We start from the raw sequence: 144,179 nt of genomic DNA, 5'->3' as shown, positions 1-144,179 counted from the left end.
AGATCTACCTAATAACCTAATAAATACCTAATAAAATGTTTTTGTGGTTTTAAAAGAGAGCAGCTGTATAAGCAATGTAAAAGGACATTGTTTGCGCTGTAAAAAGGCCCCAAGCTTGATAATTAGAGATGTGATGTGTCATCAAGAGCACTGTTACAGACCTGAAATGGACATGAGTCACTAATACGTTGCTAGTGTTCCCATTTATAAGTGAAAGCTTACCTAATTTCCTGTTTGCGCAGTCTAGCAACCCCATTCATACTTGATGTAATTACAGGCTCATCTCTGAGTGACACCACCCCCGATCAGGCCTGTCACAGGACCGCCCCCCTCGAGCCTCACGACCCTCCGCTGCTCTTTGACCTGGAGGCCGACCCCTCGGAGAACTACAACCTGGCCACGCCCGAACACCCCGAGCTGGAGGCCGTGCTGCAGCAGATCCAGCGTGTGAAGGCCGAGTTTGAGGAGGGCATGGTGTTTGGCGAGGCCCAGATAGCAAAAGGGACTGACCCAACACTGGAGCCCTGCTGCACACCGCAGTGCACCCCCAAACCAGCCTGCTGCACCTGCGGCTAGAGAAAATGCGGGCAAGGTACTGACACCAGACCTGAGACACAACAACAAGATGGAACTGAAAGATTGCGGGCTCTCTTAATCAACTACATGGAATAGCCTACAGAAAGAGCTGAAGCTTAAGAATGTGTTTCCTCTCAATGAGTTCAAGGCAGTCGTTAAGGCTATGGAAACAAACTCAATTGGGAACTCTCATTGCTTTGAATAAGCTCTTATCTAGCTTCTGACTGCACTTATTTGTTTCTTTTGCTCTCTTCTCCGCTCTATCATGCTCGCTGATACTTATGTTGGTTATATGATTTTATGCTTTAGTTATGGTTTTGTATTGTCTAACTTTTTTTTATATTGTCTAATTGCCTTCTTGGCCAGGCCTCCCTTGGAAAAGAGATCTTTTGAATCTCAATTGGACTATCCTGGTAATAAATAAAAATGAACAAAAATAACACTAATTTCTCACTTGTGTTCCTAAACTGTGTGCACATCCTGGCTCAGAGACAACACCAACCACAAAAAAAGTAGGTACAAGTCCTGCAGCAGCTTTGAGGAGAATTGTTAACCCCAAGGCGGTCCCTACTATACCTTGGGTTAACCTCGGATTGCAGAAATTCGGCAGAAGTCAGTGGTTGACCGATAAAAGATGTATCAGCAGATTTTGAACTAAAAGAGAAGAGCTCGTTAAGTCTTACGATGACACATATGAAAAGACATACAAGAACATGACATGTCTGAACAGACGTACAAGAACAAAAAGACACAACAACTGACGTCAAGCATATATTTTATTCATACTGTAAGACCAAATCCATGACAAGGCAGTGTGAATAAATTTGTCTTTTTTTTCTCTTTTTTTTTTTTACAAGTCCTTATTTTTGAAGATACAAGATAGATAGTTCATCATCACATACTGAAGTGTTTTTTGTTATACAGTGAAGAATTTCAGTTTTTAAGTTACACCATTATGGATTATACAGGTTAAGAGAACTCTGGGAGCTGGTGTGTGTCTAACAGGAGAGGAGGGGTTTAAAAGTTTGGAAAATGCTGAGGACCTTTGTGCTTGCAAGGACACAAAGCTAAGGGATACAGTGCTGTATACGGAATATACACTATTGACGAGACGCAAGAGGCCTCCTTATGAAAGTAGACTGTACAAGTCCCGCTGTAGGCCTTGCTTTCTATGCAGCTCTAACACAGGGGTCTACTGCATTGGAGCTCTAACATGGGGGTCTACTGCAGAGGAGCTGGCAATGTTGCCTGGAGAATATTACAGTCATGTCACTCGCCTGGAAAAGACATGTTTGCAGTAATTACTGGGCATATAGAAAATGGTGCTCACACAGTTTTATGTTTCACAGAGTGAAAGACAGACACAAGACAACATAAATCTGCATAAACAAAATCGGCTAGAAATAGGAAAACAAAATGTCCTGTACAATACATTTTTTACAATCTTCCCACTGTGGCCTTTTGGGCCGATTATAGAACTGGCCTTTCTGTCTGTTTTTTACATATTTGTTTTCATAGCACGCTAAATATGAATGACACAGTGTAAGTGTTGACATTCTATTGGATTTACAATTATCTAGTCCACAATACATTAAGTTATGTGCTTCAAAACACTCCTTTTTTCTAATAGTCTTGTCAAAAACTTCCACTGGATAGTATTGCATTCCATTTAAACATATAAACATTATGCAGATACAAGACTGTGATATGCATTTCAATTAAATCTTCTTTCTATTTATGGACTTTGTTGTAACAGAAAGCACTGATTCTCGCATCTGCTCAAACTCAAACTATACGTATTTAACAAGGCTATTGAGTAACAATAAGTATAAGTACTCTCCAAATGAAAAACAGTACATGTGGAGATCTTTCACAGGGCAAACACGCATCAAACCAACCCAAACGCAAAAGCTGCCATGAGTTTATTGAAAGAAACAAAGAAATAAAAAGGATTCACTGCACAGTGTGAGACCATTGTTAGGAAATGCAGCAATGGCAACTCTCCATCAATGTTAAGTGTTTACCTCTCTTGTTTAGCTCTTGTGTGATCACATGACATTTCACGTGCTGTACGTTCAGTATTGAGACAGCGGTGAAATCCATTTAGCACAGTATTGCCCATCGTTCAACATTCTTATACTTCAATAAAAAAACGTTTTTATGTCATGTTTTGGTGTTTGCTACATTCTAAAACAATAATAAAAAACGATTTAAAAAAAACAAATATCATGAAGAAATTATTACTGACAAGATTGAATTCAGCGCATTCTTAAATAGTTTTCTAACCCACATAGGTTTTTGAACACAAATTGAATTCAACATGGGAACCTGCAACTGCTTTTCAAATAAATCTACTTATTCCACCCCCTACTCTTTTATTCTGTCGTGGTGGATTTAAGAAGAAGCGACTTTAAGAGAAAAAGGCACAGTATTTACTGTAACTCAAATGTAGGACTGCACATTGCACGCGGAGAAGGCGTTCCCTGCTTACCAAGACGGAGATTTGCGTATTTTCTTGGACTACGGTATAAGACACATCTTTGCCAAATTAACCTCCTGCTTGCCTCCTGGAAATGGCACACTTCGCCTGGCCTGACCCAAGGCCAAAGTGAGCAGGAAAGGACATGCCCACGGACCGCACTTTTATCTGGTATAAAACAGCCGTTTTCACAGGAGCAGCTATTTCCCAGGGGCACAGACCGATCACGTGGTGTCAGCGTAGGAGACGGGCGGGGATCCTGCTTTGGACACCATCATTTCCCTATGCAATCATAAGCAGTAATAGCTGCTAGTGCTGGCATTGGGTCGTGTTTGGCACACAGATGGGTTTTCCATTGTGTCCCAGGTTATCACGAGAATAGGCTAAACGCCTAGAAAGAAGGCTCAGCGATTAAATTTTGCTTGTACCAGTAGCAGATAGCTAGGCAAAATGATAAGAAAGCAAACAGAATATTTTCACATGGCATCATTCAATGTTGTTCCACTGCAACAGAATTGATTTGTCCATATTAAAGAATATTCTCTAGATATTTCGTGAAAATAGGCCTGACACAATGAAGCAATATTGTATTTGTGATTGTGACACAACATGATAAATGGCCTCTCCCTGTCTCTGTCTCTGACACACACACACACACACACACAGTTCTTCTCAGAGTGACCACTTATCCACAAACAGGTGACCTTACAGCAACACTGTTCAACAGTCAGTAAAGTTATGGCTTAGTGTGTAGGACATTGCTCCAGCAATTGTTTTTGTTCAATAAAAGATACATATTTTTAAATAAAAATGTAACTGTTGCGTATCATTCTGCAATGCAATCAAGTCAAAGCTTCTGCCACGTTCTCCCACACAGTTAACAGGGGACTATGTTAGCTTAGTCAGGTGGTGTGTATGTACAGTAGCTTTGCGTGACACATCTGTACATTCTCACAATTAGCAGCAGCCGAGTGGTATACCATCATGCCCGTGATAACAACCTCATTAGAATCAACAGGAATGGTCATTAGGAAAAGCACAATGTAGTTGCTCTCCCCAAGAATAGTCCCCTTGAATGGCTGTATTCAGTATACCTCTGCCTCTTTCCTTGCCCCCTTTTTTGGACTGCGACCACTATGTCCTGAGAGGACATTCCAGTAAATTCAGACATCCACCCTCAGGTTTGGGCAGATAGAGCTCGACTGACACCAACCTCTGTCTTTCATCTGTGATGATCACGGTGTATGCTACGTCCACAGTAATGAGCAGCCCCTAGTTCTACTGTCTATACATACAGTATATATTTACATAGGTGTAGCATATAACCACTGCCCAACCACAAAGTAATAGTGTTTCTACCCACTTCCTAAAGCAACTGCACATATTTACACTATTTTATTCAGAAACTTGACGTACATTTTCTGGTTTCCACTCTGGTCATTTGATCTAGCCACTATCTGCACACACAACAAACTTCACTTGAATTTCAGTGTCAGTATAAATCCAATTAGTATTTCCTTTACACATTCGTATGTACAGACTCTGAAGTTTTGTTCGTCTGCTACAGATACAAAAAAATATATATTCCCAACCCATAAACCATACTATTCAACAGATCTTTTTGTTCAGTTTAATGTTTTCTTTTTTAGTTTTTGCTTGTTTTAACCTTGCATGTTTGTGTGCTATGCCATTGAAGCCATGCATGAATTTAGAATTTTTTTGAAGTTGTTTAACTGAAGTTGTTCTAATAATTTGTCAAGATTTGTCCGTTTGAGAAACAGTCCCTCAACCTGCTTGTGTTTCACGATGTGTTGTAGAAAAAAAGAAGTAGAGCAAATTCTGCCAGAGGGGTTCAAGATCCGGAGGAAAAACATCATCAGTTCAGATTGCAGCTACCCAGCGCCCCCTGGTGGACTCTTTGAAAAACGCACAGCATCAGTAGTGGATGTTTCAGCAGGGCTGATCTCTCCTACTCCAGGTAAATGTCTTCTGTGGGGCAGGCATACTCCAGGTGCTCCTGGTAGTACTCCTGGAATGCTCGTCTGGAGGGGGAGAGAAACAGATATGCAGAAATTAACAGGATCTGGTTTTGTGAGAAAATGAACTCAGATTTCTACAGTGTAGCCCAATGAGTAAAAGCCAGAATGTAGACATCTAGAAGGGTGTACATTGTAGGGACTACAACTTCCACATTCCCACAGGAAAATTCTGCGACGTCCACCACGAATGACGTCTAACTTGGTTCAGCCAATCCCGTAATGGCGGGAGCAATAAACGGTCCCGTATAAGAGCAAGACACGTTCTTGGGATCTCTCTTCTGCTTCTTCTGCCTCTTCTGCTTCTTCTCTTCGACGCACCCTTTTTGGCCATTCGCTTCAGCTCATCTGCTCCGAGACTCGGACAGAGGCTGAATGCTGTACAGCGCACTACCAGGCCTACGGACACACCCAGTTACCTCGCGGTAACTTCGTGGCCTATAGCGAGTGGAAACTGGTGTACGCGGAACGCTACATCAGTTTACTCCTGCAAAGCTCACCATCGAACAACAGCAACGAACTTTTCCACCCGGAAAGGGGACCAACGAACATCCTTCCAGCAACCGAGCGGACCAGACAACAACGCGCGGCTAAGACGCCCCAGCCTGCGCATCTCTCCAGGACACACATTCACAGCACCATCGCGGCTCCTACAAGGACAGCACGTCTTTTGGATCCAATGCGTATGGACTCAGTAAGAGAGCAAACATTCAGGCATAGCCAGTGTTTAGTTTAGTCTTAACTGTTTTTGTGAATCTGTGTTTCAATATTTACCATCCAACCATTGTAATGTGTTTGGTTAGCTACATATATATATACGTGAATTGATTCGCCGTCTTTTGCGCATATATAGAGTAGAACTACGCAAGTAGTCCCTTCTCACAGCTAACTCTAACTCATTACCACACCCAGAACTCTAGCTTACTCAAGCTAGCTACTCGCACTTTTACCTTTCCTTTGTTCAAGCGACACGCGCGCTTGCGCCCGCCACACACGCATACCCACTTCCCGTTAGTTTATCTGTTCTGTGTTTTACGTTTGTTTAATAAATATATTTTATAAAAAAAAAGTTATAAAAAATATATTTTATTAAACCCCGGTCTCCGTTTTGGAATCACATAGACATGAGAGCCGAGTTGAAGCAGTCTTTCGAAGAACTTCCGACCTTCAGGTTATCGGTATGTTTAATCATTAATATTGGTTATTTTAATTATTAATTAAAATACTAAATTTGTGGTTAGATATTTCTGATAATAGTAATTTTATGAGACTGATTACTTTTTGCAGTTATACTGCTACACAACGTTTAACTGGCGCCCTGGTTTCGTAGAGAGTAAAATCCCTGCGTTATTTGGCGGCCCGTGCGAGGACCCTACATAATTTGGAGTCCCGTGCGAGGACCCCTACAACATCTAGGTTGAGAGATGTTTTGTCATGAATGGAAAATATAGCTGAGGTTTCACCTAGATATAGCTTATGTGGTAGTTGGCTAGAAAACTCAAATTTCAAATAAATGTTTCACAACAAAATTGTTCACTGGGAGTTGTTTTATATAATTAAATTTTTCAACTGGCAGCCACCAGGAGAGGAGGGGACTTTCTCCTTTCTCATCTGTCCCATGGACAGCCCTGTGCCAAAGTCCCCCAGGATAATCGCTCAGGGATTTAATCCACCATTCACAAACTGTCACAGATTAATCTGCAATAGACTGACAAATGGTACAATGTGGCACATGACCGTCAGCCTTCGAGCCGTCTAATCCAAACAAAGATGAACAGCTGAACAAGATGCATGGAGCGAGGACAGAGTGGACAGATCACGTGCGCTAAGCTAAGCTGATTATCTGTGCTAAGAGGTCAGAAGGGTCCTTGCTCATGAGGCCATTAATAAACAGCAGGCTTCCCTCTTTCACTGATGTGGATTTGCAGAACTCAATTATTATTTTCTTTTCTTTTCCAATTTCTTTGTCTTCGCTCAACCAACCAATCGCATTGATGATGTCATGAACACATACAGTAACTCATGAATGTTCAGAGACAAAGGATAAAATAAAAGATGAAAAGACACAACTCCAAAACAGAGTAAAATAACAAAGTTAAAATAACAAATTTACAACAAATTCAGGATCATAATATACAGATAAGATATGAACTCAATGTGTTGCACCAATGTTAGTTTTAACAATTCAAAAACATATCTATTGTTCAGTCTGTTTGAATAGCAAAACAACTCATAATGTTTACATGTTCTTAAACTGTCAGAATATAGCATGCCTTCTATCATTCTGACACTAATTCAGTGTCTATGAGTGGCACTAATTATTGCACTGTTAATGAAGCAGTGATGAGCAGACTGGCCCTCATACGGATGACAGTAAGATTCATACGCTCTGTTCTGCTAATGGCCTGTAACTGAGTCATCCAGACCGGCGGTGTAAATGAGACTTTGGCGCCTTGAATAATTTAAACCCGATACACTCCAGCCTCCGCTTAATGGGGGTGAGGTCGAGCTCGTTATGGATTTCACCCTGTTTAAACCTGGGCTTCCTGGGAAAACTGCGGCTGTATGGGGAATGGACAAGAGCCTACCCCACACACTCCGCCACGCGACGCATGGATTCCTGGGACACGAACACGTGACAGGCGAAGCGGTTCAACATGGGGTGCTTGGTGATGAACCCGAAGTAGCTGGAACACAGAAGAGACACAATAGATACTGCTTCCTTTCCTCAATCGTATGTATTGGAGAACAAGGGGATGTTTTATGATCTAATGTAGAGTTTTCTTTTATAATAAATACAGGAATGGAGATGTTCTTCTATGGATCTATGAGGAACTGCTTTTATATGATATAGTAATACAGATTTAATCGGACAGATCTCTGAGACTGCAGCATTGTCATGGTTCAAATGCTTTAGATTTCAATGTGTTGGCACAGACACCACGTTCATTCCTTTTCATTCATAAATATGAGAATCTCAAAGCCCTTTACAACTGACTAAATCCTTTGCCAGCGGTGAAATCTCCCTCATATCTCTGTATAAATTGTTGAAGGAAAGCTGCTTCAGCATGGCTGAAATCCGTTAGTTCCATCTCGTGGTGAGGTCACATTCTCAAAAGAAGAGTGACCCACAAACAGAAATATCAAGCAATGAACAAACAAAGAGCTCAGAAAAGCACTTCTTGTCCTACATTTTCTGCATGCGAATTCAAAACCAAATTGTCTGGACAATCTAACAAAAGCATTTGCCCATTCTTAGCATTAGCGGTTAGCGGTTAGTGGAGAGGCTTGTGGGTGTATGGGTTGTTCTCTGTGACGTTACCAGTTGTTCTTGGGGTGGCATCCGCAGAAGGAGATGTTCTTCATCTGGAAGAAGTGACTGCACCTGTCGAACTGAACAGAGAGGTGCACAGTGAGCATGTGCGGAGGCTGGTCCGCAGCGTAGTGTAATGTCAGGGAAGGCTGTGGGGTCGATTCCGCTGGGGGCACTGTTCAGCAAGGTAGTTAACCTGAGTGACTTCAGTCAAATATCCAGCTGTATAAAAGCACTGTATGGAAGAGCTCACCTCCAGAAGTGTAGCTGCGCAGTGTGTGTGTGCTAATTGCCTAAATGTAAACGGATGGAGGTTTAACTTCATTATCTCAAACTGCACTCAGTCTCAGCAGGAAGCTTGAGAGCCAGGGAGATAAAAGAGTGAAATCTGCCGGACATCTTTGAGCCTGGGCCACTCTAAACCCTTACCCAGCAGCCCCCTCTCCCTCTGCACTAGCCTCAGATGCCCACGCGGTCCTCACCTCATCCACCGACCCGAACTCGTCATCCAGGCTCATGACCAGCTTCACCCCCTGCATGCTGATCTCCAGCTCACAGATCGCCGGGGGCCGCAGGTGGACCGTCTGTTTCCGGGCAACTGCGATCTAAGGATTCAAACACTAACGGTTATAACACGTACAACAGAGGCACCAACGGATACAACACCTACAACACAGTCAGGCACCAACTGTAACAGCTAACTGCCTGTGGAATAAGTTGGCCAATCAGTGACTCATACAGGCCAATCTGTGGCCCAGTTAGTTGGGAATTAAGACGTACCATTTCTTTACTATGCTTTATATTTTATGGAGAAGCCTTCATGTCCCCGCTTTTATCAACTGATTAGCTTTTGCTATGCTTTACCAAGGGTGAGGTGCAACTACTATAGTTGTTAGAAGCTAGTCCAAGCCCTTGTAGCATCCAAAGTCCCATCAGCACGTAGTAATAATATCATAATCAGGTTTTTCCTGCATAGAAAAATGTTGACCATTCGTGTGACTGCAAGGGCTAGCCCAATGACAGGGAGCACCAATGACCCATTTCATTTCATTCTGTGCTGCTCATAATGTGAGATTGATGCTCCCCCTGCTGGTCAGCTTGTGCTTAGCATCACTGAATGTACAGGACAGCAGACTGTCAGTTTAATACAGAAGGGCGTGGTCGTACCTTCTGCATGGCTGCACACAGGATGCCATTGCCCTGGTGATAGGGCACCTCCACGGAGCCCAGGAACTGTGCGTTGAAGCTCTCCATCCAGGCCGTGTTCCTCTTCGTTCCTGCAATACCACAGTCATCCTCACTGTACCACAGTATACAAGCCTCATCTTAACAGATTTGGATAGCTGTACCAGTAATACAGTTCTGTGGTCTAGGAGCTTAAACCTCCTGAGGTATAACCCCAGTTAAACACATGGCAATTGACTCATACAGTCTATCAATCTATCAAAATCATAACCAAGATCAGAAACAATTGAATCCTACTGATGCCAAGAATCAAGTCATTATTAAATTATAAGTATGTAGAGTAATCTCTATGTTAAATTATCCCTTAACACACATGACAGCAAATAACCCATGAACCTAATGGCGTCACCCTCATCGAATGTAATCTTATTACAAACTCATAACGGTGCTCATGTTACCATAAGTCTGTGTGAACTATCACAGCCAACTAGAAGTACAGTATGTCTGGCATATGATAGACATTAAAGGTACAGTAGGTAACATTTTTGGGTTAAGACCACTGTAAATCCCTTCCTATCATTGAAAAAGGCTCACTGACACACTGACTAATTGCGCATTCACAGAATAGGGGGTGGGATAAATAGTGTTGTGGTTTGAGGGTGTTTGTTGCTGCAATTTCTCTCTTGACCGTTAGAACCATTACCAATTGTACCTTTAAGGTGAGCAGCAGAATTAGCCCACTCACCTGCAAGCTCCTTGACCTGCCCCACCACCTCGTGGGCGTAGTACGCGGGGAAGATGCCCCTCTCGCCCGTGCGCATGTTGTAGCCTCGATACCAGTAGTCATCCTCCTCCTCCTCCACGAACAGCGGGTCGTCCACGTCCAGCTCCAGCTCATCCGCATGCCGCGGGATGAACCTGGAGGGAGGCAGAGAGGAAAGGGTTAAGAGCATGATCTTAAACTGATTTTTATTTATTTATCCTTTATTTATACAGGGATAGACCAACTGAGACATCGGTCTCTTATGTTACAACTGTGCCTTGTTTACATGGCCAAAAATAAAAACAGTAACAATACCAATATGCAAATTGATGAATGGAAAATCTGAAAATCAAATAACCCAAAGAACAGAGGATATGACCAGTAGCGCAGGTAATATTAATGTGGGTGGTTATGTTCTCCTTTACAACCAGACCCGCTTGATTGTAACTGTATACTTTCTATTCAACAGTATTGATGTACCATGAAGTTTAAAACACAAAGGTATGCCAAGCACATGTAGGGGACACTGGAAAAAGTGAGCTTTTTGTAGGTCTACCCGACTAATTTTAAATCGCCCCATATCCTGGGTCCAGGACAAAGCGCCCCAGTTGCCCACCCCCCCACCCCCCAAAAAAAGCTGCGGCCCTGGGTCAACACATTGAAAAAACCCATCTGGTTGATTATGCTGTAGGCCTACTTTCTCTTTTTTCTTTGGTATTGTAACATAAATGAAAGGAACTGGTGGAGTGGGTGCAACGTTTAATTTCAAGTTTTAAACAGTATTTATCTCTCAACCATTTCCAACATGCAGAATTCATTTTACGGTCTATTTGAAAGACAGATTGGCGGATGCGTGCGGATGCTTCGATTTATTAATTTATTCGATGTTTCTGGAGCGCAGTTTGTGTGATTTGGGTCGGCTGCATAATGGAGACGGCGTGTGGCGGTCGGGCTTGTGAAGCAGCCGCACCGGCTCATTACACGGCTCTCCAGTCCATCCGCAGCAGAAATAACGGAGAAATCCTCGCCTCGAGGAGCTTCTGAATCGCTGACTAACGAGCTCACTTATTACACCTTGGTTCCTCCGTTCGCCACGGTATCCGGAGGAGGCTTCCCCAACCCCGGTGCCCAGACAAACGAGAGGCGAGCGTTGGGCATTAATCACAGCCGGGGAACGAAGGCGGCAGGTGGCGCGGGTCTCCGTTTCCCAGCAGTCCCTCGGCTGCCTACCCTAGCAACCGCGCTGTCGCCACGACACCTGCTGCCTCGGTGACGCTGTGACATCAGACAATGCTGCATCAGCAAAGCTAATGTTGTAGCCCGAACGAGTAAAACACAACCAGATCGTGGAATAGGCTCCTACTAGTAAACAAAACAAAATCACAAAGGATATTAGAAAATGAATGGGCCATGAACACATTTAAATATTTACTTCATACTTAATTTAAATGGAAATGCCAATTTAAAGTAATTTAATTGGATGTTCAGGGTGTGTGCTTGTTCGTGCATGTGACAGAATTTCTTCTGGAGGAATACAACACCGTGTTTCCATAAGAAAGCCAATCAGCTTTTCACTTAGCTGCTGTAAGTGGAAAATGCAGTCACGGGCATTGCTCCAAAACATCCTGCATGTGCTCAGTTGAGTCCAGATCTACTGACGGAGGAGGCCATGATGTATAAATTATGCATGAATGCCATCATACCGTCTGCTGCTTGCTTGTTTTGCCTTGCTTTTCAAATTAACACACAGCCATCACAACCTTGGAGCATGCACATATACCCACTGTTTAAGATGTATTTCCCTTTGCGTTTCATGCTACATCACCTTAGACACCAAAAAAACAAACAGCCATTTGAACTGCATTGGACTGTATAAGATCACTCACGCTCCCATACAATCACCCAATTTCAACCTTCTAGCCACCAAATTCTATCTACCTTTGAAAACTAATTTAACATTGAATTTTCAGTGGCGAGTTTGTTATTCCTTAAGTGCCTTTCTAACTGTATTTCGAGGGTGAAAAAGTAGCCCGCATCTCTGCCCTTTGGTGGAAGATGTCGAGCCCTCTTGAGGTTGAGAGAGGCGTGGCTAATGTGATTCTGCTTCAAAGAGAGTCAGAGTTCTGCCGCAAAGGAGCAATGGAGGATAAGCAGCTTTTGTTTCCCTGTGGGCATTGCAGCACATCCACATCAATTACAGTTCGCGCTATGCAAGCCTTTCCCTTCCTGGACTGTATATGCGCTGGGGTGAGTATCGCAGCTGGACTACCAATATGGCTCTTCACTTCTGTGAACACCCAATCTTAGCCAAAACCCACAAATTGTATTCCTCTTGCACCGAAAAGTCACATTGTATGATCTGGCTCAAGATGTTATTAAAAGTTGTGCTTGTCATTAAAATTGAGGCCAGGTTGGGCAGATTGGGACACTAATATTTTATACTACTTTTTTTCATGTTGGACCCAAAGTAAAAAGAGCACTGAAGTCTGAAGTAATCGAGGAATACAGCAGCGAATACGTTTACTTGAAAGTATACACTAAGGATATTAAGATAAAGATGTTCACTTTTGATAAAATAAACATTTAAAAATCTTTTAGTTTTTCCATTTAAAATGTAATAATGCCGTTATTATTGTTGATGAACAATTGTATCTAAAATTTCCTAAAAAGAAAGGGAAGGTGTTAAATCAATCCTTATTCCTCACAAATGTAATGAGTATGAAAATGACTAACGCACCAAAACAGTATGAATATGCAAGTGAGAGTAAGTCGGTACTTAGTGCATGGGAAACAGCCTCAGGTCAGTTTCATAACCTCTCATTATGTCCCCTTTACATCGTATTCAAGAGATATTATTTTCACTGTGAGATGTCCTCTGTGACAAGCAGGCTTTACACATTATCTGTGATTCTATCTCAAGGCTTCCTCCAGTTAATCACTCAGGCTGATGTCATCAGACCCTGCTCCTAAAGTCTGCGTCACCTCACATCTCTAAAACAGGACTAAGCAAACAGCAGTACACAGCAGTCCAGAAAAAAGGAACCTTTATGGAACCTTGTATGGTAGGTCACAGACTATTTTTGCCTAACAAAAAAAACCCTTGAATGTGGTTTATTTATGTATTCCACAGGGAGCATGTGTAATTTTAACACCACTTTCACTGAAATACGATCGCACCAGTTCCACCAGCATCACACCAGAAAATTTCCATCTGCAGTCCCCTGGCAGGTCCCTGGGCGACACAGATGAGCCCTTTGGAACCCTTTCTCCTGGAGTGTAGTGGAAAGACCTGGACTGAGCGACCCGCAGAGCTACTCACCTGAACACGGCCCTGTGCGTCTGCTCTCTCTCCTCGCCGTTGATTGTACAGGAGAAAAGGCCGAATGACTCGGTGCCTGTGTGATACACAACACTGCATTATACCCAGCAGAGAATGAGGCACGATCACATGATCTAACTGTGTGAAATGAGTCTCTAAATGTAAATTAATATGTTGTTATGTACCAATTTGTTATTTACAAATTTGCCAGTGAGAGAAACTGACTCAGGTCCAATCAAAACACTCCCTGCACCTTAATTTGTACTTTAATTAATAATACTTTTTTTAAAACAATTTAAATCTGAAATCATTTATTTACTCTATTTCTTTCAGAGACCAGCCCTTGATGCCAAGCTTTCCAATCAACATATAACTTAGCATCTGCCAAAAAAACAACAAATCTTGTTAGTACTGTTGCCAGATTAAAGAATACTATAAATCCAACAAAGTTTTGCCACAAAATACTAAAAAGCATCACTGAGCCAGTGAATTTATTTTTAACTGACCCAATATCAGAGCCTGGGTTTTCATGTCACTTTTATTTTATGAAGAAAATCTTCAGTTTTATGAAACTGATGCCATTATGGAGGCTATTGTTCAGTAACACCTAGCCCCCCAGCTGCGATTTCTTAATCTCTTCTCACGTAATACTATCTGTGTATGCATACGGACAGAAAGTGACAGATCCCTGCTACTTGAATTAATGTCACAGTGTAATTGAATTTGAATCCATTAGTTTCAGAATTAACTGAAATGATCCCTGTATTTTACATAGAATGACATCTTCTGGAAGCATGTATGACCTTATACAAAGAATAAATGAGAACACAAGCCAATGCGACATGCAATTAAAAAAGGGTATTTGTCTCCTGATAAGAATAGTCTTATCTCTGAAATGGGAAAACACCAAGAGGATTGATTGAGGAAAGAGTCACCCTTATGATTGTAATTCCAAGCCAAATCATTGTTTGAACAATGCTTTGATAGATTCTAATAGGACATAATGAATTGTGACAAATTATCATGGGAGAGAAGAGAATAAAGAGCAATTCCTAAAAATCAAATGAGATCCCTCTGGACCGGTGCTTACTGGAAGAACGGGAGGCGCTGTTGACGAAAACATTGAGGAACTTCTTGGAGAAGGGGGCATCAGCCTCGGGAGAGGAGTCTTCGGAGGAGCTGAGGAGCTCATCCTCCGGCCTCTCCTCTTCCCGCCCGAACTCGTCGTCCAGGTTGTCCTCGTCACCCGCGGAGATCTCGCTGTCCTCGCTCAGGACGGACGTGCAGCGCTTCAGGCTCACCAGCTCCAGCGTGGTGTTCTCGTCCACCACCAGGGTGTACTTCACCGAGTCGTAGGCCAGCGACTCGTCCAGCTGCCGGGCCCTCAGAGCGTCGGTGGGCGGGAGCTCCTCCACGCTTTCGTCGACGGGAGGACAGCTGTCCAGGTATTCCTCGCCGAAGGGGTAGAGGGAGTCTTCCTCGTTTTCGGTGGAGTAGGTCAGGCTGAAGCAGCGGTTGGTCTGGGCGGTGGGGATGTCCAGGGTCAGGCTGTTCTTGATCTCCTTGATGCGGTCCATCTGGCTCACCTCCTCCTTCTGCTCGCGCCCGTCATCTTTGTCGCTCGCGACGCTCTCGCTGGGACACGGCGACTCTATTCTGCTCCTTTCCATGGAGAGATCATTGTTAGGCTCCGCCTCTTCCTGCCGCAGGTTTTTCGATTCTGTGACACGAGTTTGGCTTGAGTCCACTTCAGAGGTTACTTGGTTCACTATCCTGGGGTTGTATCGATCCATGAAGGCTGGGCTGATTGAGTCATTGGTGGGGTTACTGAGGTACAGACGGGGGCTTATTCTGGGGTTAATTTCTAGTATGTCTGCTTCTGAGCCAGAGGTCATCCTACTGTCTGTGGCAGCGGGGGCCTCCATGCCGTCTGCACTCGTTCTCACACCTGGATCGTGAGTCTCTTCTGAGCTTTCGACCTGGACAGTGCCCTCTGCTGCGTCACCTTTCACTCTCTCTGAGTGAGTCTCCAAGGACTCATTAAAGTCGTCCGTCTCCAGGTCCGATGATGGGGAAATAGTGTCAGCGATGGAGTGAGACCTTTTGAAGCAGTCCTCTGGGCAGCTGATTGGGTATGAGCCCTCTGAGATCATCTTGTTAACCAGATTGCTGAGGAGCCAGGGGGAGTCAGAGTTCTCACTAAGTTCGTCCTCTGACTCGGAGTCCGAGTCGCACTCGCTGTCATCGACAGTAGACATGAGTTTGGGGCCCACGGGCAGGTAGAAAGATCTCTTGAAGCTCTCGAGACTGTGGTCAGGCTCAATCTGTAGGACCAGCGGCCGGGAGAGGCCTTCCTCGCAGTGGACGGCGGGCGGCAGCGTTTCGTCTGGGTCGACAGCATGCTCGTGCTCACGGGCGATGTCGTCGATATCCTGCAGACCATGCCGAGCCTGGCCGTCATCAAAGTGTGGCACGACCTCTGGTTCTGAAGGGGCTGTGGGCGAAGCAGCTTCTTTGACGGGGTCCGAATGGCCGAGAAGCAGGGCGGCCTTGACAGCGACTATCCCACTGTCCAGCTCCAACTCCAACTCCGGCTCCTGGTCAGAGGTCGGGGAGCTAGCCTCCTCGATGGAGTTGGTCAGGTGAGAGGAGCGGCCACTGCTGCTGTCATCGCTGGTGAGGTCCAGCTCTGTCTCTGAGATGGATGAGATCATGTGACTGACCAAGGGCCCGCCACAGGCGAAGGCTGCCTCCAGCTCTCCCTCAATGTCCGAGTCTGAACCCGGTGAGCTGAGGTCATCGCTGTTCAGGTCGGACCCCGCGTACGCCCGACGGTCTTTCCTGTTCATGTCTGCAATGCCAGGGTCGGAGGAAGGAGAGTTTGTGTCGTGGGATGCAGCAGATGCAGCGTCTTGAAGTCCTGCTTGACTGTCACTGCGGGCAGCCCCTGAGTCAGCGTCCGATCGGCTGGAGGACGACACGTAGCTGGAGAAGGAAGGAGGCTCAAACGGCTCAATGGATGGGAACTCCACATAGGATAAACCCTCAGCACCTTTACAGGGCGGGTCGTAGCCTTCTTTGCACATGATGTCAAATTCTTGGTCGAACTCCTCCTCGTCGGACAGAGGGGTGCCACCGTCCCCGCCCACCGGAGCCGTGGAGAGGCAGTTGCTTGTGCCGTCGTCAAGTTCGGGGTCGGCGGTGGATTCTGAGGTGACGGTGTATGTGTCGTTTGCCTGTCCGGAGGGGCACCTTTTAGCAGAGTCACTGTTCAGGTCATGGTCAACCTCTGTGTCGGAGCCCTGTGCTTCCTCTTCAGCCGAGACGGTTTCAGTTGGTCCGATGCGGTCAGTGCGGGGTTCTGCACCAGGATCTGGCCCGCTGGAGGCTTTGTGTTGACCAAAAGACCCTGCCAAAGAGAGAGACAATTTAGAAGATGCCTAGCAAACAGAGAAGAAGGAATGCTGTGGAGATGGTGGTGGACATGCTGTAGTATGGTCATGATACATTCTTCCTGGGTATGCTCAGACAATTTTTTTACCGTATTCTGGCTTTTCCCGTCTGTTGCCCTCAAGGTCGTACAGGAGGGGTTTGAGGGGTGACCGAGTGTGACCGGGGTCCCCGGGCTGTTTTGGGGGAGTACCTTTGCTTTGGGACTCGGGGGCTGGAGCAGTAGCACATTGGCCATTGGTGTGGTCAGCATCTTCAAGGCAAGAATGGGCTGGGGACAATCGTCCTACAGTAACACAAAAAGCCTGAGGTGATGCGGTGCCAGACAATTATGGTGTAATAAAGAACGGTGGCCTCATTTGACAATAGCTTCTTTGTGTTTATGACTGACTGATTCCAGATGGGATTTTTCATTTATTTTCTACACCCAAAATCACAAGTCATACCCAAAATCTATAATCTATAACAGTATCTCTAAAGTAAGAGGTAATGCCTATGAAACTAAAAGGAAATTAATGCCATAATCTCCATTAGGATGCACAGTAATCATATTTTCCAGTTATATTATTGGTCAAAAGACTAGGATGAGAGCCATTTTTATTCATTATGTATGATAAATTCAGGGAACAAAACAGCTAATATGCATTAAAATGTGTCACTGACTATAAAAGACAGTGCTTTAGCCTGCATGCTAATCAATGCAATTCACAGGCACTGGACACTAGGGCTCTGTGGCAGAGGTGTCGGACATTAACATGCATAGCATTATCCATCCCTTAGTGCCAGACAAATTAAAACAGATGATGATAAAAAGAGCTTTCCAGAAGTGATTTCTATTGTACCTTGAGGGGCGGGGTTGCGTACAGAATCCTGCCAGCTGGCCTTGCGGGGAGATAAACTGCTGTTGTTGTTCAAGGAGTCCTGGGGGAGGGAGGGAGAGAGTGAGAGAGAGAGAGGAAGTGAAAGGGAGGGAGAGATAGACCCTGCTTCAAATAACTGGTAGCTGGTTCACCAGCTAGTTGACCAGCTCATATCCAGCTATTCCATTTTCAAACTGGTGAGGCTTGCAGGGGAGTCTTCAGTGTCACTGAACAGCGCTGCGGAAAGCACTGTTTGGCACTTCCTGCTTTTGAGCAAAGGACTCATTTGTCTCCCAGAAGAATATTATGACCATTTCCAGGGCACAGCAGGGAGCGAGAGCGAGGGGGTGAGCGGTGGTCACCTGGGAGACGGCGGCAGTTAGGTTCAGGGTGGTCGGCCGGCTCTTCTGCAGAGTGCCCAACGCTGGAGATGAAGACGGCGAGACGGAGGTAGAGGGAGGGGACTCTGCGTCCTCCACATCATCCTCTTCATTGTCGTCCTCATCGTCATCGTCGATCATCTCAAACTCCTGGAAGTCATCTTGGAAGGAGCAGACAGGGTGATGGACGTCATTTTTCTCCAGGATGAGGCAATCCTGCAGATTATGAGTGAGCAAGAGATAGAGAAAGAGAGAGAGAGATCTTTTGTTATTAACTGCTTCAGTTGTCCAGATGCAAAAAAACACATCTCAGAATAAGAGGGAAACAGAAGGTGGCTGATAGATAGAAGATATTATCATCGAGGTCAACCTTTATATTAGGGAGACCCATCTCAGAATGAAATCTTATTAAAGAGCTAATGTCATATAAGATTGACTTGTCTCAATAACTGTCAGGTGGAGGAGCAACCCTATATCTAACAGCACCATTAAGGAAAAAACAATTGATGTAAATTTGGACCACACATAGTAATAATGTTGACAATGTTGACACAACAGGGAATCATAAGATGGCCTAACACTCGGCTCTCTGGAATGTTCTGTGACTCAGGAACAGTACATCCACCCGTGCCCCACCAGTCGGGATTGATAGCCCAGCCGTCACAGGCTCCCATCAAGTCAGGAACATTAATCCAAATTTATAAAGCAATCCCCCGCCTGAGAGTAAGCCTGAAAGACGTTTTACCTGGATTTCCCAAGATTAACTAAACGGATGAATTCAGGCTGTATAGCAGGCAAACTTACACCGAATCGAAATTGACTAAACTCCTGCATCTGCAGAATTTGTTTGAAAAAAAATATGATTGACCTGAATTATTGCACGGTCCCAGTACACCTTTGTTTCAACATGAAAGACCAGGCAGCTCACACAGTACTGACAAAGACTGCATTAGGTACACACATCCAGAGATGTGAACAAGCGTGCATTTGAAAAAACACATCTCCCACCATCAAAGGCTTGCAGGACTCGGGAGGCTGTCAAACTGGCAATCGGCTCCTGTGGCATATGAAAGCAATCTATTTTCATTCGGTTGACATCTTGTTTTTTCTCACTCGCAGCCTGTAAAGTGACACGCACTAAAGCCTGGAATTGGCTGGAGTATTGCAACATGCCCGCCGGCTAGTCTTCGCATTGTCTGCCGTGGCGAGCCCTTTCCTTAAAGCGGTTCAGTGGCCCGTTTCATTGGATTAGTCTTTACTCTGGATTCAGGCGGCGCAAGTCAAATGACTTCATCTCTGGTTGCTTCTCAGCTTCTCAGTGAAAGAGATTTTTTTCCTCCTTTGCTCCTGAGAGAGCCTCAAAACAGCAAGGTGTTCAAATCAAAGTTAAGGGTCAGGAATGGGGCAGATATATTGATTATGGGCATATTGTGGCATACACTGTGCTGGTGTTAATGGTTTTATTAACCTTCTGAGTCATCACCCTGGAAGGTGGGATAATTTTCCTCTTAAAATGTACCTTATTGAAAAGAACTCAGTCCCTCAATGTTTGACTGATAATCATCCAGTTAACTCAATTCCAGTCCACCAGTCCACTATCATCACAACATAAAAAAACATATATTTTCATAGAGGGCAACGTTTTATATTGGGGAGGACCTGTCATATAGTATCAAGCTGTCTCAAGCATGGCTGTATGTAACAGAACCATTAGGGAAAAACAATAAATGTAAATTTGGACTGTACATAATAATGTTGCCAAAAGTAACTGAGTTGGTAAAACATTAATAATGATTGTTGTTTGTAAAAGCAGTTGGTTAATGCAGCCTATACAAAAACAGTTTCATTGAAGTGTGGAATACACCATAACACTGTATACCCTTTGTGGCGATAGCATAGCCGTGAAACAGTAACCTTGCTTTGATAGATTGATATGTGTGGAACAGGAGGTGGAACCCAAACCTTCAAAGACTTGAAATCTGTTTGCTATTATCATCATCTGATTATGTGTGGGTGGTGCAATGCAGAGCACATTAGTTTGTTATTTGACAGCTACTGTACTTGAGAATACACAGACAGGAAGAAGACACATTAGAACCACATCCTGATAAAAAAGCAGGACTTCCTATGTGCTGAATCAAACTCCAAGCACATTAATATTTTACACTAAGCTCTGTACAGTAAGTCAATGAATGAGTTATACATTATGAAAGGAAGGGAGAGAACATGAGAACAAGTGACAGGGAGAGAAAGAAAGAGAGAGAGATAGAGAAAGAGCGAGAGAACGCAAGTGAGAGAAGAATGATCAGAGAGTGAGGGAAGCAGAAATGTTGGGTTTCTCTGAATATCAGGGAAACAAAGATGGAGAGAAAACTCAATTATCTGGAAAGTTCCATGACTCATATCCACGTCACCTTTTCCTCACCAACTGAGATGAATGCCTGTCACAGACACCGATCATGTCAAGCACATACATCCCGAGTTGTAATTACACTCATAGCACCTCACCTGAATACAGAATGATCAGGATAGAAGGGGATTTCACAGAATCTCAGGCAAGCGCAAGACAGGCTGAGATAAACTCAAGCTCTATCACACTGGAAAAGATTAATGCTGTTTCTGGAAGGCACTGATGAATTTATACATGGCAATCCTTACAAATGTGTATCCTGACCAAAAAAAGATGTTGTTGTTGTTGCTGTTGTTGTTGTCATGAATTACATTTCATCCTCGCAGTCAAGAGATGGAGAGGGAAAAAGAGAAGATGGAGGAGATGTGCTTCACGCTGTAACAGCACACTGACGTCATCGACATTGTTTTGAGCGCATCGCCCAGAAATGATGTCGGGATTTAATTTCCTGTGGCACAGCAGGTCCAGCAGCTGAGCATGATGGGTATTCATTTTGAGGTACATCTGGTGACCAGTTTAACAAGCAGCACTCATCTCCAGCAAAGGGGCCATTTTAGTTTGGATCAGAACACCTGCTGTTACTCTCTACCTGCTACACATCCACACTGCGTTTCCATTCTATCCTACTGCTAAATGGACACCTTCATTACCAATGCTTCTGGGTTTGCGCCTATGTGGTTGTGTGTGTGCCTGTGTGTGTGTGTGTGTGTTGGAGGTGGGGGGAGGGTTTTTTGATTGACGGGACCATTACAACCACTATTCAGGAACAGCAGCCCTCCAGTGCCATAACCCCCCAGCTTCACCAGGCCCTGAGGGTGCGGAGGGGGGTAAGGGAGGACGGGCAAGGCAACAAGGCTGTAACCAGCTGCCACACTGGGACCAGCATGCAAAGGAAGAACTGCGGTGTTCACATGGGGCCTAACATTTTTCCTGTAAGTTGCTACACTTTATTTTTTTTGGTTTTCTCAATTACATTTTTTAAGTTTGCATGGAAGTTCAATTAGCTGGGCCTGCTGTTCCTGTTAAGACACTGTTTAACTGTAGCTGGCACACCCCCAGGGCAATGCACAACCGGTTCTATCATTGCCCAGGGATATTGTAGGAGGGCTTCACTCATTGCACCTCATTGCACTACAGGTCGATCAATTAATTTACATTTTGCTTGCAATCCTCCCCCCCTCCCTGCCCATGGCACCAACAGAGACACACGTGCATACACTATATGTTATAATTTTTATATATTTTTTTTTAATAACTATTATTAATAGAAGTATAAGGAGTAGGCATTGTTGTACCTATGCCTCCGGTTTTGGATAAGGAGACAGCATTATCCATCATAGCCGCACAAAGACCCAGACAGGCCCCATTATCTCTTAATTAGATCACGGAGCAAACCAGGCTGCTACCTGGCGAGACCACTGGCAGATGGTTGGGTGTCAGACCCCCCACTAACCGGCAGGCAGCAGAGGTTAGTTGATTCATTTAACCCTTTGAAGAGGAGGGGGGGTTTTATGTTTTTTAAATTATTATTATTGTTCAAAGTCAGTGTTCTAGAACTCAATTGTATTGAATTGACATCAGCATTAGAATGACATCAGAATCAGAGCACTCTAAGCACAAACAGCATTTGTGACCTTACACCTTAAAGGGTAAAGGAAGTCAGACATCAAGGTGCACCAATGCACGTTACAGTATTCCTGTTTCCTACATTTCAGAACAAAGAACTCAGAAATGATATTTGCAGCTATCTAAATACCATATTGTGGTTCAGTTTCTTCCTGATGTGTTTTTTTTTTGTGTGACTCTTTGCCACTACATGCTGGCTTTCAACTGTTTGGATATAAAATAAAACACTTTCACTTTCCAACAGTGTGGAACCCTGCCTATTATTTCTCAGTGAAAGTTTCTTCAGTGTTATGCCATTAATGGCGTATCGTACAGAGCTGCCAACATTAGCAAGTACAATTTATCGCTCGACAAAGTTTGAAATGAGCAACCACTGAATAGTATTGTCAGTGAATGACCAAATGTAATACTTGCCTGCATTTGTTATTCAAATGTAATTTGCAATTCAACAGCTCATTAATTGTTGATTTGAGTTCCCACATGAACTTTTCCTATTCACTAAAGTATGCAATGGAGATGGATGTGAACATTGTACAGTAAAAACAACTTCATAAACAATGTACTCAACAATGTTGAAACCATTTGCAGAATGCTAGCCACCTAAACACTCAAACTAGATTTCGTTCCAGTTTGAGAGTTTGTTATGTGTTATGTTGATTTTGCAGTCAGTTGCTTGGTTTGTTTGTTATGTGTTATGCTGATTTTGCAGTCAGTTGCTTGGTTTGTTATGTGTTATGCTGATTTTGCGGTGGTGAGTTGCTTGGTTTGTTTGTTATGTGTTATGCTGATTTTGCGGTGGTGAGTTGCTTGGTTTGTTTGTTATGTGTTATGCTGATTTTGCGGTGGTGAGTTGCTGGGTTTGTTTGTTATGTGTTATGCTGATTTTGCAGTGGTGGGTAGCTGGGTTTGTTTGTTATGTGGTTGCTGCTTGGTTTCAGAATGAGCACACACAGAGGCTCAGGAGACAGATGTAAGAATAGATGCGTTTGTCTTTTCTGTTTTTGTCTGCATCTACTAAAGCGATTCCAGACCCAGTTTGCCAGCCTGAGACATTTTTGTGAGTTTTACAAAACAGTTCCCAACTACTGCTCAGTAGTGCGTTTCTCACACCAACAGCAGATAACGCTGTCACAAAAATTCAGACAAAATAAACAGGTCATAGAAAACTGAAAGAACATGTGAAATGTCATACAAGCTTTCTCCATGTGTCCTTGTGCAACTGCAAGGTCCGTTACTTTAGCCATGTGCCACCGCGGCTCCAAGCGCACTGTACTTCTAAACAGAATGCATCCTAAGCAAAACAATTAACACAAAAAAATAAAACATTTGTTTCAGGACTTGAGAACTGCATCCTGGAGACAGCTGAGATTAGTCAAGCAACACAAGGCTGCCCTGCCTTCACCCTGACAACAAGTAAAAAAAAATTAAAAACTTGGCAGGTATGCAAGCTGCCATTGATTACTAAAGGAATGGGTGTGTAGGAAGTGCCACCCACAAATCAGGGGAAAGTAATCAATTCAGTGGAGGCTCCTACAGCAACAAGGATATGTATATTTAGTGGTATTTTTTACACCAAATCCATATGAACTGAAATCCCAGATACAAAGCCAGCCGACTCCTCCAGGAAGGAGACTGAGGCCACACCTCTTTTCCCCTTGGTGATTGACACAATGACTCATTACTGCAGAGAAGAGACTTCATATTATAGGAGAATCAGATTCTTTACAATAACACATAAAATGTGTGCCTGCATAGACTGTGTATATGAAATTCCATTATCCAATTCCACTATTTGATTTATTATCACGGTCAAGAAAATCACATGCCATAGGAACCAAATAACAGCTTGAGACAGTTAAACCAAAAAGGAAATTCAGACACAACACTTTTGTGTGCGTCTGTATGGGTGCAGTGTGCCTGCGCATGTGTGTGAGCATGTGTGTGCGTGTGTTTATGTGTGTGTGCATGTGTCTGTCTCTGAGCACATGATGTGTCTGTGCACTTTATCTCCTGAGACTGCCCTCCGCTGTAGTCCATTCATCTCCGAGCCTCCTGACACAATCAGCAGCTGAGTAATGGCCACACGCAGGGCGATTAATCACACACCACGCGGCCCAGATCACCCCCCAGCCAGACACCGGGCTCCAACACCGCAGAGGTGAGCCTCATTCTCACGCCAGCGTTGAAATATGCCCACATACGATCATACGATCATCTCATCTCGATCACTATTCTGTGATCTCTTCTTCTTCATTTTCTAAAGGAGTCTGCTGCTATAGGGACAGCCATTCAGAACAGCCACTGGAGCATATTGGAGAGCATGCATTTACCTGAATATAAATGTCAGCTTACATGTTCACAGAGTTCATTTGTTTAATGGAAGGCTGAATCCTTCCTCAATCTCATCTGTACAAATGCAATGAAATTAAACATATCACAAACACACAGGCATGGTGCTTTAGGAGGAAATGAGAAAAATTGGAAAACGCAGAGATGAAACCCACTCAGGAAGGAAGTAAAGGTGCAAATGTGAAGGACAACAGTGTTGTATTTGCTGCTGGCATAAGCACAGAATGTCTTTTTTCTCTCAGCTCGACTTGAGCAACCATAAACTGCACGGAAACTATGTTTATATTTGCTATAGCTGGACTGAGATTTAAATACAATAGTACTTCTTGGGGAAAGAAAACAAGCAGTTGGGTCAGGCAGGTTGTCTTTCAACATGGTGGATGGTAAATGGTAAATGAGTCATGGTCACATGGTCACATGATCTGTGACGTGTATTAAGAACGAAGAATTAGCACCATGAAATAATACAATAAATAATGTTCCTGCTTCACACTGCTACACCAAAACCAGCCTCTTATTTAGTGTCAAAATTCCAGGTAGGTAGTGAGTGAGTAAGTTAAAGCTGTCACTCTGCAATTTAACCACATATTCATTGCCTTATTTTAAAAACCAATATACTTGAGTAAAGAGCCAAAATAACAAATACTGCGCTGTGCTGTATAACCGCAATCTGGTAAGTCCAATGTGGTTTAGCTTACTGTAGATATATGGAGGAGGTAGGGAAACAAAGAGCAGTTTTAGCAGAGATGAAGAGATTAAAGATGTGACAAACGAGGGCTTAGCAGATTTTGTAAGAAAAAGAACCCCCCTGATACTGACTCCCTGGAGCCCTCAAAGACCCAGAATGAAATCTGCTTCTGCCAAAAAATCAGAGGAAGGGGGTCGTGCATCAAAGAGTCAGTAAATGTTTGCCTTAAAGCCGAAGGTTTAAAAAATATAATCATTCTTTTTTCACACAAGGTTGTGTGGAAGGATGCTAGGCCTCACAGGTTTTGTTTGCTGTATTTATCGTGAGACGAAGAATAATGAATTAATGTTTTCCGATTTAGCGCTGCATTAATGGAAACCTCTGGTGCCTCTGCCGCAGCTGAGCAGTAGACCACACACAACCGTGACATCACTCCTCCTGGGGCACACCATCGCCTGTACGTCACCTTCCTGCCATAGTAACCACTCACGCCCAAGCCCATTTCTCAGTAGACACCTGATACTTGTTTTGTCTCATTTGAACTAGAATGTGAAAGTGGATTGTCAAGTGTTTTACTGTGTCATTTGTATTACATCATCCACAAACATAATGCTTTAGGCATGTACTGTATACTATGAGCCATATCTTTGTACATATTTTGATTAGGGAAGCGTTATTCAATCATTTTGATTGGCTAAAAACATGGACAAATGAAAACATATCCATCCATGCACTATCTAAGCTGCTTTTTGCAGGTCAGGGTCATGGTGGGCTGGAGCCTATCCCAGAATGCATTGGGCGAAAGGCAGGAATACACTGTGGACAGGCTGCCAATCCATCGCAGGGCATACACACCAAGAAGATACAGAAAAAAAACAAACAAACGTGCACATCAAACATCTCAGACAGGTGTCAAAGACAGACTGAATGAGAAGGGCTTCATAACTTCACAACCTCACAAGATTTTGACTGTTGTATTCCAAAAACAGGACTGCAAAAGCAAATTCACATAAACAGTCATTTAAAAATCCGTCCCATACCTCCGGGTCTTCCGCTCTACCCAGACCATGGTGAAAGGGACCAAAAAGCCTACACCACTGCTCAGTGCAGGCCTACAGCCGTTCCTATGATGACTGCTGTGCTGCAGTAAAACCATGAGGCTCTTTCACACTGTGGATACCGGGAGCTGTGAACATAGGGCAGCGCTTTCCAAGTACCTTCCTGGAGAGCTGGGAATGGGTGCCAGCTGAAAGGGAGGATTTAGCTCTTATTCCACGCTGGGGAGTAATTGCTTAACTGAAGCAGTTGCTGGGATTAGAAATCTGGATCTGGAATTAGTCACCAGCCAGGGAGGGCAACAGGATGTCATCTGGCCAGTAGCTGCTGAACTGAAAATTATTTGGATTTATATCACTTGATTCTTATACAATTCTTATTTTCATACATGTCACTATTAATTGAGTATTGTGGAATAAAAGCAATAATGATTGAAAATGATATGAATATAACACAGTCGGTGCTACTTTGCTATAACACAGCTATAAAATGGCTGTGGTGATTTCGAACATTAACAGTGCTTACATACTGAATAGCAATGTGCAATATCAGAAAAAGAAGAGCTACAGTAATAATGTATTTAAAAGTTGGAAAGAAAAGTGTGGATTTACATTGTGCTTTCATTATTATGAGTGAGCTAATTGCATTGCCAGAGGGACTGCACTCCATGGGATTATGCTCAGGATGTGGAAAAAATAGCCACTTTGCCTTTATTCCCTAGAGGCAGCGAGTGAAATGTGAGTGTGGCAAAAGACCTGGAAAAATCCAGTGAGTGATTGAAATGGCTGAAACAATGACATCATTTTCTACTGACGATGAGCCACCACCACCTCACATGCTTTTCTGAATGCAGTTCACCGCATGAAGTTAACATGACGCTGTAGTCTGGTGGAAATGGTCTTACGGCTCGGACACAGAAGATAATTCACATTACAGGATCTATGGTCATCAGCAGCATCCATTAGCAAAACATTAGCGCCAATACACTTTCAATGGGACGGTGTCCAGCAGAGCAATAAGGATAAAGACATTCAGCTGTAAGGAGCCTTAACCTTAACCCTTTGGGACAGGGGTGCCCAATCATGTGCCATGGAGGGCCAATGGCATGGTATTGCATGGTTTTCATTCCAACCAATCACTATACCTGCTGAATTCACTAATTACCACACCTCCAACCAGAGAGGAGGGAACAAATTAGTCAAATCAGCTGGTGTAGTGATTGGTTGGAATGAAAACCTGCTTAACCTTGGCCCTCCATGGCACATAATTGGGCACCCCTGCTTTAAAGTGTAAGATCCCAAATATGTGATTAGAATGTTCTTACTTAAACATTCACTGCTGATGATTGAAAGCAATAGAACACTCACTTAGAATTTTGAAAAAAAATCCTACTCTTCAAAGGGTTAAATCCTTGTATCTTCTACGATTGTCCTTCATACTCTTCCCTCACTAAATATCCTCCCATATTTGTCTTGGCAAAAGAGAAGATGCATCCTGAAGATGCTATTTTTAGAGAGAGAGCTTCCCTGCCCTGGAGGAGCTTTCCATCTTGGAACGCGTGCACTGACTGCAAACAGACGTTATGTGGCACTTGTACTAAGCCCCGGCCTCTGGCTGTCCTTTGTGTAGTCTGAGGCAAAACTAGCTTCTCCCATTTCATCAATTCATTTGTCAAATAACAAGGTACAAAGACCTCGGTTTATACAGCAGAAATGCATCTGATCATTCAAATGAGGTCAAACAGGCAGAAGATACAGTGTCCATGTTTTAGCTTTGAGTCGTGCAAAGGGCTCACTCCGGTCTCGTGTCTGTGGTCGCAAAACCCAGGAGAAGAGAGAGCGTATCTGTGCACATCAAGGCTAATATCATCTGACCAAGATCCAGTGCCATGACGCATCATATCACTGCACTAATGCCCACTTCTCACTCACGTGTCCTGACACTGACCATGACATTTACATTTAACAAAGCCGGCTGTCCAGATACAATGTGACATATATGTGTTGCAGGAATCCTGTACCGCAGCGAGATATGTACTGTACACTAGCTGCACAAAGCCCTGACTCAATATATCATACATTTTTCACTTGTAGCAAAATCACTACTCGTGAATAATTCAAAGAGATACACCTTACATATAGAAGTGATATCATACTGGACTATATGAAACATGAAAGGCTGTGGAATGGTGGATGAGGGACCAAAACATATGCATAATCTTTACATTACCAGCCTTGTATTCTACTCATACACTGTATTTGCGATAATAGACATGAAAATGTAATTTGTCAAAAGTTCTGCAAGAGGAACGTTATCTAGCATCTGCTGTGGCACAAAGGTCACAACCAGAGGACTGCAACCTTCTTACTCCGGAAGTATTTATTCACTCTATACTCCACAGATTGCCCTGGTAAGTGGGTTAATAAAAACATTACACTCAGAGCCAGCCCTAAACTTTTGGTGGCCCTAGGCAAAAATACATTTGGGGCCCCCCCAGAACAGGGACTCATACTGATATATATTTTTCAATTGATCTGTCAAAAGAAGGTGGGGCCTATAGGCACAGTGCCTGATCTGCATAATGGGAGGAACTTCCTCTGATGTCACTTCCCTTCCACTTCCCTTGCCCTTGAATAGCAACCACAAACCCCCTTATGTGCCGTTTCAAGGGCACTGAAACAAACAGCAAACACTGATGGACAGCCAATAGTCACAGTCAATAGTCATAATCAACAGTCACAGTCAATAGTCACAGTAGTCAGAGCTGCTTTTTCAGAGTCCTGCCTGTTAGCCTGAAAGAACAATCACTCTTAACTATTCTGGGTAATGCTCATTAGCTCAGAAAAAGGCATCAACGGCCGCTGCGTTTTTACGGCGTATAATCAGCAACAGCCTATAAATCTGTTCTGTCTCTCGACTGCAACGTCGGTTCTGTCTCAGGCAGCAGGAGAAATTCATCTCCGTCAGTCAGTCTAAAAATATCCGCTCTGACAAGTAAACAGGATTAATCGTAGCAAGCGTTCCTCCGTCCTTTCCGCGGCCGATTCCCCTTCTCTGCGTGGCTCTTTGGGATTCTGAGCACAGCTCTGCATAGCAGCAACACTAGCGGGTCACCTGCCCTTCACTGCAGCTGTGGCAACGCGCCACCGCTATAAAACATTTACGTGGCAAAGGTAATGCCCACAAGCGCTTACGGTTCCCGTGCCCTCCATAAAACAAACTCGGACAAAGACACCAAAGAAGGCCAACATAAAAGGCAAACTACATGCAAAACTTGCGGGTGGTGAATTGCACCACCAGAGAAAAAATGGAAGAAAATGCACCTAAGCATATAGCTAGCCTATTGGGAAAGCACATTAGAAATTCTTCACCGTTGTGATCAAACTCACTTTAGTATCCGGGGTTGAATGATGAGTGAGCAAGCTGAAAGTAGATTACATTACTGTTTTGTCCGTGGGCAAAATCTATTAAGTGATCACTTTACTTCCCCGCTGGCTGTGTGCCTTGGTTATTGTCAGGCTCTACACACAAACAACTATTAGATGCTGAGGAATTAAGCCTAGAACACTGGAAACCAGCACTCCACTGTCTGTAACTCAGCAACCCTCAGAACACAGAGGACAGAAATTCAGCCATAGAGTGGTCCTTCCTTGTGCAGGAAACACAACTCTCTCCTCAATCCCTGCAGTTCTGATCGAAGAAGATGACAAAAAAGTGCTGGGTCAGCAGCAGACACAGTGAGTGATGTCACACTCTCTAAGATGGCCTCTTATTGCAGTGTCAACCAGGAGACCATCTCTGCAGCATTACTACAATGTCTTTCCTTGTGCCTAAAAGCCAACAGTAGTGTGGGTGACATCCTGAAGGCTGGAAGCACACCGGACACAGACCGTTCGCATCGCAGAAGAGCTACAGAGCTCGCTTCCTTAAACTTTGACTGGCGTGCTTTGCTTCCATGAGGTCAGAAGTGTCCAATCATGTGCCATGGCGGAACAAGGGTGGACAGGCTTTCATTCCACCAGCTGATTTGACTAATTAGTGCCCTCCTCTCTGGTTGGAGGTGTGTTAATTAGTGAATTCAGCTGGTACAGTGTTTGGTTGGAATCAGAACCTACATATTCTCAGCCCACCATGGCACATGATTGGGCGCCCCTGTGCTAGGTGAGCAGTGTAATTCTGGCCAAAGGCTTTCCCTCCCCGCCTCTCTCCGGGTTTGACTTGCCCAGGCTTGTCCAGTGCCTGCCAGGCTCGGTCATGTTTACATAATTGTGTTCTACGCTCTGATGCCAGGGACTGTGCCAACGCCTGACCTGTGGGGCATGCCTGCCCGCTGCCACATCGCAGCAAGCGCAGGTGATCCTGGTGCGGTTCACAACCCCGCCGTGCAGCGGAGGGATATAACTGACTACTGTCAGGAGTGAACAGGCCCGAGCCGGTCCGGAGCGCTCTGCCCGTTTTTAAGGTTATTTCAGGTTAAACTCAGCTAAATCCTTCCTCAGACACTCAGGATAGATGGTGATTGGGCAGATGTGTGCAATAAATCCACACAAGGAATAATGGATCACCACGGCAACCTGCCAGCCTGGTTCAGAGCTGAAGTTGAACTACAAACCACCAAGCATCACAGTCAAATGTCAGTCACAAGATTAGCATAATAGTCCCAAAGAAAGAGAGAAACAGATAAAAGCATTAGTCCAGAACACACAGACACACTCAGAAGTGAAGGGCACCTAATATTACTGTACTTAATATAATAATATATTCACATTTGTCCCTGCTGAATAATCCATGGCTTTGTACTTCTCTTAAGATGCAAATTTCAAGGGCACTGAACATGCTTCTTGTAATCCGGGCTACTTATACAACATCCAGTGGCAGAAGAGCACACAAAATGTCAGTTCTCACTTGTAACCTCTGTTAGTGTTGTAAGACACCCTATCTCCCTTCATTGATGCCCATTGGTCTGTAGGAGGCCATCTTGGATAAGAATAACTACACTCATTGTTACTTTTTTGATGCATTTCTGTTTTTGTGCCAAAGTTTCTAATCGTCTTATATGCATACGTAATTCAGTAATACTTTACAACAAGGTTACATGAATTAGCATTAACTAATGTAGTTGTTAACTTCTCCTTTGACCTCTCGCATTAACAATCTGTGTCCACAGAACAGCTGCTCACTGGATGTTTTTTGTTTTTCACACCAGCATATGCAAACTGTTTTGCGTGAAAATCACAGGAGATCAGCAGTTTCTCAGATACTCAAACCACCCTGTCTGGCACCAACAATCATTCCACGGTCAAAGTCACTTAGATCAAATTTCTTCCCCATTCTGACATTCATTCTGAAAACAGCTGAACCTCTTGACCTTGTCTGTATACTTTTATGCATTTAGTTGCTGCCACATGATTGGCTGATTCAGTATTTGCTACCTAATAAAGTGCTCACTGAGTGTATATGTGAATTCATACAATATGACAACATTTGAGAACAGCAGGAACAAGAAGAGGTGGATATAACCCTGGGGAGTATCTTATAAGCTCTAACCTAGTTTTGCTATTTTACCAAACCATCCTTGGTAAGCGGAACATTCATTTCATATGAATGCTTAGGCAGAGTCATTGAAAACCTACAGCTTCTTACAGCTCTCCTTGGACTCTCAGGAAAGTTCAGGAAAAAACGCAGCTCACCTTCTCGTACGGGTCGGAGTCGTAGTTCAGCCCAATCCCGCAGTCATCCGTGATCTCCGACAGATCCTCATCATCAAACTCCTCTAGACTGATGTCATGGGCTGGCCTGAGAAGAGAAGGCGGAGAGGAGAATCACCGATATGCCCAGAGCAGCCCGAATTCCACCGTTTACGCTACATAGAACCCGGTCATTAAAAACACTGAAGCGGTGAATTCTACACCCTCAGAACTCCGGATCTCCAATATGACCTGTCAAAATCAATTGGGAACTGCTCGATAGCACCTCAAGGCCATTTCACCCCCGTGCATTTTGTGAAGATATTTCAAACCTTTTTATTCACAACTCCCATACTCAGCTCAGAGGGAATAATGAAAAACCGGTCTCTGCCACTATTGAAGGTCTAAGTGTTATCACTCTGCGACACAAAAGCAATATTGTCCCGTCACAGCAGGCTCTTGGCAGTAGTTAGCTAAAGGCATATTCCACACTTAAAACTAGCGATGTCTGCATTTACAGGGCCCAGCCTGTGCAACTCAGCTACTTGGGCGCCTGTGGCTGCAATTTAAGGCAAATTGAATACATATAAAGACAGGAAACGGTGCATCGAAGTGCTGACTACTCCATTTTGGCTCTCAGGTAGTGCTCACAACTCCATCTGTTGTTCTGTGGTTCCATGTTATTGAACATCCATCAATCCATTCATTTTCTAAACCATTTGTTCCTGGTCAGGCTCATGGAGGGGCTGGAGCCTATCCCAGCATGCAATGGGCAATGAGTCATGAAACTCCTCACACCATACTGACAACTAAAGTTTGCACTACATCAGAAGCCAGTGCACTCAGATGTTTAAATGCTGCTACATCCAACCAAACACTTGACACTGGTTTTAAATTCTTGCATAATTCATTGCTAGGTGCAATGGCCTATTTCACAGACTCCACAACTACTACTCTCAGTCAAGTGCTTTGCAAGTATATGAAATTGAAGCATAACAATTAGCTAGAATAAAACATCATCATTTGAGTGTATGTTCATGTGTAACCTGCCCAATACCTTGTATCCTCAGGTAAAATGTTTTGACGCCACATATCTACCATGTCAGTTGTAACGTAATAATAATTCATTCGTTATTTATCTGACATGTTTATCCATGCTGTACCATGTGCTGTATAATTATGAATGCAAGGGATTGCAAGTAATTTCACTGTAACATGCCCAGAGCACAGCGTTTTTAACTAGGACAAAACTACAGTCTAAAGTCTGAGTCTGCTTACTAACAGGGTCATATCCCACACAGCAGAACAATTTCTCATTTTCTCATTCATAAAAATCACTTATTCATGCAATTTCTTTGTAAACTAGCCGGCATTTAAACTGCACAGTTCAGACAGTTGAAAGTACGTGACAGTGCCAACCCCATTCCTGATTGACAGTAAAAAAAACAGGGGCTGAATGTTCTTCTAAAACTAATCCCTGGTTTTTTTCGTTGTTCTTCTGTAATCCTTTAGCCGGTACTACTCTGCCTATTAGATTACTTACCGCTCCACTCACTAACCCCCCGCCCATCCACCCATCCCATTAAATCAGATCTGTGGGCTGAGTCTGAGTCCTGTGACTGGGCTGCAGAGGCAATGCTGGGAGCTGAGAATAGATGTTTTGGTGCAGTGACGGGGGGGAAACTGTGCATGAACGAGTGCAGGATTAGATCCAGAGCCTGCTGTATGAGTCACGACTCTGCCCTTGGACTGCCTTTTCTTCTTCCCTTATTTCAATACATGAGAGCGGGGATGGATAAGGAAGCTTATGGGGTGAGGTTACCATGGGTAACCAGCCCACAACATACAATTATCAGCAGCCCCTTACACCCTCCCTCCGGGTAGACTGCGTTTCTGAGCAGAACCGCATGGCGCTTCGCCATCGGAACAGGCTTTGAAGGCGTATCCACCAACACGCGAGCAACGCATTTCAAAGGACGCTGGGAATATCACAGCCCTGATTTGTGCATTAGCATAACAGTGCTGCAGCAGCAGCATCTTCTGAGAGATCTCTCCACGGACACAGTGTGAGGGTTGGGATTGTGAAGCGATTCCACTCAGATAGTGCATATTTCAAATCACCAGGGACACGAGAGGCCACTGAGATTGCCTCTACCCATTACACACCAGATGCGAGTGCCACATTCCTCACGCTTTGACTACCATTCAGTGTTTCCCGCATGTTGTTACCCAGTGGACACGGTCCTGTTCTGTAATCGCCGTGGGACACAGGCCTGGTGGTGCTCTTCGTGTCTCTAAGAGAACGTTCGCTGTCAGGAGCTCACCGTTGCTAACATTGCCCTTTTAAAAGGTCAATACGACCGCTCTCCGATGACACTGCACTGTGGAGACGTACTGTACTGCAGCTGATGTCCTACAGAGTGTACAGGTAGAAAAAAGGACCGGTGCTGTAGCACACTGTCCTATCCAAAGCCTCGCTATTGTTATGATGTCAGCCAGGAGACAGACAGGAGCCTACTGCACGTAATTTATGCAGTCTGAGAGTACAGTCCCAATTATCTCTGCTGCCCGTTTATGAATGTAAATCCGCCCGCCCTCGCCACCAGACTAATCACGGGTCAGCACATGCGTGTTGTTTCCCATGTATTGGCTCTGCAAGACAGAGAGAGAGAGGGGGAAAGAGAGAAAGAGAGGGGGAGAGAGAGAGAGAGAGAGAGAGAGAGAGGGTGGCGTGTATGCATGTGTGTGTGTGGGGTAAGTGTTCCCATTAAGGATGAGCTCATCAGATGGGGGACTAATGAAGCCGGCATGAGTTCATCCACCTGACCCCCCCGTCTCTGGGGGTATAGCTGTCTTCCACTACCAGACCTAGCCACAGTGCCACAGGGGACCCAGGGATGTGGGACCCGGGGGGGGCCCACGGAGGGGAGCCATAATGCATCAGAATAGCACCTCAGCCAGCGTCCCTGTTGCCATGGCAGCTGATGGTAAATTAGAGAAAAAGATGCATAAGAGCGATGATTCGCTCCTCAGCACGTTGAGGGGGAAAAAGATGAGAGGGAGAGAGGGAAAGCTGAATCACCTATACTGCAGTGACTCATGTTATTGGCTGCTAACAAGGTGTGAATAATGATCACGCAGTTGTTAAGTTTGTTAGTATGTTTTTGCCAACTCTGCATAGTGACAAGTGCAAGTTGAATTTATTAAATACATAAGTACAGTTCAGACTAATTCCAGTACAGAGAACCTTATTGGGTAACTACTACTGCAAAAAAACAAAAACATAAGCAGTCTTTACCAGCATTTTATTCTTATATTTAGACTTAAAATTTAGCTAAATATGCCAAAAAGATTGCCAGTGGGATAAGACTTCACTTGTCAAGTAATAATTAACTTGAAACAATCTAATATTTTCTACATGATAGATAAAACTTTTAGTATCATTACAAGACTAAGACACTTGTAAGAGACCTTTTCACAATGATTTCTATTGAATTGCTCTGTGTTCACCTTGCTCTGTGTTCAAGTGTGATCTTGCTTGCATCATTCAGATTCAAATACAGCAACCCTAAAGTAGCGTTCTGGTGGAAGGTACTTGGTGGAATGTAATGTAATGTACTTCATTCTCTGGACGTGTGATGCTAAATCATTCTCGCTGGAGGAGTGTGTGTCACCGTTCTTTTCTTAGTGCAGATGTGACGGGTGAATCACTGCACTGTCGTGATAGATTAATACCGCACAAGACACACATCTCCCCAAACATGGCACTGGAGCAGCAGAGGAGCGGTTTCCATAGCAGACCCCTCACAGGGGACACCAGGAACACGTGGCAGAGAGGTTATTAGAACAGTGTCGATACTATACCGTACATTTCAGGGCTGAATAAGGAGCCTATCTAAGCACACATGCACCTTTAAAAAAACCTGTCATCTTGCTCTTTAAACTCTGCCTTCATAGAGAATGTATGACATATATTTTGAAGGGAGGTCTTTTCCATTAAAATATAACTCATGTATTAGCTAAAAATCTGTTCATATGTACTGTATGTGAATGTATGTGTTTTGTATGCTGGATTCGTGTAGTGTATGTTGTATGCTGGATTTGTGTAGTGTGTGTTGTATGATGGATTTGTGTAGTGTGTGTTGTTGTTGTCGTTTAGACCCTTGCTCCAGTCTCTTTTACAGCTGTTCTTCTCTGTCCTTTACTGTCATTAAGACATTCACCCTTGGTCCTGCCCATTTGTATGACTGCACTGGTGTCAAATTGTAAACTATATCGGAGGTGTGACATAAATATGCAGCAATTACATAATTATTTGAAATCTGCCTCTTTGTTTAGACTTTTTGATTACTTGTTGTGACTGCGCTGAGTGTGCTACCATAAAGACTGCTGGTGCTCATTTTATTTACAACATACAGCTGTATGTGCATGGGGAGAACACGGATAACAAACTGTGTGCAAACATCACACCTGCACACCACCGCCTTGCTTCTGTGACCAAGTCTGCCTCATCAGGCAAAATGTCCGCTCAATCCAGTCTACAGGGCCGTATATCTATACAGTGAGTCCAGTGTACAGGGCCATTTAACTATACAGTGAGTCCAGTGTACAGGGCCATATATCTATACAGTGAGTCCAGTGTACAGGGCCATTTAACTATACAGTGAGTCCAGTGTACAGGGCCATTTAACTATACAGTGAGTCCAGTATAGATAAATGGCCCTGTACACTGGACTCACTGTCCAGTGTACAGGGCCATTTATCTATACAGTGAGTCCAGTCTACAAAGCCATATATCTATACAGTGAGTCCAGTCTACAAAGCCATATATCTATACAGTGTGTCCAGTCTACAAAGCCATATATCTATACAGTGAGTCCAGTCTACAAAGCCATATATCTATACAGTTAGTCCAGTATACAGAGCCATATCTGTGTACAGTCAGCGAAAGATGAGAAGGAAGCTGCTGATTTTGACACGTCAATCGGCTCTTGGTGAGCTCTCAGCCGCACAGTCGTGTCGACCTGGCACTGTGACCTGATCGCAGGAAACCCCGGCAACAGCCTGGCCAATGAGGCAACAGCAGCTTCTGAAGCTCTGCAGCATGTTCCAATACAATGAAACCTCCCCCCTCCCCATGCCTCCATCTTAGACTCTCCCCATCTCATCTAACCCCCCCTCCCTCATCTAACCCCCCCCTCCCTCATCTAAACCCCCTCCCTCATCGTACCCTTATCAGCGCATGAAGAGCTCCAGCTCCCGCAGGCTCCTCCACAGCATGCGCTCCTGCATTAATTATACCCAGCAGCACAGACCAGCGAGCAGCTACACAAACAGGCAGCATCACAAACAGCCCCAAAACCTGGAGCCTGGATTCTGGAACTGGATTCATTCATTTTTTCCCCCCACTGCTTGAGTAGAACCTTGGTCGTACTGTATGTCATCCACCAGAGTCCTGCTCTGGGAAAGCAATTCGTTTAATTTGATTAAAGTGGCCTGAGAATACTGAACATGGTCTAGTGTAATGCCACTCCCAGCGCTTTCCCATCAAGCTTTGAGACATGGAACAATGTGGTCTGAGGGGGTGGGGTGGGGTGGGGGTTATGTCTGCACACTGGGTTATCGGTGATGCATCGAGTTATAGCATTGTTCAATTGTGCTGCGATCATTGTATTATGCCTGATGAGTGATGGGTATCGAATTGTGTTGCTCTGGTCTGTGGAGATTGTGAACGTGGAAGTAAACAGACCTTGTGTCATGGTGTGGCCCTTTTGAACACAATAGTGGGGTTGGGGCACTACACAAGCACATATCACAAGCCTCCTGACAAGATTCAGTATGTCACTGCTAAAGACACTTCCTGGCTGAAGGGAACGATCCTTCTCCTGTGTCTCCAGGGGGGTGATGTCACTGTGCAAGATCGATTCAGATACAAACCGAGCAGGGCTACGCATAAACGGTACCCTTAGGCAACAGTGCAGAGTGGACCTGAGGCAACAGATCACTACCCGGCAGCAGAACCCAGGCCCATCTCATCCAACAAAATGCTAAAGAAAGAGCCAAGCACAACCAAGGTCTGGCTGTGGTTGCAACACATTTCCTGGCAACTGGTAAAGGGCACCAGGCCCTTGCCTATTAGGGTTTCTAACAGAGGTTAGACTGAGCTACTGGCGCACTGGAAATAAACTACACATTTTCTGGAATGAGTGTCAATGCCTTTACTGATATTCCTTATAACAAATCTATTGGGGCACCACCCCCTATAATAACGTGAATATCCACTTTAGTTATCACAAACCAGATTTTGGTCTTTCTGATTTTGACCGTGAAACTAAAACATAAATCAGACCCATAAATATTGCAGAATCCCCAGATGCTTGCTCCAGTTCCCAAATTGACTCTCAGAATACAAATTTAAGTAAAATCAGCTGGAAAACCTGTGTTGATGCAATTATATATTTTATAGCACATATATTGAAATTAAACTTGTTTTGTCCTTCCTTCTCAAAGGTTTCAATGATTTGCGACGAACAATGCAAACACACAAGGTCAAAGAGAGCAGGGCTGTGTCCTTCACCCAATCTACAATAACAATCCTCTCTCCCCTAATGGGCACCCCTCTAATTGCACTGTAACCTCTGGAGAAGAAACAGGCCACCAGTAACAGTATACAGACAATGCAAGACCCCTCAGAGTGCACGGCACAATGGAACGTTAGAAACTCAGAAATGCACGTAATTAAATCTTATCCCCTGTGACCAAGTATCTATACAGGCTCCAGAGGAGCAAATTCAAAATGCATCTCCAAGGTCAACCATTAATAACTGACCTCCAAAATATAGATTTGTTTGGTTTCTTTAATATCGATTGAATATATGCACTCACTGAGCACTTTATTAGGAACATCTGTACACCTACTTATTCACGTGATTATCTAATCAGCCAATCATGTGGCAGCAGTGCAATGCATCAATCAAGCAGACAACGGGTCAGGTGTTCACATCAACCATCAGAATAGGGAAAAATGTGATCTAAGTGACTGTGAGCATGGAATGATTGCTGATACCAGACAGGGTGGTTGTGATAGACTTGTGCCTTCTCCCATTATGACATCATCTACTGCATGTTCCACAGACCTGGATAGACTGTGCCTTCTCCAATTATGACATCATCTACTGCATGTACCAGACTTGTAGGACTATAACTTTATACAGTAACACTAACTGTCTTGTTCAACATGGAATGATGCACAGGTATGCATGGAAGGGGATACTTTCATTCTAGACACAAGGATCTGGCACAGCTTAAAATAAAAACGGTTTAGGAATATCGCATGTAGAGTTTTAAAAAAAATCAAAGCTCTATAAACTTCAATACATAGCTTCCAGGCTGGGTTATATACTACTGTATACTGTGACAGTTTTCAGTCAGCATAGTATATTATTTGGCAAGGACATAGTGCACTGAAGGCCTGGAATGCCTAGCTTTAACTGGCTTTAGTACCAAATGCCAATGCTTCTTTACAAATATTCCAGTGAATTATCTGGACACCACACATGACCCTGGGGTGCTGTGATTCAGCTTATCCCACTCCAGTTCCAATTCCTCTTTTTTTATGTCTGATGGCGGATGCTGAGGTCTAAATGAAAGTCCAGTCCTGCTGCCATCCTGATAACACGGTCCAGGCTAAACCCGATTTACCGGCATTCATAAAATGATCACGTTAGGGTTTACTTAACGAATACAAAGATGTTCACTGAATTGCATAATTTGTGTGCAGGGTCAGCTTTATGCATTTCAGCCTATCAGAAGGCTTATGTGTGTGTATCACCCCCCACTCTGCCCTGCCACATCAAGTGCGGTCGCCAGGCGGACTGTTGCAACAGAATGGTTTGGGATTAAGCATGAACCTGAAACGCCATCAAAAAAAAAAGCTATGTTATTTCTGTTACAAATGGCGATCTGTATAGCCGAAGTTCAGTTTGAAAAAAGCTTAGCCCCGCGTAATTCAGCATTTACCGTAAGCCTCTTAGTTCCCCGTAGGCATTACTGACTGCTCTCCCTTCCAGCAGCCCCGCTGCCTTCAGCGGGAAGTCCAGCACACATACGCATTAATATTAGAGGAGCGAGCAGCCGGCATCCGCGTCATCGCCGGTCCTGGCAGACAGCACGCGCACGGCGCCTCCCCGCGCAGTACGTCCGTAATCAAACCCGAAGACGCGGCGCTGTGGTTCCCCGTTACACCGGAGCCTGTATCGCAGCGTGCGGACCCAACTGGACGGAAACAAACGGACAGTCTGGGCCGTTTTCTTTTCAATTTTACATTTTTCTTTGCTCCCCTCTTTCATCCCAAGGTCCTTGTCAGCCTGGACCATAAATAAATAAAGCAGGAGCCTCAAACAAGAAGAAGACCTCTCCACCTTGAATTTTAATGTAGCGCTCCCCAAGTACATGATCACATGAACTCACCCCCCATCGCCTAGTTCCCATACCCATCACTTTATATTTCCCACCCTGTGACCGCCCGCTAGATAGCCCAAGTCTCCCAGATAAGACAGCAAAATATAATTACACGCAGACAAGACTATGGACTGTCTCTCTTGTGAGAGATTGTCAGGGCTGGGGTTCAGTAGTTGCTTTAATGAGATCAGATCCTGTGGACTGACAAATCTGCATTTCAGACGCCATACTCATATCTGCAAGATAGTGATGTTGTAGGGCATCGCTTTGTACAACATAGTCCTAGCCAAGCTAAAATAAATTGCCTTGCTATACATCAGAGGTAAATTGCTAGCAGATACAGCACAAAGTTTACTCATAGCCCCCAGTGTATCGTTGTGCTACCTGGAAATGTTCTGTATCTAAATGCATGCAGCCCCAAAGGGCTGCACCCGTACCTAAGATACCAAAACCTGGGAAGTATAACGGGAGGAGGCTAGTCCAAAAATGTGCGGAGTAGAGATTAGGGAAGCAGGCTAGCACCGTAGGGCTCAAAGTAGGTCCAGGACCAGAGATGGAAAGTCCATGGGTCGGAAAGTAAAGGCCCTGCCATGTTTTTCACCCCCGTCAAGCACACTAGCTGATTTCACTAATTTGTTTTTCACTCATTATTTCTACCTCCTAGCTGAAGAAATGTGCTTATTACCACATTACTGCAGAGGACATTCGTTTTCCACCTCTGGTTGTCAGTCGATGCCACTTTATTCACACTCTATTCATAGTGTGTGGCCAGATTATATCCTCCCAAGACCCAGCAATTTATTTTTGTCTTGCAGAAAAAAACATATATTCTACTTTGCCAAAGCCTAGAAAGGATAATCAATAAAAATAAAATAAATACTATTTTTGGAAAATACTCTCAGTACAACATGTTTGATCATCCAATAAAAATAAATAAATACTTGAGGATCTTGGGAAAGGTCTCTTATTGCACAAACAGCGATACGGTCATGTGGATTGTAATATATGGAGTGAAAGCTCTGTTGCACAGTAAACCACTGCATCCAGCGGCATCCCATAAATCCTCACACATAAACCACATAAAATGTCACGACAGAAATACACTGCGTGTGAAGAGAGGGGTCCTGCAATCATAGCCCTCGCTCTGCCTTTACTACTTGGGTTGCAGGCTAAACAGACAGACGAGCAGGCCAATGTCATCTCTCTCAGCCGGTTATTTATGGGAAAGATGTGGCTGAATGACTTTTAGAGCTTCTAACATGCTGTTCTCAGCATAGAGAGGGCCAGCTATAGCTAGCCATGTACAAGTGGGATAAGAATGCCCTGACGTAGCAAACATTTCCTCATTTGAACTCAGGTCTCCAATTCTTATCGGGTCATAGAGACGGTGAGTGTGTACCACAGTTCTGGGTTACACGTTGTATTCTGCAAGTACAGTCAGGGCTACAGGGTAAAATCCCCAGGCCCCAGACAAAATTATATTGCTGGGCCCGGGACAATAATTTTTACACAGACCATTGGGCGCCCCTCACCTGGGATCCTGACAGCGGCTCTGGGTGCAATCAGCATCTGGGCAAGTGCACTACACAGAGTTCCATTATGCAGAATAATAACCATCCAAATGGATAATATCATGAAAATTGATTTTCACAAGCTTCTTTGATTTCATTGCTGCAACCATTTTTTGGACTTGAACTCAGTGAACCACAGAACATCACACCACTCTGCAGCAACACAATCGAACCCTGAGTCAACATCTCAGCTGTTCATTTGATAAAGTCCCATCACCAAACGGAACACTGACACTCCAGGGCTGGGCCTCCACGATAAGACTAAATGCTCACATCAAGTGTGTTTTCTCAAACATGGACACTGTACAGTCATACACCGCCTACAGCGCTATTAAGACCAATCTTCTTACTCTTAATCCCACCACTACATAGCACGGCACGCCATTTCAACACCATCTGAAAAACACCAGTTTTTTTCCCATCATGCTCAGCAGCAGGCAGCACAAAACACCTCTCACAAAAACAGTGATAGGCTAATAAGAACAGGCATGTCATTACTGGCCAATCAGAATGGGAAAGAACAGATGCACTTTGGGAAAGAACAGAAGAGCCGTAGCATAGTCTACAATGTGGTATACACTCGAGCAGGACAAAATGAGGCCATTTGCATCAGAGATGCTTTTAGCTGTATGTCAACATCTGAGAGCCCTGTCTCAATGCATTACTGGTGAGAGTGAACCACAGAGAGTTATTATCTCAATGTTTCCAATGGAACAGACAGACAGACAGTGGTAGTTTAAGTATCATTGTAAACCTACTAGAACCATATGCAAGGCTGTATCTAATGTGTATGCCTGCATAATTGAGGCATTGCCATATTTTCTGTAGTAGAGAAGCACTGCTTTGCCAAAGGCTTGGCTACTTTTGCCATCCACACATGCCTTCGACATCATATGGTACATTTAGCGAAACCGACTATTTAAGTAACAGCACATTAACGTGGTGCCCCTTCATCACAAAATGGCAATGTTTACATTAAACAAAATGGTGAAATACACAATAATGGAAATCATAGATAAATTAGGACCCTTCAGGTAAGATTATAACCACATCTTTCTGCTTTTTCTTCAGAGACTTTTCTTCAATATCATCCTGGGGAAAAACAGCACATCCACCTGGCTCCATATTTTGGCAATGGATTGTCCAGACTGATATTACCCTTTCGGCGCTCTAGCCACCTCTTAAAATGGCTGACCAGCAGGCGATCGCTGTTGGCAACCAGAAAAAGAAAGCTCGTCAACTGCAGTTGCCCCTGAAATGACGTTTCTAAGTGATTTTGCAGGTGCTAGGCATTGTCTCTCTCCTTTTGCCCATACTCGTGCCTCCTCCAGGTAATCTTCATTCATCTGCCTGCAGGGAGGCCGGCCATTACGCACAGCAAGCAGGTTCCTTAGCCTTGGAGTTGTACAGCCACCGGCAGACTTTATTTACTGAACATGGCTGCTTGCAGCCCTCACCAACAACTGTGCCTTACAGAGACAGCATGTGAAAGAAGTCATTTTAAAAACCACTTTTCTCAGACTCATTATCAACTCTTTCCTCCTGGCATTTTTCCATTTCCCTTTACCAAGGTTTGTCCTTTTTTCCCATTCGCTATGGCTGTCACGTTCCAGTCTCGAGTCTCGCACATCTTTCCCCTCCCTCCTCCCTGGCCCTAAGACCATTCTGTGTGTTATTTAAATGAGGCCGCCTGCCTTATCAGGACCAGGGGACCAGAGGGAACGCCAGCTTCAAGGCTTGAGATGTAATTTAATTTTGGAGCTTATTGGTGCACCTTCCTGCTTCAGTGCCCCCAAAAAGACACTGTGTTTGGGGTGATTAAAAGCTGTATTTCTCCTGTGACTCCCACCAGGAAAGGACCATCCATTGCAAGATGTTCAGTTTCTTATGGATCATGGAAGCTCTGACACGCACAAGGGGTACAACCACAGTTTCAAGGTTGAATAACAGATCATTATCACAGGGCAGTATAACTATATAAAACATTATATTGGACTCAAACATCTGATAATAAATTAGTTTTTTGTAGCTCAGTCACTGTAAATTGGCCTATCTTTTTTTAGTGCAATCACATGGCTTAGAAAAGGGAACAATTAGAAAATAGTTTATTTTCTCCAAAATAATTGGTCTACATTATTATACCTTTTTGGCCAAAACCCTGTCCTCCAACATCCTCATGAACATTAAAAAAATATTTTATAAAGAAGTGAGCCTAATCCCACATCAGGCCATTTCCGAAGGCTGTGATGTTTAGGCTATACTGGGTAAAACAGCAATACCACAAATGCATGCATTTATAAAAAGAAGCTTTATAAAAACATATCTCCAAGATATCTCCATCCTGCAGTGACTGAGGGATATAGACTGGCCACAGAATTAAGTTTTAAATAGACCCCAATAAGTCATGCATGACAATAAGTCAGGATCTTCACTCTCAGAAAGGATGAGCTAATAGCCTATCCAACACACTTTTCATGTGACTACTTTTGAGATACTTACAAGACATTTTGCATCAAAGTTACTACTTTTGTGTCACACACACACACACAATTTATGTGTTCCAAAGGGAGACTTTCTAGACACAGACTGTACTGAAAGTAACACAACGTGTTGTCCTTAACTAGACAAGGAGGTGTGTTAAAAATTACAGGTTATGTGTTGTTTTAAATAGATCTGTTTTCCGAGTGTTGGTTGTTATTCAAACCATTGGGATTCAGTGGTCGGCCAGAATTTATTGTATTTGAGTGAGATGGAGACTGATAAATACATCACCCACCCTCTGTATTAGAGAACGGTTCAGGGCGTAGGCCTACAGGAAGGTTTAACCTCCTGTAAGAGAAGGAAATCAATTGATTGCTCTCTTAGAGATCATTGATATCCATTTCACATCCGTCCATATAGCACTTATTCAATTTTCTGACTGCGTACCAGAGACATACACGAAACACTTGCGCTATAAGATACCATCTCTACGTAGCGTTGTATGATTAGACTACCCGACATAATAACCAATTCAAAGAAACACTATAACTATTACCAATCATCAAGGTTACGGATGTGATGTTCATCATATCAAATTCTCCAATGTTGCTATATGAAATCGACCTGCCATGGTACCGTGTACGGTAAAAACACCCGGTGACATTCGATTTTGTCCCTCGTTGCCGTGCCCTCTGCAGCAGGCAATCCGGTAGCCTGCGCGCACATCTTCCCTGCGAGAAAAACGGGGACGTCGCCCCATGACATTCCTGCTTACCTGCAGCCGGGGGGAGAGAGGGAATGGAAGGTGGAGAGCGAAAACATCTCAGCCCTGTCCGCCATCTTCTTCCACGATTGACACTAAATGACTGCAGATAATCACAAAGTGCAGCCCATTCACAGCCAGAGATGGTGCAGGCAAACGAGATCAAGGGATGACGGCGACCAGCTAAGATTTTCTCCCCCCTCGATGGCCACACTGCAGATGCCGCCGACTCGACCTCGCCAAATCACGCGCGTTGACTCACGACCATTAATTCGGGAAATCCACGCCAGGCAGCGTTATGAGACGTCGTTTTCTGTATCCGAGAAAGAGGTCCTTACCATATAGCAAAAAAATAACTGTGCACCTCTACGCCGAATATGAGCTGCGGCAGCCTGTGCCACTGTCAGGAGTGTGTACAGGGAGGAGAAGCCAGCGCAGTCTCACTGCCTTCAAAGTACGCGCAGTCAGATCTCCAAGCTCAGCTCCACCGCTACCGCTACGCAAAAGCCAGCTGCATGATGTTGCGTGTGGGCAGTGCTGACAACGAAGAGCAGGAAACGGCACTGCGGATAATCGTATTACGGCCCGCGTTTGAGCCAGATGTGCCCGACGCTGTCTGTCCCACGAGTTAACCACTAGCTGGATGATCAACATATGAGATTAAAGTGGGCGGGGACTCATGATGATGGTATTATTATGGTATAATGTATTTTATGATTTTCATAATAATTATATAATACATGCACACTTTGTTTCCAACCAAATGTGTTAGGAGAAATATTGTGTCATGTGACCTTTTCTTGTGGTGTGTCAGAGTGATGACTGAAGACGTTGCATCAGAAACGGTTTGATACTGAAAAGCAATGATAATTTCCAGTCAGATATGCCAGAGCTGTAACTCGGTTCGATATCACAACGTGACTTACGATAGTATATGGAATGACATTATCGATAATTTAAACGAACTTCGCATTTTAGTAGGTTTTGATTTCAAGACAACACTTTATTTCGACCTTAAAGCCACGGCTTTGCTGAAACGTTGCGCATCCGAAATCCTACATAATAACATAGAGCACAATCTGGAAAACGTTCGCTTTTGGAACACGCACGTTCGTTTCTTTTTTAAATTGAAATAATCACTAACGTCTTCAGCTTAAACTCACTTTAGTTTTGCACATTTTCACACGTAATTAAAAACATAAATAGGCTATTTGTTTTATGCGTTTGAATGTTCGGCCGGCTACTCGTAGTATAAGACAGTATAAACCCATTTTATAAAGGTATAGGCTGCCGCTGTTGTGCCCTTGTGATGCTGTCTAGCGTTGTCTGCGGGCTGCCTATGGCGCTCTTCAGTGGCTCCCGGTGCTGAATTTAATTTCTCTGGGGATTATAGCGCTACCTGCGGTGAAAAAATACATAGCAAGTTAACTGCGCTACCTCGCCACGAAGTTTACAAGCAATTGTTTACAGTTAACAAAAAGAAAACGTAACCACCAGTCACTTAACAGGGCGTTGCGCCCTTTCGTGTGTACCGTAGGCCTACTGCGGCTCCTACTACGGCAAAGACCCTATCAGCATATGAAGGAGCAGTTGAAGGAGTACACAGCTTATACACTATTAGATATCAGTGAACTCACGCTTGTTTGTTGGAAGTTGAAACGGTCAGCAGTATCTTTTCAGAATACCGAATACATTCTTGAATTGACTAAAGACCAGGAAACAGAGAAGGCTACCCCCACATGCTTTCTCAAAGCAGAAGCCATATTATAAGCCACAGGAACTTGTTCTCAGTCACTTTCTATATACAGTGCATCCGGAAAGTATTCACAGCGCTTCACTTTTTTTGTTATGTTACAGCCTTATTCCAAAATTGAATAAATTCATTTTTTCCCTCAAAATTCTACACACAACACCCCATAATGACAACATAAAAGAAGTTGTTTTTTTTGTTTGCAAATTTATTAAAAATAAAAAACTAAGAAATCACATGTACATAAGTATTCACAGCCTTTGTGCAATACTTTGTTGATGCACCTTTGGCAGCAATTGCAGCCTCAAGTCTTTTTGAATATGATGCCACAAGCTTGGCACACCTATCTTTGGGCAGTTTTGCCCATTCCTCTTTGCAGCACCTCTCAAGCTCCATCAGGTTGGATGGGGAGCGTCGGTGCACAGCCATTTTCAGATCTCTCCAGAGATGTTCAATCGGATTCAAGTCTGGGCTCTGGCTGGGCCACTCAAGGACATTCACAGAGTTGTACTGAAGCCACTTTGATATCTTGGCTGTGTGCTTAGGGTCGTTGTCCTGCTGAAAGATGAACCGTCACCCCAGTCTGAGGTCAGGAGCGCTCTGGAGCAGGTTTTCATCCAGGATGTCTCTGTACATTGCTGCATTCATCTTTCCCTCAATCCTGACTAGTCTCCCAGTTCCTGCCGCTGAAAAACATCCCCACAGCATGATGCTGCCACCACCATGCTTCACTGTAGGGATGGTATTGGCCAGGTGATGAGCGGTGCCTGGTTTCCTCCAAACATGATGCCTGGCATTCACGCCAAAGAGTTCAATCTTTGTCTCATCAGACCAGAGAATTTTGTTTCTCATGGTCTGAGAGTCCTTCAGGTGCCTTTTGGCAAACTCCAGGCAGGCTGCCATGTGCCTTTTACTAAGGAGTGGCTTCCATCTGGCCACTCTACCATACAGGCCTGATTGGTGGATTGCTGCAGAGATGATTGTCCTTCTGGAAGGTTCTCCTCTCTCCACAGAGGAACGCTGGAGCTCTGACAGAGTGACCATCGGGTTCTTGGTCACCTCCCTGACTAAGGCCCTTCTCCCCCGATTGCTCAGTTTAGACGGGCGGCCAGCTCTAGGAAGAGTCCTGGTGGTTCCGAACTTCTTCCATTTATGGATGATGGAGGCCACTGTGCACATTGGGACCTTCAAAGCAGTTTTTCTGTACCCTTCCCCAGATTTGTGCCTCGAGACAATCCTGTCTCGGCGGTCTACAGACAATTCCTTTGACTTCATGCTTGGTTTGTGCTCCGACATACACTGTCAACTGTGGGACCTTATATAGACAGGTGTGTGCCTTTCCAAATCATGTCCAATCAACTGAATTTACCACAGGTGGACTCCAATTAAGCTGTAGAAACATCTCAAGGTTGATCAGTGGAAATAGGATGCACCTGAGCTCAATTTTGAGCTTCATGGCAAAGGCTGTGAATACTTATGTACATGTGATTTCTTAGTTTTTTATTTTTAATACATTTGCAAAAATCTCAAAAAAGCTTTTTTCACGTTGTCATTATGGGGTATTGTGTGTAGAATTTGGAGGAAAAAAATGAATTTAATCAATTTTGGAATAAGGCTGTAACATAACAAAATGTGGAAAAAGTGAAGCGCTATGAATCCGGATGCTCTGTACATAGGAGGTTACCTGGTCACTGAATCCACCTGTAATGTAGAACATGCCTGGGCACCAAAAACACTTCTGCTACTTTAGAAAAAAAGGTTTCTTGGAAGAGAAGAGTCAAAAAGTTTTTTGTTCCCCTTCCAGAGAATATTTTCTCCAGAGATATAGTGCCCACCAAAATTATTCACACCCTTAATGAAGATGGAAAAAATGCTAAATATTTTAATTCTAAAAAGTGGAAAATGCTTCTAGGAATCATCAGCTAATTCAATTGAACGAACAAAAGTAACACTTTAAACACTTTCTCTGAGGCGGAAAGGTCAAAAATACTTACACCATTTTCTGTACTCTCCCTACACAGGGATAACACAATATAACAATATATAGAACATAACTCAATCATCTTCTTCGGTGTTTTAATATATTGTGATCATATCGGGAAGCTCTTTGACCATTCCTCCAAACAGAATCTCACATGATTTAACAGTTAGCACTTGTGGACTGTACTCTTCGATTCAAACAAGTGTTTAATCAGGTTCAAGCCTGGAGACTGGGAGAGTCATTGAAAAACAGTTAACCAGGTAACCATTTCTTGGTTGATTTTGAGGTGCTTTGGTTAATTTCCCTGCTGAAAGGTCCATCCACAGCCCAGTTTGATTCCATCAATAAAAGTCCCATGATCAGCTGATGCAAAGCCACCCAAATAAAATCAAAGATTCTCCACTGTATTTCATCATAGGTAGGCCATTATTTTCAATATAAGCATTTACTTATCCAATGAAGTGGGAGAGCAGCAAGTTCAACCTCAAATATTTTCCTTGAACTAACATAATTACAAGAGCATAACAACAATCAGATAAACCACACAAGCAATACCTACCAGAAACGATGCAAAGGACTAACAGCAGATGGAAGACACACAAACAGAACACTAAGACCAAGTAAACAAACAAGGAACTTAAGTACAGGGAGAAACAGGTGAAAATAATAAACATTAACAATCAATAGCAACCACACTGACAAAAATGACACACTAGGGCTGGGGAACTGGCGCCCTCTTGTGGGTAAACTATGACATTTTCTCGCACCAAACACCACCACTGGAGTGTGGCCAAAAATAATCAGACAGTCTGACCCCATAGACCCTTTTACAGTTTAAGTTCCAGTGCTGTTTAGCAAACTTTTTTATTATCCTCAAGAGTTAAAAGAAAAATCTGGTAACACATCCAAAAGCCTGTTGGTATGGAGGTGGCATCTTATGGTCGATTTGAAGACTTTGTGTCCCCTTAATGCAACCTCTTCAGCCATGGCCCTTCATTTCTTACGGGTTCAGTGATTTTAAATGACTAATTTGGGTATGATTGTCCTAATCATGGAAATTGGTCTATACTGTATGTCTGTAGCTTATCTTTTTGGACTGGGGGCTGGCCTCTAGGCTGAATTAGAGCAGGCATGCAGCTGCTTAACAACTATATAATTGCTGCCCCAAAAGCCATTGCTAAAGTATGATCAGGCTTTTATGTGCCTGCCTCTAAGTGTAAAAGCTCCTTGCAATCCCCACAACTGCACTCATGCTAGTTTTGACTGTTAGAGTGTTTTTATATTTCTGGTGCTTTCAGATGTCTCCACAGCAGGATAACACAATTGACAATGTTATCCGCCAGGGACAATATTTTACATCAAGCCAAAGAATTGTGTCCAGAAAATAGCATATTTGCTTAGTGATTTCAGATAGCTGTATGTATCTGTAACCACCCTGCTGGAGAAAGAAAAAACAGCTCAAACTAGATTTTAAAGCATCTGGTAGGTGGTTGACCAGTTGCAGACCACCTCAAGATATGTTCTAAAAGCTGGTATTGGTAATTTCAAGATGGATTTTACACCAGGGTATGCCTTCACTACAGCATCATTCAGAAATCATGTGTTCTCACTTTCGGGCGAATTGCCCATCTCGAGAAAATGTAGAAACCATAGTGCATTCTCACCCATCACCCATTTGTTTTACTATAAACACTGGAAAACTCTCTTACCCACAAGTCTTTGCTATAGTAAGCGGAACGGCAAATATCCGCCCGTGATTTTTCTAAACCAATGAATGCGTGCTCCGTCTCATGATAGTGTCAGATTACATATCGAGCCAAGGTGGGGTGAATGAACTGCGTGTTCCATATCATTATGAGTATATGTTAGATTCAATGATTATTAAATGTATAGCTAATCCATTCAGCCAGCTCTCCACATAGCTGGCTAAACGGTTGTCAGATCTAAGACTCTTCGCGTTTCTAGACAAACTACCTCACGTTTATGTTGCTTGTCAATGTTCGCTAGCTAGCTGTCAATACAGCTGAATTTGAAGTAATATTAGTCCTAGTAGTAGTGGAAATAAACGTGCTGCGAGAAATACAGGTATGTAATTTGCTTGAATGTTGACAACTAACTAACCGGTCGAATAGCAATAGCCAACAATACCTAGCTATCTTGTAGAGTTGACGCTATAGCAAGCATCATAATCCTAAACTGGCTAACGTTAGTTTACGTAATTTTGCCACACTAACGGTAGCTATAATTTCTCATCGAGGATTAAAGCTAGCACCATTTAACAACCCAGCCAGCTCGTTTGGTAGGCTACGTAAAGAAACTAGGCAACTGGGCACAATGCATAAAAGCATTGCTACATTGAAGGCGGAGAACACTGGATCTCATGCAGCGAAAGAAAAAGGGGACACGCTGTCGCTGATCGACGTTATCAAGGAGAATCATCTGAGGGCTCCAAGTCCCAATTATGATGACGACTCGGAAGCCGAGTCATACCGGGATGGTCACACTGAAGAGGTTGACAGGGAGACGAAGCTCCGGGCGTACACTTGGTGCAAGGACTTCCTCTCCGGGACATGGAAAACCATTAATGAGAGGGATTTCCAGATTAGCATTGTCCGGTAATACCTACCTACATGTTCACTGGAGTAGAAAACACGGCACAGTAATTAATATAACCAAATCAGTTGTAACATGTAACATGCCAAGCAGTTTCAGGCAGCAAAAGATGTTATTCGTAATAATTTTGCCGATTAAGAATTGTATTTTCTTTTTCAAATTCTGTGAGTGTAATTATCGTTACATAATGGGGTGGGTCCCTGGGATCAAGAACCCTTGGTCAATGATTTCCAGTAACGTGGAAAGATGTCCGGATGTAGCAAAACAACATTGTTCTCTATTTTCACAGTTTATAAAACTTACACCCCTAACATGCTGTCTTCAAAGACTGGTGCGCCTGTCCGGTGTCTTCCCATGTTGCTATCATTGATAACCCGATTGGCATTTTCTTTGCTTGCTGTGCGTCACTGCAGCGGTGGCCTCAGTAACCTGTTGTACCTGTGTACCCTGCCCGACCATGAGGACTGCGTGGGGGACGAGCCGCGACAGGTGCTGCTGCGGGTCTACGGAGCTATTCTCCGGGTCAGTCTTTTTGTTTTGTTGCTGTCGGTCTGTCCTGCTTCTCTGCCTGGGGCATCTGAAAACGTTTTGCTACGTTTTCTATGTTTTCTCCCAACGGTGTGCAACGTTTTACAACAGGATTTGAGGTATGTTTGCTCCCCTTTGGTGGGTGGGTCATGGGTGTAGCCCGAATCAATAATGATGTAGTCCAATGCTTGAAAGGCCAGAGAACGCCTTCTCAGAAGCCATTGGAGCAAACATCTCTCATTTCTATCTCATTGAAAGCTGAAAGTGTAAACTACATTCTGCTGCATAATATATATACTTCTTCTTATACAAACTAAACTCTTACAGTTTTTCAGATAGACATACTACAACAAAAATGAAATCATGCATTACTACTACTACTACTACTCGCATTACTTTCCAATACTGCTCATAAAGTGTTTACTATACTTTCTGGTAGTAACAATATACTATTTCAAAGATGAGCCTTTAGTAAACAGTTTCTTCTGGAATTACATAACTAGAATGTATCCTTCCACATTCAAATTGAATGACATTCAGTTTGGAAACCTTGCTGAAATGGAGTCAACATTTTAAAATACATTTTGGATTACTACTACATAGGCTACATTTCAACATGCCAAATTGACAGGAATGTAGAAGCAGTGTTGCAACAAGCCGTTTATTAGTCATATGTATAGTCATTAGCATTTATTACTGTTGCTATTATGATAATGTTCTTGAATTCTGAATTAAGTCCCAGATTTCCATCCGCTATTTACGAGTTAGTTTGATTACATATGTTGCAATGAAAGATTCCAATCACTAGGAATGTTCAGCATTAATGTTGACGGTGTTGACTGTGGTCTTCTTTGATACAGCAGGCTCTGATGTGTGGATTTGCTTGCTATTTTGGGGGGTTGGGATCCAGTGTTTGCTTCTGTTACTCCATGAAGTGTCTTTGTGACAGTCTTCTAAAAAGCGCAATAGAAGTAAAATAAAATTGATTTGAGTTTACCTGTCTGTGGTAGGATGTTGATTCCCTGGTGCTGGAAAGCGTGATGTTTGCCATTCTGGCTGAGCGGCAGCTTGGTCCACGCCTGTACGGCGTCTTCCCTGCGGGTCGTCTGGAGCAGTACATGCCAGTAAGAGCGAGTCCTTCTGGGATATGGGATTACATTACATTATATTACAGGCATTTGGCAGACGCTCTCATCCAGAACGATGTACAATAAAGTGCAAAACCATAACCAGGGACAAGTGTGCTGAAAACCCCAGAGGGAAGTACAGTTCTAAGTGCTAGAAGTGGCCACATAGACAAAAAAATGAACCCTTGTAGATTAATCAGATGACAAACCGACCAAGAAGCAGTAATAAAACAATTTTGGAAAATATAACACAAAGACTAGTAGAACAAGTATACATAAGCACGATAATTGCAATAGACAGCTAATCACTAATGAGAAATTACAGGGGGGGTTGGTAGGGGAGGGGAAAGGTGCGTCATCAGTCTGCGCTTGAAGGTGGTCAAAGTCTCTGCTATTTTGACCTCCACAGGAAGGTCATTCCACCACCAGAACAGACAGCAGTTGTGACGGCCCACCACCATAGACTCCCAAGTTTGAGTGCAGTCACAGGAGCGTCGCTCTCTTTTCAATTTTCAGAGTAGGCACCTGAAGACCGAGCATCTCAGTGTTCCGGAGATTTCCGCAGAGATTGCGACGAAGGTGGCCCACTTCCATAGGATGGTCATGCCCTTCAACAAGGAGCCCAAGTGGCTGTTTGGGACCATAGACAGGTACATTAACACCACAGGAGCAGTCCTAGACCTGTATGGTCACACCACAGGAACGGTCGTCATAGACAAGCATGGCATTCAAACATTCGCATGACGAGCACTACCATGGACAGTTATGAGTATCTGTTTCATTATGTTCATTATGTTTCTTCTAGCAAAGGATACATTCCGCAGACATTAGAAAGTATTTATTAGGAACACCTGTACTCCAACTTATTCATGCAATCTAATCAGCCAATTGTGTGGCAGCTGTGTAATGCATTAAATCATGCAGACAGGGGTCAGGAGCTTCAGTTAATGTTCACATCAACCATCAGAATGGGGAAAAAATCTCAGTGATTTTGACCATGGCCATGACCATTGTTCATGCCAAGTGGGTTGGTTTGAGTATTTCTGCAACTGCTGATCTCCTGGGATTTTCACGCACAACAAGAGTTTCTAGAGTCTCTAAGAGTTTCCTTAGAGTGGTGTGAAAAACAAAAAATGTCCAGTGAGCGGCAGTTCTGTTGATGAGAGAGGTCATCGTAGAAGGGCCAGACTGGTCAAAGCTGACAGGAAGGTGACAGTAGCGCAAGTAATTATGCATTACAACAGTGGTATGCAGAAGAGCATCTCTGAACAAACAACACATCAAACCACTAAGTGGATACGCTACAGCAGCAGAAGACTTAAGTCTAAAAAATAAGTATAATAAATACCTAATAAAGTGCTCACTGAGTGTATGCTGTTGTATTTCGTGTGCGCATTGTCAGGTAGGGCAGGAATTGACAGGAGATGTGTATTGTCATAAGGTGACATATTGACACTGTTAGTTCCTTTCAGAAGAGCTAATGGCCGCCCGTGCTTGCAGGTACATGGAGCAGATACTGAAGCTGAAGTTTGTGCGCGATGCTCACGTGAAGAAGTTCAACAAGCTGATGAAGTACAACCTGCAGGCCGAGCTGGAGAGCCTGCGGTGAGGGCAGGGCTCTAGTTTGACTGACAGCATTCCTCTGACTCCCAAAGATTGACAAAATCACCCTGAAAAATGACTCTTCTTACATGATATGGTCATGGGACTAATAATGCATTTTAAAGCATTTTCCTGTTGTTAGCCTACATTTGATCGGATTTCAAAATGGTCACAATCGACTGTTTGGGAAGTAAGTAAGTGTATTTTTTCATGCACTGGTTGACAATACTGTGGAATTGTCCAGCAGCTGAAGCACGCTGCAGCTACAAATACTCAGACTGATCAATCAATCTCAGAGACACAAGATAATTCTGTCTCTCAGTTGCTGCACTACTGCTGGTATTGTGCAAGCCTTGGCAGTGACCTATGTCACAGTGACATGCAGAGCAAGGAATGTAAGAGCCAGCTCTTCTGGACACCACATGCTCAAATTGATACAGGGTGCTGTTATTTGGCTTCTGACTCTTCTACTTCAACTTCACTACATTTTCAACTATATCTTCAGTATATAGACATGTTTGAGTGTTTTTTTTTTTAATGAAACAATGCCCCCCCCCTCCTTTTTAGAACGCTGCTAGCGGAGACCCCCTCTTCTGTAGTGTTCTGCCATAATGATGTTCAGGAAGGTAAGCGTTTGTATGGTGGTTGTGTTCGTGCGGTGGTTGTGTTCGTGCGGTGGTTGTGTCCGTACGGTGGTTGTGTTCGCACGGTGGTTGTGTTCGCACGGTGGTTGTGTTCGCACGGTGGTTGTGTTCGCACGGTGGTTGTGTTCGCATGGTGGTTGTGTTCGCACGGTGGTTGTGTTTGCACGGTGGTTGTGTTCGCACGGTGGTTGTGTTCGCACGGTGGTTGTGTTCGCACGGTGGTTGTGTTCGCACGGTGGTTGTGTCTGTATGGTGGGTGTGTTCGTGCGGTGGGTGTGTTCGTGCGGTGGGTGTGTTCGTGCGGTGGTTGTGTTTGTACTGTGGTTGTGTTCGTGCGGTGGTTGTGTTCGTGCGGTGGGTGTGTATCCAAAAGTGTGAAGGGTATCCAAAATACATTAATAGAATTTGAGCCATAGTGACTGTGTCTGATTCATTTTGCTGAGCACTTGTTTGTGTCATGTAGGGAACATTCTTCTGCTGGATGAGCCTGAAAAAGACACCACAGAAAAGCTCATGCTCATAGATTTTGAGTACAGCAGCTATAACTACAGGTAAGGACAGTGACATTTACCTCCAAACAGACAAACCGCAGGTAAAATAACCCTTTAGTGAGAGAGCTGAACTGAACTAAATACCTGTATTGCCTTTCCAAGACTTTGTTTAATGCACAACAAATTCCTGGAAAGGTTATTTAATTCAAATGACCTCTTCCTCTGAGCAATATACAGCTTTTTACAGTCGTGAATAATCACATTGATTGTACAACAGTTACTTAACATCAAGATTTTGCTTTGAAAATAACGAAATACTATATATTTTTTCTAGAAACGTGTGTGCAGACAACAATGTTGCATATGGAAGTTGTGTAGAAGTAACTGAAGTGTACACACCATTTCAGGGGCTTCGACTTTGGGAATCACTTCTGTGAATGGGTGTATGACTACACGTACGACAAGTGGCCGTTTTACAAGGAGACCGCGGCTAACTATCCCACCAGGGAACAGCAGGTCAGGCTGCCATGGTCAATGCATCTTCTGTAGGAACATTAACAAAGACCAATGTGGCTATATTCTCAGTTCTGACCTAGTGACAAAGAGATCTGCAGTCTTAAGACTGCCTTATACTCCGTCAGGCGACCTTCTAGTTTATACTTCATAAATTAAATGTATTCTGAATCAAACAAGGAACATAGTCAATGTCGGGCAACGTTAGGACCTTCTTGAACATTCTGCGATTCATAAATAAGCCTAAAAGATACAGCAGTAGAGGACATTCAATTCAACTGAGCTCTTCAGATACTGTACAACTATGTCACACTGATTATCAGATTTTAAGAGCACGGTATCTTAAGTATCGGACCCGTGTTTCTGCGTTAAACACCATTTTGAGGGGTGTGGTTTCTGAGCTGAATTTGGGTTTGTTGGATTGAAATTTCACAACCCCTGTCTGTCTATTGCAGAAAAATAATATAATATTATTATATATATTATTATATATAATTATTATTATAAGTTATTTGTTAACAAAATGAATACACTTTAGAATATATATTTATAATTGGAATGCATATTTTTATATGTTTTTCTTTGCAGTTGCATTTCTTTCGGAGCTACCTGGCAGAAAGCGGAGGGTACTCCGAATGCACAACGCCGGAAGACCGAGCCAGGATTGAGGAGGAACTGATCATTGAAAGCAACCGGTATGAACAGCGTTCTGACACGATTTTGATTCACACAAGGTCCCTGTACTCAACTCAACTGTACTGATCGTTCCTCTCTTATCCCAGCTATGCTTTGGCCTCCCATTTCCTATGGGGTTTGTGGTCCATCATCCAAGCCAAGATGTCTCAAATTGAGTTTGGGTATATGGTAAGTATGCAAGCAACAGTTGGTGAATTCAGTGAATCTGAGGAACAAACTTCATAAAAACCTTTGCTGGGTCTTGTCTTTCACCACAACCATGGCTAGTATAAGAGTATAAGTCTTATACGCGTCTCTGAGGCATTATGTTGTCCTGTTGAATGGTATAGTAGGTTTACTACTGTAGATGGTCCCTCCCTAAAGACCAATGTGTCATTGCCATCTCATTGTTCTTTAGGGAGAGACAATCTGACAGTTGATTTCATAAATGATCTTGTTCTGGTGTAGAAAGGGGCTGTTTACATTTTGCTTTTGCCTTCCAGGACTATGCCCAGAGTCGATTTGATGCCTACTTCAAGCAAAAAAAGATGTGTACCTAATTTACCCCCCACCCCCAACCCCTTCTCTCACTCAACGCAAGGTGAATCCTGCTTACTGCAACTAACAGATTTAAAGCATCATCTTTCTGAGTTTTCCTGTTTTCAAAGCCCTCTCAACTTTCCAGTGATCCCAAGCAGTACAGAAACATGTAAGCAGCACTGACCTTTAAAAAAATGGCATTTGGAAAAAGAACACTGAACTCAATGCAGGCACAAGCCCTGCTTGGCAACTGATGAATTCCAAAGCGAAGTAACCGTTAGATGTTAATGAACGCCATCCGCAAGACCAGCACTTAAAAAATAAGCACATGTACATAGAAACATTTTACTAATTGCACTTACGTTGTCTTGTTTAATATCAACACATAACCCAAGAATCTCGTGGGCCAATAATACAACAAATATATGTACAGCGCATGCTTTCATTGCTCTCTATTGTCATACAAAGAATGCACAACTGTTTTTTTAAATGCTTTATGCTTCCTTTGTGCTTATGCTTGTAGATACACCAATGACAAAGAAAATATTGCCTGGAAAGATTGTTCACCATTTTTTATTTGTTGAAAATTCACCTGTTATTCATATTTGCGGCCAACGATTGTATTCATGTACTTTATTTTGTCGTAATTTAACTTGCCATCATGTTCTTGCAACGCCGCAAAGCTAAGGGTCCAGAACTGTATCATCCCAAAAGTGTGTTTATCTGTCGGCAGAACCATTGCTGTACACTCAACCCACACATTATTCATCCAGGGTTTGATAGTGTTTAAAAAATTGTGATCGTCTTTGCTTTTTCTTCACCTATGATGTTCAAATGAAAATTGTTCTATATAATAATAATGTTGTTTTACCTGAGGCTTTTATCCAAAGTGACTTAACAGTTTGGCCCGCAGAGTGAATTTTCAGGCTTGTTTACATTCTCGTTCACATAGCTGTCCCATGTGAATACATTGTATGCTGAAGTAAAATAGTATAACGGCACTCAAACTTAATCAAAATCAATTGCCTTAGTAAGTTTTGTTTTTAGATTGCCTTTTAACATGTTGAAGACATACTGTGGTACCCCGGAGGGAGCGGGAGCGAGAGCGAGAGCGAGAGCGAGAGAGAGTAAAATTGGTGGAAAGAAAAAAATTATAATAAATAAATTTCCTTTTTTTTTTTTTTTTTTTTTTTTTCAGTGCCGGTGCCTTCAGGGCACTTCTTTAGTGTCCAGGACAAACGAAAACCATTCCCTTCTCATACACGGGAATCTGATCACAAAAACGGTAAAAGGAAACTAGAAAATAAGTCCGTGCTCAAAAAATTAGGGAATTTCAAAAAACGGTAACCGGTGAATTAGGGCGGACTTCAGGCGGCGGGGTTCACTCGCTCGTCTCCGCTGTGGGGCCGTGATCTCTCCGGGGTGTCCCGGCCTCGGGAGTCCGCTTCCCCCCCGCCTAGGCGTCTAGGGCACAGGTTAGTTGGCTTCTAGCCGGATTGATGTGCTCACGTGGCGTTCGCTCGGTTGCACTGGCTCCGCGGGTCTCCTCTCGTTCGCCCCTGAGCCCCTCTCTGCTCCCGAGTTCGCCCTTTTGTAGGGTGTTGCTCTCCCCTCCAACTCGGTGCAGCTGTGCCTGGTTAATTGCGAGAGGTTAGTGGCGTGCATTCCGCACGCGTTTCGGTGGTGCTGATTCCTTTTCCGGCGCGGCTCTCTCCAAGGTGCCGGTCCCTCAAATACGTCCACGGGAAATATTCCCCGCGAATTACTTTCCCCAGCTCCTGGCGCCGTCGCACAGCCCGCCCCTCTTCAGTGGTGTACTGATCCTTGATCGGGCCACCACAATACACATTTTGATTGGACCATCACTAAAATAAAATGGTTTGATAAGCGAAAGGCAATTTTTCAACTTGTTTGTTAGTATTCTGTTTTATACTATTCTTATATTCCAATCAAAGTGGGGCTAATTATACAGTGCTCCATTAAGTTATATCTACTGGCTTTGTAAATACTCAAGCAGTCAGTGTTTCACACCAAATACTGTACTTGCTCCACATTACAGTATGTGCATGTTCACAGCACTAATGATGTCAGGTTGGCTGGTAGGGGCATGCATAGAACTGTGCTTATATTATTGTATAGGGCTTGGCTCCATAATGTACAACTGCCTTATGGTGCTGAATGCAGCCAGTAATAGTGTATACGCTGTACAGAAATGCTGTGGTAGCGAAGCGAATGCACTACCCGAATGTGCTACCCGCCTTGTTAGAAACTGCATCATGTATTTTACCAAGTTTGTTTTAAGCTTCACCTCGACAAGTGTTAAGTTTGATTATCAAAGTAGTTGGGTTTCACTTTGCTGAGGCTGACGCGTTGATATGGTGTTCATTAAAAATATTTGGTGAACACAAAGCTTATAAATCGGGTAAGTTTTGTCGTTGAACTGAACTAAATACCTGTATTAGGACACTTAAAAAGATGAGAGGCCTGTAATTTTCATCATAGGTATACCTCAACTATGAGAGACGAAATGAGAAAAAAAAAATCCAGAAAATCACATTGTCTGATTTTTAAAGAATTTATTTGCAAATTATGGTGGAAAATAAGTATTTGGTCAATAACAAAAGTTAATCTCAATACTTCGTTATATACCCTTTGTTGGCAATGACAGAGGTCAAACGTTTTCACAAGGTTCACACACTGTTGCTGGTATTTTGGCCCATTCCTCCATGCAGATCTGCTCTAGAGCAGTGATGTTTTGGGGCTGTCGCTGGGCAACACGGACTTTCAACTCCCTCCAAAGATTTTCTATGGGGTTGAGATCTGGAGACTGGCTAGGCCACTCCAGGACCTTGAAATGCTTCTTACGAAGCCACTCCTTCGTTGCCCGGGCGGTGTGTTTGGGATCATTGTCATGCTGAAAGACCCAGCCACATTTCATCTTCAATGCCCTTGCTGATGGAAGGAGGTTTTCACTCAAAATGCTCACCGTTCTTGTGATCATTTTGACCCCACGGGGTGAGAGCTTGCCCAGATCGAGGGAGATTATCAGTGGACTTGTATGTCTTCCATTTTCTAATAATTGCTCCCACAGTTGATTTCTTCACACCAAGCTGCTTACCTATTGCAGATTCAGGCTTCCCAGCCTGGTGCAGGTCTACAACTTTGTTTCTGGTGTCCTTTGACAGCTCTTGGTCTTGGCCATAGTGGAGTTTGGAGTGTGACTGTTTGAGGTTGTGGACAGGTGTCTTTTATACTGATAACGAGTTCAAACAGGTGCCATTAATACAGGTAACGAGTGGAGGACAGAGGAGCCTCTTCAAGAAGAAGTTACAGGTCTGTGAGAGCCAGAAATCTTGCTTGTTTGTAGGTGACCAAATACTTATTTTACCGAGGAATTTACCAATTAATTCATTAAAAATCCTACAATGTGATTTCCTGGATTCTTTCCCCCCATTCTGTCTCTCATAGTTGAAGTGTACCTGAAGTGATGAAAATTACAGGCCTCTCTCATCTTTTTAAGTGGGAGAACTTGCACAATTGGTGGCTGACTAAATACTTTTTTGCCCCACTGTAAACAGTTTGCAAATTGCCCACCAAAGTGATCTCTGGGCAACTTTAGCAAAGCACAGTGGTGATAGGAGGTGCCCCAAAAGGATACGGTTTGAAGTGGGTTTCTGTTTTTCTATGTCTGTTTTCGTTTAAAGCATGTCTTCTGCATTTCACACAGTGAGATGTTTGGGGGCACGTAGTTTTACATGACTTCATTCTCCTCTTGTTCTCTTCTCTGTACAGCAGACTTTGGGGTGTCTTTTTAAAATGTGTTCCTTGTGCTTCGCTTATTTGCTATGACTGAACTAACAAGTTCTCTGTTTCAGGCTATTTACAACTCTCAGCGAGAACTTTATTAGGTATTTTGGACATTTTTTTAGACTTAAGTCTTCTGCTGCTGTATCCACTGATGCATTGTGTGTTCAGAGATGCTCTTCTGCATACCGCTGTTTTAATGTGTGGTTATTACTGTCACCTTCCTGTCAGTTCAACCAGTCTGGTCAGCTTCTCCTCTGACTTCTCATTAACAAGGTGTTTCTGCCCACAGAACTGCTGCTCAGTCTCCCTAATAAAGTGTTCACTGAGTGTACACTTGCTAGTGAACACATTGGGCCAGTGAACCAATCTGTGGGGCAATTGAAAAAAATAAAAGAAAAAAAATAACACATTGATTATCATCAAGACAAAATAAACTTTTAATAAAATATCCATTTAAAGGTGACTTCCATTTAAAGGAACCAGATGAAAACTTGTGTTAATTCCGATTTCTTTTGGTGCCCTAATCTCTCTTGGCTTTGTTTTTGTTTATGCACTAATAGCAATGTATGATCAATGTATGTTAATAAACTCAATTTTCTGCATCTGTCATGTGTGTTATCTTATTGCATGGACATACCTTGGTCGACCGTCGTCTGACACTAAAATTAGGTATACACAAATACAAGATACTGTAACTCGCCTAGGATTATAGCCATAATTTGTCAGATTTGAATGATTTTGGAGAAATCTTTGAATCCCCAACTTTTTTAATAGCAAATTGTGTGACTGTGTCCTATTGACAAAGATGATTTCAAATTATGACCACTAACATTAAGCGGGGACGACATTGGCTCAGGCGGTAAGGGCAGTTGTCTGGCAGTCGGAGGGTTGCCGTTCGATCCCTCGCCTCGGGCTGTGTCGAAGTGGCCCTGAGCAGGACACCTAACACCTAAATGCTTCCATCAGCTGTCCTGGCGGACAGTTAACGACTTTACCATTCCTTCCTGTTCCCAATTCACTCATATTCATTTTCAGGACCTCACCCAAATTAATAGTATTAAAGGTTAAATTGGTAATTTCGAACTTCTAACGGTTAGGAGAGGAATTGCAGCGACAAAGACCCTCAAACCACAACACCTCCCCCTTCTCTGAATACGCTGAAGTTGGAACCCCCCCCCCCCTGCGGCTGTGGCAATTTGAAACAATGAGCTTGAATTACTGTACAGCAATACAATGTTTTAGTACAGTGTCGGTCCATCAACTGTATATTTTGAAACCTGAATTTAAGGACTATAAACACAGGCAGCGCGTGAGTCAGCATGTCAGTGAGCCCTTTTCAATGTTTTAACAACCTTTAAAGCACAAACTAACTACAGAGGATAAAAGCGAGTACCACCTTAAAAAATTATATATTTATTGGAGCAAATGTTACCATCCAGCTGCAGTGTTGGCAAGTCGAACAAGCGAAGTGAGTGTACGTGATTTGAATGGACAGAAGGGGAGGACAGTCGAGACAAACTAAACACAAATGAGCTTACGGACACAGGAAGGGAAGCTTACATGGCAATATACGGAGTATCAAATTTAAAACCAAACTACTCACCACAGGAAGGTTCATTGTTGATTATACTATAAAAAATGGTGTACTTCATATCTCAAACAGCAAGTGTATTGTACAGTAGCAGTTTTTCTGTCATTACATTCTCTGTAAAACAAATACAGATCGAGACCAAATCTGCACGTCTGCAGTGGTCAAGGCAGAAACATACAGTAAATACACATCATACACGCACGCACGCGCGCACACACAACCGGAACATTAAGTTACAGGTTATAATAGTTTTTGAGAATCCTTCAGCTCATAGTGGGGCCTTGCCTATGCTAGCACTGTACATTTCCCAGAATGGTCAGGATAGTGAGAAAGATATGGTTTAAAAGAAACCTTTATGTTTAGCCCCTTTTCCAGCTCTCTTAAACTCTCCTATGTCACAAGGCATCCATTACACACACTCGTGCACTCATCCTGGCTTTTGACTGTAAACAAAGTGAACAAACAACTGAGAAAAATCAGGCTACTTGTGAGTAAATGGGAACGTGTTAAAGCACCTTTAAAAGGGGGCCTATGTAGCAATAGACAGGTAATGTCTAAAGATTCAAAATGAATCAAACCGTATTGGATAATAAAATTCCCAACTTAGACTCTGCCTCGCGGCCTGGAGCAACTTCGGTGTAAGTACCAGAAAAATAACATACAAGGCAGTTTAGCTGTGCCTTTAGTTTAAAAAAAAAAAGGTGTCCATGTCCGGCCTTCCATAAGGCCAAAGTGTGGGTGGTCAAGTAACACAACACATTCGTTTTTTAAGTACTCTAGGATGGTACTAGAGGGGGTGCATCCCAAAATATATTCTCCTTTCCTCCACTTGTCATCTCTTCCTATTCAAAAGTGTATTGGGAAGCACCCAATATCAGCCCAAAAAATGGTCATCAAGGGCCCCTGATCCTGCCCTAAGAGGTGGCCCCGGGTGTGGGGTTGACGTTCTGTGCGGGGGCCTGCGGAGCCACCTCGATGATCCGCGGCTTGTCGATGATCCGGGCGGTGCGGTTTCCCTTCTCCACGATGCCGATGATCCAGGCCTGGTGGCCCTCGCCGTATTTGGGGGACTTGATCTCGGCACAGAACCTGGCCGCCTGCTCCCTGGGCAGGCAGATCAGCAGGCCCCCTGTGGAGCAGACGGAGGAGTCAGGGCTGTAAAAATTATGGATTACTTGTAGAAAAGTAGGCCACCTCCTGACCAAACTGAGCTCTCAGCTGAGCTACCTGTAGTGAGGGCAAAGATATAGCCCCAAACTACTGCGCATGCTCAAGGTTTACTAACCTACAATGACTGGGTACTAAGCTTCCACGCACTTCAACAAACTGGTTCTTACGGCACATTGTCTGACCATGTTTGTTTAATGAAATTAAACAAACACAAATTCGCATTACCTTCCCCCTGTAGTGAGAGGTGAGGTGTAGGTCAGTACGACGTGTACCTCAACCAAATTTTGCACTTTCACTGCCAGTATCTCTGTAACAGATTGTTGTGGGCAGCCACACAGAGAGAATTCATCAGTTACGCCTTTATCTGTTAACGGTACAATAGGTCATTTCAGACTCCTAATGGTCAAGAGAGGAATTGCAACAACAAACAACCTCAATCCACAACCTACAGTCTATGAACATAACGCGTAATATAAAGCGTTATTATACAGTTCAGTGTTCTTGTGCACTGTTTTGGAAAGCTGACAGTGACAAACGCAACAGAGCCTGCCGTCTTCTCATAGTGTTCTAGTAAGAAAATGTTCACCGAACAGGTGACTTTATTAAATCTTGACTTTGGTGTGCTACACATCACTATTTATAGTTTTTGTCTTTTTGAAGTTTCCACTTTAGCTAACCAACTATATTGTGAGCAAGCAAGTTATTTGGCTACAGCTAGTTATCTGTCTATATAACTAAGATATGATAGTCAATCACAAATGATGCAACTGTAACTTACAGTTTGAGAGAAATAAAGGTTTAGCTAGGTATTGAACACGTAAAGATATAAAAGGAACTGCTCAAATTGCACTCCAGACAAGCGATTACTGAAACTGTGTACTATTATCTAGTTATAAAACAATACACGCTCGCTATCAGTAAAAACAAGCAAATGAGCTATTACTAGTTAGCAGTGGAGGCTCCTCCATAGAGGTGGAGGAGGCCTGGCCTCCCCAATAATTTGAAAGAAGAGAGAGATTTAAAAAAAACAATAAATATATTTATTTTAACAAAAAACATATTTTTTATTTTTTATATTCATATTATTTTAGTTTTGTTCATAAATCTAAATTTTCCCATGGCTAAAACCCAATATTGCAATTGTAAAGCAACAGGCCAGATTTCCCTATCAGTTTGTATTAAGGGAGGCCAGGCCTCCCCTAGGAAATTCGCTTTTCATAGAAGTCAATGTAATGCATTTTTTTTCATGCCAATATGTGATTGGCCAGATCACTGAAAATGGGTGGGCAACGGAGGCCTGGCCTCACCATGCATTGTGTCCAGGGCTGAAAGATTGACATTTTGTTAGTCCAATCACATGCTACTGGTTCATTTGGAATCAACTGTCCTTTCCTTTCCTATTCAACACAGAAGCCATTTTGAGAATTCGCTAGTCACTTCAGTCAAACAAACACTCGCCATAGTGGCTACGAGTGTCCCATCAACTTGTGATTTTCAGGAAATTTAGACAACACCCCTGGCTATCATCCCTGGAGTTTATAGCTCATTTGGCCAAACACTTTTGCTTAAAACTACCTCGGAAGGCTATTTGAGATCTTGGGCTGGAGATATGCAGATTCCAGATACTAGGGAGTGAGAATGACATTCAATAGGTCATGTTAGACACCATTTGGGATTTATTGAACAGTTTTATTTTTAATGTAGTCCATTTCGTTTTATTACAAGTCAATTTAATAATCTTCCATATCAAATTACTGAATTGTTGCTCTGTGAGGAAATTCACTCTAAATACGAATAGAGTGCTGCCCTCTAGTGGATAACGTTAACGTTAGATAAAGCCAACTGGAAGCATATTTTTACATATTTTATATTAAATATATTGAATAAAACTACATATGATAAAGAAAGTGTTATCTTATCTTTTTTATATGCTAAACTTGATTAAATTGGTGATTACATGTTGAAGCTGTAGAAGAATGAAAAATGTAAGCTAAACAAAATTGTTTTTAACTACATAATTAAAATTCCTGCCTTTTACACATGTTCACTTGGCATTTATATTACATCCAAATGTCATTTCTCAGCTTAATTATCAGGCAGGCTCATAGACTTACAGCAATGTCATTTCTTCAGGAAGGCACAAGGCTAAGCTCTGCACAATGAATTTCATCAGCCAGAACTTTCTGACTGTAGCTTACACTCCAAATAGTATGCCTTTGGCCAGCACAAAGACAGATAAGAGAACAGGGAACATTCCATCGCGAGTGAAGTGAGCAAGCGGAAAAAAATGGCCTCCTCAATTCTGGAAGTCACCAGCCTCCACTGCTAGTTAGCTTCCCGAATGTACAAATATCCACCTGAAGCACAACGCATGTGCAATCGCTGCTATGTTCGTATTGCCTATATTTTATCGTAAGTGGATATTTGTAAATTCGTCAAGCTAACTATAGCTAATTTGCTAACAACAAACTGGTATTGTTTTGTAGATATGACTAGATATGTAGTCTTCGCTTGGAAAATAAGCAATAAAATACAGAGTTTCAGTGATCGCTTGTCTGGCGTGCAATTTGGGCAGCTACACGAAAAATCCGAATAAGCCCCCACGCCATTGGCTGTGGCAGTTAGAACCAATTTTCAACCATTGAGCTTGAATTGCTGTACAGCTGTACAATGTTTTGATACAGAGTGACGGCCTGACAAATGTACACCTTGAAACCCAAATTTAAGGACTATAAACACAGGCAGAGGGTGAGTCAACATGTCAGTGAGCCTTTTTCAATGATAGGAAGGGATTTACAATGGTATTGTAACAATGTTTTAACACAAAAATCTTACCTATTGTACCTTTAAATGAGCCAACTGTTTGTTTCCCTTTTAATCATGCCCTTTGACCAGGCATCCGCCGTGTCCTCAGAGAAAACTAAACGAGCCATGCATCTTTTATGGGGCCATTAACTTGCTGTATGTGCAATACATCCAGCTAAGCACTTTCATGAGGTTCACTCTAAGATGTATGACCCTTAAAGCTTTACTCAGCCTTATGTGGAAAAAGTAACTGCACAGCAATAATGAGGCAATAACATCCTAACCTGTTTGTCTGGATCATGATATGATCTGAGACTGAGCTTTCATGACTGGATAATGGCATGCTTTAAATCAAAAGGAAATGTTATCATTTTCCCACTTGTAAATTTGAAAAGGTGTACATTTGTATCTTGTAGTTCGACACTATAAATACAGCAAGTGATTCCGCAGTGTCCTTTAAATGCTTACCAAAGCAAACAGAAAAAAAATCAGAAATGATTCCCCATTATGGCTTTGCATGTTCTCTCACGCAGACACGGGGAGAACATGCAAACTCTGCACAGAGAGGCCCCGGCCGATGGGGATTCGAACCCAGGACCTCCTTGCTGTGAGGCGGCAGTGCTACCCACTGCACCATCCGTGCCGCCGCCTGTAGGTTTTCATTCCAATCTAAATCCAACCAGCACACCTCATTCAATAGCTAGAAATTATTTTGAGCTGCTTATTAGTGGAATCGGGTATTCCAGAAAATCAGGTGTGTCAAATTAGGATCGGCGTGAAAACCTACAGAATGATAGATCTCCAGGACCACAGCTGGGCAGACTTGTTCAGAAGGCATTCCTGGCTTTTGCCATGCTTACCTGATGTCTCAGGACAGGTGCCGTGCATGAGGCCGAACATGTTGCCACAGGCTTTGCTTACGGCGGCCATCTTGGCCAGCACGGGCAGGTTGTGGATGACGAAGGACACGTCGCTCCTCTGTTGCCGGGCAAGGTTCTGTGCGTGTCCCAGGATTCCGAATCCGGTTATGTCCGTTGCGGCATGAGCGTTGAAGGTGTGCATGAGTCCCGCCGCTAAAACAAACATATACTTTTACAGTAGCAGTCTAGTGCAGTAGAGTACACATTTTCACACCAGACCTGGGTCAAATACGCAATTGTTTTGGATTCACATACTTTTCTGTGCTTGATTGATCTTGCCTGGTGCAACTGGAGTCACCTAAGAGGACCGGAAGGTGGTATTTGCACTTGAGAGTATTGCATAGGTTCCAATACACCAGTCAAGCTTAGTAAGGCATAGTGAAGTATTTCCTATGTCCAAAGTCCAAAATAATTACGTATTTCACCCAGGTCTGGTTCACACATCGAAATAACCTGTACAACTGTGGAGGGGAAAATGTGGGCCTGGACTCCCTGCAGGCAAATTACCCCATACATGCAGTTGTTGTGGCATGTTGAAATTTCAATCCATGCCAGAGAATTCTCAGGTGGCCACCTCTGTCGAATTTTATCAAGGAGGGAGGGCTCTGGCCGGTGTCCAAAACATTATACAAGTAGATTTATATAATTTATAAGTGCAATGGCGCCATTCCTTTGATATGGCACTGCATCGTAATCAGCACAATGCACTGCGAAAGACGCTACCGAAGAAGACCGCAAAGCGCACACACACACACACACACACACACACACACACACACAAATACATGCAAACGAGGGGGGAAAGGCTGGGAACAGTATGGCACACACAGTGCTCTAAATAAAACCAGCTCAATTCACAGACTTCAAAACGTTTCCTAAAAAGTTCATTTGAATTGTGGCAGCCCTCCAATTTAATTTGTCTCGCCACAGTTTCAGAATGAAGGCAAAATGTTATTTACGCTCATAATAAACATTAAAGATCGTTATTGCACCACCCGTCGTCGGTACGTGCGCACGAGATGAGAGCGGGCCTTCAACACTGCAATCCTTTGAACGATCGAGTCGAGTGCAACTCGAAGGCCGCCGTCGGTTAGGCTACCGTTACAGTACATAACTTATTCTGAGGTGACAAGATAGTTTGAGTTATCTATTCTCTGGCTATATCGTCTTGAATGTGGTTACAATGGTTTAAATATTATTTCCAGCACAGCATCAAGTTATAATTACGTCTGTATGCCGCACGTGAAGCCTAAGAGACCGTTATGTCGATTAGGTTACTTGAGGCAGAGTGATGGCTACTGCCGATATTGGCACTGCGTTACAAATTACTAGCGACTGGTCAAGTTTGAGTAGCCTATTTATGGAGGTACGTCTACATCTACACTCTACATTTATGTTATGTTTATATTACAATAGTCTGCCAAGTTAACAACTAACGTTCGCTACACACTTGTATAGGCTACTCACTCGCTTTTGAGAGATTCTGTAAATTTGGAAAGTGTGCCGCTGTAGGCAAAAGCCAAGGTTGGGAAACGCTGCCGAAGAATATGTTTTATTCTGCGGCAGAGCTCCCAATGTGGATCATGTGAAGAAGAAGAAACAAAACAAAAAACAGTTACGTCATTATCTGATCATTACTGACCGCTGAAAAGTATCATTCACATTAAGATGTGGTACATTTGATCACGATTAAAGTACAGATTCTCCCTTATTTTTAGCCTGGACAACCCTGAAAATGCATTTACAGTACAATTCCCATTATATTTATACTGCCTATAATAGGACAACGTCAACAACAGACAAAATCAATTGATTATTTATCGAGAAGAGACATCTGTTAATGAGATCCCAATTGCCACTGATTTCACTATAGTGTATGAAGTTAAACTACGGATTGCAGCTACAAAATGAGTTTTTATTTATTAAACAATATGGCTACCAACGAAAGCACACTGTCTCCAAAGTTCATGAACGCGCATTGGTTGAATGAGGTCACGCGCTCCAGTTTTGTCCACTTACCGGTTCTGTTGAGTCTTGCCATATTCAACATGGCTTCCTGATAGGCTAGCTCCACGTCCTCTTGCGTCACCACCAGTTTTATTTTGTTCCATTTCTCCGCCTGACGAAGAACATCAATATTACCATATGTTATGCAGTTATTAGATGTGAATTGTGTTCATAGCAGTGATGAAAACAAATAAAACTGAAACAAATTAAAAGAACCATCTACCTCTTTTACAATAATCTTATGCTGGAAAGATGTGAAAATTACATGGGAAGTGTACCAAATATATTTATTTTTCAGTTGGGCTAACAGGTAAACCAAGTTTGTTTTAACTTACAATGTCTAACCACTGGTGGACGGCAACAGCTACTTGTGTCCCGAGGGGTTTGGTCAACACCAAAACATCTCCTGGTACGGCGTTGTCTGGCCTGTATGAGGAAACAAGAAATATTTAGCGGGCGTATCACCAAAGATGAAAAGAGATTCAAATTAATTCATATAAGTGATTTATGATCTTAAAACTAGATACTGGATAGCCTGAAAACAAGTGGCTACATGCAGTTGGGTGGGAGAGGCAGCCAGGCAGAGAGAGAGAGAAAGAGAGTAACAGATGTCTCACATGATGAACTCGTTGGGCTGACACACTGCTGTGGCCACTCCTCCCAGGACGATCCAGGGGTTCAGCACCGTCTGGCCTCCCGTTATCGAGGTTCCTGCCTCTTCTGACGCGTCCTTGAACCCCTGAATTATTAAAGGCAGTACTTTGTCCCTCTCCTGTGAACAGGAACAAATCAGAGCCATGTGATTTAAACAGGCGCCTAAATGAAAGCTAGTGGTGACAGCAAATTAACAGCATCATTGTGAATCCTGCTGCATAAAATGAAATTTGCAGTAGCAAAGAAATACACTTATGAATAGACAAACTTATACCGTATAAATTAAATGACATTCAGCCAACAAACAGAAAAATGTTTAAAGAAATGAGCTGAAACACTCACACAGTAATTCAGAGAGCAATATGCATCATTTCAAAGGCAGCTCTTGTAGCGCTCCCTGAAGATATATAACTGCCTTAAACTTAGCTTAAATCAATCAACAGTATCCATTCAGAACTTGAAATTAAGAAGATCGTGTTAGGCCAATATCCTCATTTTAAAATTGCACGAAATTACCCCTCCACGTCAGATTTAAAAATAACCAACAAGCCCATGCTGCTCAAGAATACTGCCTTCATCCATTTATACAGGTAAGATAACTGCAGTATTCGGTTACATTCACTGTGAAGTTAAAACTGGCATAATTTCAATGTAAAATGATAACGGTGCAGCTTACCTTGTCTGAGAGTTTGTTACTGATTCCCAGGAGCATCAGCATATTGTCACACTCTGTGACGCCCATGGCGTAAAGGTCACTTAGGACGTTAGCACATGCGATGCGACCCTGGAGCGAGAGGGGAATGTTGAGACGGATGATATTAGCCTCAGCGAGGAAACGAGGTGGGGTGTCTCCTGGATAACAGCATTTACAACACAGGGCAAGTCTCACCATCATGTAGGGATCGTCCACGATGGGGTAAATGTAGTCCGTCGTCTGGACGAGAGAAAGGCCCCCGTGCCTCAGCGGAATGACGCAGGTGTCCATTCCAATACCTGAAAAGAGCCAGGCGGCTCTGTCAGTTTATTTTTGAACAGGCACAGGAGCGGTCATTGGAGGCATAATCACAGCTTACGTCGAAGACAAACTCAATGACTACAATATGGCAGACACATTTTCATATTATCACTGCATTATTGAGATACAATAGCCTACATTCAGGGCTCTGCAGTAAAAAAAAATTTCCAAGGAGCGCATGAGTTCCTAAGTTGAATTCCTTTATTTAAACAGGTGGTCTTGTTGAGATCAAGATCTATTTTTCAAGAAAGACGTGTTACAACAAAACAGATATAAAAAAATCAATCGAGATATATCTCAAATACACATTACACATAAAGTCAGGCAGAGACAGAAGAAGTCAAGACAGAAAAAGTCAAATAAAACATGTACAAGCAGCATCACTAAGGAAATAAAAGTCAGAAATTGTAGATTTAGAATGAATTGAGTGTCACAGCTAAGCATCAAAATGCAAGACACTGTATGGCTATGGCATTTAAAAACCTGACGAGGGATCAGTGAGAGGTCGTACCCAGGCGGGGCATGACCGCCCCCAGGAACTGCTCATCCTCCTGGAAGTGGCTGTCCTGCAGAGGTTCCAGAAGCTTCTGCAGCACATCCTGCGACACCTTGCAGCCCGTCCCCTTCAGCTCGGTGAAACGCGTGAGGCGAAACGCTGCATCGAGCTCGTAGCTCTCGGGGTTGAAGGCCTCCCGGACAGACATGACTGTGGGCGTTGGACAGGGGAAGGGGGGGAGGTGCCAGAATATTTTATCAGTGACCCCACCACCTCTTCTCCAGTGCTGGCCACCTGGGGCCAACCGAACGGTTGATCAGATGGGGGTGGGACGTCCTGCACACAACGTGTACACTAATAAACTACCTCTGGGACGTAGCTGGGGCTTCTGGAGAACCCCTAATGTGGCACACCTGATTCAAATCATTAGCAGCTCAACAAGATCTCTAGCTGTGAAATTAGGTGTGCCTTTTGCCTTTGAGTGAGTGAGTGAAAACCTACAGGATGGAAGATCTCCAGGATTGGGCAGTCCTGCCTCGCACAGCAGTATTGCAAATAATAACATTAGTAATAATAATAATACAAATAATAGCTTTATTTATATAGCACCCTTCAAGCACACGGCACAAGGTACACAAGGTAAATTTAAAAAAAGAGAATACAATACACAAGATAAATTCTCCATCAATACCTTATATCAGGCCCATCGGCCAAGATCACTGGTGATTGTGAAGCAAGTATACAAGTACTACAAACAATATTGGCGAGATCTGCAAGACATTGTTGCTTTGAGCTGATATAAGATGGTAAATATACAGAGATACTGAGTATAGTATATTTCTTTAATAAATTTCACAAATAGCCATTAATATTCTTAGCCATGTGTACATTATTTATCTGATCATTGCCTTCTTATTTGACTCAATTCAGACAAGCAGAGCCAGTACTATACAGACGTATGTAATGCATTGCAAGAATAACGCCACGCCTCACGACAAGGGTGCAAATATCAAAGTACTGATTCTTAGATGCATATCTTGATTATCACCAAACCGACCTTTAACCCGGTTGGCGCGCACTCTTAGTTTTTTTCTAGATCACAAGCTAGTCTCCTACCCAAAGCAGGCGCTTCAAAAGCACCAATCTTATAACGTTAAATCTTTACAAGCTTTCGTGTCTGCTGGTGATCTTAAGGTTACTCTCAACATAGCGCTTCTGTAACTGCCGACGCTGCGTTAACCAGTTACTAAGGGTTACCTTAAATTTTTTTGAGCCCTTAACGCGCTGGGCGTGAGGTCCGACTTGGTGAGGATCTCTTGCTCATTTCTGTGATCCCTAAACGCGGAGCACACTTTGTTGTAGCGACTGTGTTCAGCGGTATGAACACGTGGATCTCAAATGTTGAGGTTATTATATATAATAATTAGGTAACTTACTAGAATACACGCATTTTGTTAAAAAGTGCCGTTGAACATGTGGAATCAATCGTTGATTTTCCTACTCCACAATGCACGGTCCATACACTCCCACAGTATTACCAAGCTAGCATAGCAACAAAATAATGACTCATTGAAAGCATAATTATAGATATTGCATTTCCTTTAGGGTAATTAAACTGGAACATAATACTTTGCTTTTAAAATATGCGTATCAATCTGATAATCAGTAAATAAAGTTTATCGTTCTGGAGAAACTGGGGGAGTTGTAGCTATATGAAAATGTCGGCGGGTGAAAAAATTAACCCTTTAGCAACCCATGCAAGGTAAGCTCTGTGGTCCTCTGCTTGTTATACAAACACCAACGTTTCCCATATTCAGAACCAGACGCATGTACTTTAATGTGGGATTAATCTTTAAAGTAGTACAGTTTATATTTCTACTCAAGAAGAGTAGTCGTATTCCTATTTCATTTCCCCTTTAATTCAGTGCCTTACCGGTTTGGCTTTGACGGCGCCTCCGATACAAGAAAGGGGATCGTTCCAGAATGCATTGGGAACATTAAAGGTGCCCTCGAATAATGCCTGAAGAGAAATGCCCTTCTCGTGTTTATCCTAAAACAGTTTATCCCTGTTTACTTATAAATACACGATTATATGTACAAGCACTACAACATGCTAGAAACACATTTTGAGTGAAATAAGACCGATAAGTGCCGTAATATAAGTTAAAAACTATGGATCGGTTAGGGTCCTTTATTAACTGGCAGGCGCCTTAAACTCCCCTTTAAATACGATTTTGGAGTCTGGCGTGAAAAAAAGTAAACAATGGATTGTACCTTTAAAAATCCGTGCTGTATGGCACATCTGGAATAACACCTGTAATGACGATCTGGTGAGCAAAATACTGGTGTGTGTTTATGGGTGGCATGTTCTAGCCTAATAGCCTAATAGAGTTGTGTTTTCTAGCATACAGCCTATACATATGTAAGGAACTGTGAGAAATGTGGAAATGTACACTTGCAACTAGGAAGTCTGGTTAGTTAGTCTTGCTAGATAGTCTACTTTTCATGGTTACTGTAGTTACTGTGTGATTTAATAAGATGTGAGGGAGTGACACCCTGAGGTCATTGAATTTGATCATGTGTCCACACTGTAACTGCAGAAGAGCAGCACTCGATTTATTTTGGCCAAAATACCTCTGCTGGCCTTTATGGATGGCCATGACACAGTACTGTCTGGATCTATTACAGGCAGACTTTGAGTCTGGGAAGGTGTAGATTCAGATGGGTAGTACTAACCTATAAAAACAGATTTGTCAGAAGTGGGATTCGAACCCACGCCTCCAGAGGAGACTGCGACCTGAACGCAGCGCCTTAGACCGCTCGGCCATCCTGACTGATAGAGCATAAGCGCGGGCTAGGTTTGTGTAATCGTGAGCTTAATAACATTGATTCAGCACAGGTTTTTGTGAATCACATATTAACAGGCATATTCTTTCCTTGCAAATACAACATAAAAACGGCTGCAGAACATATATCATTATTATGAGATTGTTTTAAATGTGGCATTTTACTGTAATAGAATATATTTGTGGATACCTTCATGAAATATTAAACTGATTTTTAACATAATCACTCCCAAGGACTTGGATTGTAAGGCATGGTGCCTCTGCTCTAAATTCTGTTAAATCTGTTAAAATATATCTTTGCAGCAGTCCACACCCCCAAATAACAAACCACTTGATGGCGCCATTTCTTTTAGCATGGCAAAAATCTAACAATAAAAGCCTTCTATTTTATTTTTGCCATGTTAAAAGAAACTGGCGCCATCAAGTGCCATTGAAAAACATTTTTGGACAGATGCAGGTGAAATTAATTGTTCAGGTTCATAACAATAAAAAAGTACCTATCTATAGGTTATTTTTGGACATTTTATTTTCTTATTGTGTTATCTAGGTTAACTTGATTAACGTCTATGGCAGAAAATGGCCCAGAGCTCAGCTATGTATGAGAGTGTCAGCTGAGTGAGTATAAATGTGATTTGTATTTCACAGCGCTGGTTTGAGTGATCCTTCCCTAATGGTCGCGTGTGAACACGGGAACACCCCCAGGCAGCCAGTCAGGATGGCCGAGCGGTCTAAGGCGCTGCGTTCAGGTCGCAGTCTCCTCTGGAGGCGTGGGTTCGAATCCCACTTCTGACAGCTGTTTTACCAGCATGTTGCTGCTCCTCTGATCTACAACCTCTGCAAGGTCAGCAAGGTAAATCCCCCTCAGGCTGAAAGAGCCAGTTGCATTATGATCTGGGCACTTGGCCCATCCCTCCTGCTTGTCTGCACTTCCAGGTCACATCACTTGTCTGTTCAGGACCCACTTGGTGGCAGAACGGGCTCCCTACTACAGTCAGGAGAGAAAAGTCCCAGGGCTCTTGCCAATTACTTAATTTCCACCTCCTTCTCCCTTTCATTTGCTATTTGCTTGCTGAAAGGAAAGATTGGGAATTCTTAACTTCTACTTCTAGCTCCTAGAAGGAACATATAACAGGTTGGAATGTCCTTAAAGATGGCAGACTATGTAGTGGCAGTGGTTCTGTGTGGTCGCTTGTGACCATGGGAATACATAGGCTAACCAGTCAGGATGGCCGAGCGGTCTAAGGCGCTGCGTTCAGGTCGCAGTCTCCTCTGGAGGCGTGGGTTCGAATCCCACTTCTGACAACTCTATTTTACCTGTAGTCTGATTGACACCCTCCACAGCAGAGCAATGCCCTGCTCTTCTCTGTCTACTAGCTGCCTATACGCACATCAAATTCAAAACCGTCCTATTAAGCCCATCTTTTGACAACGCCTGGAAATGTACCTCTTCTGACAGCACCATGGCTCTCTTGACCCCCTTTAGAATATATTTCTTGGGATTTCATTTTGGATTGTGTTGTAGATATAGCAGTGTACATATACAGGTTGTTGTCTATTGGCACTGTAAATGTGTTTGTATTTCACAGTGCTGGTTTGAGTGATCACTTCCTGTGATCATTGCACTGAGTAGTGGCAGTGGTTTCCGGTCTTCCGAACACAGGGAAGTTGTGTAGTTATTTGTTGTTTTCTTTACAATTATTGCTCCAATTCACATTAATCAAAGTGTTTTAGTGTCTGTGATAGCCAATAAGCAACCGTAATCATAAACCACATTCCCCAGGAGAAGAAATATTGAACGGACGTTAAATTCTGGTGGAAGCGGCTGCTTCCCTGTGTTCTGTTCACAGTAAACAGAAGTGCACAGTGAGTCTACGTTATGTCAACAAGGCAACAGTTAACAGCGGTGGGATCTGCTCCGGTGCTGATAAACTGACTGACCTTTGAACTACAGTGTAGGGCGTTGCTATAGTTGGAGCTGAATGAGACACGGTTTGGCACACAAAACGACGTGTGTTTTAATCAAGGATTCGTTTTCATACGAATAATTTACATTTTACATTTACATTTTAGTCATTTGGCAGACGCTTTTAATCCAAAGCGACTTACAAGTGCATAGGTTCTACCATAAGTCAGAGCATCACATCCAGAAACTAGGAAAATACACAGGAAATGCTGTTCTAAACATAGTTGTCATCAGAAGTTATTATTATTATTATTATTTTTTTATTTTTTTGGGGGGGGGTGGGGGGGGTTAGACAAGGATAGGGATATCAGAAAGGAGGGGCAGGGGAAATCAGGAGGGAGGACTAAGGTAGAGTTTGAAAAGGTGGGTTTTGAGTCTGCGTCGAAATAGGGGGAGGGATTCTGCTGTTCTGACAGTGGTAGGCAAGTCATTCCACCACTGAGGAACCAGAACGGAAAACAGGCGTGAACGTGCAGCTCGAACGCCAGGTGCACGTAGAGAGGGAACCGTAAGGCGACCAGAGCTGGCAGACCGGAGTGGTATAGCTGGGGAGTGGGGAGTGATCAGGGACTGTGTGTAAGGTGGGGCAGTCCCCTTAGCAGCCTGAAATGCCAACACTAGGGCCTTGAAACGGATGCGTGCGGCAATGGGAAGCCAGTGGAGGCCAATGAGAAGCGGGGTGACATGAGCCGACCTGGGCTGATTGGTGATCAGGCAGGCTGCAGCATTCTGGACCAGCTGGAGGGGCTTGATGGCACACGCTGGTAGACCGGCTAGGAGGGAGTTGCAGTAATCCAGGCGGGAAATGACGAGCGCCTGGACTAGGAGCTGGGTGGCTTTCTCAGTCAGGAGATGACGGATACGGCGTATATTATACAGAAAGAACCTGCAGGTTCTGGCAGTGGAGGATACTTGTGGAGCCAGGATGAGGCAGTTATCAAGAGTCACCCCAAGATTCTTTGCCGTACGGGAGGAGGAAACTACAAAGTCCTCAACAGTCAATGAGAGGTCGATTGACGGAGAGGACTTAGCAGGGATGTAGAGAAGCTCAGTTTTGGCAAGGTTGAGCTTCAGGTGATGGGAAGTCATCCACGCAGAGATATCAGCCAAGCAGGCAGAGATCTGTGTGGTGATTTGGGTGTCGGGGGGGAAGGAAATGAAGAGTTGGGTGTCATCAGCATAGGAGTGATAAGAAAAGCCGTGGGAAGAGATAACAGAACCAAGAGACATGGTGTATAGCGAGAAGAGGAGAGGCCCAAGAACCGAGCCCTGCGGGACTCCAGTTCGTAGGGGTTGAGGGTCGGAGACTGCGCCCCTCCAAGTCACCTGGTAGGAGCGACCAGAGAGGTAGGAGGAAAACCAAGCGAGTGCAGAACCTGTGACACCCATCCCAGACAGCGATGAGAGCAGAATCTCATGGTTGACTGTATCGAAGGCGGCTGACAGGTCGAGGAAGATGAGGACAGAGGAGAGGGATTTTGCTTTAGCAGAGTGGAGTGCCTCAGTGACCACGAGCAGGGCGGTTTCAGTGGAGTGGCCACTCTTGAAGCCAGACTGGTTGGGGTCATGGAGATTGTTGTGGAGAAGATAAGTGGACAGTTGGGAGCAGACCGCCCGTTCCAGGGTTTTAGCGAGAAAGGGAAGAAGAGAGACAGGCCGGTAGTTGTTCAGGGCAGAGGGGTCAAGAGTAGGTTTTTTGAGGAGGGGAGTGACTCTGGCCCTCTTCAGGGAAGAGGGCATGGTGCCGGAAGATAGGGAGGTGTTGATTAGAGAGGAGAGAAAAGGGAGAATGTCCTCAGATATAGATTGTAGGAGAGGAGAGGGGATGGGGTCAAGAGGACAGGTGGTTGGGCGGTGGGAAGTAAGGTTGTAATTGAAAAACAATCATTGGTTGTGACATTGTTCTCCTCGTAATTTTTCATAAGTCCTTATTGACGAATCCGAATCTAGTCTCAAGTCATTTTGGAGTTTGAGTCAAGTTTGGAGTCTGGGTATGTACGGCTTGTATGTACAGCTTAAGTGTGAGTTGGACTTCAGGGTCTTCTCGTTTCCTGTCACCATGGGAATACACAAAAAAGCAGTCAGGATGGCCGAGCGGTCTAAGGCGCTGCGTTCAGGTCGCAGTCTCCTCTGGAGGCGTGGGTTCGAATCCCACTTCTGACAGCTCTGTTTTACCAGCATGTACATGGTACTGCTCCTCTGATGTACAAGGTCAGCAAGGTGAATCCTCCTCAGGCTGAAAGAGCCAGTTGCATTATGATCTGGGCACTTGGCCCATCCCTCCTGCTTGTCTGCACTTCCAGGTCACATCTCTTGTCTGTTCAGGACCCACTTGGAGGCAGGATGGGCTCCCTACTACAGTCAGGAGAGAAAAGTCCCAGGGCTCTTGCCAATTTCCACCTCCTTCTCCCTTTCATTTGCTATTTTTTCCACTTCTTGGTATAAGGAAAGATTGGGAACTTCTACTTCTAGCTCCTAGAAGGAACATATAACAGGTTGGAATGGCCTTAAAGATGGCAGACTGTGTAGTGGCAGTGGTTTCTGTGTGGTCGCTTGTGACCATGGGAATACTCAGGGCAACCAGTCAGGATGGCCGAGCGGTCTAAGGCGCTGCGTTCAGGTCGCAGTCTCCTCTGGAGGCGTGGGTTCGAATCCCACTTCTAACAACTCTGTTTTACCTCTGAAGTGCACCCAGAGTATGTCTACTCATCTGATCTACAACCTCGACAGGCGCAATGCCAATCCCCCTCTCTCCTCTGTCTTCTGGCTACGCACATCAAAACCTTTCTACTACCACAAGGACAGTAGAGACCCTGCCCATCTTTTGACATGACCTGAAAATATACCTCCATCCCCTTTAGAAAACCTTTCTTTCTTTTTTTAATTTCAGATCGTGTTGTAGGTATATCTGTATCTCCGCCTGCTGGAGAGAGATCCAGAGCTGGATGGACAACCACCATCTAAAGCTCAACCCAGGTAAGACAGAGCTAATCTTCATCCCTGCTCTAACCTCTCCCTTCTCTGATTTTTCCATTTTATTAGGGGATACCACAGAGACCTCATCCCTCAATGCAAGAAACCTCGGCGTGGTGATGGACACACCTGCACTTCTCGGTCACGACTGCTGTCTGTTCTGGCCCCACGGTGGTGGAATGACCTTCCTGTGGACGTCAGAACAGCAGAGTCTTTGACCATTTTCAAGCGCAGACTGAAGACTCATCTCTTCAGGCTGCACCTTTCCCTCCCTACCTCACTACAATGATTAGCCTTGTGTATGCCATAGATTACTATAGCACTTATGTATTGTTTATTGTTGTACTCTGGGTATTCTAGCTGCCAACTGTGGTATGTTAGTTGATAAGTCGATGTGCCCTTCAAGGGTTCAAGTTGTATCTATGTGATCATGCTAGGACTTGGAACTGTACTTTCCTCGAAGGCCCTCATCGCACTTGTCCCTGGGTTTGACTTGCACTTCATTTAACATTCTGGATAAGAGCGTCTGCTAAATGCCTGTAATTTCTATGTAAATGTATTGCTCTGTGTTCTGGTCGCAGTCTCCTCTACAGATGTTCGAATTCCACTTCAGACAGTTGTGTTTTACCTCCGAAGTGCATCCATCTACAACCTCTGCAGGGTCAGTCTCCTCTCAGTGGCTGCCCCTCTGGCACTGAAAGAGACTGCTCCATTGCAAAAGATCTAGACACATGTCAGGGACACATGAATACATCTTGTTATTAGTAAGTATGCAATGTAAGTAATTGTTGGAGTACTACATTAACATTAGCATAATTGCACAGATCAGGCATTATTGAAATCCTGTTTGTTGTATATACAGAACACTCACCTCTCATGCGCAACCACTGTTTTATATGAATTGACACTCATACACTTTACGTCCTGTATATTGTTATAGATCCTTACAATATTGACTGTATAATGAACCTAACTAACGTTAGCTAGCTAACGAGCTAACTGTTGAATGAATGGGGGAATGAATGAATGGCTACACTTGTTTGACAACAAAGTACAGTTACGTTAGGTGAAGTTAAAGTAACATCATTTCTGACATGCTGTAATCAATAAAAAAACATAAATACTACTTACGTTGTTCGTATTAATGTTAATACTAACGTTAATCCACTTCATACGACTTGATTCACATTTGGATCTCGTTCGGTAGTTCACTGCTAAAACGGTATGACAACAGCTATGGTCGACAGCGAACCACAAATGAAACAAGATTTAGCTGTTTAACAATAAATAATCAGCAGATAAATAACTGATATTAGCTCATTACCTCTTGTAAATACAGGCAAGTTGCGCTAAATTGAAACGCGTAGACCATAATTATGCGTAGAGCATAATTATTATTCTCGTCCCTCAACTTTGCTCCGCCCTGATTCGTCAAGAATGTTTAAATGTTGAGAGGGCGTAACGAAGATTCGCTGCAGCTAGTTGGGTCCGTGGATGTGATTGGTCACACTGTATGGATTTTTGTATGATGTCATCCAACATTTTGCCAGAGTATCGAGCGGCAGCCGGCACTAGATGTCAGTCTCCTCTAGAGGTGAGGGTTGAATCCCACTTCTGACAGTTGTGTTTTACCTCGAAAGTACAAATTCAAAACTTTCTCACTACAGCAAGAACAGTAGAGACCCTGCCTATCTTTTGACATCGGCTGAAGATTTACATACCCCCCTTTAGAAAACCTTTCTTTCTTACTTCGGATTTAATTTTGTATTGTGTTATAGGTATAGCAGTGTACAGATTATCTGTCTATTAGTACTGTCTTTTGTTGAGCGTTAAATCACATGTAATGATATAATTTGACCTCAGGGTCTTCTTATTTCTTGTGATGAGTGGTAGTTGGTGCTAAGGTCACTGTCTCCTCTGGAGGTGTGGGTTCCTCCTCTATGCTTGTACTTCCAGGTAACACCTCTCATCTGTTCTGGTGATGTCAGTGCTGATTTGTTTTAATCACTTGGTGTCTGCACATCAGGAGCTACTGTATCATAAATAAATACACACTTTTTCAAACGGACTCTTTTCAGGGTTTAAATCCTGCCGACCACTGTCATCTTCTGCTACAATAAGCCTCTACTTTGATGTGGTAAAGATACAAATAAACTGCATTGTCTCTGGACTGTTCTGGCATCTTCATAACGTCCAGCAAGTGGACCCCGAGTGCTTTTCTTTTTTATCAGTGACGCCAGTAAGCGGTGCACATAACTTACCCCATTGTGTGATGGAACACGATCTTACCCCACAGAGAACCGCGCTTTCGGGTTGGATAGACTCCAGTCCAGTTCTTCCCATTCCTTTCACTCTGATCCCTGGTAGCTGTGCTAGTGTGACTCTCGGACTGCACTGCTACACTGAGTCCGCCCTGCATTGTGCTGCGGCCCAAATGTGCTCCCTGCGAAAAAGGTCTGTCTTAACAACTGTTTTAGTCTCATGAAGATACTTTTTTCCCCCTCTAACATGGAAAATATTAGCTTGTATGGAAATGTACACAAAAAAACACGAAAGCCTATGGACAAAACCAGTCCTGTGAGTGCTGAAAGGTGTAGTTTGCGTGCCACGTACTTGCGGCAGTTATGCAGGAGAGTCTGAGCAGCGTAAACAAGTGGAGGAGCACAGTTGTCTTTGTTTGCAGTAACTTTACCACAACGGATGCAGTTACGTGGCTGAAAAAAGGAAGAAAACCACACCGATAATTAGAAGGGAAACTTGCGAGAATGCTGTATGTCACGGGGAACTATGGGAATTGAAGTGTAGAATAGAACTGCTATCATGGCATGTCACCATGGGTGGTTGCTAAATCCACCAAATCCTAGGAAATCATTGGTTGGCACTTCAATAGGTAAAAAGAAAAAAAATCACCCACATATTCACTTCATATTCTAGGTAAACAATATATCATTGACATTACTGATTAAAACTGAGATGCATCAGTTGCCATAAGCACAATGTAAAAAATAAAATGGAACATCATTTCAAATTAATTGAATAACTCAGTAGGACCATTCACATTGTGACAGAATGATTGCTAATAACAGCCCCGAAAGAGTCAGATTGCCCTTGCACCCAACACAAGCAGAGATTCACCAGTTGCAATGGTGAATGCTAGAATGGTGAAAACCTGCTCTGCCAGGTGGATTTGCGCAAATGAAATGTCACAGCCCTGGGATTTATTCGACAGTTAGCCTGCCTTCTGAGGAAACGTGTTAATACAGGCAGATATATTTAGCGAGCGAGGCTGTGTGCACCTGGTATGTGTACTATTCAAGGAACCCGGCTTTACCCTTCTGGCCAAGGTTTCTGTGGCCTGTATGGAGGTGACACGCGGTCTGGGCTGCCCTATAAACCCACGTCAGCTGTTTCACATCCAATAAACAGAACCCAAATTCGCAGTCAAAGGGCTGGAAGAAGGGACCCGCATTCATTCCTCTTTTGTTCCACCATGGCAAGGTTTTTTTTTTCAACACACCTGCTATTATCTAGCAGGAAAAATGACATCTGTTATAAGCTTTGGTTCTAATCTAATGCAGTAGCAATTTTAGGTTTACAAAGCTGAAGATATAATGCATGTAGGCCTTCATTAGTTTGGAAAGAAGGGGATTATGGGAAGGACAGCTTTCCTGTGCCACCCAGAGCACTCAAACTTCTGGACCCTTCACAACTGCGGGGCTTTCAACACCCACTGGCTTCCTGGCAATGTTACACGATCCTTGTTCTACATGAGAGTTGAATTGACAGGAGATTTAAAGTACAGAGAAAGATATCCAACTTCAAATTTCACTGGTTCACACCTACTTGCTTCAGAGATGATTGATGGCAAGCAAAGTGTCTACATATAGAATAATAGGAAATGTAGAATTATTTGAACGATGCCTCAGATAAAATTTGTGTTTTGCCCTATTGTGCAAATGAAACAGCAATTGTTTGGGCCATTTTTTACTTTAGGTCCATACGCAGTCAATGCTGTAATATTTTTGAGTGAAAACCGAGTTATGGGAAGCTTTAAATTGTTTGATTGGCCAAGTAGTGGAGTATCTTTAATCATTTCAAATAACTTAAATAATAAATAAATAAATAAAATATTGACTGAGAAGTTAAAACGGTGACTTTTCCTGCTCAAAGAAGTGAGACACAGTGATGTATTATTACAATGGCCTGTATTGTCACAATGTCGAGAGAGGTAATATTTCATGTGTGGCTGTGAGTCATGGCATTCCATTTGACAGGGCGCTATATTTATTGTCCAGTAGCCAGATGGGCATATAAGCCCCGATTGTCACAGCTCCCTCTTGTTAACAGAACTCAATCGACAAAGCAACTCAGGTAACACATTTGTTAATTACATTGGTTACCAGTTCAATAACTTAATTGCAGATGCTTTTTAAAAAAAAAAACAATTTAGTTTCTTTTAGCTTCAGTATGTACTGAGTACATAAACTGGCTTTAATGCTTAAGGTTTAAATGGCAAGTGACCATGCTAAAATCATTGTCTACCAAATAACTTTAAAACATAAATTCTTCTCTTTTTCAAAGGTTTCACAATGGCAGAAGAGTAAGTATGAATTTAAGATAACGATTTTCGGTTCCTTTTTCTATTTCTATTTCTAACATTCTATTTCTAGAATGTTTAATTTTGTGCCTGTTGTTTTGCTCTATTTAACAAATCACTACAGAAAATCCTCCTTTTAAAATAGCACATTGTTTTATTTTTTGGTGCATTACTGTCAAGACAGTTCTACACATCATCCTACAAAATATGTGTGTACTGTACTGTCAAACTCTAAATTAATATGCTATTCATATTTTAGGAATGACTAGAGAAATATGTCTTAGATATTTTCTGTTGATACATTAATCCATTGCCTTATTTATTCGCCTGTTTGTCCATTTCTTTCTTCTAAATGGCAATTGCAGTGAGGTAAGCATAACTTTGTATACTCTGCATGACTAATAAAGAGTCCAAGTATAACTTGGTAACAAACACTTGCAAACTATTGTTGCCCATAGCGTAGAAGGCTATGATTCGTATTTCTTTTTATAGCGATATTACTCTTCACTTCATTTTAAAATAATCAATCAAAAACACTCAATGTTAGTTTAGATTTTGATAGCTCTTATGTTATTCTGTTTGTAGGGCATTGGGTTTTTTCTTTTTAATTCAGATCCTTCATATGTGGTCTGTGTGTCTACCCATGGCCAGATGATTAGACTGTACTGTGAGTATAGAGATGTGACTGGCATGACTCTTCCTTTGTGGTATTTCAGGAACCCAGTTCCCCAAGGCCAATGCCACCCAGGGATGCCAAGGTACAATATGTGCAGTATATGTATGCATGAAAGTCATGTTCATATATGGAAGCGTGTACATCTTGAAATGGCTTATTAATTTATCCTAAATTACAGATGAACTTCTAAAATGGAAATATTATTCTACCATATACCAAAAGAGAATACATATCGCCATACCATGTCCAAAAATGGTTTTACCCCATAATTAGTGAAAGTTCAGGCATTTTGATTCTCTCCATTGAAGTCTTATTTTCATATTACAAAATAGGTCAACTCAACATGTATTCTTTTGTTGTGCATACCAAAGCAATGGCTAGATGTATTCATCTGGTCTTTTGGCTGGCAGAATCTTAAGTGAGTTGAGGTGTCCAGTGGGTATGCCTAAATCCCTGTTGTCCGTCAATGTAGAGAAAATGCAAGTAGTGACATGAGACTATGTTTATTTGACAGCCAAAGTCAAAGATCTCGGCTTCCCGCAAGCTTTCTCTCAAGGTAAGGGGCTTATCCAGTTGCGTGTCGTCTACCTGCTTCACAGACCACCCCAATATAAAATCCAGCTTGACCAGCTTGAAAGTTGAGCTGGACAAAGCTGATCATAAGCTGGTCTAGCTGGGTATGAGCTGGTCAACCAGCATGGTCAAGCTGGTCATAAGCTGGTCTAGCTGGGTATGAGCTGGTCAACCAACTAGTGCTGGTAGCGTGTCAGCCAGCTATCAGCTGTTTCAAAACATAGCTTGAGCTGGTCAAATCATGTGAAGCTGGGAGCTGGTCTGAACTGGTCAACCAGCTAAACTATGTTGAGCTGAGAGATGGTGTGAACTGGTTAACCAGCAACCAGCTGGTTGAGCTGATTTTTTCAGCAGGCTAACTTGCACTGTGAACCTTACAATATGCATATTACTCATTCATGTTGAGAGACATGTCATGTATTGAAGCAGTCAAATACTCCATTCCCTCTGGGAATTCCCTCAGGCTGAGTTGCAACAGGAATACTTTACAGGACAGACATTGTAAAATAACAGTTATGGGTGCGCTCTCAAAGCAGATGTGTTCAAAATAACTCATAACGTGTTGCCATAGTTAGAGATAACACATTTTGTGTCGCTTTCAACACAGTTTTCAATTTTAGAACTGCCTCCCTTTGTAACACAAAATGTTTATATTTATTACACAAAAGTTGTAACTTTCACACAAAATAGTGTGTTGGATATTAACACATCGTTTTTGAGAGCTTGTTGCAAACTGAGCTTCTATTCCCCCCCCACCCCCCACCCCAGATACTGCTCCTGAGTCGGGCAATGGAAGACCTGGAGCGAGAGAAGGCAGAGAGAGACGAAGAGAAAGTGCGCTACCTGGGCGAGAAACTGCCCCCACTGCAAATGTCTGGCCTCCAATTGGATGAGCTACAGGTGAGAGAAAAGGGGCTTCTCCAGGTAGCTACACGGCTACATATTGGACAATGGGTAGATTGGCGAGGGGTTGACAAAAACATTTCAGTCAGGACAACACAGATATTTTAATGAATATTGTCTGTCTATCTGACGTGTGTGATTGCAAGGCCGACTATTGGTCAGAACCACCGATCGGCCATTGGTCTCCCTAACTGAATTTGGTCTGGCACCTCATGCACAACGCTCATAGTCACCAGAAAGTGCTCATTTGTTCACCAGTCTGTTTCATTGTCAATTACTTTATATTTATATAATATATGTCATTCCTTCCCTAATAAGTGTGACCAATTTCAATGTTTCTTTCTTTCCAACAGAAAATCTGCAAACAGCTTCATGCAAGAATCGATACAGTGGATGAGGAACGGTATGACTATGAAGCAAAGGTTCTCAAGAACAATAAAGATGTAAGTACATGTTCAGCCTACGATGAATGAACCAATGGACAAACACATTTGCATGTATAGTGTCCTACACTGCTTCCTATAACTCAGGACAAATTACGAAATTCAACCTCTGCCAACACACGCAAGTTTGATTCATAGCAACTATTCTGGACACTAACTACACATCACCATGTGTGATAATGATGTATTTAATAAAGGGAACAATTACACACCCAGATTTAGAAAGGCATCCTGGGTATTTTCAGAGGGACACCAGGGAGCTCCTTCATTCTCATAAGTGCCGTTGGATCTTTAATAAGCACAGTCAGAAGCTCATTTTCACATTTGACATGAAAGATTTCTTGCAGTGTAATGTCGCCATTATTGAACTGGGAAATTATTTCTCTATGTCAAAGTGGCCTGCTTATTGGCCCAAAAATCGAATTTTAGTCAAAACACAGCACTACAACCAAAGCCCCATAAAGCTCTACCCATTTGCCTGGGGAAGCCGACAAGCATTGTCGTATGGCTGTAGGGACAAAGAGACGGTATCACCCCCTGACGTAGTGCATGTGTTTCTGGCCTGGCCCAGATCCACGAGCTGAAGCTGAAGATCCAGGACCTGGGAGGGAAGTTTAAGAAGCCGGCCCTGAGGAAGGTGCGCGTATCGGCAGACGAGATGATGCGCGCCCTGCTGGGCTCCAAGCACAAGGGCTCCATGGACCTGCGTGCCAACCTCAAGTCCGTCAAGAAGGAGGACATCAAACAGGAGAAGGTATGGTGTCCTAGGAGCATTGGAAATATCAGTGTCAAGCTCATCCAACACCAAGACCTTCTTGAGCTAATAATTATTACAGTGATTTGTGCAAAGTTAGAGTTGATATGAAAACTTGATAAAAAATCAGCTGGTAGATCACTACTGCACATCTATAGATAGCTAGTCAAGACTACATATTCAGTAAGATAGCATCTTTAATCACTGGGAGTAATGACGATATGAGAATGCTATCTAACAATGGAATCCAGTCCTGCACTTGTAGAACCAAAGTCCACAGAAAAGAACACCAATTCTAAATAATTAGCACTTGACTTCAAACTAGGTCTATGGTCTGGTAATGATTTATTAATGCTAGGCCAGTGGCCTATCAAGCGAGATTAGGTCTAAATGTAGGCACCTTCTTGGATGGCAGGTGCTCACCACTGAAGTCGGCGACTGGCGAAAGAACGTGGAGGCCATGTCAGGAATGGAGGGCAGGAAGAAGATGTTTGATGCAGCTGGTGGTGGGCAGTGAGAGCTCACCTGTACAACAGGCTTCTGAGAAAACCAGCAAAGAAGTCTGAAGGGTCTGAGTATTCTATACAGAATATTAAAGGTTTGGTACACTCCCAGACAAGCCCTATCATTGTATGAGGTGGCAGGGCTTAGATTTGGCCGTTCTCAGCATTGACATTATTGTATTGTAACACAAATGCAACTTGACTCTATTCTTAGAAGGTTAACTGAAAAAGCACTGTAGGATAATTGGGCAGATCTCACTCTGACTGAGAGACAGTATGTGGACATTGTAGGAAGATTCCATAGTGACCACTTTAGTCTTCATTTGCTTTAATTACTACATAGTTGGTATAGTGTTGTATAGACAATCTTAATGCAGCTAAAGCATTTCTTTTTCTTTTATCACTATTTATTGTAAAATCATTTATTCATGTACGTTCTTTAGTTTTTTAATGTAGCTTTCAACAGCAGGAAGAAAGCAATGGACAGAATCATCATCATAAGCTATTAAATATGCTTATATGAATTACTATAGTCTCATGTTTGTACTGCATATAATGGAAATACACTCTGTGAGCACTTTATTAGGTATTTCTTAGACTTATTCTAGTCTTCTGCAGCTGCTCTTCCGCATACCACTGCTGTAACGCGTGGGTATTTGCATTACTGTCACCTTCCTGTCAGCTTCGACTAGTCTGGCCCTTCTCCTCTGACATCTCTCATCAACAATGCATTTCTGCCTGCAGAACTGCTGCTCACTGGATCTTTTTTATTTTTCGATGTTTTCATTCTCTGCAAGCTCTAGAGACTGTTGTGCCTGAAAATCCAAGGAGATCAGCAGTTTCTGAGATACTCAAACCACCCTGTCTGCCACCAACAATCATTCCACGGTCCTTAGATCACATTTCTAGTAAAAGCAGCCTCAACAAGGGTCGACCACTCACAGGATTTTGTGCCAACTTCTGCTCTCAGTTATTGAATAAGGGCAATCACATATTGAGCTGACAAACATCAACTACAGCTGCATGTAGACTGCAAGTATATCCTAATAATTTTTAGTTCCCATATGGGAGACAAGCAGCACTGGAATGTAGGCCTACAGCCAATTAGTGAACAAAGACAGGTAATAATAAAAATAATAATAAAAAAACGACTGTTCTGCACCCCTGGGCTAGCCCTTTAGACGCAGGTTCTCGGTTTCAGTCGTAAAATAAAAAGCATCATAATGTGAAAGTCGACCAAAAAGATGATTCTCACTTTTCCAACCCAACATCACAGGGGCCTCTGACAGCAGTGCACTCATTGACAATTTAAACAGCAGTAAACCACAGAACCACGAAAGCTGCAGAAGTATTCTTGGCACCGTCAGCCTATGTAAGAAACTGAATTCATACCTTGACAGGAACACGCGGACGACGGCCATAAATTCTCCTTGGTCTGTTGAAGGTTGAGAGATTGACCCCCCACAATGTGCGGGAGCCAAAAAAAGCAGAAGAGGCCCTGGTGTGAGATTGTTATGGAGTTACACAGACAGTTTCGTGTCAATAAAGGGGTATCAGGTGTCTGCTGTTCACTGTCCAGTCCTGGTGAACAAACAAGAGTCTCCTGCTGAAAAAAAAAAAAACAGCCTTTGAAACAGTTGGTAGCAGGTTGACCAGTGCAGACCAGCTCCATACTCAACATGATTTGAAGGTATTTTTTTGCAACAGCTGGTAGCTGGTCATTTCAAGCTGGTCATAGCTGGATATTACACCAGGATCCGCATGTGTCAAACAGAATATATGCTTTACTTTCACAAGTTCATAAATCAATTACGCAGCATCTTTTAAAAGGCATCATTGGCGGAGGAATGAAAAAAAAAAAAAAAAATCTAACGTTAGCTTACCTGGACGTAAATTAAGCCAGTAATTAGCCAGTTCTATCCAACGTTTATGCAAAGGCCCCCCTTATAAGTGGGAGGCTATTGTACGAGTCTCCTGTCCTTCCCCAGGATAGATATAACTTAAGAGGGGACACACGCATATTTAAAGGAATATCTCATAATATTTTATTCGCATCGAGTGAATGTTAATAGCAACATCACCTGTCCCTGACGATCATTAACGGTCTGGCCATGTCTTCACATTTGTCCGGCTCCCATTCACTCTTATTCGTTTTTGTCACCTCGACGATATTAATAATTAAAAATCACGCAGGAATTACGGAGGACAATAACTCGTTAAAAGAGAGTAACGTTAGGGTACTAAAATCAAACGTAGTGTATTTTCCGAGGTATCTTTGTACTGCCTAAAATAAAGAAAAGAAGATCCAGGAAAAAGTTCGTTATTTTAACTAAGTGATGTATTCTTGAGCACGATAACATTTCTAAGTAGTACCCAGTCTGAAAATAGTTCTTCCATTTATAGCAAACCTAAACCCGAAAACAGACAATTTGGCGTTAGTATTCTCGTTAATCAAGGCATTATCTCCTTAGTATGTGTATTTTAAAACTATTCATTTCGGCGAGGTCACAAAAAATTATGAAGTGAATGGGAGCTGGACAAATGGCAAAATGCGGTCATGTGGTTAACGATCGGCAGGGACGGCTGATGTTGCTCATATTCACTCTATGCAAATAAAATGAGGTAAGCTCTACAGATATACTTGCGTTATACCAAGGTGGGCTACAGTGTACTAATACCGAACCAAACTTTCTTTTCCACGAGTAACTATGTGCCAATATTGCGAAAACAGCTTCGATGACACAGACTGAGGTGACAAATAAATGTAGAACACCAGGGGTCTCCCTTTCACTTTGTAACAATGCCTCTTCTCGAGTGTGTTTTGTGTGGATACACGTGAAGTAAGCACATCATATTCCATGGCAAAAAGATGGATAGAGAGATATACAAACATGTAGCAAACAATAACCCAATAGTACCAATAAAAATAACCAACTTTTTAGACTTCTTTTCAGAGTTAAGAGTACAATGTTCTTCCATCAAAGCGCAATGCTGTATAATTATAGCACATAGTTAATACCATGCCTTTCCAACTGAACTGAATCATTCATAATGGTGAATTTGAACTGGTGGCTTTGGGTACTTCAGCATCTGATTGCCTTATTTTGTGCACTTCATATCAGAACAGAAGTAAGAAGGAAACACACAACTAATAGATTTAAAACACTTTATAAGGACCATTTTGGGTGGGGGAAGGGAATATAGCTGCACACAATGACACCAATTTCACAGAAATCAAATTCAGGTGAAGTGATTTCACAAAGGCTGTGTTTTCCCTGAACGGCTCTCTCAACAGACTCTGTCACAAAAGATAACCATAGAATGAATTCCATCCGAATTACACAACTCAAAGTGGCTTCCGTAGTGGCCTATGCGCAATGAATGGCATCCCGGTGTTTTCAAATCACACCCTCGACCAAAGATGCAATTTGAACCTGAATAAATTCAAATCTGTCTGGCTCTTGCTGTTTTTAGCTCCACTGTTGCTCACGAGCACCATTCTAGTTACCACATGTCTACATTGCAATGAGCAGCTACATGATTTTGGGTACAAGAATGGACAAAACAGTGTTGTAGACTACAGAGCAATACAGTCATTTTACAAATACCAAAAGAAAGTCAGAAACAGAAAAGCAGAAAACGGTTGAGACAAAAAGACACCACTTCATAGAAGATGAGCAGAGCTAGTTGCTAGCACTGTATCTACTTCAGTACTTTGGTAATATTTACTACGTTGAGAACCATTAACAAAAAAGTTTAACCTGAAATTGTGACATGACACAGTTATGCATTGTCATTAGACACTGAAAACATTGAGACTTAAGTTTGAGATACAGTAATATTCCAAAGAAACAAAGGGCATAAAAGGTGTATCCTATGTTCGACCTTTGACACCACATACCACCATAACAGCAGCTGTTTGTGTCCTACATAGCAACAGTGGAATGCCCTAATGTGTTCCCCTAGAAACCGCATACACGCACACATGCATTGCACTATGGGTAGTCCCAGGAGAGGAATGAGACATCACAGAGAAAATGCCATGTGATTTAAAAACACACCTAAAAAAGGCTTTGCTTTTCATATTCACGAAATTACATTTTATACACAAATGACATGACACTTGATGAACATTTAAAAGACCATTCACAAAACTGTGTGTTCACAGTAACACAAGATTCCCAGTAAGTTGTTTTATGTTCCAAACTCTTGAAAGGCACTGAAGAGAACAGCATATATGTACAAATATAGAGCTGGTAACCTTGTTTGCATAACACATAAAATGCACAGTAGGTCTGGAAGGCTGACAGGCTGAACATTCAGTTCTGTGTTCATCTGCCCTGTGAGAGAATGTAGAAACTGTCTCTTTGGTCTGCCTGCATAAGCACTTCATTATTCAGTCGGGAAATGCAGAGGGCAGCTATACATTCAAATGTAAAGCAAGACCAGAGTTCAACAGGTTTTAGCCAGCAGAGCTTTAAAATATATATATATTTTAAAAAATATATATAAATATTTAAGTAATTACCATGATTTTGAACTTTTAAAAACCAGTGCCATGACCTCTTTCTCATTGTGGTCATCTATATGACTTATTTTTCCAACAAATATATGCATTAGTTCTTTGGCAGTTCTTAAGTTCTCAAGCAACGAAACAGACCACCAAACTTTACAGTTTGTGAATCTGGTACTGTATACAGTATATTAACCAAAAACCAGACAATTTCAAACAGAACAGAACAACATAACAAAACATTTTCCAAAACTAAAAATGAAGAATATACATCACTTTGAAAAAGGTAAACAAAGGATTCCTAGTTTTAAAATAGATTTTTAAAACTAGATTTAAAAAATAAAATAAAAAAAAGATTTTTGTTTCACCGAACAGCATGTTCTACTGGAAACAATTTCCACAAAAGACAAATAAAAACGGCGTAAAATGAGTTAGTGAAATAAATATCCCTAAGAGAGAAAATGTGATAATCCCTGGAGTTTGCCATCCACTGTGATTAACGTGAATGAGTATATTGAACATATAACACAAAAGGGCACTTAATTTAAATGCCTCGTGAACACAAACAAGCAGTCTGAAAGTACTGGTCAAAAGACACTATGCCTTTTCTAGTATAAACCTAGAAATATTGATTCAGTAAAAAACTGAACATTGAGAATTTAAATAATATGCAAGGAACATCTTAAACATCTTTTTAGGAGTGGTTATAAAACAGTGATCTAAATGGCAGCTAAATCCACATGCCATGTGTGCGTGTTGCACATTTACATATTTTACATATACAGTATATATTTATATATTTTATATCAAAATATTTTATATGTGATATTAAACTGAGGTCCTGATTCACTTCTGTCATCTATCATAAGAGTAGTAGTATTAAAAAGATGTTCCAGGCCAAATCCTCAAACTGGTTTTCTTATCCAACTAACTTTATAGCCACTTGACTAGCCAATCCCTTTCCATTCCTACCCGTCTCTCAGTGAACTTTCTAGTTAACATAACGGTTAATAATATCAACTGTCACCATCTGCTACTTCATGATAGACACATAAAATATTCCTAAGCATTACATGAGAGCAAAGCAACAGCCACTACATTAACTACAGGTCCCCGGTTTAGAGATTTCTTTCCATCAGAAAACAGCATTGATCTTGGTCCTGCACATGGATTATTTTCAAATGTCAGTGACAGTACGGTTTTCTTACCCAAACCTATTTGACCATATTTGATGAATACAGTAAAGGCAAACAATGCATTGACTTTTAAAATCTGTATAACTTAACAGATAAAATTAAGTAAAATAATTCAATCAAAACTTTTTTAAGACTTAAAATTGTCTCAATGGTTAAAAAAGTCACTGTGAGTTAGCAAATGGAAATAATCACCAATCGGCTTTTGATTGTCAGACTGAAGCCCTCACAGGTGAAATTCTGTTTAAAGTGCCATATCTTGGTGCACAACACGAAATGACCAATTCCTTACACATAGGTTTGCTTATGAAACACCCGACAAAGCTCAACCCTGATTTGTCAAAGATAAGCAAAGAGAATGGCTTCCCGCAAACAATGAGGGTTCTTACTTGTACTAACAGTTGCACCATTCAATTTAAAAAAAAAAGAAAAAAAAAAAAGCATAACAAATCAGTGTTGTATGGGTAGTGCTTAAACAGGCTGCTTACTACCCATGTGTGAATTCATAATCTGATATGAACTCTATATGCCACAGCTATGACATTAGCATATCTCACTTATGAATGATATATGTGCGTGCATACTGAAGATATGAAGTATTCTGATGATTTGAAACTGAACAAATTTGGTTAGGGGATTCAACCCACTGTAGCTTAGGGGGGAGCCAGTTTTGGAGTCAGCAGATGGATGCAGGATTTTGGCTGCTTGTTTCCTGGTGACTTTGTGCAAAGACAACCCCGACAGGGGAGCTGTTTATCAGACAATGTGACAGGGAGACAGACAATTATGCCTGAATTCAATCAGGACAACAAAAAATAAAACTTTAGTCCCTCTCAGACAAGCACCTTTCGTACATACTGTAGTCAGGAACGAGCGCCTTCTAAAGCCTAGCAAAAACCTTTTATAAAGGCAACTAGATTAGCATACCAATCATATATTATATTGATATTACCGTTACTGTAATCAAACATTACTTTCAATCAATGTCAAAATACATAATCAAGGCTAATTCATCATCGTCCATTTTTAAAGAAATAGTTAGAAACACAATATAAAAACAGAAAAAAATAAAATAAAATCAGTAGTATTTTCTTTTTTCCACCTCTCTATAAAATATTCTACTCCAGCACACGACCGTGGTAGTAACTGTTCGTACCGAAGATCACAGCCCACGGAGAGCTTGAGTGACAAAGAGTCTCTCTCTCTCTCTGAGAGTCCAGAAACCCCTTGGCCCCACCCCTTCCATTGATCCCCCAGCAACACAAGCAGTGATTGGTGAGTGATGCCGGGGAGGGCGTGGCTGACTGAGGCACCTCGGAAAAGGCTGCCGTGTGGCGCGACCCTTTCGTTTCCGTGGTTACGTGACTTTGAGGGACTGTCGGTTCCACATGCCTCGCTTGGAGTGGTAGTGGTGCATAAAGTTTCTGAGGTAGATTCTCTCCACTTCCAGCCCGGTCTGTAGGATCCTGCGTGTGAGAGAGAGGGGGACATCCACAGCAGGGATTAGCCTTTTTTACCTGAGCAGGTTATGGGTTGAGACTGGGATCATCAAATCATGCTCTTTCAGCGCGCTTCTCCCTGGTTATGGGTATGCGCTTTGAACTTAGTTGTAAGTCGCTCTGGATAAGAGCGTCTGCCAAATGGCATTAATGTAATGGTCTTCCAGGTCTGAGAACTGCTGGTTTTCCAGGTGTGAAGACAATCTGGCAAATCAGTCGCACTAATTGTTCAGCTAATTACCTGGGAGTAAAGAAAAACAGGGCCGGATTTGGATTTGAGGTCCAGATTTGATGATTGTTGGGCTAAGGTAACAGTACTTTTTATTCCATATAATTTATTAACTATATGAACCCAATGAAACCCATGTTAATTAATTAATTAATTAATTCATTATCCTAACCCGCTTATCCTGAACAGGGTCGCAGGGGGGCTGGAGCCTATCCCAACATACATTCGGCGAAAGGCAGGAATACACCCTGGACTGGTCGCCAGTCCATCGCAGGGCACACACACCATTCACTCACCCACTCATACCTATGGGCAATTTAGACTCTCCAATCAGCCTAACCTGCATGTCTTTGGACTGTGGGAGGAAACCGGAGTACCCGGAGGAAACCCACGCAAACACGGGGAGAACATGCAAACTCTGCACAGAGAGGCCCCGGCTGACGGGGATTCGAGCCCAGGACCTCCTAGCTGTGAGGCGGCAGTGCTACCCACTGCACCATCCGTGCCCCCCCCCCCATGTTAATTGCTTCTATAAAATTAGTTTTCAGCCAGCAGAGGATGGGCTGCTCCTCTAGGGCCAGGTTCCTCCCAGGATTCATTCCAACCGGGGAGTTTCTCGCCACAGTTTGGGGGTTCTGAGCTCACCTGTCCAGCAGCTCCCAGTCCTCCCCGCCCCAGCGATCCCGGAACTCTTTGGTGTTCATCCCGCCGGCAGCGTCCAGGTCAGACTTATAGATCCCGAGCAGGCCGAACCCGTTCACCTCCCAAAACCCTAAGGGGAACAACAGAGAAGAATCAGTCGACCGCTGAGTGAAGTATTATCAATATAAGACAGGACAGAGGGCAGCGGAAGATAGGAATACGTATTACATTACATTAATGGCATTTGGCAGACGCTCTTATCCAGAGTGACGTACAGTTCATTAGACTATGCAGGAGACAATCCTCCCCTGGAGCAATGCAGGGTTAAGGGCCTTGCTCAAGGGCCCAATGACTGTGCAGATCTTATTGTGACTACACCGGGGATCGAAACACCGACCTTGCGGGTCCCAGTCATGTATCTTAATCACTAGCTAACTATGTCCACAGTGCAGTGGTCAGCCAGATCAAGCCTGTGTGAAAAAATTGTACACTAAATATACTCAATATAAATTTTAACTATACTTCAAGAAAAAGAGTATACTTCAAGTACACTTCAGCATACAGTTTTTTCACACAGGTAACATAAACTCACCATGTTCCGAACACCAAGTTAGCTCACCATGTTCCAAACAGTGCAGGTTTTTGCATGTACGTAAAGTATAATTCCTTCTGTTTTCATAAAAACTTGGTACGAGTCACATATGCTAGAGACTATGAACCAGGCAGGTGGTGTTCAGACCATCATGAGCTAACAAAGTGTTGTCATGTCCGAGATAGTCAATACGTAACCATAATCATAAAACACGTTCCCTCAGGAGAAAAACTACCGCTGAACGGACGTTAACTTCTGGTGGAAGCGGCCGCTTCCCCGTGTTCTGTTCGGAACACGCCGAGTTTATGTTACACAGCGTCTAGGAGAGAGGAGTCGATTGGCGTTTGGCGCGTTTGAGACGAAACTCAGTGAGACACCACGCACCGTCGGGCTCCCGCGGAGTGGCCCCGCATTCCAGCCGCAGGACGATGGGGGCGAACGCCATCTTGCCCTCCACGCAGTGCTTGCGGATGCTGTCGATGATGTACTCGGGGAAGTGGATGTGCAGGTCACACAGGAACACGATGCTGTGGTCGTCCTGGAAATGCACACACACGCGGAGGGCGGAGCTTGAGAGGGCATTATTACGAACCCAAAACAGACTGAAAAACATTTGCACTCCGAAGAGGCTGTTTGCAGGTGTGTATAAGAAATAAACCTGATCAAATCAGTTCTTAACACTAAAAGTTACCACAAGTATAGCTTATAATATTTCTTATTATAATATTTTGTAATAAGAATCAAAGTATTTTGGAAATGCTTCTCTGCATAAATACACTGCTGAATGAATAAAACTGCAACAGGAGACATACCTCCAAGCTACCTAGATCAACATATATTAATGAGAAATATTAATGTTAGTATTTACTGCAAGATGAGCGAGATATTATGCTGAGTGTCTCAGTCTGTATTGTTAGCTGAGTATAACTGCACACATTGCATGTGTGACTGCTTCCCTTCATACTCACGGGAATGAGGTCGATCCCAGCCTGAAGGCCTGCTGATCTCTCAAAGTTTCCACTCAGCTTCACATACTGGTACCTGGGGACAGATGGGGAGGCCATTAACCCCTTGTACTGGATTTATCTCTGTGTACAATTGTGTGTGTGTGTGTGTGTGTGTGTGTGTGTGTAAGCACACCAGTGCACACGCATGAACAGAAGAGCACTTCTGACCATTCATTCCACACTTTGACCCCAATAAAAATTCCTCCCCTTCAGCAATCGTTCAGCTGCACTTTGACCTCCAGACGACAGCGAGATGAGCCACCGGTTCTCCCAGCCCCCAGGGTGCGCTGTACTCAAGCGAACGGCTAAATCTGGGGTTTCTACCACCAGCCTACCTGGGCAAGGCCGAGCTCCTGAGCTCCTGCTCCACGTCCATGTCTGTGCTGCTGTAGTCGGTGATGATGATGTTGAAGTTTCTGTCCCCGGTGTCCTTGTACAGCTGCGCCATGTCCTGGATGAACTGCCTGACCCACCGTGCCTGGTTCTTCACTACAGAGGATGAGCACAGATAGAGAGGTGAGCGCACTTTCCAATGCACTGAAACTTTTAACAAGCTTGCTCAGGTTACAGTCCCTGAGAGTTTCAAATTCAGGTCCCCATAAATCAGCCCAATCATGTAATCTGTAATGGTACTGGCTGCACGGACAAAACGTGTTTAAGTCTTGTAATGTGATTTAAAATCTAATGTTAATATTTCCTATTTCCTATTTCCTCATGAGTCAAAGTTTTTCATCCCATTGGCAATATTTTTTGTCTTAATTAGAAATAAGATTTAAAATAGAAATATAATGTCTAAATATAGGTAATGAATATTGTTTATATTGACTTTTTAATTGGTTTTTGCAGTGTGATGCAATTTGCTTTTACGGACAAGCTAATTTAGCTCTTCGCGTTACCATAGCCCACCTGAAAACACGCCCTGACAACTCCCCCCTCCCCCCCTGCGCTAAAGAGCCGTGAATTGTGGGTAAGCGGGCGTCCCTGCCGCGTCTGACCTGGGACGATGAAGTGGACGGTGGCGGAGGGGTTCCAGGCGAAGCCGCGGGGGTCACACAGCACCTGTTCAGGCGGGGCCTGCTTGCGGCCGCCCTCCAGGCCGCGGGGGCGGCTACGGCGGCGGAGCAGGTAGACGTAGCGCGACAGGCGCACGCGCTCCCCGCCCCGCTCCAGGAGCTCCAGCTCCAGCAGGTAACGGCTGCCGAACGACGGGTCCACCCGCTTCTCCACGTTCACCACCCGCAGCAGGGAGAACCGCCTGGGGGGGGGAACAACCGTAAAAAATGTAAAAACGCTGAACGCTTCTTAAAAATGCTTCAACTCGGCTTAAACTATGCTCAAATAGTCCTTTAAAAGGCTTTTTAAGTACTTAAAATGCTTAAACTGCATAAAAATGATTAGATTTGATTAGATTAGATTAGGTTTGTATGTTTGTAACTTTACTAGATAACTAGTTCTGCTGGTTATTAATACAATCAGCTCTTTACTTTGTTTGTAGGTACACATATAGGTGTACATTAGTACTTGTTAGTTACACTTTGGAATTATTTACTTAATGTATTTAAAGACAATTAAAAAGTATAGCGGAACTCTCGCACATTCGCACACTCTCACACACACACACACACACACACACACACACACACATTACCCAGGATGCTTTTGGTTGAGCTTCTTCATGAATCTCTCCACCACGGCGAGCGCGTCCTCTTGCTTCAGCAGCAGGTTGCCGGACACGTTGCAGCTCAGGTCGATCCAGTCGGAGCGCAGCGAGTGGAAGTCCAGCGGGTCCACCTCGAAGGTCTGCCCCCAGTTCACTTCCGGGTCGAAGGCCGGCGCCTCGGTGGGGTCGTAGCCCTCGTACTTCAGCATGTCGTCGTCATCGTACGCCTCTGCGTCATCCAGCTTCCAGAGCCCGTCCTCATCCTCTTTCAGGTCCATGGCGCCTTTCTCTCCCACCTCCTCCTCCTTCTCCTCTCTCCTCACCCCGGGAGCTATCTCGGGCGGCTCCAGAACGTGAAGGACAGCGTTGTTCTGCTCTGGATCCGCCTGCTTCTCCTCCACCTCGTTCCCTTTCAGGTCCTTCCACCGCTCTTTTGGGATCCAGCCCTTCCTGATGGCGTTGTCCTGGATTTCGATCTGGGACGCGTTTGCTGACGTCCTCAGCCGTGGTTTCGGGCGGGGTTTGTGGGGGCCCGGGGGGGCTCGGGGGGGCACCGGCAGCTTCGCGGCCATCGGCGGAGCCAGTCGTTCCAGGTCTCGGTGCAACGTGAGGTTTTTAAGGCTGATCGGCTTTTCCAAAGCCGCCATTTTGTTGTCATTTGCTCCCCCGGGCACCAGGCGGCGATCAACGTGACCCGGATTCTTTCCATGCGCTTGCACTGGGATGGCAGGCTTACCCTGCCTGGGCTGTTCAAACTGTGATGAATTGTTCCCCAGAGGTAGGAGGCCGTGTGGTAAAGGGCCCAGCCTCTCAATTAGACCGATTTCACTTTTCATACTGGACTTTTTCCTCCTCTGAACTTTGACCTCTGGAATTTCCCTTTGAACCACCTCAGGCGGCTGGGGTAGTGCTTCCTCCTGGACGCTGGCTTTGTCCCGCCTCTTCCTCTTCTTCACGAGCCTGGGCCCGTCGGCCAGGCCCACAGAGAACAGCTTCCTTTTGCGCTTGAAGGTGTAGTCGTCGTAGTCGTCGCCGTAGTCTGGAAGGTCGTTGGATCGTTTGCGGGCCCCGTCCTCTCCATCTTCCCCCTCGGGGTCGTCATCCTTGGGAATGTCCTCGTACCTAATATTGTCCTCCAACTCGTCAAAACCTGGAGGCAGAAAGAAAAATCGCTTTTCATTATGACCAATTTCACCGAGTTTGAACATATTTCACAAAGGCCCAATAAATAAACCCAGGGCAATTTTGTCAATTTGGGGTGAAAGATTTATGTTCTGGTAGTGAGGCATTATATTCAACATTTTCTGTCACAAAGTAATTCACTGCAGTCCAAAGCAGCCATGAAAATATGGACAACATTGTTATTAATGTTTTAATGTATTGTTATATTCTGCGAAATCCAATAAAAAAAACAGATTATTCCTGCATACGGCACATTCGTACAATAATATTATTTAATACTGTGACAGCTGTACTGCCACACTATGCTGCTCACCATCAATCTACTGTTATTTAATTCTTGGAAGAAAAAAAAAAAACATTAACACCGAGTTCTGCATTATACAGCATGCTGGTCATTTGTATCTCAGGCTGGGAATGCTTGAACTTTCGAGCTTCAGCCGTATGCTAGGTATGGACGTGTGGTGTGGTTATTCACAATGTGAGTAATGAGTAGAACTAGTGTCAATAGAAAGTCATCTAAACGTACAACGAGAGTGAACATGCTGGCACACACTAGCACAAACGTCTTTCGTTGAAACTGCACTCCTGACCTTTTACAATGCTTACTTCAGCATGGGATGTATGACTTCACATTCCTGCAGTGTTATAACATTGATGTTAATGACTAAGGAACAAGACACGTGCGGTCTCTCTACCTGCCGTGTCCCACGGAGGACGTGCGTCTTCATAACCTTCGGGGACGTCCAGTTTCATGTATCTATAAAACCCATACCTGCCAAAAGAGTACTGAAAAGTTCAATAACATGGCACATATTAAATTACACTAGCTTCAACAAAAACATTGACAACAAACAAACTCGCAGTATTGTTCTTATTCAGCTGCTAAGCTTTAAGTCTGTATGTTAGATATATTATACATATTTTCATATCCATATCTTTTCCATGGTCACATTTCACACAAAATGTAATTCCATACTATACTACTACGTTTACATAATTAGTCTCTATAAAAGCCGTGGCAGGCTTGGGCTGTCAATGTCAATGGCTACTTGACTGTAGTGACTGTGGTGACATAGCCACCTTGTGGTGTGGTGCAGTACTGTGCTAAAAACAGAGTGATGTAACCTCCCCTAGCAGTGGTTAAGGTACATAACTGGGACCTGCAAGGTTGGTGGTTCAATCCCCGGTGTAGCTACAATAAGATCTACACAGCCCTTGAGCAAGGCCCTTAACCCTGCATTGCTCCAGGGGAGGATTGTCTCCTGCTTAGTCTAATCAACTGTATATCACCCTGGATAAGAGCGTCTGACAAATGCTCACATGCTTTTACCCGAGCTTACCCGAGCACCAACCTAACTCAAGCCAACATTTCGATCCCCATAAAACATTTCCCAAACGCTGCAAAACAAAACCATTCAGAGTGAACTTCCTGTTCAACAGAAAGAATGTTCTAGCTATTGAATATGCCGTGCATCTTGTTGTTGCAACGTGCCTGAACTGGGATTACATTGTGCCATTGCAAGAAAAGGTATTTTTTTCCTGAAAAAACTGAATCTAGGAAGAAAATAAAAATCTTGGAAAACGTAGCACTGCTTTGGATTTATGACTTTTTCAGTTCATGGAAAAAACCTTTTACATCATTTTTATATTTAAAATTGCATTATTAAATAGCCAGGCCAGAAAGTAGTTACCTCTTTATGTACTGTGGATTGGCGTGGTAAAAGCACTTGTTGTCGGTCTCCATGTGCGTTAGTCTGGTGTAGTCATTGGGGTAGATATAGGACATGTAGACCTGTCAATGGGAGAACCACCAGCATTAAATCCCAGACACTAACACACCTTATAACTATAGCCTACAGGACAATCATTTGTGATTGTATGACAAAATACGTGTGTGTCCGCTGACTTTCTTACTGAAAGTATGTGTACAAGAGAGCAGTGACAAGCAAACCAAATCAAGGCTCAGCAGTGCGAAAGACTCCTTCCCCTTGGTAAGAAAGTTGAAAGCATGTCCATTCACATTTTGACAAATATTTCCCTTTAACCACAATAGTACCACAGCTAACACAATACAGCAAATACATTTTCATGTGGGTGAGCTCTGTCCTCTGATTGGTCCCACGGAACCGTGTGACATATTGTGGGGCAGGCGGAGGTGGTACTCACGAATTGCAGGCCCTGGTACCTCAGCAGGGGGTAGCCCTTGATGATGTAGCTGGGCCTGTAGGTGCAGTCCGGCAGGAGTTTGTTCAGGTACGCCTCATTGATGAGTGGCACTGTGCAGAGGTAGTAGACATAACGCAAGTGAAACAGAGAAAGCCACAACTCTCACAGAACACGAGGACAGCCAGGTCATGTCAATGTCATGGAAACGACTAATCTCTGGTCAGTCGTGCAGGTCTCTACCAACTCCCTTTAAATCATAAGCAATCATAGACTGGAGTGGATTTATATCAATCAATATAACTAAGTGCAAATTGAATTATGTGGTTCCTGATGGGGAGGGAGAGAGTGAGACAGAGAAGAGACCAGAGCAGAGAGAGACTGAGACAGAGGAGACCAGAGCAGAGTGACAGTGAGACAGAGGAGACCAGAGCAGAGTGACAGTGAGAGAGTGATACGGAGAGGAGACCAGAGCAGAGAGAGAGTGAGAAGGAGAGGAGACCAGAGCAGGGTGACAGTGAGACAGAGGAGACCAGAGCAGAGTGACAGTGAGAGAGTGATACGGAGAGGAGACCAGAGCAGAGAGAGAGTGAGAAGGAGAGGAGACCAGAGCAGGGTGACAGTGAGACAGAGGAGACCAGAGCAGAGTGACAGTGAGAGAGTGATACGGAGAGGAGACCAGAGCAGGGCAACAGTGAGAGAGTGAGACAGAGGAGACCAGAGCAGAGAGAGAGGGAGAGAGGGAGAGAGGGAGAGAGTGAGAGAGTGAGAGAGTGAGAGAGTGAGAGAGTGAGAGAGTGAGAGAGAGAGGAGATCAGAGCAGAGAGAGAGTGAGAAGGAGAGGAGACCAGAGCAGGGTGACAGTGAGACAGAGGAGACCAGAGCAGGGTGACAGTGAGACAGAGAGGAGACCAGAGCAGGGTGACAGTGAGAGAGTGATACAGAGAGGAGACCAGAGCAGAGAGAGAGGGAGAGAGTGAGAGAGTGATACGGAGAGGAGACCAGAGCAGAGAGAGAGGGAGAGAGGGAGAGAGGGAGAAGGTGAAACGGCGGTCGCTCACGCTGGTGCAGGCTGTCCCGCCGGTCCTCCCGCAGCATGTCCGCGCCGTGGGCGGAGGTCCTCGCGCTCTCGGCCGCCATCTTGGCGTGACTGGCGGCCGTCTGCGGGATGTGGCCCACCTCACTCAGCAGCAGGCCGGACTCGTCTGAGAGGGGGGCAGGGAGCGGCACGTTACATCACCGTTACCCAGAACACCCAACGTTTTGCAATACACCACTCGAGGCTGTGCTGCATCGCTGCATAGTGAATAGTCACAGCTACAGGGGTGTATGGCTTGGGTGCTTGGGACCCCCTGTAGTCATGACTGTATTCACCAGCACAGCCTTCACAGCTGTATTGCCTTTATAAAATGGCTACAGCATGTAGAAACAATTAATTGATAACACAATATTATTTATTTTGTCATATTATTTGTAAGTAACGGTGTGTGCGTGGAGTGATACTGTTTACAAACTGGCTGTTTGACTGTTACTGTATCAGATTTGCAAACAGGATGTGGTCTCAGCCAATCAGCTTCAATGATCAAAACAAACCATTAAATAATGTGATGCAGTCTCATAGTTTGTCGAACAAACTAAACCAAAAAAACAACTTCAAAAAGGCCAGGATGTGCAGCTGGGATGGGAGTGGCTCTTAACCCCTCCACTGTGCCGTTCACAGGGCGGAAATACTGCAGACAAAAGCCAGACTGGCCTCTCAACACCACAGCCCAGATCAGCAGAACATCTCTGTTGTACTACTTACTTGTGTAAAGGGAAATGTACTTGGAGCCGATGATGCTGAACCGCAGACCATCCGGCTGCACTTGCCACTGCGGAGAGAGCAAACACAGTCAGAGAAAACATCCCACTGTGGAGAGAGCAAACACAGTCAGAGAAAACATCCCACTGTGGAGAGAGCAAACACAGTCAGAGAAAACATCCCACTGTGGAGAGAGCAAACACAGTCAGAGAATATATCCAACTGTGGAGAGAGCAAACACAGTCAGAGAATATATCCCACTGTGGAGAGAGCAAACACAGTCAGAGAATATATCCCACTGCGGAGAGAGCAAACACAGTCAGAGAATATATCCCACTGCGGAGAGAGCACAGTCAGAGAATATATCCCACTGCGGAGAGAGCACAGTCAGAGAATATATCCCACTGCGGAGAGAGCACAGTCAGAGAATATATCCCACTGTGGAGCGAGCAAACACAGAGAAAATATCCCATTTTTGGAATGCCCCCCCCCCAGTCAGTGTTCTAGAAGTCCATTGCTTTCAATCTGAACTTCGTTCCAATTATCTGCCAGTAACGATCATCATTAGAATGTTCAGGGAACATTCTTATCTCCCATTTGTGGTTTTAGATAGATAGATAGATAGATATTTTATTCATCCCGAGAGAAATTTTAGACCTCAAGGCAGTGGTTTCCCAACCCTATTCCTGGAGATCTACAAATCCTATAGGTTTTCGTTTTTAATCCTGATGTGGCACATCTGATTTTACTCATTATCAGCTCAATCGGATTGCTTGCTGTTGAATGAGGAGTGCTGTATTAGGTTTGGAGTGAAAATCTAGGACAGTCGATCTCCAGACACAGGATTGGGAACCACTACCCTAAAGGGTTAAACCAGTTGGGCTGGTTCAGCAGTAGTTCTGAATGCTAGTCTATAGAGAATATAGTAGGAGCGTTCACCCATGAAAATTGCCTTCCGCTTTTCTCTTCTCAAAACAACACTGAACATTGACCAGAGCATTGTGTCTCTCCTTCCCATCCCGATTACCCAACACTGATCAGATCAGACACAAGCTAAGACTGAGCTAAGCCATGTGTGCATGTGTTTCTGCTCACATGCATGTGTGCATACAGTATATTGGAAACACGCTGTTATTCCATGTGGTATGTTCTGTGGTTTAAAAAATATCAAACTGGAAACAACCGATTTAATTTGCGTGTGTATGTTCTTTTTCTGCCGTAAATACGAACCGCGAAATACACCAGAACCATTACAGTAGAAGACACAACAACTTGTCAGCCATTATTAACAGCATTGCTTTAATCCCATACAGCGTTCTGTGATGGGTATGCACTGTGGTTGAATGCAGTGTCTCTGTTAATATGCGGTCATATGGTTCTAAAAATACGACTACTTTCTGAATAAGCTCTCCACACCTCGGGCCTGAAGAATGGCGAGGAAAACAAATGCCCCTCTGTAAACGCTGACACAGTGATCAGAAAAAAACCAAGTTTCAAAACACTGCACCTGCCAATCACAACAGCAATCTTTTTCAGCAGAATTTGTTGGGATAGGTAAGGAATGTCAAAAGAACTGTCCTTGGTCACACTACAAAATTGATATATAAATTGGCATTGACTGATGTAGTGGTTAACATGAATTAATTACGTACATAAAATAAACTTAAATAATTAGTTAACCAAATACATGAACTTTTTTTTTCATTCCAATAATAATTGGCTTTAACAAATGTAGTTGTCAACATGAATTAATACAATACATTTCCTAACTGCAATAATATGCACATTTCTCAGCTCCAAATCACCGGCCGTCAAATGAATCATAACGAGCGCAGAACTGTTGCTTTTAAAACGCTAAAAAACGTCTTAAACATCCTTCAAATCTAAAGCTCTCCCCGCGTACGCTCATAAAATAAGTGTTTTAAACCTGTGCGAAACACTCCATTAACCTAAATGGGTCCACAGGGGTGTTTTACGGGCTTTTTTAATTCTGCAACAGCCCATGAAATCCGGCATGCATCATGTAAATTGGCGGCGTAGGAGCAGGGCAATAAAAGCATTTCTGTGTGTGCCGAGGTCCTGATTACCCTCTTCCTTCCGGCCTGGAGACCACTCTCGTTAAAAAGAGGAAGGCCGGGAGGGGGGGGGGGGGGGCTCTGCGTGACATAAAACATTGGCTTCATATTGTTTGCTAGTGGGGGGCAGCAACAGGGTTGAGTCTCTCAAGGAAAACGGATGGAGAAGTTCCTTGCAACTTGTGTTCAGAGTGACCCACTGTGTGAAGTGTGTACCAGGGGAACAGGCTTCTCAGAGACCCACGGTGTGCAGTGTAAATGAGTAAAAGACTTACTGCGACTTCTACATGGTCCGTCCCCCGCTCGTTCTGCTTGTGGATGATTTCAAAGTAATAGCGCTCTGACGACTTCAGCCTGCGGGGAGACAACATTCATGTTACGCACTGCAGGGAGACAACAGCTATGCTATGCACTGCATGGAGACAACATTCATGTTACGCACTGCAAGGAGACAACAGCTATGTTACACATTGCAGAGAGACAACTACCATGTTACGCACTGCTGGGAGATAACATTCATGTTACGCACTGCTGGGAGATAACAGCCATACGCATAACGTCCACATGTACTCTGCAGTAGGTATAACCTCAATATGCAGCCATAGCATTACTCATGGTACTCACTGCCCTTGTACTTCAAAATAAGAGCCTTCAGTTCTGGTTCAGCTGCTTATTCACTCACATGTCATGCTATCCTCCACCACAACGAAGGCGGGCTCAATCTACATGACGTGTCAACCACAAGGCCATGGGCCAGATACGGCCCCTAATGAATTTTGATCCGGCCCACATATATCCAGATAATTAACCCGGCCTGTGAAATAGTGTGGATGTTTAGTCAGCGGTAATATCCATTTGCAGCGCAGGGTGCGCTGCACACAGCTGCGATCACACTATGCAGCATTGGCCCCCTCCCCTAAATCTGACTGAATTCTGCTCCCCCCCCCGATGCCCCCCTCGTCTCATTGGCTTTAAGCAGTGCTAATCTGCTTAGAGCCAATGAGACTCCCCTCATGTAAATGCTGCCAACCCGATAGTTTACAAAAAAGTTGCATAGCAATACTACAGGTAGCTGTTAACAACAGACAATGAAGCTAAGCTAAGCTTCCAGGTCTCATTGTGTACTGTTATGCTCAATTAGCCAATAAAAACTGACATTTTTTACACACGTTTGTCCTTATTTTTCCCTCCGGATAAACAAGACATTTGTCACTTGCAGCTCTGCAACAAATTCTTTCAGAATGTTTTCTGTTTTCACATGATATATAGTTTGTAAAGTAGAGGAATAGTAAAATTCCAGGTTGGCAGCACTTATCGGGAAAAGATCTATTGATTCGATATGAAACACCATCATAACCACAACCGTAATCCTACAAGTCCACCAACTGCATTCCATATTATTACCCGTCTGCCCGTTAAACTATGCTCCGCGCGTGAGCCGCTATGCTACAAGTTGCACAGCCCCATAGCCTCGCTTGAACCCCATGTAGCGGGGACTTTTCCTGTTCCTACACACCACAGCTCCAGACTAATAGTGGGAGATAGGACAGCAGGCTTTGATAAGATCACATAAGTGCCCCCCTCCTTATCCTGTTCTGACAGACATCACTTCCTTTCCCCTTTTCAGAGGAAATTCTGCAGGAGAAGACAATCTGCACGCCTGCCAGCCCGCGCCTCGGAGAGGGATTTAGTCTTACCTGGCAACCGCGTTTGACCTGTGCTGCCAGGGTTGCCAGTAGGGCCTCTATGCACCCCCTCCTCACTCCCAGCCCAGACCAGGCAATAGCCTAGTGTCTCAGGTGCTTGACTGGGACCTGGATGGTTGATGATTCAAGCCCCTGTGTAGCCACAATAAGATATAATCTGTGCAGCTGTTGAGCCCTTGAGCAAGGCCCTTAACCCCATATTGCTCCAGGGGAACTGATCCCTGCTTAGTCTAATCAACTAGAAGTCACTTTGGATAAAAAGCATCAGCTAAATAACTGTAATGTAATGTTCGCCATTCGTGCAAGGCCTAGGCAGCCTTTCGACTGATTCCGACATCCATAGAGCAGCAGAACGTGGGTTTCGCTTCTGTGTACAGCCTGGCCGGTGTGTGGCCATCACTGCCCATCTCCCTACTGTCCCGGCACAAAATGGCCGCCATCGCTTCCAATGCAGTTCTGCCTTTTAAGTTAGTGACTCACTGGACCGGGTGCGACGTCTGACTGGCGTACTTCCCAAACTCCCCCGGAGCTGTCCATTCTGCGCCCGTCTGCAAGATAAATGAGCGGAAAACAGCCACTTTAAAAACAAAATTAGATCAATACCACGGCTGGGGACTTATTCCAGACAGACACTCATGGTTGCTGCATATGAGAAGGATGAGGACAGGAACAGAATGAAATGGACAAGGTTATCATCATTATTATCATCATCATCATCATCATCATCATTAAAGGCTTTAAAATGAGGTTCAATTGGCTTTTCCACCTCAATTTCATCATAGTCACGATAATTATAATGAATCCAAAACAAAACCATTATTGCAGCTTGACTTTTTAAAACATATTTCTGTGAAGCCTTAAAAATAAGGAAAATAACTTAATCTTAACAATGAATCTACCTACACAGCACAACATTAAAATATGCTTTTTTTCATTATTAAAAATGCTTTAAACTGTATAAACTTGTCTATAAACACTAATATTTCATTATATGATATGTGCACTCATATAAGCAGATAATCATAAGTGAATTACATTCAAAAGTTTAATTTTTAAATAAAAATGGAAATCTTGTAAACTCATTGGGGGTGCATTATTTTGGCACATACTGATGTTCATGATCACCATCTTAACAGGTGCTCCAGAACCTGTAGAATTTTTCATTAAAAAAAAAAAATAAAGACCACCTGCCATATTTCAAAATGCATGGGATCTATTGCTACATAAATTTCACCACATGCAGTACCATGTAATTCCAATGGAGGGAAGAAGAGTGAAACTGACGTGGGATTAGATGCCGTGCATTTTTAAATATGGCGGGTGGTCTATATATATATATATATATATTTATGAAAAGATTCTACAGGTTCTGGATAACCTGTTAGGATAGACTTCATCATGAACACCTGTACAAGGTATTTAAATAACAAAACACCCCTCCTAATGAGCTCAGAAGATTTCCACTATCATTTAAAAATTAAATTTTGACACTTATGATTATCTGCTTATATAAGTACACATATCATATAATGAAATATTAAGTGTTTATAGATAGGTTTACACAGTTTAAAGCATTTTTAATCAAGATAAAACTGGTTTAAGCCGGTGGTTTTAATGTTGTGGCTGATCGTTGTACAGGCTTCTCGTTGCTGACATCATTCTGTCAATCACTAAGGCAGCACGACACGTGCTTTGTGAGAAACACTTGTGTCAGCATCCAGTTATTCCGGCTATGCGGACAGGCACGCGTTCAAATCGCAAGCCGTCTCTCAGCTCATCCATGCTGCGCGAACTGCTGTTTATGCATTTCCCCCCCATTACGGCTTGCTGTAGCCAATGAGGGTTTTGGTTTTTGATGTTTTTGATGATAGCAGAGGACAGGTTTTGGAGTGAAAGGACTGCGGGGGAAGCTTTCTGCGGAAGGCCAGGCCAAACCGGTTCTACTGCATTCCAGGGGCCTGCGCCCCACGTCTACTCCACACAAGCTTTTAAACCTGAATACTGCAGACAATACGAGTCAAACCAATATAGAGTCCACTGAACAACAAAGTCAAAAGCCAAAGTCAAAGCCAAGCCTTACTATGACCCCTAATGTGGCAATAAACAAACTGTAAATAAATGTACAATAAACATACACTCCACATCTACTCCACAGGAGAGCAGAATTATTCAGCAGCAGCTTTTAAACCCGAATACTTCAGTCAATAAAGTGAAATGCAGTACAACACAATAAAACCAAACTTTCTATGGCCTCTAATGAGCCAACGGGCATACACAACGTCATGCACGGCCGTCACTATCACAGGGAGAGACGCAGCGACACGCACCTTCCCCACCAGGGCCAGGAGATGGATGTTCAGGGGGCTGTCGTCCGAGCTCAGCCAGAATTCAGAGTTGTCGTCGGAGGCCACGGCGAACAGGTACTGGCCTGAAGAGCAGGGGTAGAAGAGGGAGGCTGTCACACTCCAGGCTGAGGCTGTGGAGGCCTTTCATTCCAGACGGGGTTAGCTTAGCTCTGAGCTCCCACCACCACCACCTGAGCCGGGAAGCTTACGAACATAAGTGTGTTATTATTCTTTAAAAAGTACCGCAGGGCAGAGCGGAGTCTGTGAAAGCGTTCGGCAAGGCATTCATTTTGTTTTATTTAGTATCAGATGACAAGATGAAGAGACGCGGTGGAAAGTCCTTTGAACAAATATCAAAAAACACTGGCACCTGGGCGCCACTGCGTTGGGACAACGCTTAGTTGAAAATCTCTTAAACTTAGTGGCGAAAATTTAATTACAATATTTTGATTTCAAATAATTGTTTACAGACAGATTTTTAGGAAATGCCTTTTTACAAATACAAAGATATGCATGTGTGGGCACTGTTAGTGGGGTTATTTATGTTTAATTTAATAGAATTTGAGCCCTCTGTACAGTAATAAAATAACCAAGTAAATGATAATCTATTATGCAATGATGAAGTTAATAGGGATGCTTGATTCATTATATATAATTGAATCATTTCTAGACTCTATGCACAGTATAAAAGTTAATTGTAAATTAAGACAGACTGCAATGAGGACAATTAATAACTGCAGCTATCTGTCAGTTACATAATGTTGGGCTCTTGTCATGAATATTGGTGAAAAATGAGAACTGGGCTTTGATTTGCATCCCGTTTTAATTACCAACATTGAATACAACATAATCAAATAACTTTCCCATTTTCTAAGCTGTAAAATGTATGGTCTCCTCCCTTGCGGTTATAATCGAATTTACTTGGGCTATCAATCATTCTACTGTGTTTCTGCCACTGAAAAATTTCCCCGCTATCAGAAAAAATCGTTGTGCATTGGCAGCATTTTTCAAAGATGAAGCCTGCAATGTGGTCTGAAACACAATCAATACGCACAGCGCACTCATGACTTTCATAGATAAAGAGACCACTTTGCTTTATTTACATGCAATAAGGTAAACGCATGGCAGATGGAGATTGATCTTTTAAAAGACGAGGTTGATGAACATATTTGTGTGACCATTCGATCACAAATACAATAAAGAAACGCTACCAGTGTGTGAGAAAACAAACGCTACACTGTGTGCGTGCGGAACCACTGGAGGTCGGCCATTAGTGCAGCTACAAGCAAGATGCTAAATGCAGATAAACCAGGGAGTTTTGTAAGTTACAACAGCAAGCAGCACTGGAAAGCAAAGAAATTACTTTAAAATGAATTTAAGCAAAAAAATTTAAAATAAATAACAAAAAAAAAAACATTGAAATTAAATAGCTGTTTGGAAACAAATATAACCTGTAAATACCACACCACAGCAGAAAAAAAAAAAAAAAAAAAACACAATCCATTTTTAATGGCTATGTGGGAAGTCCACCGCTCCCTGATAATTGTATGCATTTCTTGGGCTCTGGTGAACAGAGACACAGCCGCTTCATAAAGGAGGGTCCTGTTTCGCGGGGGCTCGAGTTACGCGCACGCGGGCAGCTATCTCTGAGCAGAGAACCGTTTCCACGGCGAGCGTCCGCGGAGCGTGGAGACCGCGACTGCCATCGTGACTCAGCAAGAGGCATGAGCAACATGACCCAGGGGCCCTGTGGGGTTAGGGAAGCAGGCCGGCCTATCAGCTAGTCCACTTTTTAACTACACTACCCAGAGGCCTTGTGGGGTTAGGGAAGCAGGCCGGCCTATCAGCTAATCCACTTTTTAACTACACTACCCAGAGGCCTTGTGGGGTTAGGGAAGCAAGCCGACCTATCAGCTAATCCACCTTTTAACGACAGTACCCAGAGGCCTTGTGGGGTTAGGGAAGCAGGCCGGCCTATCAGCTAGTCCACTTTTTAACTACACTACCCAGAGGCCTTGTGGGGTTAGGGAAGCAGGCCGGCCTATCAGCTAATCCACTTTTTAACTACACTACCCAGAGGCCTTGTGGGGTTAGGGAAGCAAGCCGACCTATCAGCTAATCCACTTTTTAACTACACTACCCAGAGGCCTTGTGGGGTTAGGGAAGCAGGCTGGCCTATCAACTAATCCACCTTTTAACGACACTACCCAGAGGCCTTGTGGGGTTAGGGAAGCAGGCCGGCCTATCAGCTAGTCCACTTTTTAACTACACTACCCAGAGGCCTTGTGGGGTTAGGGAAGCAGGCCGGCCTATCAGCTAATCCACTTTTTAACTACACTACCCAGAGGCCTTGTGGGGTTAGGGAAGCAAGCCGACCTATCAGCTAATCCACCATTTAACTACACTACCCAGAGGCCTTGTGGGGTTAGGGAAGCAGGCTGGCCTATCAACTAATCCACCTTTTAACTACACTACCCAGAGGCCTTGTGGGGTTAGGGAATCAGGCCGGCCTATCAGCTAATCCACCATTTAACTACACTACCCAGAGGCCTTGTGGGGTTAGGGAAGCAGGCCGGCCAATCAGCTAATCCACCATTTAACTACACTACCCAGAGGCCTTGTGGGGTTAGGGAAGCAGGCCGGCCTATCAGCTAGTCCACTTTTTAACTACACTACCCAGAGGCCTTGTGGGGTTAGGGAAGCAGGCTGGCCTATCAACTAATCCACCTTTTAACGACACTACCCAGAGGCCTTGTGGGGTTAGGGAAGCAGGCCGGCCTATCAGCTAATCCACTTCTTAACTACACTACCCAGAGGCCTTGTGGGGTTAGGGAAGCAAGCCGACCTATCAGCTAATCCACCATTTAACTACACTACCCAGAGGCCTTGTGGGGTTAGGGAAGCAGGCTGGCCTATCAACTAATCCACCTTTTAACTACACTACCCAGAGGCCTTGTGGGGTTAGGGAATCAGGCCGGCCTATCAGCTAATCCACCATTTAACTACACTACCCAGAGGCCTTGTGGGGTTAGGGAAGCAGGTCAGCCTATCAACTAATCCACCTTTTAACTACACGCGACCTCGTGCTTCCAACAGGAACCTAACTGATTGTAAGAAACGGAGCATTACATTTAAAATGGTACAACATTGGTTGTACAAAAACCAAAATAGAAAACTGCCATTTTCTATTTTTTCGTCACATAGGCCTCGGCTTATCAAGGTAGCCGTCTTTTCTGTACGGTTTTACATCCGATTACCTAATCTTCCTTTTAGCAACATGCGACCTATGCTTCCAACAGGAACCCAACTGTTTTTATGAAAAGGAGCATTGCATTCAAAATAGTACTACATTTGCTTAAGTTATCACTGCCATCTTCTCTCCCCTCCCCCCCCACCCCCCAAATAGGCAAGACAGCCAACTCTCCTGTACGGTTTTACATCTAACCTGCATTGTTGGATGAAGTAAAGCATCTACAGTTTATGAAACATTCTATTTGCCTAGCGTCACTCAACCTCTTGTAATAGTTAAAGGCTAAAGAACTATTATTTATGGTCCTGCTTAATAGGTTTAGGGCCTAATCCATGTTTGTGAAGTTTTCGTTTTGCCTTAATTAATGTGTTGTGCGTTAAACAGGCTCTCTGTGACACGGCTCCCGTGGAGAAAGCGATCTCGCTCGCGTTATCCACACCAGACCGACTGGAATGCTAATTGTTGAAACAGTATATCAGCGAGCAGCCGGCAAAAGTTTTGCCAAAAGCTCCTGTGTGCCAGTCGCCCTTGCTGGGCGAAACACGAACCGTCCGTGTGCGGGTGGAGGTAGCCGAAGATCCGCAGGCCGTAGCTGGTCCAGCGAGGAGTCACAGCCAGCTTCTTCACAGTGGTCCGTGACTGGAACAGAGAGCGGGACGAGGTTAGCCGTGCCCCCGCTCATCTTGTGACTTGTTTCAGTTTCTGAAGAGCTTCTAGCCAGGCGAGAAGGCTAATGGCTCCTAGGCAGTGGTCTCTAAACCCTGGTCCTGGAGAGCTTACCCTGGTAACCAGGTGAGGCGAGTTAACCATGCAGTCAACTGGTCTAATTGATTCATTAAGTGTGGAGTAACAACGAAAACCAGCAGACCCTGTATCTCTCCAGGACCAGGGCTGGAGACCACTGCTCCAAGCTGAGTTTCAGGCACTGTAGGTTGGCAGTGGACACGCTATGAGGAACGTGAGATCTGGCTCTACACCTTCTCAGCATACAATTCAGTTTTGATTGAGCCATTCACATTAGAACAGCCTTTCACCCGAAGGCATTCAAAAAATAAACACACATCATAAAACAAAATTAATTGGAAATTAATTTATGATGCTCTGCAGTCGATCTACAAATACCAGTTTGTGCTGTTTATGGGACAACAGCTGCGAGTGCTTATTATATGAATCACTAAAGAATATATGCAAATCAAGTCAGCAACTGCTCAAATTGATAATAATAAGCATGCAATGTTCAGAAGTAAAATATATTTTCACTTTTTAGTTTCAAAACATTTGCCAATTGGATCCGCCTTCAAAAGATATTTCTGAGTGAGGGTCAGGCTAGGGTTCCTCTCTAACTGCCCTATTTCAAATTTTAAATTATTTTCTAATGCAAATACAGGATCTGGCTGTAATGAAAGAGGTGGTAAATATTCAATGCGTTTGTGTTTTTGTGCATGTGTGCGCATGTTTGAGTGCATGTGTGTCCATGTGTGTGTTTGTATGTGTTTGTATGCGTGTGTGTGTGTGTGTGTGTGTGTGTGTATACGTGTATGTGCGGGTGTGTGTGTGTGTGTGTTTGTGTATATCTGTGTGCCTGTGTGTGTGCGTGTGCGTGTGCCAGTGCAGGTGTGTGTGTGTGTGTGTATATCTGTGTGCCTGTGTGAGTGTGTGTGTGTGTGTGTGCGTGTATGTGTATGTGTATGTGTATGTGTATGTGCGAGTGTGTGTGTATGTGTGTGTATATCTGTGTGTGTGTGCGTATATCTGTGTGCCTGTGTGTGTGTGCCTGTGTGCATGTGTGTGTCTGGGAGTATGTGTGAGTGTGTGTGTGTGTGTGTGTGTGTGTGCGCGGCATGTATGTGTGTGCGTGTGAGTGTGTGTGTATATCCGTGTGCCTGTGTTTGTGTGCGTGTGTGTATGTGTGTGTATATCTGTGTGCCTGTGTGTGTGCGTGTGTGTATGTGTGTGTATATCCGTGTGCCTGTGTGTATGTGTGTGTATATCCGTGTGCCTGTGTGTGTGTGCGTGTGTGTGTCTGTACGTGTGTGTGTGTATGTGTGTACGTGTGTGTGTCTGTACGTGTGTGTGTGCGTGTGTGTATGTGTGTGTATATCCGTGTGCCTGTGTGTGTGTGTGTGTGCGTGTGTGTGTGCCTGTGTGTGTGCGTGTGTGTCTGTACGCGTTTGCGGATTTCCTGTCCGTTGACAGACCGCGAGTAGACGTGAAAAGGAGACACAGAGGCACCCTGGCAGAGACGAGCAGCTGTCTGATGCTGAAGCTGCTTTGATGTCTCCTCCTGCAGCAGACACTGCGCACAGGTCTAAAACCACAGCCAATCAGAAGCCAATTCACAGCCTGTAATTTAACACCCGTGCAGACTTTGGGCTGGCTTATGTTTTACGGTCATGTCTATACTGCAGACACTAATGAATATTAGAGATGGGGCACAGTGTGTGCTGTGTGCGTCAGAGAGGAGAAGTGTTCACATATGATTTATGTGAGGTTACGACATCAATCACATGGCAGCAACTAAATGCATAAAAGCATGCAGACGATCTAAGTGACTTTGACCGTAGAATTTGGTTTGAGTAACTCAGAAACTGATGATCAGAGAATGGTGCGAAAACATCCAATGATCAACAGTTCCGTTGGGCAGAAATGCGGTGTTAATGAGAGAGGACCAAGGAGAAGGGCCAGACTGGTCAGAGCTGACAGGAAGGTGACAGAAATGCAAATAACCACACATTACAACAGTGATATGTAGAAGAGCATCTCTGAACACACAGCATGTCAAACCTCTCAGTGGATAGGCTACAGCTGCAGAAAATGTAGTAAGTCCAATAAAGTGCTCACTGAATGTATATGTGTGTATGAGAGAGAGAGAGAGAGAGAGAGCTTTGCATGTGAAACTATACGTTTTGTATGCAAATTCAATTTCATTTCATTCTTCTCACGCTTTTTATATGCCTTGGTTATGCTACTCTGGTTGTCCTGCCAATAAGCCACCAGATAATGTAACCTTTTTAAAATTTTATTTCCTTTCATTAGCCAGAAGTGAGAAGCAGGGAGTGCACATGTGGAGTAGAGAGAGAGAGCACGTGTGTGAATAAGCAAGCAGGTAGGCATGTGTCTGAATTATCGTATGTGGAAGGGTTAACAGCAGTGCCCAGTCCTCCGGAGGGGTAGGGGAAGACTCACGTGGGGATAGAGAGGGTAATGAAGGTTCTTCCGGAGCTGTGCGATGGAGCTACCACACCAGTCTTCAAAAATGTGCAAATTTGCTTGCCCTTTATACTGGAAGGGGAGAGAGATGAAACGCCTTAGTCATGTTTTTAATAGACAGCTCCATAAAATCATATGTCACATAAATCATTATTAACAATTACTGTAGGACCTAAACTGTTATAGCAGGCTGTAAAGCCATAAGCAATTCAAAAGCTGCAGGAAACCATGCGTGGCGGAAGAAATATAGAGCTGTAAATATGCGATCTGTATAAGTCACTCTCGAAAATATCATCTGCTACTATAAATGTCAAAATGATCATTTAAACAGTAGATACACAGCATAAATGTATTGACACAGCGTAAATAATACATTGACAAAGGCATGTGACAAAAAACTAAAATAAATAAATTGGAATTATTGCCATTAAGTTCACAGGGTAGAGCACATTCCTACACAACTGAACTAGACGGACAGAAGGTCCGATAAACCATTTGGCTCCTGCTTTTGTTTTTTGTTTTCATGCATGGTGAACATATATGTAAATAAGGAGGCGGAGGTCCAACCTTCCCACCATGCACCAGGAGCACCAGTACGGATGTACCATTAATGTGCTGCACTAAGTTGCCACTTCACTTGGTTGTCAATCTCAACTGAACATGAACAGTAACATTGAAATGAGGCCCTCAGAATACCCAGTAGGTCTCTTCATGCCAGGGGCGTTTATGTGGGAGTTTACTGTCATTTCACGATCGGATACCATAGATTTGCATTGCAAACTTTGATACGCCATTTTGTGTCATGCATAGGACACACTTTTAGTTTATGGGTGAGGTCTGGTGATGCAGCAAGAGGAAGTCCCTCTGAAAATGGATGAAAAAGAGTTTTAATCTCTTTAAAAGTGCTTGTTACGGTCAAAATTTTGTTTGCGTTTTTAATCCGCATGCTGTGTTGCTGGTTTCTGGAGCTCCATCCTACATGAAACCACTGTTGACAGTCTGAAAGTGTAGAAACGAGAGCCATCATTCCAACTTTATGTTCTGCATTAGTCTAGTCTTCAAATATGTTACAGCAGCTGAGGGTATGGTGATGGTCTAGGCCAGGGTGTGCTGGCTTTCGTTGTTACTTGGCATTAATTGATCAATGAAAGCCGTTGATTACACAGTTAACTCACCTCACCTGGTTTCTTGGGTCTGAATCAGTTGCTTATTTTAAGCTGGAGACGAAAGCCAGCACACCCTGCAGCTCTCCAGGACCAGGGTTGCCGACCACTGGTCTAGGCCATCACAGTTGTATTATCTATCTCACGCACTGGTGGCTAACGCCATACTGCTGACCTCTGTACTTATACACACACTGCACAGTGATGATGCCTGACCAACATATTTTCATAGAAATGCCTCTCTGGATGAACTGCCTCTCTCCGTGAACACAGCGCTGAATTGTCCATGAAGACGAGAAACAAAGGGCTGGATTCAGGAGCGGCAGAAGCCCATACAGGCCAGGGATGGGCCCTCACGGGGACGTGGACTGAGGGAAGAACTGAGGGGGTGGGGATTGGCTTCCTGATCAGCACAGGCCCCAGTCTGTTACAGAAATACACTTCCGCCGGGACCCTGTCCTGCAGGGATTTAAAGGTTATAAAGGAGACGCCACCCACGGGATTAGCAGATTACGGAGGGAAACCTCCTCCTCCCTCCTCCCCCTCCTGGGGGAGGCGTCTTAGACCCTCCCCCGCGTTGCCTGGGACCCCACCCTGCTTCGAGTCAGCCCCTGTTCGCCTGTGCTGGCCTTTACGGACAACCTGTTTTCACAAGGCCTCCCCGCTTCAACTGCTTTTTAGCTTTCGTCCTCAGATGCCTAGGCAGCAACACTCCAAATAGGCAACAGGACCCAAAATGGCGTCCGGGCAGGGGGAGCACAGGTGTGGGTTAATACCTGCTTAGAGCCCGTCGCAGCCGAACATGAGCATGAGGTCACAGCAGGTGTTGCTACCTCCAGGGCGTTCGTGTGTGCTCTCCCAGCAGGCGGATCCCCTGGACTAGGATTTTGACTCGGGGCTGAGCTGGCCCAGGGGCAAAGGGCTGATCCCCTGCTCCGAATATAGCAGGGACACAGGACCCCCTGACAGGAATGCCTACACCCTCTGTACATGCCTCAGTCTGGGAGTCCCATGGGGGTGGTGGATTGGGGGTGGGACAGCTTGAGGAAGGGGGGTGGGGGTGGGGGTGGGGGGAACGCTTGGTAATACAGAGAACCTTTGGTCTGCAAAGTGGCAGCAGGGGGTGGAGCAGGAGGTGTTAAAAATGCAGAGGCACACGTGAGGGGTGGGGGCAGGTTTTACGGCTTTCATATGCAAAGAAGGTAAAGAAAACAGATGCATATTTTGGTCAACCATAAAGTCAAAACTCGTCCAGCAGCTTCATAGTATTATCGAGCAGACAGAGCAGCAGGCTGGTATTTTTAATAGGCCACTTTGAATATGAGAGCTCTTCAGCCTTCTCCTTACTGTGACCGAAGGTTGAGAGCCTAAGAAACCGTAAACAAGGTAAAGGTGTCCGCCAAATAACCCTGTCAGTGAGAGGCAGGTCCACTAATAAAAAAATACAAAGTGCTGTTCATGCAGTTATTGCACAATTGCCCAGTTCAACCTGCGCTATATTAATAAATGATTTACTAGTTTTCAAGCACGTCAGGCAACCATGCATAGTTACAGAGTGCACTTCACAAGCACAACAATATTTCATGTTTTAGTAGTCAAAGATAATGTTTTGCCCATTTGATACATACAAGATGGAGTGTTTTTCTGCTCGCAACTGTTGACGTTTGAGGCTATCCGATTGATCACAGTTTCATGAGTAAAACGGTACTGAACACACAAATGAAACAAGTTAAACACTGGATTTGCTTGCACCTATTTCTTAAATTGAGCAAGAAGTTTGCTAATGAAAAAATATTCTCACCTCTTTGGCAGTTTTTTTTGTCTCACTGAGCAAAAACGTAATAGAGGTGTTTAAATATAAATATAAAACTAAAATGCTTTTAAGATGCATAGTTTTTTTCAGTGCCAGTTTTCTGGTCATCTTAAAAAGACACAGTGCTTGTTACACACATCTTTGTGAATTATGTTTGAGCTTATTTGCATTAAAAATGGTTGTTTTAACAGCAAAATTTATGCAGGAAAATTACAGCACGCTATCACAATTTCCCTGGAAGTGCTTTCTACCAGCTGCAGTTACGTTATGAATCATACGAAATTTATTTCTGCTACTCTGCAAATAACTCACTCGAGAAATAACTGATTAACATCAGTCCAGGGTTGATACCGAGACGTCAGCACAGTAAGTGGGGCCTGCTGCTCTCCCACATACCTGTCTATATGTGGGGTGTTTATTTAGGGCTGTGCGATATAGCTATCGTGGTCCATAGAATATTAGAATAGAATTTTAGCACAAAAATAACTCTAATAATATCTCAGGTGGCGGTACATTTCGTTCCTTACTATCGTCTTTAATCATACTTGATACGCTAACACATCTCCAAACTTCAGTGGAATGCTTGCGGGGAGAAAAAACATAACGTGTATCTATTCAATGTTGGTTAACTTATCTATTCCTTTTGAAAAACACATTGCTTACATTTTCGCTCTTTATCCGTTTTTATCTACCACATGGAAACAGCATGGCCCTGTAGCTGTCATATCAACATACGAGTGACGTTTTTTTTCGCCCCGGAACCATTTCACTTTGGCTCAGAAAATTGGAGGTGTGCTACCACACCAAGAAAGATTCAATAAATAAAGACTGAATGAAATCTAACACCGGATGGTTGGCACAGTGTTATAAAAAAACTGTTACAGCGCGATGGCTATACTGTCAACCCTAAGTTTATTTAACTTTTCCAGCATGCCCCCTCCCGTTCCCATACACTGCTCACTTTCCACAATTACTTCTTAAAGTGGGCCAGCTATTTGAACTTCAAAAGGACAACCAAGCTATAATCGCACAGTGGTTTTTAATGGCCGACGGGACAGGCAGCTTCGGGTTTCCGCGGAGGCTAATTCCACCACCACTGCCGCTCCGGATTCAGAAATACTCCAGGCGTATTTTAGTGGTGTGAAACGCGCAGCCATGCGTGCGGGAGCAGGGCAGGGGGAACCCTCTGGATCCTCAGCACACGGCAAGCTCTCCACAGATGCCTCTTCCAGGGGAGAGGGCCTGTGTGGATTGATGTGAATTCCAGCTGGTCCCGGGGCTTTGATAGTGCATGTGGCACTCAGGAGGATTCCTACCACTTCAAAAGCCAGTGATTGGGTCAGAGAACAGAGTTTGGGAGCCCCACACCGGTCGGGCCTGCTGACAGGGGCCGGGTGATTTGTGTTGACGTCCTGGGAAGGGGGGGGGGGGGGGGGGGGGGGTGGGTGAGAGGGGCATTGTGGGAGTTCCTGTGAGGCGAGTAGGGTCCTGCTTTTCTTACCTCGGGCCTCCAGGGCTGCGATACGAAGCTGGACTCCCACGGTCTGCCCTTCCCCCGCATTCGACCCGACTACAGAGAGAGAGAGACAGAGAGAGACAGAGACAGAGAAATTAGGAAATGCTCCTCTGGTTGTTCAACAAGGCACCAATTTCATTTAGGCAGACAAAATCAAAGATTGACCATCCAAACACTCCTCAATGGCCAGCCTCGAACCTGCTCTCAGCCCAAATGTGTCGCCATATTCGATTTGATTTTGACTTAGTCGCACAACCCTTCAACAGAAAAAGGTGTTGCACTAATTTTGGTTTCGAGTGGTATTAATAAACACAGATGGGATGAGTGGATCTATAGGGACAGATGCGGTTCAGTCATTAAGCCATCAAAAAAAAAAGTCATAAAATAGTTGAAATACCCATCTGCACACACTAGGCTAGAAGATATTCGCCTTGTTTTTCTTTTGGTCTTTGTTGGTCTTCACAGAACCATAATTTTTCCATTATGTTAACAAAAGTAGATTTAAATCTCTGCCTGCTCTATTTCTCAAATTTCAGCGGGTGCCACCATGTTTAGCAGGTTAGCAGGTTGGCATCTCTTTCCCATAGAGACAACCTCTCCACAGACCTTCACCAAAGTATAAATGCAACATTTATACTACACTTTCATTTTTGCTGCACAACACTTCTTGAAAGGGTGGTGCAACAAATTATAAATCAGGCTTAATGCACAGGGAGACACACGCCCTAGAAACAAAACGTGCATCATCAGACCCGCAACTCTGAGGCCAGTTTCTCCTCATAGCCCACATAGCAAGTATTCCCTGGCCACACATAAAGTTCAGAAATACCACCCATACCGCTGCTGGAAATATTCTATTTCTAGAACTTTCTACAGAACTCTGAAGGAGCACATGCCTGTGAGGCCTGCCCATATGTGAGAGAAAGAGAGAGAGACTGAACCGAGAAAGAGAACTGAACAGATAAACATATTTATTAGTACAGTTGCATCCGTTTAGAGGTATCATTTAGGTCCACTCATTATTTCTGGACTGCAAGCAGTGTTCCCTCACTATATGGTAGCATCTGGTTGAAGTCTTACTTGACTGATAGGCAGGACTTAACAGTGGAGCTTTCAAATTTTCCCTGGCCCCTGAAAACTAAGGTGTGCATCAGGGCTCAGTGCTGGGACCAATGTTTTTCCATATTGAGGCCAATATGCTTCCTCTAGGTAAAATCATTCAAAGGCATGGTCTTGGTTTCCACTGTTTTGCAGGTGACACACAAGTGACTCAGCACTTCTTCCAATCTCGGGTTGAACACAAACCTCCTACAGTTGAACAGTGATACAATCTTTTGCTCATTGCAAACAAAGGCAAGTCAGCCAAACTCAACCACATCACACGGAAATTAATTCGCCAATTTGCTGTTTAAGTCTCGAAGGAAATTGAGGGCAAAACCTATGTGATTGTTGCTGTTTTTTCAACCCTGTATCAATAGTTCAGCCAAAACAGTTTTTTTTTTTTTTAAATCTGAGAATCATTGCTTGCCTTCAAGCTTCACATCCACCTCTGCTGCAAAATGCTTTATTTGTGCCTTTGTTAACTCCAGGCTTGATTTCTGCAATTCTCCACTCCATGGCCTACATAAGGCCCTGCTGCCAGAATGCTAACCCACACATCACCCTACACTGAAAAACCTACACTGGCATTCCGTAAAGGCACAAATCACCTTCTAAATTTGTGCGCACCCACAATGCTCTCAATAGCCTGGCCTCTTTCGACCAGTCTCACCTCCTAGTAGGTTCCACTGCTGCTATTATTAGTATGTTTGTTTTGGCTTTATAATTATATTCTACTGCATTAGGGGCGGTGTCCACAGAAAGCGTTTTTTGAGCTGCCAGCGCCCTTCTGCCATTAATTTCTATGCTAAAGACGCGCTAGGCGCGCTCCTCTTCCCAGCGCCGCGCCTAGCGTTTTAGCGCGCTCGGCAGCTAGCGTTTTTGGGCGGAACTTTTGGAGAGGAGCGCCGCTCATCAATGTCACTTTTTTTCTACCGACCAATCATAATCGAGGAAGAGGTGGGCCCAACAAAGATCAACAGACATGGCGGAGGAGAGGCTGGTTCTTGCGGTGTCAGACAACCCGGTCATATATGATCTTACCATACAGGGCTATCATGACCAAAACATAAAGAACAAAGCCTGGAGAGATCTCTGCTTTTTGTAGTTATGCTAGCTAGCTAACGTTAGCTAACCGTCAGAGATTAGCCAACTGTCAGTTCGTATGACCTTGTTAGCTTGCTGTTTACCTTGTAGTTATATAAAAAATATATAAAAAGCAGAGATATCTCTCCAGGCTTTGTTCTTTATGTTTTGGTCGTGATAGCCCTTTATGGTAACTAGCTAGCTAAGTCAGGTAACTAACTAACTGTCAGTTAGCATTATCTTAGCACCCACACACTTCTAGCCCATCTCCTGACAGCGGGATCTTCATTGAGATCCGCCGCTAGAGCAATTGCGAGGATTTTGTTTGTGGTATTCATGTTTACCGTCATGTCGTTATTTCGGTTAGGTTATTTGTATTAATGACGGACACGATGACCATAACCTAGCAACAAAAAGCGCTCTGAGCTCTGAGCGCTTTGTGGAAGCGCTCTGGGAATTTTTTGATTTTGATGTCCAAAGCGCTCTGCCATGAAAAAAACGCTTTCTGTGGACACGGCCCCTTACTGTCCTTTTTGCGTTCTGAACATTCCGTACTGTCCCTTGTTCTTAAATCTGTTAACTGATCTTCGGCTCTGGGAAGGCATTGTACAAATAAAATATATTCCCATTACACCTTCTCATTGCTTGGAACAAAACATTGTACTGTTTTCATTACGTAACATTACATTATTGGCATTTAGCAGACGCTCTTATCCAGAGCCATGTACAGTTGATTAGACTAAGCAGGAGACAATCCTCCCCTGGAGCAATGCAGGGTTAAGGGCCTTGCTCAAGGGCCCAACGGCTGTGCGGATCTTATTGTGGCTACACCCTGATTCAAATCACCGACCTTGCGTGTCCCAGTCATTTACCATAACCACTACGCTACAGGCCACCCCGGTTTTCGGTCTCCAGAAACTGGCTGTCCTTACCTCTCTGTCCCCTTGCTTGTATGGGTTCGCATCATTCCAAGGACTGCTCTCTGAAAGGCAAAGAAAGAACAACTATTGAAGAACTATCCCTTTTTTTACCCAAATATACCAAATGTTGGTAAATCATGTCGTAGGCTAAACGCATTTTCACTGAGAAAATTAAACAGGTGGAGGGGGGAATACACAATAAAATTGCGATGCTTCTGTGGCCATTAAACCGTTTCAAGCACCAGAAGGGTGTGCACACGTTTCACAAAGCACAAACAATGGGTATAATGTGCGCTACTTTGGAAGGACACACTGTGCTATCTGGGTAATGCATTTTTGCTTCGTGTCATCTACATAAACTTCAGCACCAAAAGACGATTTTAATGCAAAGATATCTGCGATGTACTCCACAGGGCAGCTGAAGTGATCATTTTCCTCAGTAAAATCCCACCCGAAGGTGCTCTCTAGAGTCACTCGAGGTAACGGGAGACCAGATGCTAAAAGAAGCATAATAAGGGTGGCAATGCCCTGCCCGTCACAGGGAATGCCTGGCGACAGCACACAGCATTCCCTGAATAGCTCCTAATTGGATATGCTTCTAAATGTACCCAAATTTAACAGGCTTGGCAAATGGGCAGCTTTGGCCTGTTGCAGCAAAATGCTCCAAAATTTTACTAGTCTCTCACCGTGCCAACTGAAAAAAAAACACCAAAAAAAAAAAAAAAGACACTGTGCTTTCCAAATGAGCAACAACAAACTTCAACAAACTTCAGCAGAACACATTTTTGAAAAGGAACGGCTGATTTAAACAGGATAAGCCGTGAAGAAAAGAAAGGGCAGAGACAGAGACGCAAGCCAGGCCGATTCAGGTTACCCCACCCGATCCGGGCCGGGCTGTGCCAGTCAGATACGGCTGACATCCAGGGTTTCCGACGGGAATCGCTTTACAGCTGAAAGTGCGACGGAGCGAAGAGGCAGAAACTTAACTGCCGCTGGCCTTGGGAGCCTTGTTACCGACTCTGACCCAAAAAGGTGAGGGGGGCCTTCCAGCATTCTTCGAGCCAGGAACACAACTACCCAAACTCGGGCCGGCTGCCACTTAATCGACTCCACTTCGCTTCCGTCTCCTGTTCCAAAGTCTCATTTACATCGCACACACCGAGCAAAGCCAAGTGTGCCTATCGGCAAACTGAATACAATGCTGTGGAACAAGGCCTGTCAGTGAAGCGTACCCAGACTACAGGCAGTGAATGAGGCCGGCTCAACTGGAAGCAAACACGGCACGAACCGGGGACGGGCCAGTCGTGCCACAGCTTGGCTTTATGAGTCTCAGCCAGCTAACACAGAAGGGATAGAATGTTGCCTCTATGGTGTGGCAATGTTATAACACTGATATACAAAAACAGGGAATACATTTATTGCGCTTAGACCATTAATAATTAGCCATAGGAGCTAATTAGGATTAACTGAGGCCAGCGAGAGAATATCATAACCGTGTTCTCTTCCTCAGGCAGCACTGACAAAACATCGCAGTAACATTGAAAAAACAGTAACGTTTTAGGACATTTTGTGATCAATGGGGCATATCTTTGCCCTGCTGTTTACACGCAACAACACAAGTTCATTCAGCCTGGACTGGACTGGCAGTAAGGAGAGCCACTCTAAACCCTTTTCACAAACAGCCACAGCAGACAAACTCCGGAAACACAAACACTACCGGCAGTTTTTCAGTGCTCTGAAGAGTCATGTTCACCCCCACAACCCCAACTCTGTCACAAATCTTGTTTCAGGGCTTAAACGACAACAGCTGGCCTGTTGCATTTACAGACGCACTTTCTTACAGACCAGTTATAGCAGGCACAACTTATACTGTGCTGGCCACTGGCCAGGTTCCAGTGGATGCAAATGCAATGACTAAAATAGACAACAGAATTTGCTACACTGCAGCAAGTAATGCTGTTAGCTTAACACCACACTTAAGGCGATTTAAGCTCCCTAGCCTAAACAATGGAGTAAAGAGGAGAAATACACAGAGCAAAAACACTGTAAATATGCATATGCATGTATTTTCACTGTATGTAAAGATTACTTTGTTTCTATTCCTTTAGGTATATTGTTATATTTTTAACATAATATATTTATAATATATGATGTAATATAATACACGTTATATTATATCAAACTCAAGATAACAGAGCCTCACGTTAGACTTTTGACGCAATTTCCCAAGCTGAAGATTAGTCAAACCATTGTTTTCTGTTTGTTCTGGATCGAAGCCAAAAACCTGAGTGAATCTGGCAGGTTCCAACGCAACACCGTGGTTAGGACTTTCGGCTTATCGCAGAGATCACCTGCAGGCGTCAGGGTTTAGGGTTAAATCATTTTTACTGAAAACCTCTCGCCGCGTTGACGTGAATTTGTACTTTGTGTATCACATGCACTGACACTACAGTCATTCCACAGAACAGTACATAAAATACGTAGCTCAGTATTTTTCCTATGGTGACATAAGCAGCCCCATAGAGGTTCAGTCTGTTAAGAAATGGAACAAAATGTAAGTTTGCTGGTGCTGAAATCAATACGAGCACTCTCATCTCAGTACACAATGACAAATCACAGGATGTTGACGGCCATTGCTCGCGTTTCCCGTACCTGATCACTCGTTGGCACAGGAGCAAATCAGCTTATAACCGCCAAAGAAGCACCTATCAGTGACCTTTAACACCCCACCACCAGGGCTTTCATACTAGGTGCATAGGTCTAATTACCGTCTGGCCCAGTTTCTTATTCTCACACTTACTATGCAGCATAGATTTTAACAACAGGGACGTGCCCGGGGGGCTATTTTTCCAAACGCTCCCCTGAGTGCAACGCTACAATAACACCTTGCTTTTTCAAAGCCTACTGTGAACTACAGTGGCTATACTCAACGTAAGCCTGACCAATCAGAGAACATGGAACAAACAGCTGCTTTTGCATAGGGGCTGATGGGAGGGGAAGTCCAGAGCCCCTTAAACATATTCCACAGCCTCCATTTATGGACTACAAGTTCCATCAGGCCACGTGAGTGGGTACATCAGATCAAGGAGGAGGAGGGGTAGTGCGTAGTGGATGTAAAGTCTTGAGAAGACAGTCAGCGTCCTAAAATGTGACTGCGGGTTCTTGATCATAGGTGCTGATACATATCACTGACACGGTCTGTTCACCCCTCCAGGTACATACAGGCTTTACTGAAACCAAAGACGGCTCTCTATGACTATTGTCACACTGTTTGTGAGCTCAGTTATGTTAACGTGACAAAATGACAACCGCTAAATTCCTACCATTCACTGCATTTCAAAGAGAACCACCTGAGGTTAACTTTGCAAGCAGTCACCTTCCTAGTGTTCGAGGAATACAAACTCACGATGTGGCAATAACGAACGTTGATAGAAAATTGATAGAATGAATGACTTCCATTAAGTTGAGTAAACAATCTGAAGAAAATGTCCTGACCGGCCGAACAATCTCCGTTTCCATCGAGGACAAAGCACTTAATCCAGAGCGGATAGGTGTCTGAGTTCAAGGGCATTGTGTTGGGGCTCACGTCTTTGTTAGGTCTGTAAGTAAACCCGCACTATGGCAGGGGAATGGCACTCCGGCTGGGTCCATCAATCAGCGCCACCGTTTTATAAAAGGTTACGTGTGAAAGGCTCATTTCAGAAATTCAAAACGCTAAAGCATAATTCAAGGCTTGCAAATTAACATTCAATTTGAATTAGGCTCAGAGCCAGCCATGGCAATTATAATGAATAGATTTCTTTGGTTAATCCAAAATACACAACCAGTGCTGTCATTTACAGTAAGTGCAGTGCATTGACAAAGTGTTTTTCATTTTTTAAAATTTGAACACTTCCAAAAATATCAAGTGTGACACGACAAAAATGTAGAAAGTGAAACGTTTTTTTTTTTTTGTACTCAGAGAGTGGGGGGAATTCAGCACATTCAAACAGCTACAAAAAGCAGCCATTTTGTTGAGCATTTACCTATACACTGCTATCCAGTAAGCAACAAGCCACAGTCAGTTCTGCCATATGGCTAAAGAGAAGTACAGTATGACAGAAGGAAAGATAAAAAATAAGAAATTAAACATGTTAAAATGATAGGTGAAGGTTTGTGCAGTTAGTGCTTGAAATGAGAAATAAAGCTCACCTTTAGATAAAACAGAAGCTTCTCTCTGGATTTTGGAGTTTAGCTTTACATGCCATGTTATCTGACACAGGTCCAGACACAGCCCAGTTGAGCCAGGAAGCTCTTACTGATCTGGGATCAGGGGACTCTCGAATTTAAGGGCCGCTCCGTACCAGAACGACACGCATGAATGTAAACTCAAGCACATGCCCCTGGTCCACAGGCATCCACACACCATGCTGTTCAAACAGCCCAACATATCTCCATCTTTCACAACAGCACAGATTCACTTCTGTTGAAAGCATAAGACAAAATCACCCTTACCATCATCTGTAATACTCTGTGTCACTTCCTCCAGCTTCCAATTTTCTGCAATTACGGTACATCATACTTACATTGTATTACTCAATTTTCTAAGGCCAGAATACAGAAAAGTGGTATTGTGGTTGGTGCTTATTGTTAGTCATCAAGGGCTTAAGGGTTCCTCCAGCAGTGAATGATGCTAGTAAATTTCCTCATTTGAAATTCCCATGGGGATTACGCTGTAATCCTAGTAGTGTTCATCTGTTCCTCAATACTTCCATGATTGTTTAGAGACTACAGACTTCTCAACTGTGGAAGAAAGCCATTAAACTGTCCACACAACTTCAGCTGCTTCCCTTCCGGCAAAACAAGAGTGCTAACCAAATCAATATAATTAATAATTGTAAGAGCGGTGGTGATTGACAAATGATATTGAATATTTGCCTCCGTTTGAATCCTGTTCAAGGCATAGGTGTGTGTTAGCCTGGAGGAAGCCTCTTGATCGCACCCGATTTATCGTCAATGTGTACTTATTAAATATTTCCATATTTTTTATACAACTTTAAATAACACTTCATATTTAGTATCATACTTAATATCAATGCCGGGCCTCATTAAACTAGAAAATATATAAAGTATGGGAAAGTATAGTGGACCATTTTAGATAACAGTTAATAATTAAACTAGAAAATATATGAAGTTTGAGAAAGTATAGCGCACTATTTTAGATGTCGATGATGTTGTTGATGATAACTGATGATGAACAGTTATTGGGTCACACATCTACCTAATTCATCGATTGCTGCTGTGCAAGCCGCTAGTCATTTGCCATGGAAAAAATTGGTCATATACCACTGCACAACTACAGAAATCGTAATCCATAAGATCTAAGGTCATAAAATGTTGTACACAATTTGCCAACAAATCGTAAGTCGGAAGTATAAAGGCTGCCAAATTTGATTTTCTGCAAGATGACATGGCCTCCAAAAGGGTTTGACGAATCAACAAAGCAACGTCAATGCTCCTTATATATATAGCCCCTTCCACTTCCCTTACAGGAACACAAAAATGTGTTTTTAAAAGACAGAAAAGGAACACTTACCCAAGGCTTACATAGAGGGAAAGGAAAGGAAACCCTACAAAGACTTATTAACTTTGCAGTAAATCATGATTACAAAGGCAGCTACAAGGGTGAGTCACAGAAGGTTGAATGCCAATTACAGTAGCTGTATTCGTCAGGCTGTCACCTATCAGCACTTTGATATGTGAGTTTGCACAACAATATGCGGCAAGGCCGGTTATAGAAAGAGTTCTATTATTTAATGTGGCAAAGGGAACAGTGTCCAAAATATGACAACATATGAACAAAGTGCATTAGCAAAGAGGAAGTGTGGTCTGTTGTCACAGGTCACAGACAGGGACTGACACTTAAAGAGGATTAACGGTTGCTAAACATTAGCACAGAATTGAACCAACACCTCCATGACCCAGTCTCAACAGAAACAGTAGACTGTGAGCTGGTATTTATGGCAGGGCGACTATTCAGAAACCCTGTGTATCTCAGGTTAATTCACAAAGACACATAACCAGATAAGGAGCACAAAACCTAGAGCCTTGTGCAATGGAAAAAAAGTTAATATGGTCTGTTATACTCAACTTTTTTTTCCTACATCTGGACGGGTTTATGCTTGGGGAAAGCTAAAGGAAACTTTCAAAACACAATGTCGGCTACCGACTGTTAAGCACTGCAGCGGATTCGTCCTTGTACAAGACCAGATGCACCTCATGATAAACTGATAGTCCCCACATTCCATGGTGATAACACCCCCATACACACACCGCTAAACTATTCCGTGACCGGTTTTGCAAAAGTCAAAAACCTTCAACTGTCTCCGCAATCACCAGAACTGAACATCATTAAGCCCTTGTGGAAGACATAATGAAACCGTGCTGGGTCGCAGCACGGTGATGAGTAGGAACTGGATGCACCACACAATGAATGAATATCAAGACGCTATTAGGAGTACAGCCACCCTTCCCTTCCCGCAGAGCAGCTGCCCTTCTTTATTTATATGCGTCAGTTCCTTTGGAATGCAACCAATGCACATACACCCCAAGACTACCGCCATTTGGCAGGCCTCGGCCGCGGGCTGTGAGTACGAGCCTCTACGGAACGACATTCCCCGCATGGTTCAGGGAAACCCACATCCCTGGCGATGATGGAAAACCCGTATGTGGCGATACCTGGTTGCGGCAGCTGGGCGCGGTGTGTGGGAAGGAAGCAAAGCAATCCGAGGACCGTGCCGAACGGTTAGGTAAGCGCTCACCTGGACAGTGTTACGAATCAGCCCAGGGGGTGACAGTGTGCCTACTTATCCAGCAGACGTGGTGGTCCTCGCACGCCGAGCCCAGCCGCCACACTGGTCAATGATACCCAGGAATGATCCATCTCTCAGTGGTGGACCGGGTGCAGAAAGACCAAGCCAGCAGATAGAACACAGATGAGCAGGGCTGCTGAGAGGCTCATGGTGTAAAGGCGCTGTTGTATGGCATTGGTGGGCCCATTGCCTTGTACTGTATCAGGACCGTGGCCAGTGATGGAAATTACCGTTGGTGTGTGTATGAATGAATGAGTGAATGAGAAGCATCAATTGTTCAGCGCTTTAAATAAAGGTGCTGTATAAATGCCAACCATTCACCATTTACACCCCACTTCTCCCGCAAGCCTCGTGAATCTCTCCCAGAATTTGACATCTGCTCCCTTATACCTGCGAGAGGCCCAAAATCTCCCTCAAATCAGCTGTCTGCACCAGGAGGAACTGAAGTTTAGACATTGGCATGGTCTTGTAGCAAACTGATGAACTGTTGCAAATTGAGGAACTGCAAACCCCCGCCCGATCGGTCTCTCGGAAATCAGTTTTGAAAGTGTGGGATGACTGTGACGGCCAGCCTTCCTCTGACTCATGTCTGTGTGAGCCTGACTTGGGAGCTGTGGTGAGGTCAGAACCAATGGAGAACATTACATGCTTATCTGTGCTCAAATGTGTTTACACCTGTGGGACCATACTATTGGCAGTACCTTTTCCAAATAAGAAATACAAGAACAGACAAACAGCCAAATAGAAAAAATTAATAATGCAGGTGCGAGCAAATGGTAACGCGAAAAGCGGGAATAAGTCATTACTGGAGCCAGAAAAACTCACTATACACCATTTGAAAAAAATGAACATTTCGACCATCACAGAATGTCCATCAGGACCAAGCCTAGACTGCTGAGGACTAATCTCTCGTTAGGGTCATAGGTGGCGAGTGAGAGACCATGAGGAAGAACATCAAGCCGTCAGTGGTCGGAGAAATCTGCTTAATCCTGAATCAGTCAGGTAGGCCTAATTCAACCCCGCACATGGGCCGAAATCTGATGGATTTTATTATTATTATTATTATTATTACTAATAGACAAGGAATGCTGTACAGAGGTACCATCTCATATGGATGACTCATTCAGCTGTTATACTATACTGTAAGGACGCCCTGTACCCTGTATTTGAAGTACGTTATGAAGTCTTACTCAAACCCAGAAGGGCACACACATTCCACAGTGAGGCAGAGAAAGGGTGAGAGGTCTGTATTATTCCACTGCCTTTTGTTCTTCAGTACTTCCGGCCACCAACCAACCAACCGCCCCACCCCCAACCCCAACCCCCGGGAGGACACAGGCTGCGAGGGTGACACTCACACACTCACACACTCACACACTCACACACTCACACACTCACACACTCACACACTCACACACTCACACACTCACACACTCACACACTCACGTGCACTCTCAGACATGCACACACGATCTCTCACATGCTCTCTCTCACACGCTCTCTCTCTCTCACGCTCTCTCTCACTTGCTCTCTCTCTCACACACTCTCTCACACACTCTCTCTCACACTCTCTCTCACACTCTCTCTCACACTCTCTCTCACACTCTCTCTCACACTCTCTCTCACACTCTCTCTCACACACCCCTGTCCCCTGTCTGTTATCCCCTCAGCAGCTGCTGTCTCCAGCTGGGGCCCTGGCTGGAGAAGGGAGGTGTGCTCACACACACACACACACACACACACACACACACACACACACACCCACAGAGCTGGTGTCTCCTTCACCTGTGCGGTGAAAAGCGTGCGGGCAGGGGGCTGTGACTGACAGGCCCATTCATCCGTCAGCAGCAGGCGGAGCTGGAACAGAACGATTTCCTCTTACAGGCACCGAGAAGAAAGAACACCTCACAGGGCGGAGACGACATGCACTTCTCCCCGCTCACTGATGGCGACGCAGGCAAAACCAGAGCGGACAGGTTTCAGGAAGTGGAACGGTACCGATGGTATCGTTTCCCGGGAGAATGGGATCGTCTGTAAGAGACTGGCATCTCGGCTTCTCCCCGACAATATACAACGCCTCCAGTGGAAGGATTGCCTTACAAGTAAACGCTATAGTTAATCTGTAATGTGGCACGATTCAGCAAGCTATAATCGTGGGAATGGCCAGGAAGGAGTCACAAAGTAGCACAAAGCATAGAAAGTGAATGAGGGCACAGTAACACAATTCACAATGCCCCACTGCAAGAAGCTGGCACACAACTGTACACATACTCTACTAATATAACGATCACCATTTTAATGTGTATGCTATGCATCGACACATCCTGGAGCTACAGACACCTGACCATGCCCCTCTAAACTGTTTTGCTTGACTTGCTACTTTCCCAGTTAAATATACTACCTAAATCTAACCTGTCCAACCCATTGGTTATAATGGAATTTTTAAACACATCTCTGTGTTATCCATCTACCATTACACTCCCTCTCTAGCCTGGTTCCTCCTGATATTTATTCCCCATTTGGGAGTTTTTTTTTTTGCAACAAGGAAGGAACTATGTTGGATTTGTGCAAAGAGCACTCCATCAATGCGGGTATACTTGGCATCGAAGAATACAGTCACCCCTGCTCTATATTCCTTAAAAGCCAACAAAGTGCTTACCTTCCTTGCACAGAACCTCAAGGAGTCTGTTTTTAATTCAAGAATTCAATAAAAGGCTGTTTCCTGCGGAAGGTTTATGCTTCAGCAGGAAGCTAATGAACAGTATTGAGTGAGAACTGTGCACGGCTCCAAAAAGACAGAGGGTAGGTCCATCCACTGCCTCTGCATGTAATTGCTTTGAAACAAATTACAGGGAAAGCTCAAGTCTAAGTAGGCTACTACGGTAATGACCTTATAATTGGCTCCCTCCCCGTTCACCACCCCAATAGTAATACAGTTCACCATGGTGACCTGCCTTCCTCTTATTCATTGACCCAAATCTCACAGTCATGGCGGCACTGCGGTGCCAGGCTACCATCCAGACACCGAAGGGTTCAAAAGCAGAGCCCGCTCCTGTAACTGTCACCACCGGGAGGCCGACCCATTTCCACTCATTACCGTTCCTCTGTTTACCAGGGACCAGAGAGACGGCGAAACAAAGCACTCATTTAGCAGAGAGGCTGAACTCAGCGCGCAGGCTCTGGAGGGGCCTAGCGCTCTTCGGATGAGTTATTGGGAGCGCACTCCTCTCGGGGCTTAAAGGGAGGGCCTTTCCAGGCATCGCTCATTTCTCCGTCACTGACATCTAAAGCAGCTCCGGTCTACATTTTCCACAGTCCTTATTACAGGATTCCCCCCCCTTTTCTCAAAGTGGACATGACAACCGTGCAGAAGAAAGCAACAGTGAGGGGCAGAAGAAATGACGGTTTGATGGTTCAAACCCTGAGAATGTAAATCACATTCCTGGAGTACCACAGGCCTGGACGTTTCATGTGGTTTCATGTGGTACTCAATAACAGTGCATGGAAAACCCACATTTGTTTAGTCTAATAATAGCAATTAGTGGTTCGGACGACCTTGAGCACCAGCATTACCTACTGCTGCTCTATATTACACAACACTGCTCGCCCCATGACCAACAAAGCGCAGACAAGAAATTTGCTTCCCACTCCATCCCATTTCCTGACACAGCCTATTCATCTATTACATGATTAGCCATTGCAACACGCATTTTACAGAACAGAGCTCTACAGTGATGGAATGTCACATTCTGGATTTTACAGCCCCATAGCAATGCAAGTCATTAACTGAAGTCAGCTGGCAAAACATATTTCTTCCTGGGTCAAAGAAAATGTATAAAAGTGATACATCAAGTAGTCTGATGCAGGACACATCCGAGATCATAACATGATCATACACGTTATGAAACAAATATACAGAGAAACAGAAAGTTCTGCTTAGCCAATATCTAAGGCCTAGGAGCATATTCCGGAGGTCGCAGTGTGAGTCATACGTCTAAAGGTGAACAAAGCTTGGCTGGACTGAGCAGGCACGCGTAGGCTTTGAGAAACCGCTCAGCTCATCCATAACTCACAAGGTGGAACAAAGACCCAGTCTGGGGGAGGAGCTCATTACCCCTTAATGAGAGATCCTGAACAGGTCTTCTCAGGTACAGACACGGGATCTGAGGGACAGGACCCGGGCTGTAATCATCTCAAGGTTGACCCTCTCTGCATTCTCCACTGCTCCGTGATAATTACACGCTTGAGTCCAGATGCCAGATGACTCCTCCTTCTGAGATTTAGGGAAGGTTTCCCATTACCTCCAGGGGAAAGTATCAATGGCCACCGCTCTGGCATTCGACACAACTCAAGAGGGACGCTTTCAAAGGAAGGGGAAACACAAGTGGACTTGAAGGCAAGGTTCTCAAAAGTCTTCAAAGTCCTGGTCTTCAAAGACGTGGCAATTGAGATTCTGTGGGGCTTTTTTTGTGGGAAACAAGTGTGCTGAGTTACACTCCATTGATCTCTCAAATTGCCAACTTGGGCCTTGCATTGGTGTGCTGTTGAATGGAGACAGTGAATGCTGTAGTGGAATAATTGGATTTAATCTGATCGGCAGCAGAGGTGACAAGTGAGCCAATGTCCGGGTGGTGTCCAAGTGCTTGAAAACATTTCCCTGTCAGGTCCATTTGAGCCCATCAGTGGCTGAATGGTCCGGGGTGCAGAGGGAAGGGATAAGTGAGCATTACCTGCAGCTATTACCCAACTAACACAACATGTTAGAATCTCACAACTGGCTACTGGCTAACGTTTGTTTACTGTGATAACATTGCAAACATTGCCTGGGATCCCAGGTTAACAGGAAGAACATTTCTTCCTTCCTCCATTTCAAGAATATCATATTGTGTCTTATGAATTGTACACATCCCCAGTATATGTAGTACCCCTAAATATGTAGCAGATGACGAGACACTAGACCAGGGGTCGGCAACCCTGGTCCTGGAGAGCCGCAGGGTGTGCTGGCTTTCATTGTTGCTTGGCATTAATTGATCAATGAAAGCCGTTGATTACACAGTTAACTCACCTCACCTGGTTTCTTGCGTCTGAGTCGCTTGCTTATTTTAAGGTGGAGACGAAAGCCAGCACACCCTGCGGCTCTCCAGGACCAGGGTTGCCGACCCCTGCACTAGACAGTGCATTAGATGTCTAGTCAATGTCTGCACCATTGCATTGCAATTGGACTACAAACCCTTTTCCAGCATTCAATTGATCAGGTTTGAGGATAACAGTTTGAATCACAACAATGACAATGAATTATGGTTTGAAATAGGTTCTTTCTGATGCTAAATTTGATGCGGGTTTCATTTTCAAATTGCTGCCTGGGCATTGTGAGTATTTTCCAAGCTAGTAATTTTACTGTTGAGGAGAAAATCGATTTTTAAGCAACTGTAAATTACTGCTTTAATGAAACAAGACATTTATTCCGTCTAACCATGTCTCAATGAGGATCCAGACAGTGATTTCAAAATACTGCAAACAAAAGCCCAACCTACTCTGTTTGGTGATGGACTCGCTGTCTGCTTGGGCAAAAGCATAGTCTATGAAACTAATTAATCCTAGAAGAATAACTGGGTTATGTACGCACTAAAACCTCTGGAGTCATTACATCATTGTATATGCATTACATCATTGTATAAGCCATTTTGGATGTACCTGAAGTGTACTGTCATTCTCTAGACCATAAACCCCCAATGTTCAATGTAAAGCCAGCATATCAACAGAAACTTCTGGAAGCATCTAAAGCACCTTCCAACACACACAAAACTATATGGGCCACTCAAGAACATGCACACTTTTTTTATATAATGTAACAAAACAAAAAGACTATCCTAGCTAGTGTACTAGCTTCCCCAGCAGCAAGTACATACTAAAACAAGCCCCTATGACACATACAGTATGCACTCATTAACTGGGTCAGTGGCTTTCATAAGTCACAGCTAATTTAATAAGACCTCCCATCTGCTGTGGCTTCATATGGCTCCATTATTATTTCCTTATATATAATCTGATAAAACACTGTAGGGGAAATGTCTGAAGGCTCATTATTAGACAACAGGACAGAAGTCATCTGACCCCATTTTGTTGAGCTTGCGACACAAGCTGTACATCCACATACTGATATTCATGGTAAGCAGGAGCATTGCATATGTATACATGCATACATGCACTCTGTGTAGACACAATTAACCTGTTCCGGGAAGATCAGCAGCCCAGTTAAGGTAAGTAAGTCTGTTATCACAGCGTCATAAAAGCCAGCAACACACCTTCATCACCCCACTTAAAGCAAAGGCTGCAGCACTGCATAACCCACAGGGAATAACTATTTTTCCCATCCTACTCCCGTGGGTTATCCACAGCCTAGCAGGTTACACATGCAAATGAACATTTCTGTCACAGTATGTGCTATTCTGTTATATGTTATCCAGAGGCATTTCCAGAATTCACTATGTACTCTGGGCCTGTTCCACAAAGCAGGATTCCTGAGTTATCCATATATCTGCACAAAGTAAAACCCAAAAGAAGTCTTTTTACTTCAGTACATGTTCAAGATTTGGGTGGGGTCCGCGTTTTACTCAGTGCAGTTTTCCGGCTAACTCAGTAATCCTGCTTTGTGGGTTTTACTCAGTGCAGTTTTCCGGCTAACTCAGTAATCCTGCTTTGTGGGTTTTACTCAGTGCAGTTATCCGGCTAACTCAGTAATCCGGCTTTGTGGGTTTTACTCAGTGCAGTTATCCGGCTAACTCAATAATCCTGCTTTGTGGAACAGGCCCCAGGTCTCATGGCACAGCATGCATGTAGCATGAGAACAAACGTATAAATAATTGGATATCCGAGTTCAACGCGGGACAGAATTTAAAGGGAAAGGGCTGTAACCTCTACCGACACTGAATAGGACAGGGGCATCGCAGCTCCCCGCACACACAATGACCCAAAGAAGAAAGAGCTGCTTCACTGGACGTCAGACGCAAACTTGACAGGAATGTGATGTTTGCAGTGAGGGAGGCCACTTAGTGCCATTTCCTCCACACTCGAGGAGCGCTACAGCCCTGTTAAACAGTTGTAAAACAATATATTAACCTGAAAGCCACTGGCAGTCTTTCAAAAAAAACATTTTAAAATGTGAATTACAGTAATAAAGGCTCAGTACTGCTCTAGATTATGTCTTGTGTCCCCAACTGGAGGGTTATCAAAGAGCAAAACCAAATTACTTCATAATTATAAATTATGATGGTCTCATCAAGGAAGCAGTTGCCTTGAGACACAAGCTTTAAAATGCGTACTTTAGTACCCTGAGCAGAGGGGGCATATGGCAGAGTACTTTAGTGTACTTCAGTGCTGCGTCTCATGCAGCTCCTTGAGAACCATGGGGACCACATGGCTTTTATGACCATCATGTTTTTATGCGTTTCTGAGACGTAATCCGGAAACAGAGGCAAACCACGCTGTATGAGGAGGGGGAACAAGTCGTGCTGCAGGACCACCGTTCCTGCGGAGATCAGAGAATGCGCAAAGACCCCAGCAGGAAAAGGACAGCAGATGTAAAGGTGTCTTTGGGGCCTTCCAGGCCGACGAAGTTAACCTCTTCTAGGTGAACCACCCTGAAAGTACGGAATTCACAGAGCAACATGAAGATTCGCACCTGGACTCTGAGCCAACATCTCTTCCTCCCCTGGCTAAGATAGCTAGGCAAAGCTATGTTTACTTTGGGACAATCAGACTCGTTTCAGTGACGGGTTGTGGCGGTAGTGTTGAGTGAAGTTGGGAGGGGGGCGACAGAGACACTGTCCTCAGTTTGGCCCTAGCAAACAGAACTGAAAACGAGAATCAAACACCCACAAAACTATTCTTGGGAAGACAAAAAACAATGGGCAAACAAAGGTCTGTGGTGGCATCAGGTGCACTGTGCAGGAATAGTTTCAGTCAAAAGCAGGCAAGTACACAGGGACGGCACACAATGGACCTCCGCTAAGGTGGGGAACAAAGGTTTAAGATGAGTCAACCTGTACAATAAAAACACCACACACACACACACACACACACACACACACACACACACACACACACACACACACACACACACACACACACACACACACACACACACACACACACACACACACACACACACACACACACACACACACACACACACACACACACCTGTGCCGAGAAAGGGCCGGCCTTTCCCCTTTTAAATAAAGGCCGAAAACAGGAAACTTATGTTTATGTGCTGGCTTAATAATAGCAAAGTCCATCCCAAAATCCCATTACAAACCACACCTCAGTCACCCTCCTTTTTATAATTCACACATGCCAAGATAAGGAGCATAAAATATATATATACAATCGTACAGCTAGATATTTACTAAGGCAATGGTAAGGCAATGCATACCCATGGGTCCAGCGGCAGTAACTCTGAAGTTCCAGGCCTGTTTCCTTAACCATTTTAGGTGTAAGGTCACAAAATATATGATTAGAATGTTCTTAACTGAACATTCTAATGCTGATGTAACCATCACTCTTGGTAATTGAAAGCGGTGGAGTTCTAGAACACGGACTTAGAATGTTGAACAGACATTCCAGAAAGCCTGCTCTTCAAAGAGTTAACTGGTACACAACACTGGTGCCTAGCTCCTCTCGGTGAGGTATGATGCATGATGTATAACTACCTTGTAAGAAGGCCAGGTAACCATAGTGAAGATTGGTTTTCTGTGAGCCTCTCATTGCCAAAGCAAATCCCGGGATATAATTTGATACATCTTATATTATTCCCTGTGGCTTAAGTCAGATTTGCAAATGCCTACCCTGCTAAAATCCGTGATGAAACGTCAGCCTTCAATGTTACACATAGTACCTGAACCGGCTGGCAGGAGTCATTGCTTCTAAACTAATGACATACAGAAAAAAATACGGATGCATGATAAATGTGCTGGCAAGTATTAGCATTAAACAAACATAGCCGTAGTAGGCAGATGCTATGCTTGTGGCTGATAAACTGGGCTGATATGACGAATAAACATACACGTGTCAGAGAGGGGATACATTTGATGCTGTGACTTAAGTGAAAACGGCATGCTTAAACTTCATTAGAGATGCACCATGCGGAACATTCTGGGCCGTATTGGCACCAACACCTTGAGAGGCTCCTCAAGCCTAACAGCTGAATATTAATCTCAAAAAGATAATGGCACTGATAGTCCTATAAATCCACAGTCCTAAAATCCACTTTTCCATGAAAGCATTATGTATTATATTTTGGGTTATGTAGAAATTCCAGACCATTGGCTGACACAAATCTTACAACATTCCCAGAACTGTTGGGACAGAACTCGGCTTTGCAACAGAACTAAAACACATCCATCCTGAACTGCTACTACCTACTAATGGGATTACTACGGTTTCAGCAGAGCAGGGGTCAGCAGCTCACGGTCCTCGAGGGCCGAGAACTACAGCTTTTCCCACAATCCCTTTACCTGGGAGTCAGGTGAGAATATGGCCCATCTGTTGGAGAAAAGAACCATGGCTGGAATTAAGGGCCAGAGGTGATGATACCCGCTGTAGGGAGTGCCATGGTTAACTAAATGAATGCGCAAATTTGGCACCATGGTTCTGCAGGGTGTCTGCTGTCTGTGAAGCTGCATGCAGACACATTCCAAATATCAGCATAACCATAGAACTTTAGTCAAGCATCAGGACTACAGGCAACTAATTTGAGCCTCCTTGGCAAGAGCCAAAGAATCACCTCCTCTTCTGCACTGCAGATGTTATAGGTTTAGCCTGCTAAGAAGAGAGGGTTCAATGTTTACCTGAATCTGAACACCTGATGCTAACCTTAAATCACAAATGAACACACAAATGTCTATAAAAAAGGAATGCTACAGGGAAATAACCTTTAATATTAACGGTGGAGTAGTAGGCCTATTCGCCAATTCATTAAAGAGAACTACATAATATCTGTCAGTTGGAGGTTCTAGGCATGATGAGGCTTGATGAGGACATTTATTCTTCAATGACAGGTTTTCACAACATGAAGCCAAAAGCCATATGCCAGAAGTGTGACTGAATAAAATTATCAAACAGATACACTTGTGTAAAAAGCCACAAAAAATGCTCCGTGGATTCACATGAGAAGATTTCCCAAAGGCGGCTGCCTAGGCAGGACCTGTCGGTATGTCAATAATAAGACTGATTTAAAGCCATAACAACATGTTACTGAAAACTCAGAAGACTGTAGTAACCTCATCAGCTAGAGTGGTTGGGAATTATTTATTTTCTGAATCCCCTTTCTCTTTCTCTTTCTCTCTTTCTCTCTCTCTCAAAGAAAACCACAGGCATTCATTCAAACAGGCATTCATTCAAAGAGAGCAACACACACTTTACTAGAAAATTACATAATAAGCAAGTAGGTCAACAAGATAATAGAAATCATGTACGTTAACTACTAAGCCATTGATGAGGCTGCGCTTAAAATAGGTATGAAACCCTGTTGATACCTGTATTCATAGAAGTCCAAAATGTTCAAATCTTATGCAGATACAGTATACTGAATATACGGACAAGAACTGGGAGACAGAACATAGCTTTTTAAAATACATTTGAACACACAGTAAGGAATAACTAATGAGGCAAACAGCATAGCACCTCAATACTGCAGATATGCTTTTAATAATTTCACCACACAGTGATGTCCTGCTGGTCAAGAAGGTCGCAGAAACTACAACGCACAACATTTATATGATGCCTTGAGAGGCTCGAACAACGTGTCCGTGAAAGAGGGTCAGATCCTCAACAAGTTGACCCAAGACGAAGTCTCACCATACTTTACTGGCATTTTACAGACGCTCGCACCTGACCAATAGCAATTGCTAACAAGATTCGCCCGCTAAGATTCCACCTGTAAATTAGTATTTTAATAACTCTCAATCTTAGCGACTGAATAAGTAGCCTACTGTGGAGTTCACAAATGTTTAAGGTTTACAATTAAAACTTACACATTTAATGTTTTAATGACAGGGAGATTTGACAGACTTTCATCCGCGCAGCCTACGAGAGCATTTGATGTGGTAACCTACACAAACTTTTACTTTGTCACCAACATTTTCCTGGACCGAAAATGAATGTCCACATTGATCTTTTATTTAATCTCAAATCGATGTTCACGATCTTCCAAACACTTCGGGCCAGGAGGCGAGAAGGCTATAGGCAACCACCAGCTGACTAGGCTACCGCAAGCGTGGGCCAGTAAACAACCCAGTTGCTAGCTCGCTAACTGTGCGAATACCTTTTGCTAGCAACATGAAAGCAACAGTTGCGCGATAACTCATTCAATACTTACGGATGTTGTCGTCCCATGTATTTGTTGTTGCAACAAATTCGAGATAGGCAGCCAAAACTCCAGTCATTAACACGGCACCAAAAAGAAGATACTTGACATTTCGCCTTAATTTTTTGATGGGAATAAAGGAAGTCCTCATCTTCTTCACCATTCAGCCTCCACCGAGTTGTTCGCGCCGGGTTTTTCTTCTTTGGTAATACCTTTCTGTAAATAGTTCATCTGTTATAATAAATACGTTTTGAGACAGAAATCATTCTGCACTTACGATTGCACACTTATCCCAAACTCCGGTTTCCCGCAGACTAGTGTAATTTAACATTACTGCTGGTTTGCAGTGGTTTCACCCCAATGAACTAAACACCTTTTGCTTGCTAGCACACTGCAGCACTCTTGCAAATCGTATCGCTTTCGACAGTTGTTGGGAGAGAAACCCTGCATAACATAGCCCTCGCTCGATTCCCACACGCACTGCCGTTATTGAGCCACAGAGTGATCGCAGAGAAGATTTAAAATGGCAACGCCCCAAACCGGTTCGTAAGCACAAACAAAAACAGGTAAACGAAGCATTCAATCGGAGCTGATTAAAAGTAAGTGATAACTATGGTTGTCTGGTATCTTTTGATGGTGATTAATAATCATTAATACAATAGCCCAGCAATTATGGCAAGGCTACAGC

The 144,179-nt window shown here is 43.6% G+C and overlaps 6 protein-coding genes and 5 non-coding genes across 15 annotated transcripts in view; 7 read left to right on the top strand and 4 right to left on the bottom strand.

The window, feature by feature from the left end:
- arsa (arylsulfatase A) overlaps nucleotides 1–1,022 on the top strand; it is a 5,019-nt gene extending 3,997 nt beyond the window's left edge. The window contains exon 8 of the mRNA XM_061252623.1: nucleotides 278–1,022. Within this exon, the coding sequence (XP_061108607.1) occupies nucleotides 278–576 (299 nt within the window). The 3' untranslated portion in view covers nucleotides 577–1,022. The remainder of the gene's footprint in view (nucleotides 1–277) is intronic.
- A 316-nt stretch (nucleotides 1,023–1,338) lies between these two features.
- On the bottom strand, nucleotides 1,339–46,080 carry mapk8ip2 (mitogen-activated protein kinase 8 interacting protein 2). 2 transcript variants are annotated; one of them, XM_061250854.1, is made up of 13 exons: nucleotides 45,465–46,080; nucleotides 32,181–32,286; nucleotides 18,344–18,577; nucleotides 17,964–18,042; nucleotides 17,213–17,407; nucleotides 14,762–17,080; nucleotides 13,672–13,747; nucleotides 10,335–10,507; nucleotides 9,572–9,681; nucleotides 8,887–9,009; nucleotides 8,414–8,484; nucleotides 7,680–7,778; nucleotides 1,339–5,097 (listed from the first exon to the last, which is right to left on the bottom strand). In XM_061250854.1, the coding sequence occupies exons 1-13, from the start codon at nucleotides 45,527–45,529 to the stop codon at nucleotides 5,025–5,027; spliced, it is 3,723 nt and encodes a 1,240-aa protein (XP_061106838.1). In that variant the 5' UTR covers nucleotides 45,530–46,080; the 3' UTR covers nucleotides 1,339–5,024. The 2 variants fall into 2 exon arrangements, with proteins under 2 accessions (XP_061106838.1, XP_061106839.1); XM_061250855.1 differs by having other exon boundaries at nucleotides 17,315–17,407.
- A 4,932-nt stretch (nucleotides 46,081–51,012) lies between these two features.
- On the top strand, nucleotides 51,013–62,325 carry chkb (choline kinase beta). 2 transcript variants are annotated; one of them, XM_061252939.1, is made up of 11 exons: nucleotides 51,013–51,798; nucleotides 52,210–52,318; nucleotides 53,335–53,448; nucleotides 53,968–54,101; nucleotides 54,952–55,056; nucleotides 55,621–55,679; nucleotides 56,161–56,248; nucleotides 56,596–56,704; nucleotides 57,290–57,396; nucleotides 57,484–57,565; nucleotides 57,880–62,325. In XM_061252939.1, exons 1-11 carry the CDS (start codon nucleotides 51,518–51,520, stop codon nucleotides 57,934–57,936), a joined length of 1,245 nt encoding a protein of 414 aa, XP_061108923.1. In that variant the 5' UTR covers nucleotides 51,013–51,517; the 3' UTR covers nucleotides 57,937–62,325. The 2 variants fall into 2 exon arrangements, with proteins under 2 accessions (XP_061108923.1, XP_061108924.1); XM_061252940.1 differs by lacking the exon at nucleotides 53,335–53,448.
- Nucleotides 62,326–63,116: 791 nt separating this feature from the next.
- On the bottom strand, nucleotides 63,117–81,377 carry LOC133134994 (selenide, water dikinase 1-like). 3 transcript variants are annotated; one of them, XM_061251708.1, is made up of 10 exons: nucleotides 81,295–81,377; nucleotides 80,792–80,886; nucleotides 72,397–72,591; nucleotides 71,760–71,863; nucleotides 71,547–71,654; nucleotides 70,834–70,988; nucleotides 70,552–70,642; nucleotides 70,229–70,328; nucleotides 68,150–68,362; nucleotides 63,117–64,443 (listed from the first exon to the last, which is right to left on the bottom strand). In XM_061251708.1, the coding sequence occupies exons 2-10, from the start codon at nucleotides 80,802–80,804 to the stop codon at nucleotides 64,229–64,231; spliced, it is 1,194 nt and encodes a 397-aa protein (XP_061107692.1). In that variant the 5' UTR covers nucleotides 80,805–80,886; nucleotides 81,295–81,377; the 3' UTR covers nucleotides 63,117–64,228. The 3 variants fall into 3 exon arrangements, with proteins under 3 accessions (XP_061107692.1, XP_061107693.1, XP_061107694.1); XM_061251709.1 differs by lacking the exons at nucleotides 80,792–80,886; nucleotides 81,295–81,377 and adding an exon at nucleotides 74,315–74,388; XM_061251710.1 differs by lacking the exons at nucleotides 80,792–80,886; nucleotides 81,295–81,377 and adding an exon at nucleotides 73,639–74,064.
- trnal-cag (transfer RNA leucine (anticodon CAG)) lies at nucleotides 75,133–75,215 on the bottom strand. Its single transcript has one exon. It is a non-coding gene; the product is annotated as a tRNA-Leu (tRNA).
- trnal-cag (transfer RNA leucine (anticodon CAG)) lies at nucleotides 75,937–76,019 on the top strand. The gene has a single exon. It is a non-coding gene; the product is annotated as a tRNA-Leu (tRNA).
- On the top strand, nucleotides 76,447–76,529 carry trnal-cag (transfer RNA leucine (anticodon CAG)). The gene has a single exon. It is a non-coding gene; the product is annotated as a tRNA-Leu (tRNA).
- On the top strand, nucleotides 79,271–79,353 carry trnal-cag (transfer RNA leucine (anticodon CAG)). The gene has a single exon. It is a non-coding gene; the product is annotated as a tRNA-Leu (tRNA).
- Nucleotides 79,774–79,856, top strand: trnal-cag (transfer RNA leucine (anticodon CAG)). Its single transcript has one exon. It is a non-coding gene; the product is annotated as a tRNA-Leu (tRNA).
- A 4,010-nt stretch (nucleotides 81,378–85,387) lies between the features above and the next one.
- LOC133135140 (troponin I, slow skeletal muscle-like) lies at nucleotides 85,388–88,626 on the top strand. Its single transcript, XM_061251931.1, has 6 exons — nucleotides 85,388–85,518; nucleotides 85,951–85,992; nucleotides 86,778–86,909; nucleotides 87,266–87,355; nucleotides 87,927–88,109; nucleotides 88,525–88,626. Exons 1-6 carry the CDS (start codon nucleotides 85,498–85,500, stop codon nucleotides 88,624–88,626), a joined length of 570 nt encoding a protein of 189 aa, XP_061107915.1. The 5' UTR covers nucleotides 85,388–85,497.
- Nucleotides 88,627–91,764: 3,138 nt separating this feature from the next.
- On the bottom strand, nucleotides 91,765–143,955 carry LOC133134872 (beta-1,4-N-acetylgalactosaminyltransferase 3-like). Its single transcript, XM_061251429.1, has 20 exons — nucleotides 143,504–143,955; nucleotides 125,288–125,337; nucleotides 122,157–122,225; nucleotides 117,656–117,751; nucleotides 115,018–115,108; nucleotides 111,202–111,302; nucleotides 109,355–109,422; nucleotides 107,444–107,522; nucleotides 105,097–105,163; nucleotides 104,354–104,497; nucleotides 103,296–103,405; nucleotides 102,821–102,921; nucleotides 101,825–101,901; nucleotides 99,936–101,097; nucleotides 99,283–99,542; nucleotides 98,623–98,776; nucleotides 98,249–98,321; nucleotides 97,665–97,818; nucleotides 96,692–96,818; nucleotides 91,765–95,784 (listed from the first exon to the last, which is right to left on the bottom strand). The coding sequence occupies exons 1-20, from the start codon at nucleotides 143,652–143,654 to the stop codon at nucleotides 95,676–95,678; spliced, it is 3,243 nt and encodes a 1,080-aa protein (XP_061107413.1). The 5' UTR covers nucleotides 143,655–143,955; the 3' UTR covers nucleotides 91,765–95,675.
- Nucleotides 143,956–144,179: the final 224 nt, after the last annotated feature.

The sequence above is a fragment of the Conger conger genome, chromosome 8 (genome assembly GCF_963514075.1).
Source record: "Conger conger chromosome 8, fConCon1.1, whole genome shotgun sequence".
Classification (NCBI taxonomy): Eukaryota; Metazoa; Chordata; class Actinopteri; order Anguilliformes; family Congridae; genus Conger; species Conger conger.
Note: the sequence above shows the minus strand (reverse complement) of the source record. Positions and strands in the feature narration are given on the sequence as shown.

Coding starts and splice junctions, on each gene's coding strand:
- LOC133135140 (XM_061251931.1), top strand. CDS start 85,498: ATGCCACCCAGGGATGCCAAG. Junction 85,519..85,950: donor TGCCACCCAGGGATGCCAAG/GTACAATATGTG, acceptor TTTATTTGACAG/CCAAAGTCAAAGATCTCGGC. Junction 85,993..86,777: donor CCCGCAAGCTTTCTCTCAAG/GTAAGGGGCTTA, acceptor CCCCCACCCCAG/ATACTGCTCCTGAGTCGGGC.
- chkb (XM_061252939.1), top strand. CDS start 51,518: ATGCATAAAAGCATTGCTACATTGAAGGCGGAGAACACTGGATCTCAT. Junction 55,057..55,620: donor GCCGAGCTGGAGAGCCTGCG/GTGAGGGCAGGG, acceptor CCTCCTTTTTAG/AACGCTGCTAGCGGAGACCC. Junction 55,680..56,160: donor CCATAATGATGTTCAGGAAG/GTAAGCGTTTGT, acceptor TGTGTCATGTAG/GGAACATTCTTCTGCTGGAT.
- mapk8ip2 (XM_061250854.1), bottom strand. CDS start 45,529: ATGGCGGACAGGGCTGAGATGTTTTCGCTCTCCACCTTCCATTCCCTC. Junction 8,485..8,886: donor AGTTCGGGTCGGTGGATGAG/GTGAGGACCGCG, acceptor CTCTCTGTTCAG/TTCGACAGGTGCAGTCACTT. Junction 5,098..7,679: donor CGCGTGGCGGAGTGTGTGGG/GTAGGCTCTTGT, acceptor CTCCCCCTCCAG/ACGAGCATTCCAGGAGTACT.
- LOC133134872 (XM_061251429.1), bottom strand. CDS start 143,654: ATGGTGAAGAAGATGAGGACTTCCTTTATTCCCATCAAAAAATTAAGG. Junction 117,752..122,156: donor CGCAGCCCTGGAGGCCCGAG/GTAAGAAAAGCA, acceptor CTCCCCTTCCAG/TATAAAGGGCAAGCAAATTT. Junction 97,819..98,248: donor CTGGGATCGACCTCATTCCC/GTGAGTATGAAG, acceptor GTGCATTTCCAG/GACGACCACAGCATCGTGTT.
- LOC133134994 (XM_061251708.1), bottom strand. Junction 70,643..70,833: donor CAGCCCAACGAGTTCATCAT/GTGAGACATCTG, acceptor TTCCTCATACAG/GCCAGACAACGCCGTACCAG. Junction 68,363..70,228: donor GGCAAGACTCAACAGAACCG/GTAAGTGGACAA, acceptor TGTTTGTTTTAG/CGGCGGGACTCATGCACACC.